Here is a 120,042-nt window from a genome sequence, read left to right on the forward strand (position 1 = left end):
CTCCCCTGCTGGCCTGATCACCCTTAACCCCCTCTGCCTCACCCCATACCCAGGACCCAGGATTCCCTCCTCTGGCTAGTCACAGGCACCTGAGACCCGGGCTTCCCTCCCTTTGGCCAGCTGCAGGCACCGAGGACCTGGGCCGGGTTGCCCAGCCGCAGCCACAGGCACCCAGGACTGCAGGGTGGGCAGCTTGTCCCTCTCCCGGGCCGCAGGTGCAGCCGCTGGCACCCGGGACCACAGGGCATGCGGTTTGTCCTTCTCCCGGGCCACAGCCTGGATGGTCCCATTTCTCTCTTTTCAGTGTTGAGTGTCTGAGCCGTGACGGTATGAGGGCGTGATGACCATTTGCATATCATCTCTTTATTATATAGAATTATTATATAGGATGAGTTGGACAGACAAAATGTTCTAGCCATTTGAGATGAGAGGCTCTAAAACTATCTGGCAACAAAATTAGAAAAAAATCAACAAAGTATTTTAAAGACTACTTCAGATATAGCAAAACATGAGTACCTTATGAATCATTTATCAATGCTAAATACACATCTCCTCCCTCCCTCCACCTCACTCCCCAATGTGGTAGGAACAGATCTCTAACTCTACGTACAGAGGCCAAGATTGCGTGATTGAAATACCTTAGGTAAGGAGAACAGTTGGTCAATGGAAATGTCAGTCCTATTTCCTGCTGTCTCTCATGAAATGTCCTTTGATCCATGTGCCACATCACTTTGATTACATCTCATTAATTCCGGCTCAGCCTGGTGTGCAATTCCTGTGGCTATGCCCACCTTGAGTGCTCACCCACTATCTCGTCTCTGGAAGGCATTTATCATCTTCTTTGCAAATACTTGCTCATCCATTTTTTATAGCATAACTTTTCTTTTTCTTGAAACATTTCCTTCTCTTGCTTATGAGACATCACTCCATCTTGGTTCTTTTCCTACTTCAGGGACTGCTCTTACTCAGTCTCCTTTCCTGATTTTTCCTTATCTTCCAAAACTTTAAATGCTGGAGTACTAAGACCTCTTCTGTTCTCTATCTCTGATTCTGCCAGGTGATCTCAAGTATATGATTAACAGGGAGCTAATGAGTGTTAGCTTGGGCAGTGTGGCTAAATGGTTGAACACCGACCTATGAACCAGGAGGTCACGGTTCGATTCCAGGTCAGGGAACATTCCCAGTTGCGGGCTGGATCCCCAGTGTGGGGTGTGCAGGAAGCAGCCAATCAATGATTCTCTCTCATCGTTGTTGTTTCTATCTCTCTCTCCCTCTCCCTTCTTCTCTGAAATGAATACAAATATTTTAAATATTAAATAAAGACATATTAGCCCGAAATGAATTTTCTGCTTGATGTATTAGAACGTCTTCTAGAAGGCTGTAAGTACATCACACCCTCACCGTGAGTCGACATTACTTAATGATGTGTATGTATCATCTGCATCATCTTGTTTATGCTCTGTGGTATGTGCTCCATCCTTTACGGCTGGGATGGTCAAACACCTAAACAAAATCGGCCCTACTGCCCTGGAGATAGAAACATCAATGAGAGAGAATCATTGATTGGCTGCCTCCTGCACGCCCCCTATTGGGGGGGTGGGATCGAGCCTGCAACCCAGGCATGTGCCCTTGGCAGGAATTGAACCTGGGACCCTTCAGTCAGCAGGCCAACGCTCTATCCACGGAGCCAAACCAGCTAGGGCTGCCCTGGTGTCTTCATCTCCTCAGTAGATGTAACCAGCAGACTAGCTGGACGCTTCCATGGACCAGACAGGATCCACTTTAGGCCTGGACAGGGCCAGGATGGATATCATCAACGGTTGTTTCTAATTTTATTTCTATGCTTCCAAGCCCTTTTCTAATAGTCAAATCTTTTTTCTTTCACTATGGAAATCCTTTCATGAAGAAACAGTCAAATCTTTTCAACCAGAAAACAATTAGGTTGCTTCAAAGTAACTTTGTAAATCTCTAATCTGACACAGTATGTATTTATTACACATTTTACCTCTCAGAATACAATGTTATTTCTTTCTTTTTCATATCTTTAGAAGGTCATTCACTGTTACATGTGTTCCGGCTATAAATTCATAATGCTATGGAAATCTGGTTGAGCAGGAGTGGGTAGGTGTATGAGCAGTGGCCGGGGTCTAGAGCCGTGGGAGAGGTGGTGTTAGAATTCAGATGCATTGGCTTTCTCCATACGGACCGATGAGCAAAGCTCATCTAGGCAGAAGGAAGAGCATGTGCAATGGTGTAGAATCATGAAAAAATACAATATATTCAGGGACGGAAACTACTTAAATACAGTCCGGGAAGTGATGATTTCAACTTAAACAGTAGGTTATCAGAGGACACAGCTTCTGCATAAATAACAGAACCCAAAACTCACACAGTAATAAATAGTATGGCGTAGAGGTCAAAGACATCAGAATTTGGGGTCAGATTTGTGCTATTACCTCAGCTTCAAAAATTATTCTTTGTATGACCCAGGGCAAATGACTTAACATCATATGCCTTCACTTCCCAACTTGTCAAATGGGAAATAGTACATAATTCTACCTATTTCATAGAGTTATTACGAGGGTTAAATTAGACAGTATCCTTGACCAGTGGTTCTTGACTGTGGGTCATTTGGCCCTCTGGGGACATTTAGTAATGTCTGGAGACATCGTTGATTGTCATGACTCAAGTCGGGGAAAGAGGTTGCTACTGGCATGTAGCAGATAAAGGTCAGGGGTACTGCCTAATACTCTACAATGCACAGCACAACCCCCACAACAAAGTTACTTATCAAAGGTGCTGAGCTTGGGAAACTCTAACTTAGCCTAATGCAATGGTTGGCAAACTGCGGCTTGCGAGCCACATGCAGCTCTTTGGTCCCTTGAGTGTGGCTCTTCCACAAAATACCACGGCCTGGGCGAGTCTATTTTGAAGAAGTGGCATTAGAAGAAGTTTAAGTTTAAAAAATTTGGCTCTCAAAAGAAATTTCAATCGTTGTACTGTTGATATTTGGCTCTGTTGACTAATGAGTTTGCCGACCACTGGCCTAATGCTTAGCTTATAGTGTTCAGTCAAAAAATGCTATCCAGAGAGAGGAGGAGGAAGAGGCAGAGGATGGAGGATGGATGCTGCCGTACAAAGGAGATGAGTTCACTGCAGCTGCTTCATGTTATGGGGAATGTCAAGCCATCAAGACCTGCTGTCATCGGTGCACCCTCTAATCCCAGAGCCAGCTGTCTTTCTACATGGACAATTGGTCCTAGGGCGCCGGGATGAGAATTACAGACTAATGGACCTAAAAGAGCAGTCAAGCACCTGCATGAAGTTCTTTAACACAAGGAGTCACCAAACCTCCTGGTACCTCTAACACACAGCTACCATCTCCTGTCCCGTGAACAAGTCTCTCAGGCCTAAGAACAACCAATAACAAGGCCTGGTAACTACGGTTGGCAGTTCACTCGATCCACTAGCCTTGATATAGTGAATCATCACAGCTTAGGTCTCATGGGCCAATCTGTATTTTAAAAAGAACCACAGCACACTGTCCAAACAGGTGTTACGTATAAAACCTGAGAGGCTCAAATGCTTCTGATGATCCCCCAATCCAAGGAGTAGGAATGGCTGCGATGAGAACGGAGGGTGCCTGATGAGTGCAGGGTTAGCTCCAGCTAACCACACTTTGGCAAAACAAAATACAGAAGCGAGTCTGTGCCCACAGAGGCTTGAGCCACAAACCCAGAAGCAATCTGCATGTATACATGATGTGGAAAAAACTGCTTGTCAGATGTTGGTTTTTCTCAGCCACAGCCTCGCCTGCAGTGGTATCATCTTCAAATTATGAAGGACAGTTTGAGTCTTTAACTACCCAGGCATGAGAGAAACTAATGAAGGAGAATGCCCGATGTTGACAAGTTAATGTCTCAGCAGGGAGGACCAATTAGGAAATGTGTCATTTCGGGTACTGCCTATACTACCAGAACCCACTCAAACAGCTTCTCTGTTTGAACTGACATCTCAGGGTAATGGATAAATGCTGAGGCTCTGGAGCCAGATAGAACAGGGTTTGAAGACCAGCTCCGTGGCTCACAGGCCGTGTAATATTTTCTTGCTGCTAGAAAGAGGATGATAGTAATGGCTATTTCATTGTGAAGATTAAATGTGATAGTTGGGTGGAATTCCAACCACCGCACCCAGCGCAGAGGTACTCTTTGTTAAATTGTGCTATTGGTGTCCATCAAAGAAATCACTTACCTTATTTGCACGTATCGTCTTCTACATTTGCAAGCAGAGGACAGAAGTCCTGTCAATCACATCCCATGTAGATAACTGTGAATTGGGGCACAGGGGCACATGTAGAGAGAACTGTAAACTAGAACTGTGACGCAGGAATTTGATTCTTCCTAGATGTGGACATAGTTCTTCTTACGTTTTGATATATCTACTCAAACATTTGTCCTCCTATGTTCTTTTTCACATCCATATTGCCACCATTTTGAGAAGAAAAAAATGTTTATTTTGAATCATTTCTTCCTCATACACTTTTCTTTCTTTGCCATGATATTGGGCAACCATTGTGGCACGTGCAGATATGTGTTGGCAACTGAAGTTCCACTGGGAGAAGTTTGTATCCATCAGTGCAGTGGTTCAATCTCAGGGACTATCATGAGAAAACAAAACCATCTTTTTCTAGAATTCGGAAAAAGCTAAGCTACTATCCCAAACACCACACCTCAGAACATAAATGCCTCGACTGGACTTTAAGGGACAGTTTGCTCCTTAAGGAAATGCTTGGGCCCTAGCTGGTTTGGCTCAGAGGCTACAGAGTCAGCCTGCAGACTGAAGGGTCCCAGGTTCAATTCCAGTCAAGGGCACATGCGGGGGTTTCGGCTCAATCCCCAGTAGGGGGCGTGCAGGAGGGAACCAATCAATGATTCTCTCTCATCATTGATGTTTCTCTCTCTCTCTCTCCTTCTCCCTTCCTCTCTGAAATCAATAAATAGATTTTTTTTAAAGAAATGCTTGGTAAAATATTAGTCAGTTTCATAGATGAAGCACAAGAGGAATAGGTTAGAATATTGCAGTGAGAGAAAGGCAAGCATGAATTTAATTAAATAGGCATTTCTTGAGACTGGTCTGTGACTACGAATGTATCAGAGTTCATTAGTAAGTGAAACCTAATGAGAAATGACATGAAAGTTAACATGTTTTTGAGGTCTCACTATGAGCCCGGCACTGTTTTAATCTGTTACATGTATTGTCACAATAATCTTACGAGATGGAAACTATGGCACCCACATTTGGCAAGCTAAGAAAAAGGGTTAGAGAGATGTATCAAGATAACACGGCCAGTAAGTGGCAGACTGGGGTTTCAACTCAAACGGTATGAGCCCGAAGCATTCCCTTTGAATTTCCACACTTTAATGCCACTGAATAAATGTAAAAAAACATTGCCTATCGGACACCATTCAAAATCTATACAGCAATCCATTTCAGCAAATCACATTATGAAATGAAATGATGCTATCCTCATAAAACAATTTAAATGGCTTTGCTTCCTGCCAAAGACTAATGCTGTATTTTAAGGAGAAGAAAGAGAAATTTTTAATTCACTGGGCTTAGACAGTGACTCTACAAAACATTCAGGATTTGGTAACTGTAATGATCTTAATGAGGTGTTTTTTTATTCCAAGTGTTTAACATTTTTACTGGAAAGAAAGATGAAATTTTCTCCAAGTAGTCTAACAACTATAAAGGGCTGTCTTAAAGTTTTCTGATTTTTCATTGCCTTATTCTATTTAATTCACAATTTATGCTCTTTCCCCTGAAGTGAATAAAGCATAAATTCAATCTTTTTTCTAATTGGTTCACAAGCACCATCTAGTGAAGAAACAGAATAATTACAGAACAATTCCTACTGGTGATCACGATTTAATCTGTACCAAATACAAGCCTAGACATGCCCCATTCTACCATTGTTCTAAAACAGAATGAGATTTGTTGAATGCAAGCAATGTGGATACAGTTAAAAATAGTATGTACTTGAAGTTCTGTTATTGTTTTGAATTTTTAGAAATTGAGTATTAGCTTGCTTTCTTTTTCCCACTCCCATTGGCCTTTCTACTACCAATGACTGTGGGTGCACATAAAGCATTTCATTTATTTTTTTTAATATGTTTTTATTGATTTTTAGAGAGAGGAAGGGAGAGGGAGAAAATCATCGATCAGCTGTCTCCTGCATGTCCCCTACTGGGGAACAAGCCCACAACCTGGGCATGGGCTCTGACCAGAAATCGAACCGGTGACCATTTGGTGCAAAGAGGACACTGAACCAACTGAGCCATACTGGACAGGGCCACAGACAGCATTTTAAATGGCACATTTCACTGTACCAATATCTAGAGTGTGTGTTTTTTTAATTTGGTTTTCTGTATCAGCCCAAACTCTGCTTTCTTTCTCCTCCTTTTCATTTATCACACTAAATTTTTTAAATATATTCACCTAATCATTGATCAAAGACAATCTCTTCCCTCAGGAAGCACACAATCCGGTAGACGTAGACTTTAGGGAAATAAAGTATTACAGGTGTTACAGCAGAGCACAGTATAGAGTAGAATTAGTCCATTCTAAGGGTCAGGGAAAATGGCTAACACTTTGTAATCTCTTTGGAGGGCAAGAGGCACATCTTTTTCTACAGCAGGAGCTCTCCTAGTCAACTTCCATTTAACCAACCCACCACATTAACCAGAGCTCTCCATCCCATCCCCATGCCCATGGCACACTGACTACTGAGGCCTAGCAGGCTACTCTAAAACACTCGTGAACTTCTGTTCCTACCAGCTGAGTAGAATGCTTAACAAGAGGCAACTGGATTTTGTTCCCAAATACATACATACATGCCAGTTTAAGTTGCAGTTACACAATATTAATTACATAATTAAAGTAAATACTGTAACAGTTGATCAAATATAAGTTCAAAGATCAGTCTCAAATTAAATACAGGAGATTGGAGAGAAATCATAAAAATCTGGAAGGAGTCTGCATTCAGTTTGATTTGAAGATGTTTTGATTCTTGTTCTAATTTTTTATTTTTCTAAACTAGAAATCTTAGCTGATACTTATACGTATGTTTTACGCAAGCAAGACAACGCACAGCATTGCTAGGATCTCAAACTTTAAAAGGAAGTAGGGGGGAAAAGATGACAAAAGGATTCATTACCAAGAACAATCTTAAAAAGGCATAGAGGTAGAAGAAATGTGCCAAAGAAAGCAAAAGTACAAAATGAGCTCAAGATTGTGGAAAAATAGAACAATAAACTGGGCTCTTTAAATTGTATTTAGGAAAAATGAGCTCATGAGAGGTACAAGTCTTTGGCCTCTGGAAAGGATTGCCATAATAACAAGAAGCAGAGAGAAGACTGATTTCCTCAAATCCTATTTTCTTTTTTTCTTCGCAGAGTGAACTTGATCTGGAAAAGATAGAAGAGAGGACTTTATAAAGAACCTCCTAACGCCTCCAAATGTGATTTGTACATGCAGTTTCCGAGTACAACTCCAAGATGTGCCTTGAGGTGACCAAAGCTGTCAGGCCTTTTTGAGGAATTGAGACAAGCAGGAGAAATGCTAAAAGAATGATAGTGACCTTCCAAAAGGGGCAAGAAGTATACACTGAGTGACCAGATTATTATGATCTCTGAACGCATAATAATCTGGCCACTTAGTGTATATGAACATGAATCAGCCACAAACTGAGATTCTCAATTCACATCTATATGTCTACTATTTGTGGGAAAGTCTCCCAGATATACACTGAGTGGCCAGATTATGATGATCTCTGAATGCATAACAATCTGGCCACTCAGTGTATATCCTATATAATAAAAGGCTAATATGCAAATTGTCCCCTCAACCAGGAGTTCGACCAGCAGGCAGGCCGGCCAACCACCCATGTCCCCTCCCCCTGGCCAGGCTGGCCAGATCCACCCATGCACAAATTCATGCACCGGGCCTCTAATATAAATGTGTATATATGTGTGTGTGTGTGTGTGTGTGTGTGTGTGTGTGTGTGTGTGTATATATATGTATATATATATATATATATACACATACACTGAGTGGCCAGATTATTATGCGTTCAGAGATCATAATAATCTGGTCACTCAGTGTATATTGCACATGATGGACTAGAAAATATGCTTACCATTCTCAACCACATTCTGAACAAACTATTAAAATCACAGGCTACAAACATTTAAAAAGGGAACAGTGTTGGGTGTGAATCATGATTAGTTCATAGGAAATAAGTCTTACCAAAACGAACTCTTTTGTTTTTGTATGTTTATTAGGTTAGTCCAGTGGTCAGCAAACTCATTAGTCAACAGAGCCAAATATCAACAGTACAACGATTGACATTTCTTTTCAGAGCCAAATTTTTTTAACTTAAACTTCTCCTAACGCCACTTCTTCAAAATAGACTCACCCAGGCCGTGGTATTTTGTGGAAGAGCCACACTCAAGGGCCAAAGAGCTGCATGTGGCTCGCGAGCCGCAGTTTGCCGACCACAGGGTTAGTCACTTTCCTATTTTTGTGTATGTTTAGAAGACATTTGACAAAGCTTTTTAAGTTACCCTTCTGGACAAAAAGTGAAGAAATTGCTGTTTGTATCTAAATTGGCCTGAATAACAACAGATCAGAGTCAGCCTTGGAGAACAGTCTGTAGTGTGGGTTGTCCAGTTTTGTCCTGAGCCCAAAATAATAAGGACATTTTTTTTCCTCAATGAATTCAATAAGGAAATTGATGCCATACTTGCAGGTGACACAAAGTTAGGGCTAGTCAACCCGTTAGATGGCAGACTCAGGATCTGATCCCAAAGGATAGAACATGGGCCCAAATGAGTCAAGATTAAAAAAATAAAGAAAGAAAACTCTAGTGTATAAATGGGACAGACATTATCAGCAGTATGTGAGGGGAAAGAGTTGAAGATCTTAATTAAGTCTTTTTTTTTTTTAATTTTAGGAATAGCGTCTAAGACAGCCGTGGGCAAACTACGGCCCGTGGGCTGGATCCGGCTGTTCTATCCGGTTCTCTTGCTCTCCCCTCCACTCCTTTACTTTGAATTTATATTAGTTCACACAAACACTCCATCCATGCTTTTGTTCCAGCCCTCTGGTCCAGTTTAAGAACCCATTGTGGCCCTCGAGTCAAAAAGTTTGCCCACTCCTGGTCTAAGAGATAATATGCTCATAGACTGTATTAATTACAGTAGCAGTACCCTAGAGCAGACACATTTTCCATAGTGGGTTGTCAGTGGTGTCAAATGTTATGGAGATGCCCAAGAAAGTGAGTTCTGAGATTTGCATCTGGTGATAAGGAGGTCATTGTTGACTTTCAAGAGAGTGATTGCAGCTAAGTAAGTAGGTCAGCATCCAACAACAAAGGCTTTTGAGGAATGTAGAGAGTGTGAGCAAAAATAAACTACCCATTTGAGACTTTTGGTTGGTAAAGGGAAAAAAATAGCTTTTAAGTAGAGAAGATAAAGTAATATTGAATTAATGTCAAGTTCTCCTGTTTTAGAAAACTTGGATAATTTCATGTAATTAAGAGCAAAAACTATAATTAAAACTCAAGAGCCCTCTGTGTAGGGTCCTTAGACTATTGTCCAGCTTCAGCTATGCTCTGCCTCTAATAACATTTTTTTGTACTTTATATTACTTCTACATTTATTATACAAATAAGCATACCAGAACGACTAGCTCTGGAGTAAGATAGAAGACCTAGAATATAGAGCCGAATTATTGGGCTAGTAAAAGGACTTTGAGGGGCCTAAATTATGAACAATTATAGACAGAAAGACAATTTTCTGCAAAAACTCAATCAACTCTACAATAGAGAAGTGACCTCTACAAGGAACATGGACCAATATTAAACAAAGGAGAAGGTCAGACAATGATGAAGAACCCAGATAATAACAAAGAGCAGGATCAGAAATAGAGGCGGAAAAAAAAAAAAAAATAGAGGCGTGATGGAGATGCTGCCCCCACGAGACTAGACTACAGACTCTGAAACTGGCTAGTAGAAAGGAGTGGCAGTCAACTCCAGAACCATGATGTTTACTGGTGCTGGGTTCAGAAACACAAGATTTAGTATTAAAATTAGACTGATTTTTTTAAAAATATTTTTAATATATTTTTATTGATTTCGGAGAGGAAGGAAGAGGGAGAGAGAGATAGAAACATCAATGATGAGAGAGAATCATCGATTGGCTGCCTACTGCACACCCTCTACTGGGGATCGAGCTGGCAACCCGGGCATGTGCCCTTGACTGGGGATGGAACCAGTGACCTCCTGGTTCATAGGTTGACACTCAACCACTGAGCCACACTGGCTGGGCCATGATGTGGTTTTGTAGTGGAATTATTTGTAGCTTGTTACATGGATCTGTATGCTTAAGTACAATAAGGTCTACAGCTACGCCATTAAAAAAAGAAAAAAGAGAAGAAAAGGGAAACTCAAGAGCAGCCCGCACTTGAAAATGAGTAGTTCATCCTAGAGTGAAGCACATGACTCTTCTCATGGCACCTCCCCAATATGACAAATTCTGTATTTCTAAAAGGTGAAGAAATCTCTTGGAAAAATTGACTCTGCCAAACACATGCATGAAGTTAAGCAAATGTCAAATTGGTACATTAAGCTGTACTTCTTTGCTTCTTTGTTTAGCAACCAAAGAGTTCACAAATTACAAGTAGTTCCCAACTTACCAAGAAGTTGTTTTCCAAAAGTTCGTTGGCAAATCAGTTCTGTGACAGCATCGTGTTGTGGTTCAGAGTGGAGCCAGGCCGCCCAGGTTCAAATCTGGACCCCACCACCTACTTAATCAATTGGACTCCAGCTTCCACCGCCATAGAATGGGACACCTACTCAAAGCATTGTTTGGGTGGGATTAAGGACATGGAAAGTTCTTAGACTCGGGCCTGGTGTATAGTGAGTATTGTGGCTCGTTGGCTATTGTTATCATTAGCACACGTACAGGAACGGGAACACAGTAACTAGTTCCTACAGCAGGGGGTTCAGAGGGACTGCAGTTACAGAGAAGGATGAAAGAGAAATGTGTCCCCAGGGGTTTGGTAAAATGTCTTGTACCTCTCCATATGCATAAGGGGAGACCCCTCTCTAGGTTACTTTTCCCAAAGTGTTTAGCAAAACACATATACATTCCAAAGAGCACGTTAATCAAAAATAAATAAATAAATTTAAATGCTTAATTAAATGTAAAAGTTCAGTAATCAGATGGCAATGGGGAATGTTGTCTATTATATCCTTTCCTCTTGGAGAGTTACAGTGCATGGTATCAGTCCTGGGATTAAAAAGAGAAAAATACAGCCCTAGCCAGTTGGGTTCAGTAGATAGAGCATCAGCCTGCAGACCTAAGGGTCCCAGGTTCGATTCCAGTCAAGGGCACATACCTCGGTTGCAGGCTCCTCCCTGACCCGGGCCCTGGTTGGGGTGTGTGCAGGAGGCAACCAATTGATGTGTTTTCTCACATTGATATTTCTCTCTGTCTTCCCCTCTCTCTTCCACTCTCTCTAAAAATCAATGGAAAAATATCCTCGGGTGAGGATTACAAAAAGAGAGAGAGAAAAATACTGTTGAATATTAACTCAGCATTTTCTAAACTTTTGTGACCATCAAATCCAACTTCCTCTTACCTGCAATTAGTGCCACATTGTGGGAGGCGCTTCTGTGGGTCAGTTGCTTCCCAGATATTCTCAATTAAAGAACGAACAGCAGTTATGCCTAAGGAAATAAAAGTGGAGGCTTTGACTCACAAGCCTCAGAGAATTGTGAAAATGCTACCCATAATTTGAATATTGGTTAAATCATGATTGTTATTCTTGCTCAACCCATCCAAAGTCAGAACAGCAATGTTAAAACAAAACATAAAACTCCAACATTTCCTTTTCTCTGCTCATTGTAGTAAATCCACTATATATAATTTTTCTGTTTCATTTTATGGACTTTAATGAAGATAAATCTGAGAACTCTAAAGTGCACTGGTGCATTATAATTCTTCCTTAATAAATCCAAAATTGTTTTGTTTTAAAAGAAAGGGAAGCTTTTAACTATGACTGCATGGAAAAACAGGTAATATTTATGGCAGCTCAGTCAAGTTTTTACAATGCATTCTAGTACTTATGCTAGCTCTTACTAGTTTTCTTGCTTCTGGTAATTTTTTTTTTATCTATGGGTTAGAATTTAAACGAATCAGACCCAGCAAGGGGGCACACATTGCTCCAATAAGTCTTAGTTTCACCACAACTCTCTTGGCTTTAATTTCCCTTTTTGAAACATCTCATAGATGTTTTAGAATGCCATGTGCCTGTTTTCCTGCCCACCATGGTAATAAAACAATCAATCTAGGCACAAACATTTCTAACATAAGAAGAGAGAATTTAACTGTTCAGAATCTCAATTGATTCATTTAACAAATACCTGTTGCATGCATTCCATGTGCTAGAATATATGCTAAGTATGTGAAATACTACGGTAAACAAAAATAGATAAGATCTCTATCCACTTGGAGCATCTAATCCCAGAGGATATCCTATATAATAAAAGGCTAATATGCAAATAGACCGAAAGGCGGAACAACCGAACAACTGGTCGCTATGACGTGCTGACCATCAGGGAGCGTGCACAGAACACGGCGACCATCAGCCATGGTGTGATGGGTGAGCAGGTGAGCGGGGGCGCCAGACCAAGATGGGGCACCGGTCGCTGTCATCGGGGCGAGCCTCTGGTGATTACTGAAAATTCTTTGCTCCTGCGCACCACAGTCCTGCCTGGCACTTGCACCCATGCCAGTGCAGGCCCCACTTGCACCCACAGTTGGCTGCCGGCCCCAATCGCCCCTGAGGGTTTCTCCACCTCCCCCTGCTCCTGAGGGGCAATCGGGGCAGCAGCTGCCACTCACACTCGATGAAGGTGCCGGCCCCAATTGCTCCACACTGTCAGCATGTGTGAGCGGCGGTGGCAGGAGCAGGGCTGCTGGCAGACAGGAGACCTGGGCCACAGCGGGAGAAGCCAGGCGGTGGCATGGAGGATGGTCTGAGACCCGCCCCTGTGCCTACAGCAGACTCGCAGCCCACAGTTCCTTTCAAGGTGCACGAATTTGTGCACTGGGCCCCTAGTATATAAATAATTACAAATAAAAAAGATTTAAATGAAATTGCTCTGAAGAAGAGATATTTGGTTCTATGAGCACCTATAATAGAAAAAAATTGACTTAATCAGGGGGACCCAGGACACCGCCCTAAGAAAACATTAATGGAATCAGGAACTGAAGGAAGAACAGTCATTAAATAGATGAATAGATGACAAAAGAGGGGGAAAGCCTAGCAGGCAGAAGCCCACAGGTGGGCAAGACCCTGGCAAGCAAGGGCCTGGTGCCCATCCCTCTCAGTTAGCCATTTCCTGGGAAAGGAAACTGACAAGCTGACCCTGACTCAAAGGTGAGTGAAAAAAATAATGCCATATGTCCAGGGATAGTTGCATTTTCATTCTTGAAGATGGAGAATCTTAGCTTGGGAGTGGGGGGCGGGAGGGGGAATTATAATTTAAATAATGTTGAAGCTTCAAATATTAGGACAGGCTGATAAGGAAGCTATTCTGGAGTAAGCAGGGCTCCCAGGGGCTCCCACCTAATGCTGCCTGGAAGAATGACCTTCCTGGATCCCATGGGAAAGGGGGAAGTGGAGACAATGGAAAGAAGGAAGAAGGAATCTAAGAGGTGGAAGTAAGTTAATGCATAGCCTAAAAAAAAAAAAAAGATGAAACTAAGTTTGTTATTAATGCTCTGTCATAGCTTGTTTCAGACTTCCTCTTCTGTGTAACAAACCGCCCCTAAGCAATTTACTTCTCAGAATTCTGGTTGTTAGGATTCCAGCAAGGCTCAGTGGGGGGTGCAGCTGCCTTCAGCTGGGAAGTCCAAGACAAACTTGAATCCTACAAGACCCTCCAGGTTGCCTCTCGTGATTGGGTCCAAGCTTCGTTATACAATGGCAACGGGCTCACAAGAGGAAACTTTCCGAAAGGCCCTGCCCCAATGCTCAGCACTAATCAAGCCTCAGGCTGCATGCCACTTGCTAATGCCCCATTGGCCAGAACAAATCACAAGCCCAAACTTAAAGAAGGACTGATTCACAGATGCAAAAACAAGAATTTGCCCTGACCGGTTTGGCTCAGTGGATAGAGCGTCGGCCTGCGGACTCAAGGGTCCCAGGTTCAATTCCAGTCAAGGGCATGTACCTGGGTTGCAGGCACATCCCCAGTGGGGGGTGTGCAGGAGGCAGCTGATCAATGATTCTCTCTCATTGATGTTTCTAACTCTCTATCCCTCTCCCTTCCTCTCTGTAAAAATCAATAAAATATGTTAAAAAAAAAAAAAAACAAGAATTCTAAAATGGTGTCTTTTTCCGCATGTGTACATATATTATTGCCAAAGCATCAATAAAAAGCTTTAGCCTTCTCCTTCTATCATATCTGCAAATGTTCTCCACACACACACCCACTCCCGGCCGCAAAGAAGACAAATTTTACAGGGTATTTAAGTCCCTCGTGGCATTAAACTGTGCTCTTTAGAAAAAAAAACAATCATTTATATGGGAGAATCACCAAGTCAATTTATCACTGGATTCATTTGTAAAAGGGGGTGAAATGGGAGTCACCCAATTTTGCCATTTGTGAGGAGAAATGGTTGAAATTATTGAATAAGATGTTTAATCACCTGTGATTTCAATGATTCATGCCATCCCAGTTCCTTATCGCAAATGGGCTGTGCTGGAATTCATGACATGTGATCAGGGAACTGTGCCAGCTAAGGTTCGATCCAGGAGGCAGAACTGCTGTGAGTGAAAGGAAAAAAGTGATTTGCTAGGGATCAGCTTCACAGGATTGCGAGTGCTGGGGAAGAAGGCTATGGGCTCTGCTGTGTGCAGGGTCTAGGCCAGCAGGACTGACACCCCAACATGAAGTGGGGGAGAGCGAAGGCAAGCTGGAACCTTGTCTGTTGCACACTCAGCCACACAGGAGACCTGCAGCAACCGCTGTCCTTCCCCACGGAGCTGTACACATGCCCAGCCCAGAGTGTGAGAAGCCGAAGACCGAGATCCAGGGGGAGCTGAAGAGCTGGGGTCGCAGTGTGTGGGCAAAGCCAACAGTGGGCCCAAGGTCAGCCAGGGGAGCACAGCCTCAGACAACTTCACCCCACCTTCCACAGCTCACCCAGAGTCTCCAGGGCTACCCTGAAATCAGACAGGAAGGAAGTTCTGAGAGGTGTACCTCCAGCTGAGCTGAGTGGACACAAAACGCCAATCACGTGCTCACCACCCCTGAGAAACTCACCCATCGGGGAATGTTCACGTGCTTTCTCCTGCATTTATGTGCTTCTCACCTGGTGGACTGACCTGAGATCCACTCAGGAGCTTGAAGAAAATCTCAGACTTTAGGAAAAGTACCTCTGAGTGGCTGCTGCCCAGTGTCAGTTGACTCTGTTTCCTTGGTAACCTGAGCCTCTGAAATGCAAAGAATAGAGTTCCTCCTTCACTCATGCTCTAAGAAAACTGGGGGAAGGACCAAATTGTGAACGTGACTAGAAATGTTATTTTTTATTTTACTTTTGCTTGAGAGCAGCATGAGAAAAGGAAGACTGGTCAGTACTAAAATTGACAAATGACTATTGAAAGGCATTTTTTTAAATGTGACTTATTCCAAGAGTTATGACCTCAAACCTGTTCCTCACACTAACATTAAAAATGGTAGTCCCAAAGCAAGAGAATTTTATTTAAAACATTAAAAACTATCCATTAAACATCAATACTGTGCTACATATTTGAAGAGAAGTACTACCTTTGAAATTTCTTGATTCGGTGAATTTTCACATGCTTTCTCCTGCATTTAAATGCCTGCTTCTGCCTTGTCTGACTAACCATCTCTTGCTCATCTTCCAGAACCCTCCTCTACAAAATCTCCCCAGAATTCCCTACTCTTACCCCAGGCAATAATAATCAGTCTCCTCTACAAGCTACCGCCATAACTCACAAATTATTTCATTTTTGCACTTATACCAAAACAGAACTGTATTACCCTTATATGATCCCACTAGAGGCCCAGTACCCGAAATTCGTGCACTCAGGGGTTTCCCTCAGCCTGGCCTGTGCCCTCTTGCAGTCCGGGAGCCCTTGGGAGATGTCCAACTGACGGCTTAGGGGAGTGGGCATCCTTAGCACTGCCACAGAGGTGGGAGAGGCTCCCACCACCGCCGCTGTGCTTGCCAGCTGTGAGCCTGGCTCAGGGCTTCTGGCTGAGCGGCGCTCCCCCTGTGGGAGTGCACTGACCATCAGGGGGAAGCTCCTGCGTTGAGTGTCTGCCCCTTGGTGGTCAGTGTGTGTCATAGCAACCGGTCATTCTGCCATTCGGTCGATTTGCACATTAGCCTTTTATCATATAGGATTCTTTAGTTCAAGGGACCATGTCACAGGTATCCGTTACCTGGCACAGCACATGGCACCCAATTAATAATGAACAGTTGGCTTCTCATGGCCACTCCATCATGTACTTTATAGCTGGGAGACCAAACCAAGACAATGGTGGGGGGAACAGAATTCAAAACATTTCAAGTATAAGTGATTTCTCACATCACCTTATGATCTAAAAAATGTCACTTATCGCTACCATTGGCTTTTCTGTGGCTTCTTCTCATTTGAATTGCAACGCCTCACTCCACATTCCTTCCAAAAATCGCATGCCAATGATCTCTGGTTCCTCGCCCCTTGGGCATCCCCTATGTCCATTTGGAATCTAAAAAAATTAAGGTGGTTTGGGTTTCGCCCACCTCATGAATGCTCTCTCCTTTCCCAGGGCCTTGCCCACACCCCATCCCATGGGAAGCGAAGGTCCCCATGCTCAGCGCTCTTCCCCACCTTGACGAGGCCCCTCATCACACAGGCTCGTGCTTTGGGAGCACCTATTATGCTAAGCTCTACCTTATTGCCCACGTTCTCCCTTGCAATCAATTCAATTTCATGCTCAGGTAATGGCATGAAAATATAAAATCATGGCAGTTAGAAACATGTTTATCTTCTTTGTTCCATTTTAACTCAACTTCCTTGATTTCTGTGGGAGAAAAAAAAATAATACTCCAGAGGAGCAAAAAAGCTTACGCATAAAATGGGAACCATGACATTTTTTGAAATGACCAAGCACTTGTAATTTAAGAAAGAAATATAATTAATTGGCAGAAACCATGGTTCTTGTTGTTCCATCTGCCACAGGGTAATTATGGGAAGATTGTGATATTTGTTTGTGCTCCAAATTCTCCAGTGAAAAGTACAATTAATAACATACACAGAAATTGGTATTTTTTAATGTATATTGCATTAGTACAAAAAAATTAGATGGGCTAGAAACACTAACTTGTGTGCTTAAAAAGACAATAATTATCAAAAGATCTGTGCTTAGACTTTTTTTTGTCTTTGTTTCAGATGTGCTCCAATTATGAATGAATGGTTCTTTTCAACTTCTGGCTATAGATTTAATACCAAAGCACTGCTGATAAACTAGTAGAAATTGGACATTAAAGCATTTTATTATTCCTCACAGGGCAAGGGGCCAGGGGGAAAAAAACCCTTCCCAAAACAACTAAATGTCTCGCTAAATTTTTAAAAATACAGATATCTGAAGCAATTCAGTTAGTCTCAGGAGAATAAATGGCTCTTTCAAATGCTTTGACTAAAAGCATTTGGCTCAATTCCATTTCAAGTTATTTAAATAATAGAGCACCTACTACTTTCTTTATGGAAATAACATTAATATTCTATTCTCACATAAAAACCTTTAAAAAGTTTCATCCTAGAACAAAAAGATAGATACAGAAGCAGTAAAGCATCTAACAGACTGTCAAATTACCACGAGAAAGCTGGGGAGTGTTGGGGAGCAGGGGAAAGAGATCAACTGAAGGACTTGTATGCATGCATATAAGCACAACCAATGGACACAAGACACTGGGGGGTGGGATGAGGGCATGTGACAGAGGTTAGGGGAGGCTGGGGGAAGGTCAATGGGGGGGGAAAGGAGATATATGTACTACTATATGTAATACTTTAAACAATAAAATAAAATTTTAAAAAAATAATAAAATAAAAAAATAAATTAAAAAAAAATAAGAAGTTTTACCCTAAATATAGATAGTGATAATGGGATGTTTTATATAGTGAGACTGCCATATCCTCTACCTTATTGCTCTAAACATCCTGTAACTTCTTTCTTTCATTAAGGCCAAAGAAGAATATGAGGATGTCAATGTGCAAAGATAGTAACCAAGACTAGATAGGACAATATACATCTCAGAGGATGCCAGCCTGGACAGGTGAAGACCAAGCACCTGACCACTCCACTCACCCTTTGATGTTGTGTAATTCACCATGCTCTCCACTCCACGTTGCCTCTGAATAAAGATGTGTCCCCAGGAGCAGGATGAGGAGAATAAAACACCCTGAATGAAGGTCAAGTTTCCATCACCCAAGAAATGGGCAGAAGACCTAAATAGACACTTCTCCAAAGTGGACATACTAGTACAAATGGCCAAGAGACATAAGGAGAAATGCTCAATGTCACTAATCATCAGAGAGATGCAAATTAAAGTGACAATGAGGTATCACCTCACACCTGTCAGAATTGCTACCATTAATAAATCAACAAACAAGTGCTGGGGAGGATGTGGAGATAAGGGAACCCTAGTACACTGCTGGTGGGAATGCAGACTGGTGCAGCCACTGTAGAAAACAGTATGGAGTCTCCTCAAAAAATTAAAAATGGAACTGCCATTTGACCCAATGATCCCACTTCTGGAATATATCTCAAGAAACTGGAAACAACAATCAGAAAGGATATATGCACCCCTATGTTCATAGCACTGCAATTACCTAAGATCTGGAAATAGCCCAAGTGCCCATCAGTAGATGAGTGGATAAAATAAGTTGTGGTACATTTACACAATGGGACACTATGCAGCAGTAAAAAAGAAGGATCTCTTACCCTTTGAGACAGCATGGAGGGACCTGAAGAGTATCATGCTAAGTGAAATAAGTCAGTCAGAGAAAGACAAGTATCACATGAACTCACTTATATTTGGAATCTAATGAATAAAACAAACTGATTAATAAATAGATCCAAAGACACAGAAGCATAGAACAGACTGCAGAATCTCAGAGGGAGGGAGTTGGGGGTGGGGAGAGATTAACCAAAGAGCTTATATGCATATAGGCATAACCCATGGGCACAGACAATAGTGAAGGCCTCGAGAGGGGATGAGACTGGGGAGAGAGGGTCAACAGGAAAAAAGGGGGATGTCTATAATATTTTAAACAATAGAGATAAATTTTAAAAAGAGAAATATATTATATATATATATATATATATATATATATATATATATATATAAATAGTTTGGTATAATATGGCTCTTCCCTTCCACGAATGGCATCCTTTCCTTCCCTATTTTTAACAGACATCAACAAAGTGGAAAGTGGATCTTGCTAGCAGCCAGATCAGAGTTTGTCTCACTCTATTTTCCACTGATGTGTGGATAGGATGTTGTTTAGCACAAGATTCGTACTCATTAACTAGTAGCTACTGTTACTATTCCCTCCCTATTGAGCTACTAACATGAATGGGGGCAGTCTTTCTATCTTGAATTTTTTGAAAGCTAAGGTAAACTTTCAATTAGTGATGAGAACTGCCTACATAAGGTCAATGTGGAACACACATAATAATGCATTCCCCTTCCCCCAGCCTGTATTTTATCAGAAGGGTGATATACACTGTAGAAATGTGTAACCAACAGTGATCCATGATGTGGAAGCCAGCAGCACCTTCATGGTGTTGCCATCATCCAGGTCCTCATCATGGGCTCATCTCTAAAATCCACGCTCTGGGGCTGCCTATACAGTGTTCTGGGTGAGATGCATTACAGCAAAGACCAAAACCCGTGCAGGTACTCTGAACTTCTTACACGTACAGCATCCTCATAGGATTTTCTGTTATAGCCTCTGAACGTTCTATTGGTCTCATTTCCAATGATGACTCTAATCGCTATAAGACCATGTTTCCAAGTTACTACATTTATACCCAACACTAATGAAGCAGTTATCCCCAATCAGGGTGGACCTGAAGTGTGTCTAAATGTCCATGCCCATTTATATCCCAATGGGACAAAACCACAGAGCTATCTAGCTAGCTACCATTTGCAAGAACAAAATTTTCCATGAATCAGTAAAGCCCTGAAAGCTTTCAAAGACCTTTTCCAGGAGTAATTTCCGACACATAGTATTCCAGTAAACTCAGAGAGTGTAGTAGTCCCCGCTAATCCAGGAGGGATATGTTCCAAGACCCATAGTGGATGCCTGAAACCACGTATATTACTGAACCTTATACATACTGTTTTATTCTATACATGCATACCTTTTCACTCAAAAGAAGGACTTTACACCTTCTCTTTGAAATATTCAAATTGCCAGCATCACCACTCTTGGGCTCTGGGGCCATTATTAAGTAAAATAGGAGTTACTTGAACACAATGTCAAACTGATGACCACAACAGCCACAGTGTGTACAGGGTGGACACGCTGGACAAAGAGATGATTCACATCCAGAGGGGGACAGAGCGGGACCCACGAGAATTCATCAGGCTACTCAGAACAGCACACAATTTTAAACTGATAAACTGTTTATTTCTGGAATTTTCCATTTAATATTTTCAGACCACAATTGATTGCAAATAACTAAATCCATGGAAAATGAAACTGCAGATAAGGGGGGATGACTGTAGTGATAAAACATTCTAAAGATAAAACCGTGACATGGTTTCATGCCGTGGGGAGAAAATCAGCTCCCTCCTGACATAATAAAAGGGGTTATTTAGTCACGCTTTCTCCCAGTTCTCTGGAGTTTTAGATGTGGCTGCTCACTCTCCCCAGTGAGGCTGCTGCCTGGGTGTGTGGCAGGGGACCAGACTCGCAGGGTCTGAAGGGAATTAACGGGGCACAAGACCTGCTGCGTTCGTGTGAGCGCCTGCTCTTGTGGGAGGTGCACCCCTTCCCTGGGAGAAAGAAGGGGAAACAAGACTGGCTCACAGCCACTCACTGGCTTTGGAAAAGCAGTTCCTGGAAAGGGCTGGTTTAGACAGACGTTCCCTGGCTAAATCTAGTTGTCCCCTTATGGCAGAAGCTTCCCAGTTCTGCTTTTCCAACAGTAAACCAAGAAAAAGGAGGATCAAGAACAATGGCCTACTTCAATGGCTAAATGGTCCCTTCCCAGGGGTCGTTGCCATTCCCTACACCACATTCCAGTGCTGCTGTGTGGTCTTCATCTCCCCAATCACAACAGGAAAGGGGAAGAAAAGGGTAGCTCTTCATATGCCACCTTTACAAAAGGGGGACTAGGAGCACCTCGGACCCCCTTCTCTGATCTCTCATTTCCCTTTCACTTACCTCCACTGTGGGGGTCAGGAACTAGCCACCATCATCCCATAGCACCCGCATACTCCAAATCCACATCCCCTCCTCAGTTCTCAAAGCCCAAGGCAACCACTTCTGCTCTGCGCCATCCTATTGCCACATGCGTACTTGCCCCTGAACTCAGGCGCCTTGCGTGGCTGCGTCACTTTACCCTCTCCATGCCTGTCCCTCTGTGTCTTTGCTATTCACGATGACCCGAGCAACGCCGCCCACGTACCCAGCTCCCTGGAGGTCTGGCTTGGTCTGTGGGTGAATGTGAACTATCCAGCAGCAAGCCAGACTCCGCATCCTCACGGAACCTTGCCATTAGTTTTATTCTTCACAAATAGTCTTCGGAAAGAACTGGAAAGCAAAGTTCGAGGGTGCGATCTTTGGTAAGAATATGAAGTGCAAGTATTTTATACAGAACAATGCTTTGACATCAACATGACAGAGATGTAGTATCTCCCCATTAGTTAGGGCCCCAAGCTTTTCAAGTTCTCCATAATCATAAACTGGCCTTCCTCTACCTATCCAATATGATTTTCTGCTCTTCCCCCAAAGAAATTATCTACTATGGCCTAACTTTTTTTCCTACCACTCTCTTTATCATTATATGTAAGAGCTTCACATATCTAATTACTGTCTCATCACCTACATCATTCTTTTACCAGCATCCAAAAGATTTCCGTCCAGAATTACAGTATACACCATGTTAAATATCTATAACCACTTAAGTAGTAAAAAAACAAACAAACAAACAAAAACCAGTTCAATTCCTTAGCCCAATATGTAACTTCTAAGAAATAAGAGTTGAAGAACAGCTATCTTGAGTGCTTTGAAATTCAAATGTTACCATTTCTGCTGCTTTACTAAACAAACTTTAAAGGTTTCACTTCCAAAAGTATTCTTTTCTCTTTGTTAATTAACTTAATTCTTCTTTCTCTTGAGAATCTAAAGAGCAGCTGGATTATGCAAGTCGCTGCCACTGGAGTGAAGAGTTTGGGGTTGTTGTTTTTACCATTCTGACCCAATAACATTTGTTGGCAAAGACTCTCCAAAACTGGCAAGAGCTATAAATTAGATATTTGAACTATTTTCCCTCGTTGCACGACAGAGCTATCCAACTTTCCAGTACTAAAATGCTTTCATTCGCAAGACTCATGTCTTTGGGGACTAGAAAATGTGCCTCTAAGTCAGATGAACACATGGGTTATGAGTTATTAATTATACAGAAAAGTCTATGGGATCACATAAATTGAACTAAACCCTAAAGCTGACTGGTGCATAATACTTCCCATATTTGCTTTGGATGAGACAACAGCAAAATCTAAAAATCAGGGTGGTCATGACTCAGATAGAATCCACAAGGCCAAGGCCCACTTTCCACATCCATTACCACAAATTTAACTGCTATCCCCTGACTCGGTGAAGGCCTGAGCACCCCCTGCAGGAAGAGATTATTCCTCTCTCTTAGTCCTTTCTATTCCAATCCCTAGGGAAAAAAAAGAGTTACAGCATAAGATTTATATACCAGAAACTGTCCAAAGTGACATAAATAGGTAGACAGATAGAAACATATGTATAATGCATAAATACTTACACATTTACTTACATATGCTCTTTCCTTAAATGAGTAACTCAAACACAAATTCTCAATTTAAGACAAATAAGAAAAAATAAAGGACAATTAGTAAAGCCTAAAAGACAAATCAACAATAGCACTTCACTGCCTAAGTGAAACTCCTATTTTTTGATACCAGACTATAGGGTACAATGGAATAAAAAAATTTTTTAAATTTGAATATCAAAAAGATATAGTGAACAATACAAGAATAAAATTAAAGTCATTTATTCTCAGTTGTATGACTGATCAGAAAAGGAGGGATGATAAATTGGATGGGTGAAAATTATCTTTGTTGATTTAAGACTTCACTGTAATTAATAATCTAAGACCACCAACCTTTAGGAGTATTGATCTAAGAAATTATGTTTCAAAAAAACTTCAATATCCTAACCAAAAAGTAAAATAAAACCAACTACATCATAAATTTTCAATTCAATTAACACAAATGAATGACAAAGGATTACTATCAAAGAAGGAGATCACCCTAAATTTTAAAAGTATTTACTATAAATGATGAAAATAACTTTAAAAATCTAAGTATAATTATTTTTTATTTAAACTGAATGCAGGAATTTTCTCCAAAAAAAAAAATTCCAAGTTGCTGCTTTCCAGGTGTATCTACAACTAGAAAAGGAAAAGGGCATACAGGTACCATCTACTTGCTTCTAATAGGACTTTAATGATATAATTCACTCTTGGGATTCCTTATAACCTGAGTCCCATTAACAAATTGCATTTATCCCTCAAAAATTAAAAAGGAATCTTTTCTGCTTTAAAACACACACACACACACACACACACACACACACACACACACACGATCTTAATTGCAAGCGCAGCAAAACAGAAATTGATTACCAAACCAACAAATATTGTGAGTTGTAAACTCAGTAAACATGAGCACCACAGTAAAAAATTTCACACCAGTTACTTCTTTTTCTGGTTTAGAAATCGTTTTTAAGTGTTAATAATTGTTTCAAGAAACTCATCACACATTCATCCTCTATAGAGCTTTTGGCAATGTAGCAACCTCACACAGGAAATATACACTTTTACTGCAAAAAGACATGATCTTTACTAGAGCTTAGGCAAAGCACTAGTAACTAAAGAGGAAGAAAACGTGCCACCATTTCTCCCAAATGTGATCAGTTACGTAAGACCTCAAAGCACACTCTGATTTGTGGGTGGAAAAAAAAAGTATTTCTTGCGAACCTTAAGACAGATTAATTTCATCTACTTTATAGTAGCAAGTCTTCCCCGGATATTACTAACAAGCAGAGCTATTCAATGTTAGCATTTTGTCGCCAGAGACAATTGCTACATCAATGTGCAAACATAATGAACTCATTTTATTAGGCAAATAGTTGAATTCCATTCAAGTGCACTTAGTACAGTACTACACATTATAAATTGATTGAAATTAAAGAGATCTCCAATTAGAAATGGGGTTTTAAAAAATACAACTAATACTGATTTCACATTATGTTTCATTGGTGTTCTAACAAAACATACAAAGCAAATGGCTTAACTGTTTCCAGCATCTCTGGAAGGTTACCTAGTCCTTTAACGTATTAAAATAGAAGTGAGAAAATACACCCCTGAAATCTACAATTGAAAGTACAGTTTGAAAAACCAAACCCAATTTGATATGGTTGGTTCAGATGATAGTTAAAGGTCAGAGGTCAGCTCCGGAGTTGATGAAAGTTTCAAATTAGTCACATTTGTTGGAAAAACCATCGACCCAGGTGCCTGTAATGTTTACACTGCGTCAGTTTTTCAGATCTGTGTTTGGTTAAGTCTCAAATTCTAGACTTAATTTCTTAAAACATTACTGGCTACTGAGCAGGAATTTTAAAAAATCTAAACAGATTACATTGAAAATGAGGCTGTTCTTTCTCCTTTTATAAAATACTTTTGATTTATAACACCAAAAAAAATATGCACAGAAGGACATGCCGAATTTTTTCAATCCTTTTTTTAAAATGCTCTTGAAAAATCTCCCTGTATTTGCTTCGCTTTCTTCAGGGTCTTCCATTCCGTGCAAGAGCTTTGCTACAGATGTGCATCAGCTGTCTACAGTGATACTTCTGTTGCCTGTTCCCACAAGTTCCCCTGCTGCTAGACAACAGCTTGACCTTTGAAGTTTACTTCTGGTAGGATTCTCGAACTTTCGCCTGTAGTGCATCACAGGTCTTCTTGGCATCGCCTAGCAGCATGGCCGTGTTGGGTTTGTAGAAGATTGGATTGTCCACTGCAGCATAGCCAACGCCCAAGGACCTCTTCATAACAATGACCTAGGAACCGAAGATGAAGGGAGAGAGTGCATGTAACAGCCTGGGCTGGGTGCTAGGCACACAAACATCGCCCTGCCCTCACTCTGAACAGGCATGTGCCTCTCTACCAGTTCTTTAGTTCAGAGACTCTTAAAATATACATGGAGTATTTTTTAAATATATATTTTTTTTTCTTCAGAGAGGAAGAGAGAGGGAGAGAGAGATGGAAACATCCATGATGAGAGAATCATTGTTCAGCTGCCTCTTGCACGCCCCTACTGGGGATCGAGCCCACAATCTGGGCATGTGCCCTGACCAGGAAACAAACCAGTGACCTCCTGGTTCACAGGTCAACGCTCAACCACTGAGTCACACCAGCCAGGCACAAGGAGTATTTTAATGCATATTCACATTGTATTAACTTTAATTTTTTAAAATGTGCCCATACATTTATACCAATGAAAGAAAAGGTCATATGAACAATAGTTTATCTCTGAGTGAGCAGATTGCGACTTTCTTCTTAGTGCTTTTGTCCACAAAGGCTATGTATGACATTTTCTAGTCAGAAAAATATGCATCTTTCTATGAATGGGCTAAAGTGAACAAGCACAGTGATTAAGCTTCTACTACAAATTTTTAAATATATGTAGTTGAGTGGGAAAATGGTATCAGTCCTGTTCCCTCACTTTAAGGAAAAAATATATCGGAAAGTTCTAACACAGAAGCCCCATGGGCACCCTAGCTGTCACAAGGAGAGGCTAATAGCTAATACTGCGGTCCTTCAAGCAGGACGGAAGGGAAGTCCGTCTCTGATGCTGATGTGCTACAGACATTTACAATTACACAGATTACAGCTGGTGCTGTCCTGCTGAGTATCAAGTCAGTTCTTAATGAAAAGAAAAGCCTCCCTATGGTCTAGGGCAGTGGTTGGCAAACCGCAGCTCGCGAGCCACATGCGGCTCTTTGGCCCCTTGAGTGTGGCTCTTGCACAAAATACCACGGCCTGGGCGAGTCTATTTTGAAGAAGTGGCGTTAGAAGAAGTTTAAGTTTAAAAAATTTGGCTCTCAAAAGAAATTTCAATCGTTGTACTGTTGATATTTGGCTCTGTTGACTAATGAGTTTGCCGACCACTGGTCTAGGACATGTCATCTATCCAAGAAGGAAAGCAGTACAAATGTGTTCACGCTTCAAATAGCATTAGTACGACAGTGTACTCTGCAAACTCTTTGTTTTGTTTTGTTAATCCTCACCCGAGGATATTTTTTCCATTGATTTTTAGGGAGAGTGGAAGGGATAGGAGTGAAGGAGAAGACAGAAAGAGAGAGAGAGAGAGAAACATCAATGTGAGAGAGACACATCAATTGGTTGACTCCCGCATGTGCCCGGACTGGGGCAGGAGCCAGAGATTGAACCTGCAACCCAGGTATGTGCCCTTGACCGTGAATTGAACCTAGGACCCCTCGGTGCACAGACCAGCACTCTAACTGCTGAGTCACACCGGCAAGGGCTCTGCAAACTCTCAAACATTAATGACCAATGCAATAATTTCTCATATCCCATGAACCAGTGCATGGCTTATCTGCTCACGTACCACAAACACTAAGTTTTAACCTCATGTATACAGTAAAGAGAAACAAAATGAAAGGGGAAATGTACATTCTGAAACCATGGTTCTGAAAATGCAGATCTGACTTAGGGGTGGTAGAGAAATGTGCCCACGGCTGGGCAGAGAACAACTGGCAAGCGCCTCGCTCCCCACGACCTAGCAATCGGCCCTTCAGGAGTGTGTGCACGTGCAGAGCCTGCTTCCTCATGCCACACTGCTGTCCGATTTCCAAATCACCTTCCTTCCAGACACCCCATAACGACATACAAACTCCCTTTCGATAACGTTAAATGAAAAAATGTGCTCGTCTTCATATATGAAGGCGAGGAACTGACTCACTGTCCCAGAGAGAAGCCATCTGCTCCACGGGACTCGACCTGGAACTCGGCCAGACTCATTCCTTGTTCAGCTGCGGTTACAGATTCCGTTAATCCAGCTGCACAATCCCTTATAGTTCTGCTGTGACTGAGGCATTCATTCAGATTCCCCGGTGGCCACAGAGCACAGAAGCTGCATCAGGAGAACCGGGCCCTAATCCTACTCCAACTCCTGGGCCTCCTCAAACCTTCGTCACTTCTCATCAAGTGACCAAGGAAAGCTCCGTGTGTGCATTTTAAGAGTTTTGATAACTAGGATAAAGCATGAGCCTGAAACTTACCTGCTTTGACTTCCAGACCTCGAGAACGGGCATGCCTGCAATAATAGAGTTGGGGTCTTCTTGAGCGGCTGAATTGACAGTGTCATTAGCTCCAATTACAAGGACCAAATCAGTGTCTACATCATGAAAGAAAAAAAGAGGAAATATAAAACTCAGGGGAGTCACTTTCACTTCTTTCCAGGAAAATGAGACTGATCTGGCTTTATAACAACGATAATAACAAAAGCTAATATTTGTAAGACCCACGCTTGTGCCAGGCACCGTACCAAGGGCTTTATCAGAGAGGTTCAGTAACTTAGCCAATGTCACACAGCTAAAAAGCAATAGGCCTGCATCTAACCTGAGCATCCTGGCTGGAGCTTGCATTATTATGCTTTCCTTCCCTGAATGTAACTTTATATAGTTCTTTCATTATCCAAAAGTGATCTTGCCAATTACAATATTTTATAGTATCTGTGTTCCATTTTCAACTTCTAAGATGACCACATAAATGCAACTTGATGTCTAAAAGAAAATGGTCTATGAGTCTGTACTATATTAAAGCTGTGTCCATAATTCCTGGAACTGGCAGGTTTCACACATAATTTAGCAACAGTGAAATCTGAAAGGAGGCATAAAATTAAAATGGCCTAAATTCCCTCTTTAAGCTTTATAATGTGAACTACCTTAGAACTTTGCCAAAATGCCATGTGAATGTAGACATACACACGATTTCACTTTTTTTCTCTAACAAACAGTTTGTTTGTTTTTTATGTTAACAGTGGACACTTGCCAGAGGGAACTGGTTTAATTTTAACAAACATGATCTTGGGCCAAATGTCATTAGCATTCAACCAATACCCATGACAGCCACACAGGACAGCACCTTGTCCAGTGAAGTCTAGTACTTTAAAGGGGACAGAAAACTACTATTCTGATCCTGAGTTGGTACAACTGGAAACCAGTAAACACTGCAGAAATCAGACAGTGAATTATCAACAGCAATTTTATAAATGAATCTGAGCCTGAGTAACTAGTTCAAGGTCATGAGAGAGAGTCAGGGCCTGGATTCCAAAGCCAGGTGTGTTCCGAGTCCCTGGGCAACCCACTTCCCTACATCGCCTCCCAGGGCCTGCTCCATCCCTCAGCTCTCCTCATGGGAGCACAGTTACCTTTGCTGCTTATAACCCGGGTAAACTAGCCAGCACTGTTTTGTTTATGTCATTGACAGTGTCATTAGCTCCAATGACTGCATCCCTACCATGAGCAGGTTGCCCCCCATCTGATGAGCAGGTCTTCCGTGATCCCACAGTTTCTATCCTGGACTGGCATTGCTTTAGTCACCCTAAGAACAAGTCAAGCCCTGACCGGTTTGGCTCAGTGGATAGAGCGTCGGCCTGCAGACTGAAGGGTCCCAGGTTCGATTCCGGTCAAGGGCATGTACCTTGGTTGCGGGCACATCCCCAGTAGGAGGTGTGCAGGAGGCAGCTGATCGATGTTTCTAACTCTCTATCCCTCTCCCTTCCTCTCTGTAAAAAAAGAACAAGTCAATGTCACCATCGGCCCCATCACTTACCTGGGAAATCCTGGTTGATCTCGTCCATTTCCAACACAATATCATATGGCACCCCAGCCTCAGCCAGCAGCACATTGAGCTGGCCAGGCATCCGGCCTGCAACTGGGTGAATTCCAAACCTAGATGTGAAACAAACGAACAGCTGGCCTTACTTGATGGGCCAAAATGTACAGAGACCCCAAGATCACCTCCCAATCGGCACAGTTTGTTCTTGGCCCCTCTGCTCCTCCTGGTACTGCCTCATCTCTGCAGGCAGCAGTAGAATCAGCACTGATATGTGGTCAATTTACAAATATTGACGTTGGAGATTCAGTATCTCAGTATTACACACACTAGGACTCCCCTCAGAAAAATAAGCATAACTTTAGAGCCTGAATCCTCCATATCTGTTTGAACTACAATGAACTTCCAACAACATTCCTATGTAATATCACCTTACATTCAATAAGCATTCTGCTTTCATTATACTTTTTGACATACCTTGAGTCTTTAAAAAAACATACGTAAGTCAGCATGGAATTAAACATTTGCCATGAAATATCAACTCTATAGTCAGCCTTAACCTCTACGTTCAAAAGTGGAAAATAAAATATTGTCCTGTGCATGAGTGAATGGCCTACAGTCTTTCAGGGAGTGATGAAGCATTACTCCACATCACAGAAGAAATATGACAGTAACACGCTACAGTGTCCACAAGGCGGAGGTATATAGAGATCAGAGCTCCACGCTTTATCAAGGCAAAGGAAACTGAAGCAACAAGCAATTTCTCCCAACCCCGGCCATAGGGGATCTTTAAAGTCATGTAACCCAGCCTCTTGCCTATCGTACTGACCTCTGTCTCCTCAGCATCGGGCACAGTCCCTGTCATATAAGAAGAGCTCAATAAAAAGCAAATCCAGGGAAGAAATGCATTTTATAGAATCTTGTGGCAGGGATCCACCCAGTCTCAGCTTAAATACCTTCAGTGACCAGAAACTTACTCCTTCCTAAGGTCTGTTGCATTACTAGACAATCCTGATAATTACATATAACACATGCACCCGTGCACAAGCACACACTCATTACAGTAAGCCGGGGAGAACCCCCATCTCGTTGCTCTCCAAGGTCTGTAGTTTTGCCATCTGCAGCCACGAGTCTACTCCCTCTTCCCTATGCAGGTCCCTTTCAGCCATCCTAGGATGCCTACTAAGCAAAACATCCTCGAGTCTTTCAACTATTCAATGACCCACAGGATGTCCTAGCTGCCTGTTCTTACCTCCACTGTCAATGCCCAGCTCAAACCCCAGCCCCTCAAAGAGAACACAATATTGCTGGATGTGATCTAGATGCACAAGGCCCAGCAAGCAAATCACATCCTCAGATCCCCCACTGATGAAGCCTGAGTTGCATGAGCATTGACAGCCAGCACAGCCCATCCCTGTCTCTGACAAAACGCGTGGTCACTGGAGATGCTGTTACTTTCACGGGAACTGCTGCCAAGCCAGGCCTCCCTCCCCACTCCCAACACGGTCCTGTTAGGAACAGAGTCAAGCATAGGAATTGACCCGTCACCAAACAGACCTGCAAAGAGCTATAAAATGGCCATTTTTATCACCCAGATAACTGATAAACGCTTTTCTACTCCTTTAAAACTGATCCTGACGAGTCTGGATTATTGGAAGGCTTATCACTGGGGAAAAAGAAAGACATCAAGTGATGGGTATTCTCTTTACCAGATTTCCCTTTGCATAATCTTTCTTCTGGGACCACTGAAGGTTCCTCAATGACCAACTTATGTTTAAAAAAACAGAAACTCGGACCGAAAGGGGGGAAAAAACAGTTATCCCTAGGTAGTTGTACAACAGATCGTGGCTTTTTTTCTCGTGTTTTTAATATTTTTCTATGAGAATGTACAGTTTAAATTAACTCCATATAAAATAAACACTCCATGCTTTTATGTTGTGATATAATTTATAAGTGATTTCTCATGTATTATCTTTTTCTGGCCCAAACAGTCTCCATCAAGATTTAGAATTTAGGGCAGCTGATTCAAATTTAGTACTTAGTTAAATAAACTGGGTTTTAGAACTGCACTCCTTTATCTAAAAAGAGTGAGCAAGAACGTATACAAGAGGGACTGGCATGTACGCTGACATAATGGCTAATATTCACGCTTCAGGATGTACTATGCGGTGTGCACAACTTTCTTAGTAAATGGTCACACTGGGATTCAAGAGTCTGAACTTTTAACTACTATACAATATAGTCAGTCGAGTCAAGCAATTTAAGAGATGATTTTGTTTAGTTAACAGCTCAGGTTAACCAGCTGTGTGATGTTGGACAAGTCACTCAATGACTCTCTCTCCGTCTCAGTTTCCCCATAGAGTAGTAACCAGCTGTTATTATGAGGCCACAGGCCTAAGGCTATAAAAACTCTCAGTAGAAGAGGTCTAAGAAATACCTATTTATCTCTGCTTGAATGGGTGTAATAAGGAGATCCAAGAATCCAATTTCTAGTGTGCTTTGAGAAAAGCTGAGAGCCAAGAATTGTTCAAAATGCTACAAGCTATAAACAATAAATTAAGTATTTGCATGGACAAACAGACATAGGAGAAAAAAATGTCTCTTAGTATGCAAAGTGCTACAACAATGCAAAACATTGACCAGCATCCCTTAAGTGCTGGGAAAGTAGATTTTGAAAAAATTACTATAAGTGGGAGGTAGAAATGAACTGGATAAAATAAACTATTAATAATTTATGATTCATTTAAAAGGAATTACTCCCCTCTTCCCTCAGTGGGTTGTCTGCAGTCCGATTTTAATGAGAATAAAATTAAAGACAGTCAACAGTTTATTTCAAACAGTGCTCCCCAACCTCACTGTCTCATCAGCTTTCAAGTTCTCTCTTTTTTTTATTTTATTCATTTTTAGAGAGAGGGGAAAGGAGAAGGATAGAGAGATAGAAACATCTATGAGAGAGAAACATCATCTATCGGCTGCCTCCTGCACACCCCCTTCTGGGGATCAAGCCCACAATCCAGGCATATGCCTTGACCAGCAATCAATCCTTTGACCTTTCGGTTTCTGGGTCAATGTTCAACCGCTGAGCTACACCAACTGGGCAGCTTTTAAGTTCTTCAACCATAGTTTCTCTCCTGTCATTTTGGGGAATGTAACAGTTCAACCCTTTAGTAAAAAATTTACAATGTTCTCTAAAAAGAAATATTGCATTTTTTTTTTACTAAACATTTAAATGCTAATGTCATTCTCTTTTCCATACCAGAGCTTTCAATCACTCCTGAAAATGAAGGAAATTAGGCAAAATACTGAGAACTGATGTTCACGCTCTCCCTGTAGAAGTGCAAGCTACATTCAGCACGACCGCAGCCGTTTTCAAACTGTCGCAGAGAAAACATTTCCAAAGTGTTATGCAGACTCTTTGGTTGAGATATCTATTTAAAACTGATATTTTTACAGTAGCAATAAAACATTTGAAAAAAATTTCTCCAGGTACCAAAGTATATGCTCATTAAATGAGTTATTATTACTAAACTCCAAATCTGAACATAAATATATTTTAATAACACAATATTTTAAGCATTAATGTAAAAAATAGACTGGGAAAGAAGATGCACATATTAAAATCACCAAAATGGCCCTCACTGGTTTGGCTCGGTGGATAGAGCATCGGCCTGGGGATGGAAGGGTCTCAGGTTTGATTCCAGTCAAGGGCACATGCCCAGGTTGTGGGCTCAATCCCTAGTGGGGGGCAGAGGGGATGACAGAGGCAGCTGATCAATGATTCTCTCTCATCATTGATGTCTCTCTCTCTCTCTCTTTCTCTCTCTCCTTTCCTCTCTGAAATCAATAAATATATTTAAAAAGAAATGGTGACCATGTCCACTCACCTATTAGAAATGAAAAAAAAATTTTTAGTTTGAAAAGCTCGTTTCACTTTACAGAGATTTAAACATATTATTAATCAGCTGGTTTTCATTCAAGGTTAATGCCCATTTGCATTTCAACTGTGTCCATTTCAGGTCAACATTCCAAATTAGCACAGGGTTGCTTTCCCAGATTCACGCACAGACCCAATGACACAACTAAATAACTAGATTCAGTTCAGGAAGCTGCTGCTCAAAAGCATCAGAGGTTCAGAAGAAACACAGAATATCCAACGACTTAGAAAATAACAGGCTCTAAGTGAAAAAAGATCAGCTGGCTAGAAAAATGGCAAAACTATTTTCAAGCAGACCAAACAAAACAGAAGTTGACCAAATAGTCCTCATTTTCTTTACACAGAATAAAATAAAATGATCTTCAAATGCAAAAGGAAGAATTGGACTTAAAAATTCAGAAAAAAAAAAAAAAACTACTTTCTGTTAATTTAAAACAAATGCCCCAGTTAGGGGATGTTTCAGGCTTCTTCTCTGTGGATCAGGGAGAGAGAAGCTCATGAATCTGAGCTGATGCACTTGGAGTCCAGAGTATTTCACATACAAATGCGAAGGATAGTTGGTTGGCATTGGACATGATCAAGACAGCTGCATCAGCTGGGACAGCCTTCCAGGTATGGGAGGAGGCAGGGGATCATCAACGGTCTGAACTACCCGTAAGAGAGGACCAGCTTAGGTGGACTCGGGACTTCCAGAATAATGTAAGATATTGCTCTATCTCACTCCTATAGTACTAACTGCCACCAAGGACTCATCTGAGCTCCTCTGAGATATTAATAGTAGTCTTGAACACCAAAAAGTTTCTCTTAATCTCCCAGCCCTCTGATCACCAAGAAGTATTTCTTGCTTCCCCCAGGTCCTTTCCTCTTCCCAAACATGACTGGTGAGACTTAAAGAAAGACTGAGAGTCATACTACATGACACTTGAAGTCTGAATTAGTTTCCTATTGCTGCTGTAACAAATTACCACAAATTTAGTAGCTCACAGCAACACAAATTGATGATGCTATTACAGTTCTGGAAGTCAGGGTCCAAAGTCCATTTCTCTGCACTGAAATCATGGTGCTGGTAGGACTAGGAATCCATTGCTTGCCTTTTCCAGCCTCAGGAGGCTGCCCCCATTCCTTGGCTTGTGGCTGCATCACTGTGACCTCTCTTTCCATTGTCACTTCTCCGAGTCTGACCCTAGTGACTACATGGGCCTACCTGAATAATCCAGGATATCTCCCTATCTCAAAATCCTCACCTCAAATCTACAAAAGTTCCTTTTGCCATCTGCCATGTAAGGCAACACATTCAGATTTTAAGGACTAGGAGGTGAATATACTTGGGGTCATTATTCAGTCTGCCACAAACTCCCTTTCCAGGCCTAAAATCCCCTGAACTAGAGTTTCTATTTTAGCTGAGTAAACCAACATACACCTCGTGATTTACTTTTGAATTTCGACTTTGTATTCCTCTTTGACTCCAGTATTTTTGTTTAATTTTAATTTATTTACCTGTTTTTAATACTACCTTTGCTTATCTTCAAATTAATCCACTGGCTATCATCTTTATGCTTTCGCTGAGGTGTCATGGACCAAATTAGAAATCAAAAACCTTTAAATGTATGAGTTACTATTGTAATATGTGATTAGCTGCAGACTTCATAAAGATGATGTTTCTTTTGAGCTAGTTGCAAAGGGTAAATAATCGCAAAGCTAACCAACATGTTATGCTGAACATCCCAAAGGGCAGATCACTTTATATCTGTTTGTATAATAATTTATTATACTAAACTTTTAAGACGCTAAGATTGGAGACAAACACACGCAAGACTATTATAAGAGAATGCCAATGTTTTGAGAGAAACAACAGAACACGCTACATTTGTAGAAATATGTATGTGCATGTTGATGAGGCAATGGGAGTTTATAACAATTCTGGCCCGTGGAACTGGCTGATCTCCAAAGTATGTATTGAAGTTAATTGTATCAGACATCGGTTGGCCAAGACCGGCAATTTCCAGGAACCTACGGCCAAAGCTCATCAATGTCCCATCATCACATGAAGAATATCCAGAATTCTGAACTGCAAAGCCTACTAGCCTTTTGGTTCTTCCCTTTGAACTAGAAAAAAAATTATTTTTATTGTGTACATGCTTAACAAAACAGAGCCGGCTGTCCCTGACCACAACAAGATTCTACAGAAGGGAAAGAACTACTAAATGAGATCACAGAAAGATCTTGCAGCCGCCACACTCTTTCCTTATGCAGCTCCTCCTTCCGATGGCTGCGCTCTCCAGGCCAAGAGCTCCTTAGTATAGGAACCACGCTTATTTATCAGAACCTGGGACTTGATTCCCAGTGCTCAATGAAAGGTGTGCCCAGGAAGGCAGGCTCACTCATAAACTTCCCACAGCTCCTTTTAGAGAAAGAATTTGGGAAAGCAGCATAGAGAAGCAGTGAAACGCTCTAGAGACCCACTGCCTGGGTTCAAGACATTTGGACAATTAACTTCCGTGTGCCGCCCTCTCCCCATGTGAATAATGGGAGTGATGATAAAACCTCTTCAGAGAAGTACTGTGAGATTTAAGTGAGACAGTTAGACCAACCGCCTGGCACACATACGGTAAGCCTTCAATAAAAGTAACCTGTAAATTGTATTCAAATGCATTTGGGTAATTTAAATGTTCATCTGTATCTTTCAAATACATCTACATTTTAATGATCACTTATATAAAAAGAAACACACATTTTTACATTAAGACAAATGTTGGTTTGATGCCAACATTTTCTAAGTTGGTTTTCTAATTTTTAACTTGAAATCCTAGTAAATACCAATGTAATCCAACAAAAGCCAGAAATTGTTTGTACTCACAACTACATCAAATGACTAGAGAAATGATACTCAACAGAGACTGAGGCTAACAATTGTGAACACTAAACTCATTGGGAATTTGGTCATAACTAATATTAGAATACAGATTAATATAGTCAAATTTCAAAAGGCCATCTTCAACCCTTCCACAGATACTATCAGGCAAAAACTATTGTTTCCTGCCCAGCCAGTGTGATTCAGTGGTTGAGTGTCAACCTAGGAACCAGGAGGTCATGGGTTCAATTCCCAGTCAGGGCTCATGCCCGAGTTGTGGGCTCTACCCCCAATGTGGGATGTACAGGAGGCAGTGGATCAATGATTCTCTCTCATCATTGATGTTTCTCTCTCTCTCCCACTCCCTTCCTCTCTGAAATCAATAAAAATATATTTTAAAAAAAGATTCTCTAATCCAACCACTTCCTAAGGAAGGACTCCTTTATTCAGAATTACAGCAAGTAAACATGTACAAATTGTTGAGTCACAAAACAGGCTGTAGGGGGAGAAACCAAGATGGCGGCATAGGTAAACACCTAAACTGCTGCCTCGCACAACAATATCAAAACTACAACTAAAAGACAAAACGGACACCATCCAGAACCACAGGAAGGCTGGCTGAGTGGAAATTCTACAACTAGAAGGAAAGAGGAAAGCACATTGAGAATCAGAGGAGTTGCAAAAGGCTGAGGTACGGAGACGCGCGAGCGCGCGGAGAGGACAGGCGGCTGAGTGCACGGGTGGCTGAGTGCGTGGCTGGCTTTCTAAAGCGGGAGGGAGACGGAAGCTCCCGACTGCACTAAACTCCAGTTCCGGGCGAGTTTCTGGGAACCCAGACTCATTCGGGGAGAAACTGGACTGTCTGGCAGCGGGTGAAACTTGAGGGCGGCTTTCTCTCAGAGGTGCTTACAGCGATTACCCAGGGACACTGAGACCCAGGGGCCTCACAGGGCAGGGCTGACGGGAAGCCAAGGCTGTCTGCTCCGCCCTGAGACTCCGCCCCATCCAAGCTGAGCACAGAGGCTTTTGCAATTTTGCAAGTCTTGTCTCATAAGGGTGTTTCCAGCTCAGAAGTTCTCCCAGCGTAGACACAGCTGATCCTCACAGCCAATGGGCCTGGAGGTCAATTCCTCCCAGTGATACCAACAACAATCAAGATTTAACTACAACAAGGCTGTGCACACAGTCACAAAGGGGTGTACCAAGAGTGTCCACCTCAGGTAACTGGGGAGGCTGAGCCACTGGGCCCTATAGGACACCTACCACACAAAGCTACTCTACCAACTCAGGGAAGCAGCGAAATTGTAGAGACAAAGAAACAGGTCACAAATGAAAGAAATGAAGGAAAGCAAATGACTGGATATAGAGTTCAAAACCACGGTTATAAGGTTTTTCAAGAATTTCCTAGAAAAGGCCAATAAATTTAACAAGACCCTCAAGGATATGAAAAAGGACCAACTAGAAATTAAACATACACTGTCTGAAATAAAAAATATCATACAGAGACCTAACAGCAGACTAGAGGGCCACAAGAATCAAGTCAAATATTTGAAATACAAAGAAGCAGAAAACACTCAATCGGAAAAGAAAAAAGAAAAAAGAATCCAAAAATTTGAAGATAGTGTAAGGAGCCTCTGGGACAACTTCAAGCGTACCAACATCCGAATTATGGGGGTGCCAAAAGAAGAGAAAGAGCAAGATACTGAAAACCTATTTGAAGAAATAATGACTGAAAACTTCCCCCACCTAGTGAAAGAAATAGACTTACAAGTCCAGGAAGCGCAGAGAACCCCAAACAAAAGGAATCCAAAGAGGACCACACCAAGACACAACATAATTAAAATGCCAAGAGCAAAAGACAAAGAGAGAATATTAAAAGCAGCAAGAGAAAAACAGTTAATTACCTACAAGGGAGCACCCATACGACTGTCAGCTGATTTCTCAACAGAAACTATGCAGGCCAGAAATATTCAAAGTGATGAATAGCAAGAACCTACAACCAAGATTACTCTACACAGCAAAGCTATCATTCAGAATTGAAGGTCAGATAAAGAGCTTCACAGATAAGAAAAAGCTAAAGGAGTTCATCACCACCAAACCAGTATTATATGAAATGCTGAAAGGTATTCTTGAAGAAGGAGGAGGAGGAGGAGGAGGAGGAGGAGGAGGAGGAGGAGGAGGAGGAGGAGGAGGAGGAGGAGGAGGAGGAGGAGGAGGAGGAGGAGGAGGAGGAGGAGGAGGAGGAGAAGAAGAAGAAGAAGAAGAAGAAGAAGAAGAAGAAGAAGAAGAAGAAGAAGAAGGTGGTAAAGGTAAAAATTATGAAAAACAAATACATATCTATCAACAAGTGAATCTAAAAATCAAGTGAATAAAAAAATCTGATGAACAGAATAAACTGGTGAATATAATAGAATCAGAGGCATAGAAAGGGAGTGGACTGACAATTCTCGGGGGGGGAAGGGGAGTGGGGGGTGCGGGAAGAGACTGGACAAAAATCGTACACCTATGGATGAGGACAGTGGCGGGGAGGTAAGGGCAGAGGGTGGGGTGGGAACCAGGTGGAGGGGAGATATGGGGGGAAAAAAAAGGAACAATTGTAATCTGAACAATAAAAATTTATTAAATTTTTTATAAAAATCGGGCTGTAGTTCCCCTTTGAGGTCATAATGAGTCCCTGGGGTGTGCTACACACGAAGGACCTTTGATTGTATGTTTGCATGTGCAATACACCATCCTGGGAAGGGTCCATTGAAGTAATAAAAAGATCTGTTACTACTTTCAATATTTTTTACTAATTGTGCATTTTACCTGTGAAAAATAAGATGAGATCTGAAAAAGGCAGGTTTCTTTGATTTATTACATTCTGATCAGAATTTCTGATTGACAGTTACAGGTCACTTAGTCAAAGCGCAAGAACAGCTATTTTGTAGTAAATGTAGTTTAGAAGAAAACTTTATAAAATGTCAAGCAGGGGAAATAGGACATAAATTAATCCTTACTGATAAAAAGGCGGAGACCAGCTGGGTGGGGTTAGCCCATCCATTTGAGGAGGAATCTGGTAACGAGTGGAAAACCTTCCTGACAAGGCAGACCGTGTCCACACAAACTGATTAATGAGAGAAGCTACAGAATCAACTTTCTGGCCAAGCTTCTTAGGCAAAGGATAGACACCCAGCTTTCTAAAATTGTGAAAGTCCTTCCGACCAGCCGTGGTCCAGACGAACTCACTCATACAATTCCAAATGAAAAGAAAATGTTCGTTTAATTTCCTAGCGCTTTCCAACAGCTAGAACGAGAGAACATTATGTACCTTTCTTTTCATTTTTTGAAGGCAAATAAGGACTGAGCTGCTACTCTGATCTGAAATCTGGTGTTCATCCATGGCCTGCCTTTTTTCAGGAAGAAAATGACGAATTTGTTAAAGAGCTTACAATTAGGTCCCAGGGGCTCCATTTTTCCAGGACAGAATAATACAACCTGTTCTATGACAGATGAGGATGTTTGACAAAGGGCGGCGGTCACATTTCCCATGGGCACAAGTGGCCTGTGCCACAGAGGCCACCCAAAGAATGAGAAGTCTTCCAAACAGGGTACAATCGGGTGATCTCGTGCAAACATCTTGTGACCATGTCACAACACGACCTTGTCCACGTGAAGGAGATTACTACAGATTGGGCCCACATATGGCTCTTCCATCACTGAACCAAATCCAGCTACCAGACCCAGAAGAGAAACAGAAGGACTATGAAACAGTTTTATTTCAAAACAGCCAATTAGGCTATAAAGAATGACATCAGAGACAATATTAAACATCTGCTTTGCCACTGATGTTCTAGAATACTATATTCTGACATAGTGCAGAGATTTAGTAGGAACTGTACCTAATTTCATCTTTCTGTCAGAAGCACTAATGATGCTGCTGAGTGGCTCTTGAAGTGCAATGCTAGTGAGCAGCCCAAGACACACACTATATGCAAGATACGGAAGAATTTGGACCTGAAATGAGAAGAGGACTTTTGTTTATTTATGTTTACTTGAACCTTATTGAAGAGAAACAGCTCAGAGAGTTTCTTCTCACTAATACTAGGACTAAGAACCCAAAGTCACCCCCGATGGTCAGAGGCCCTGGCTTCATCAGCTGTGAGTTTTTCCCTCAGACCATAAGAGTTTCCAAGGGATGAGTCTAGAATGCACGGCTTTGCAAAACACCGAAGTCACAGGCTTTTAACACAGCCATCTGTGCTTTCCTCCACACCAACATGCAGGGGACAGTATGAAGCCAAAGGAAGTCTGGTCAACAGTCAGAACCTGCGAGAACAGGCCACGTCCTAGGAGCACAACAGACCCCTTTGATCTGAGAGGTTCTTGGCAACTCTGCACGTAGGCTGAACTCAGATGTGAATGAAGGCACAGACTTGCTTTGGTTTGATTCCCAGTCAGGGCACGTGCCCAGGTTTCGGGCTCGATCCCCAGTAGGCGGCATGCAGAAGGCAGTCAATCCATGATTTTCTCTCATCATAGATGTTTCTCTCTCTCTCTCCCTCTCCCTTCCTCTCTGAAATCAATAAAAACATATTTTTTAAAGAAAATTAAGCAGTGGTTAATTATTTTTTAAAAATTACAACTCTTCCTACGAATTATTCATTGGCAACACTATCTCTGCTTTATAATGAAAAGCCTACCGTAGCAATGCAAAGGCTGGGAAATAGCAAGAAGACATGTCTGTGCTCTTGTAAGATTTTTCATAAAAAGCTTGCAGAAATCAAGCATGAGTTAGGCGAGCTCAAAGGTGTTCCGGGCAACTGGGAAGTGACAACCCTGTGGCCAGTAAAGAAAGGTTAAGTCAGTGGGCTTTCCCAATGTTCCGCACAAGCCCTGTCCTGAGACGCCTCAGGCCTCCTCGCTGCACCTCAGCTCCCGGTGAGCGTGTTCTGACTACAGCCCAGGAGGGAGACGGCAGTATCTCTGTATCCATCACGGGCCATGAAGTCATACAGACGGGCTGGGTGACAGATGAAATTTTTCTTGGCACCACTTGGGCATCACTCACTGATGACTGTCATATGTCCACACTGGCCCGTTTCCATGAGGGCTGTGTGCAAGTATGTCACCACATCTGGATGCTGGGCGTGAGGGGGTCCTGCAGCTCAGAGCTCCTAAGCCAGCAGCCCGCAGCTGTGCTCCAGGAGCCCTTGGGAGCGCCCGGTGATGAAAGGACTGAGGTACCGCGACTGCAAATACAGGTTTCTCCCTTTATTTTTTTTTAATATATATTTTATTGATTTTTTACAGAGAGGAAGGAAGAGGGATAGAGAGTTAGAAACATTGATGAGAGAGAAACATCGATCAGTTGCCTCCTGCACACTCCCTCCTGGGTATGTGCCCGCAACCAAGGTACATGCCCCTGACCGAATCGAACCTGGGACCCTTGAGTCCGCAGGCCAACGCTCTATCCACTGAGCCAAACCGGTTAGAGCAGGTTTCTCCCTTTAAAGGGTGAGGTACCCACGGCAGCAGCCTCCTGTTCAGACAGACGTCCGCCTCCGTAAAAGGAAGCCAGCATCTACGGATTTGCAGTCCTAACCTTGTAAAGAAAACGTGCCCACGCCTTGCCACGCTAGCAGTCAGAAGCTGTGCGATGCAGCAGCTTGCCTAGGACCAAACCAGAGAGGGTCGGACCTGCATTGCCACCATGTGCCCACCATCCAGATATCATTGCTGACATGTACACTTAAGGAACTGTTTGACATTGAAACGGGGACTCAGAACTGTTGGACATGGAAATTGGGACTCGAACATTTTTTGTTATTATATGTTTATTTCTAGTCTGCAGAGGCAAGATTTTTTAAAGGAAAGAAAAGGGGAAAAAATAGATACAGAAGCAAAGAAGCATTGAACAGACTGTCAAACTACAGCGGGAAGGCAGGGGAAGTTTTGGGGGTGGGGGGGCTGTAAGAGATCAACCGAAGGACTTGTACACATGCATATAAGCATAACCAATGGATACAAGACACTGGGGGAGGGGGGACAGGTAAAGGCATGTACTGGGGGGAAGGGGAGGCTAGGGGGAGGTCAATGGGGGAAAAAAAAGAGACATATATACTACTATTTGTAATACTTCAAACAATTAAAAAAATAAATAAATTAAATTAAATTAAAAAAAAAAAAAAGAAAACGTGCCTGTCTCCTGTGAAAAGACGATGACACCCGAGACAGAGTCAACAAAGTTCCTATGATTCCCTTCAAACAAATAAGAAATCTTCACACGGAAGCAAGAAAGGAAAAGGATGATAATCCACTGTCACTGTGTTAGCAACACTCGTTCTCTTCCGTTTAAAGCAAACGCAAGATTTGCATAACTTGTTACAAAGCCAGTGTTGAAAATTCAACCTACTACAGTAAAAGTAAAAAAAAAAAAAAAAAAAAAAACTGTAACACACTAACATATAATTATATATCTCAAGTCAAATAATCACTTTTCCCAAGAAGTGTGACAGATGTCATCCATAAAACAGTTTCTATTATGTCCGCGTGGACAAAAATGCAAATTTGAATGAGGTCAGAAACTAACATCCCATTTGTCTTCTCCCTTTTTCTCTTTTTTTTTCAATATTTTTTATTGATTTCAGAGAGGAAGGGAGAGGGAGAGAGAGATAGAAACATCAATGATGAGAGAAAATCATTGATGGCTGCCTCCTGCACGCCCCCCACTGGGGACCAAGCCCGCAACCCAGGCATGTGCCCCTGACTGGAATCGAACCCAGGACCCTTCAGTCCGCAGGCTGACCCTCTATCCACCAAGCCAAACCCGCCAGGGCTCCCTTTTCCTTACCGAGCATTTTTTTCCTTTCTCTTATTCATTTCCTTTCACATCCTGCCTTCCGTCCAGCTGCCCTGCAGTCGTTGATGCTCACCAGCTCTGCGCCCACCCCTCTAACACTGGGCTGAGTTCCCAGGACGGCTGGCCACCATAGGCTGGTCAGTGGGCAAGCAGAGAACAACATGAAATGAACCATGCCCTCCCCTAAAGATAACGGAGGCATGGAAGCCACCTTCCTGTTTCCCTGTTAATAATTATCCAGCAGAGAACAACATGAAATGAACCATGCCCTCCCCTAAGGATAACGGAGGCATGGAAGCCACCTTCCTGTTTTATTAGATTTGCCACTCGTCTCCTAAACATCTACACGGTGACAGCAGGCGTTATACTACATTCAACTTTCACATGCGGACTGAATACAGAGAAACACTTCCTTTTAGGAAAATGATTAAAGATTCTGTAACACATCCTTTCCACTGGTAGGTCTGCAAACGCTTTCCGGGGCGACTGTGACCACAAAGCAGCAGAGTTTTGTACCCTGTGTGAATGTAGGAGTGAGTTACCGAAATGAGACTTCTTATAACAACAGTTCGACCAGTCGCTAGTACGTGCACTGACCACCAGGGGGCAGATGCTCAACACAGGAGCTGCCCCCTGGGGGTCAGTGCGCTCCCACAGGGGGAGCACCGCTCAGCCAGAAGCTGTGCTCACGGCTGGTGAGTGCAGCTGTGGTGGCGGGAGCATCTCCTGACGCCACGGCAGCGCTACCAAGCAGCAGCGGCAGGCGCAGCAGGCTGAGATGAGTGTGAGCGGCGTGGCGCCAGGCCCCGGCTCGGGCTCCTCCCTGGCCGCCTGCTGCTTGGCGCATTGTTACATCCCCCAAGGGGTCCCGGATTGTGAGAGGGCACAGGTCAGGCCGAGGGCCCCCCCCACCCCCCGCCCTGTGTACGAATCCGTGCACCGGGCCTCTAGTGTGAAAATAAAGAAACAACGTCAATGACTTTTCTCATCGTCAATCTGCAATTCACCTAAGACGATCCTACATGTGGGAACCACTACATCCCAGGAATGCTGGTCCTAACACAAAGTAGTATTTTAACTCTTCACATTTTAAAAAAACACAGACTTTAGATTGCCGGAAAGTAGAGATAGGAGGAAGGAGTGAGAGAAGAAAGGATGGGGAGAAAGAGAGAAAGACTATGCAGCCGACGCTCAAACATCCTATATAATAAAGAACTAATATGCAAATGTTTGTTACGCTGTGACGCGTAATGACCAATCAGCAGGAGGGCGGAGCAGCGAGCTACAAGCGGCAACGAGCTACTCGTGCAGATTCATGCGCAGGGCCACTAGTTTTAGATAACCCTCTGGTTTAACCACCTGAGGCTCTTTTACCACTGTTAACAGCTGCGACATTCAGGCGAAAACCCGGACTCCGCACACAGTCCGGCAGGAGCCTTGCCCAGCTCTAGGCACGCTCTTGGGCCTGTTTTCTTATCATCTGCCCCAGACAAAAGTGAAAGACTGGCATCTGCAAGGGACTTTCATTAACAGACATTAATGGTTTTGTCAACAGACATCCACATCCTAGTGAACAAGCTAATTTTCCTTAATCATAGCGTTATCTCCTCTCTCAGGTCAATGCAACTGCTAGAGAGCGGCTTCCCGGGGACACGGCATTTCTCTTCCTCCCCAAGACATACAGGGCCCTGCACAACCTCCTCACAGCCCAGTTCCAGACTACGAAGCCAGGGTGTGCAGGGCAGACACGAAGGGCTGCGAGGGTCATCCCTTACCTCCCCACTGTTCCATCCCTCACACCCTCCATCCAGGGCCATGGGAAAGATTTAGAAATGCAGTGCTCCGCTCGCCACCCCTTGCTGGCCTCCCAGGAGCAGAGGCCTCTGCCCAAACGGCAAGTGGCCGCAGCAGTGGTTGCTCTAATGCGTATTTTAGAGCGTGGGTGGATTGTAACAAGGAAATCCCAGCAGTCTTTTCCACCCTGAGGGGGTGAGCTACCTGAGTCCACCGTTAACCAGCCCGCGGGTTCCCACCGGGTGGGCCTCTTCCCTGGCCTCTCCTTTCAGACGTGTTTGGTCAAGCAAGGTCACCTGGATGTGACTTTGCCTGACCTCCTTCCCCAAATCCAACCAGAGAGATGGGACTTCTGGTTTTCCCTGTTAATAATTATCCTGGAATCCCATATAATAAAATTTCCCTTTGTCACCTGAACCTATATTTAGGTTCGATGCTATTAGACCAGGGGTGGGCAAACTTTTTGACTCGAGGGCCACAATGGGTTCTTAAACTGGACCGGAGGGCCGGAACAAAAGCATGGATGGAGTGTTTGTGTGAACTAATATAAATTCAAAGTAAAGGAGAGGAGGGGAGAGCAAGAGAACCGGATAGAACAGCCGGATCCGGCCCGCGGGCCGTAGCTTGCCCACGGCTGTATTAGACAGAAACAGCAAAAACTAGGTAGTCAGACTAAGGTGAGAACAGGGGGGTTTGCAACTTAATTTCTTTCCCTGAGATTACATGGGCAAAACTCCACTTTAAGAAACAGTCGTGTCTAACCGCTGTGCTCTACACATTGAAAAAAATTTTTTTTTTACTTTTTAAAAAATGTTTACATCAATTTCTCAGGCGAAGCCCATCAAGCGGCCACCGTTCTGGAAGGGTGCAGATCCAGAACATTCCATTTCCACAGAAAGGTCTACTGCACAGTGTTGGCCTAGACCAGGGAGGGGGAATCTTCTTCTGCCAGGGGCTATCTGGATATTTATAACATCATCCTCGGGCCACACAGAATTATCAACTTAAATATTAGCCTGCTGCCCTAGCTGGTTTGCCTCAGCAGATAGAGCATTGGCCTGCGGACTGAAAGGCCCCGGTTCGATTCCAGTCAAGGGCATGTGCCCAGGTTGCAGGCTCCTTCTGGGCCTGGACCCTGGTCCGGGGGAGTGCGGGAGGCAACCAATCGATGTGTTTCTCTCGCATCGATATTTCTCTCTATCTCTCCCTCTCTCCCTCTCTCTTCCACTCTATGAAAATCAATGGGAAAATATCCTCAGATAAGGATTACAAATAATAATAATAATAAAATATATTTTTTTTTAAATTTAGCCTACTACGTTTGGTCAAATATTTAATGAACTCACCCCTAATGCCTTCACAGGGCCAGGCCAAATGCTTTCACGGGCCTTATACACGCACATGCTGGCCGTTCCCCACCCCTGGTGTAGACTTTGACCTGCTCAACTCGGGCCTCAGGAATGGTGTCTGAGCCCATCGCTGGACCAATGCTTCTGTTCCTACCATTCAAACCCATGGGTAGAGAGTCTGGACCCTCTGGGGGTCACCCTTGTAGTTCATTATGGAGGAGTTTCTCTGAGCATGTGGAGCAGCAGAAACGGGGGGTGGCTGTTCAAGCATCAACTTACAGCTACGGCAAGTGTCCCCGCCACATAAAGTGAATGGTGAAATCGGCCAAACCACAAAGAGGGTTGTCTCCAGGTGGTGGGACTATGATCACTTTTTGCTTCTTCCTACTTACTAGTACTAGTATATGTTTTTTCCTGATTTTATTCAATAAGCACACATTCCTTTCTTATTGAATAGAAACTGCATGCCAGATTACAACAGAAAGGAAACAGTCATCTACAAAGAAGCCATCAGCGTTGCTTGCGCACACACCGCGAGCCGAGCGCAGGACGCACCTGACTTTCTTGCCCTGCTCCGTGAGCATCTTCACCAGGTCGGCGATGGGGTACTGCGCTTTGGCCGCACACAGTCCGTAGCCTGCGGGGAACGCCAAGAACACGGGAGAATGCGGTTTTATTTTGAAATTCTGAAATTCCTCTCTGGATGGAAACATTTTTATGCCAAAAAAAAAAAGCAATCCATGAATAGGACTAAAAATGAAACCAAACTTCTGATATGGAATTTTTTAAATACTGGCCTAAATTTCAAATTCAAATTCTAATGGTCCCTCCTCAGTCTTATGCAGGTCTGATACTGCTGGGCACGCCCTCGCAGCACACCATTCACATGTCGTGTTCCCTCTGTCTCTCTCTCTTTGTCTCTGTGTGTCTGTCAGTTCCTCACATCTTTCCACCTTCCCACTCCAGCATCGCTTCCCAACAGGTGACACCAAGCCCACTGTGAGGGAGATGATTCTTTCTGCGGGCATGTCCCAGGCATTCTAGCAAATGCAATGCACCTGCTCCCACACAGAGCAGACAGCAGCCGCCCATGTCTCCCATGTCTGCAGAAAGTGATAGTGGCCCAGGTGAGAAGGCTTGTACCTGAACATCCAATTATGCTAATGTTTACTTATATCTTGGTATAGAACCAACAAACTACCCACATGTCAAATCAACAGATTTTCTTTACAGAAAATGCCTATGATATAACACGACAGAGTTAAAATCTTAATCTGAAAACAGTATGTTGCCTGTAATACCACAGCATTATCTTCATAGTGAAGAAGAACTAAACTCAACTTCAGAAAAGAAAGAAACTGCCCAGCCAGTGTGGCTCAATACCTGAGCATCGACTCATGAACCAGGAGGTCACGGTTCAATTCCTGGTCAGGGCACATGCCCGGGTTGCAGACTCGATCCCCAGTAGGAGCATGCAGGAGGCAGCTGACCAATGATTCTCTCTCATCACTGATGTTTCTATCTCTCTCTCCCTCTCCCTTCCTCTCTGAAATCAATAAAAACATATTTTTTAAAAAAGAAACTGAGGCCTGAAGAGAACAAATGGCTTGGTCAATGTCATGTCGACTGTCAAAAGCAAGATTAAACCAAAATGAAATGCAATGACTCCCAGACCAAGCTCTTTCTACTAGGCAACGTAACCTCACCTTGGTGGAAACCACAGGAATCACAATGATTTTTTAAATATTTGCTTTTAAAAAGAAAGAGATTAACATTTACTGAGCAAGTTTAAGAGTGAGCTACTTTCATATATTATATCTAACTTAATCCTGACAACAGGCCCAAAAATTATCAATAAGAAATAAACAACTAAGACTTGAAAATGATTCAACATTTGTACAGAATCACTGGAAGGCATGGCTAGAACCATGTCATCAATTTATAGAATCTCTATGTGATCTCCAAAATATTAACACAAGCTGAAAATTCTCAATATCTTTCACTATATAGCAAAAGGGTTGCTTCTAAGTTCCCATTATGTTTTCAAAAACAAACAAGTGCCGATTGGATGTTTTCCTATTATAAGAAACTAGAGGCCCGTTGCACAAAGAGATTCGTGCAATAAGCCTTCCTTCCCTTGGCTTCCAGCACTGGTTTTCCTCCAGCACCCAGGACCCAGGCCTTCGCTCAGCCGGAGTCTGCCATCTTCGTCTTCGCAGCAGCCAGAGTGCCGCTCCTGTAGATCCCTTCGCCCCCCCGCCCTCCCTCTCATAGCAGGTGTCCTGCCCCGCCCGGCCACTCTGCACCTGGAGCAGCTGGGCGGCCACCATCTTTGTCCTTCTAATTTGCATATGCCCTCCTGATTGGCTGGTGGGTGTAGCAGAGTGATGGTCAATTTGCATGTTTCTCTTTTATTAGTGTAGATTGTTAATGTAATCAATGACAATGCCTTTTTTTTATACCTGGAGTAATAATAATGGTATTAGCTTCTCGAATCATGTCGATGGCATTCTCCAGATTGATTTCTGTATGTGTGCCAGAAATTTCCATGGGTTTTCCACCAGCTGTTGAAGTGGTACCATAGCCTCCAAGAATCACATTCGCCAGGGAGCGATTCATTGCCTAGAAAGCAAAATTATCCGCTGTGAGAGTTTAATCCACATGACTTTTGGAAAATGATCTGAATATATGATATTCAGAAATATTCAATAAAGAGGTATACTTGATCAACTAAAACATTTTAACCACATAATTTGATGTAGCTTCTGAAAATTATTTCAAAAGTGTAAATGAAGATATCTGGGAAACCACATCCTTTTTTCTATAAAATCAAGGACACACGAATATATTTTCAGTAAGAGAGTCAAGTTTGTTAAGGCATTTCAAGGAAAGTCACCGGTAACATTAAGAAATTAATGAAAAATTCAGACCTGGTTACTATCACCTCACATGGATCAAGCAAAATGTACCTCCACATTCACATGTATTTCACATGAGTACAAGGAAGGCACAGGAATATGAAATTTTACAAGGTGACCCGAGCTCTCAGGTGAGTTCCACTGCCAGCTGCGAGCTGTCCAGAAGCAAGCCGGAGGGAAGGGGCAGGGATGCCTCTCATTTAGAACTCTGCTGCCCTCTGCCGTCCAGAAAGATAAATGTAGACGTTGATAGGGTCTGACTTTCCAAATCAGCTCTGTGAAGCTATAGTAGAAGTGACTGGACTCATCACTAGACTCCTAAAATATTTCATTTCCGAAAAGATAGATGAGTGAGCTTATACACTTTTTTAGTAAAACAGACACCCACCCGTTTAACCAGAAAAAAATTATCTTGGAGGGAAAAAAACAGTAGGAAGGCACTTCTAGTTGCTCCTTTACAATCACCCATTCAAACACCACCACGGAAACGTGCCGATAACTGATCGGGTTCTGAAAACAGTTCAGGTATGGCCTTCTCAAGGTGAGGCGGTGGAAGAAGCATGAAAAGACAAGAAGCCAGATGTTCTGAGGGATCAACTACATCTTAAGACTTCAAATCCCTGTACGTGATCAAAGCAGTCATTCCACATAATCACAACAGAATTTCTCACTTCAAAAAAAACTCCCCCAAAATTACTAAACCCTATTTTAAGGGTTGTAATAAACATATCATTGAGCCACTTATAAGCTATATGAGTATTAATCTATTACTTTTTTTCAAAAAGACACATGATTATTTAAAAGCAAAAAGCACCTAGAGATTTGACAAATAACACATCAGAGAGAAGCACATGACCTCCCATCCAAGGACAGCCCTCTGGCTGCCACCTTCGGGGGACAGGCCAGTGAACTGCTGAGGGGACAGAGAAGAAGGGGCAGAGGAGGTGGGCAGAGAGCCACACTTGACAAAGGGCAACATGCCAACAACCTAACTTGCAAGATGATAGATCAAAATGTCATCATTTTTCAAACTGTTCTTTTGACCTAAGTTCACTGATGAGTACAACATTCACATTTTACAGAGCCCAAAGTCTAGTAAACTTGTCTAAGATTATCCTATATAATAAAAGCCTAATATGCTATGTGTCCCGTCATCCATTCAACCAATCAAAGCGTAATATGCTAATGATATGCTAAGGCCGCTCAACTGCATCACTATGACGTGCACTGACCACCAGGGGGCAGACACTCTGACCAGTAGGTTAGCTTGCTGTTGGGGTTCAGCCAATCGGGACTGAGTGACACGGGTCTGACATGATCTGGAGCCCTCCTGCGGCCCCTCCCCAGCTGGCCAACCTCCTGCATCCCTCCCTGGCCCCCATCTTTCCCTGTGAGGTCCCTAAGCCTGGACTGCACCCTCTCGCAATTCAGGACCCCTTGGGGAATGTCAGAGAGCTGGTTTCAGCCCAACCCGGCAGGCCAGGCCAAGGGGCCCCACTGGTGCATGAATTCATGCACTGGGCTTCTAGTAACGTATAAAATAAAGCCCAGAATGTTTTTATGTATATTATTAATAGATAAGAAGGGCAGAGAAATATTAAAGTAATGCTTTTATGTTCATAGTCCCCATCTGACATGAAGTTTTAAATGCAGAACACCACCTCCTCTACTTAAATCCAAGGTTTAATGAAAATCTACATAGTCATACCCAAGACTTCCCAAACATTCAATATTTATTGATTTTGATCAATTCTATCTAGTTTTAAATTACAGGATTCTGAAAATTAATGACCAAAAATAGTTTCCACCAAATTTTTGCCCTTAAAAACTGACTCAAAGACCTATTTCAGATATTGAGATATGTCTATCATAGATAACTTTTTGTTGTTGTTCTTAATCCTCACCCAAGGAAAATTTTCCATTGATTTTTAGAGAGAGTGGAGGGGAGAGGGAGAGACAGAAACAGCTATGTGAGAGAGATACATTGATAGGTTGCCTCCTGCACACACCCTGACCAGGGCCAGGGAACCTGCAACCAAGGTGCGTGCCCTTGACCAGAATCAAACCAGGGACCCTTCAGTCCAAGGGCCGACACTCTATCCACTGAGCCAAACCAGCTAGGGCCATAGATAACTTAAAAAAAAAAGTCAAACATACAAAAAGACTCCATCCCCTGCATCACACAGTCCTGTGAAGGGACTGAGGACAGAGGGACATGACGTGGAGAAAGATGTAGATGATAGAACCCTTTCATCTTAGAGTAGATCTTAGATGTAGATGATAGAACCCTTTCATCGAACCCAACATTGCATTTGGACTTAGAAGGAACCATTTTTCATTTCCTATAAAACTGAGTGGAGGAGAAGAAAAGAATATCTGAGGACACTTAATTAATGTGTACCCACTTCGGATGGCATCTTAGGGAGGAAAACAGGGAACCACACAGTAGTTTAACAATCAAAGTCTACTTGTTAAACACGTATCCACAATTATATCACCATTAAGCTAATTCCATGTGGTCTCTTAAAAATGAAATTATTTTTCATCTCTGAACGTACCATTGCAACATCATATTTTCAACAAATGTTTAGGGTTTAGGGCTTTGTTTTGTTTTGTTTTTTCTCTTTTTGGCTTGCTTAAGTGATTAATGAGACTATCCTGTGACCACTGACCCCAGATTGAAGAGCTCCCAGCTCCGAGACAAAGCATTTGCAACCCTGTCCAAGACTGTGCCTTTTAAGTTATTAAGCCCTATAATGAAAATTGTATGCTACATTAAAGGGATCCTTAATTCATGTAATTCTAAGCAAAATGTAAGAAGAAAACTCTGAAAACAAAGGTCATGAAATGGACCAAACCAAAGCAATAATAACATATATACCATTGACTAGCATCTCTCATTTCGATGCTTTGTAGGTGCTGATTAATTGGTTGCAAAGCAAAAAAGAAACTTTTTTTAGTTTGGCTTTGATCCACTTAATTCTGTTATATTTTCATTTGGGGGAAAAAGCAGCAAAATGCAAAAATCAAAAAATTTGGCCTGAAAATGCTGTTCCATTTTCCAAGTAAACGGACTATAAAATCATAAAGAGGTTAATGTCTAACGACATCTGGATATAAAGCACAGCGTTCATTTGCACTGGTGTTTGGGACACTGTGGACATTTTTCAGTTTTTATAATACTGGGTGTTGTGTAACCACGACATTAGGCTCAGAAGACACCCAAAAGGATTCTTTGTCAGAACGAAATCCAATTTCAGGGGTTGTTAATTAGCCACTCCGGGTGCATTCCATTCCCTCTCGCATAACAAAAGCATGCTGGTCTGGTTTGGACTCGCCCATCTCCTTCAATAAATAATAAAACAGCGAAGATAAACATGCGGTAATAATACTAGATATCAATATTTGATAGTATATCTGCTACTACAGCCTATCCGGAGAGGATTTTAAAATATGAAAAGAGCTAACAAATAAAATATTCATCTAATAGTTATTTAACAATGATTGTATTTATGTGAATGTGCCAGGTGCATGTGAAAAGACTATAAACACCAAAGCGAATAATACATGATCTCTTAAAATACCTTCCTTGTAAAAGGAGAACAGAATTTCCTACCTCCAGAGTTCGCGTGGGGAGTAAGTGAGCTAATATTTGTACAGCACCCAGCGCCGCGCCAGCAACATCGCACTCTGCCTAACGACCAGCAGATACATCCTTTTTATTAGTATTATGAACCGCTCTGAGATGTCAGTAAGCACCAACCACGAAGAAACAATTGCTTATCATGAACAAGCACAGGCTAAGAATTCTTGAAGATGGAGGTGAAAAGTCAGGAACCAGGAAAATGTAGAAGTGAAGACCATTTCTGTCTTCAAAACTGAAAACTACAGCAGCCTTGCTTTTGTCGTCTGTGTTGTAATAAGACAGAGGAGCAGAGGGTTTAGTAAAACACCCGCTCTACCCGTCAACCCGCCGGGAGAACTTGCAACGTGTCCTCTGTGGAGACCCCTTTATCGATATCAACAGCCACCTTGACCAAGTGATTGCACGTAAAGACAATAACCAACGATGGGCGAGGAGAATGCACTGCAGGAAGAAAAGGTAAAAGCAACTAATAATATGGACTTGGGTATGATATAATACCATCTTAGCAGACACCAAAAACTGCTAGAAAACCGTGTCATAGAATGCATTTAAACATATGCATGTGAAAAGACTATAATTAGAATATTAAATGTGGACAGTTAGGTGGTAATGGGATGATAGATTATTTTATTTTCTTATTCATCCTTTCCTATTTTCTGCCAAATTTCCCACAATAAATGCCTTTTATTTTTATATCTGAATAATTTTTAAGATGAAAACTTCAGCCGTCCTTGAGCCCAAATGACTACAGTTTGCTATTACAGAGCATCAATCTGACGCAGTGTGATACTTGTGGTCACAGACAGCTATAAGAATAGCTTGTTAACCTTATACACAGCACAGGAATAACAAATATCTGCAGTACACTGGCAGTGAACGGCATGCCTGAGGCAGAGGAAATAGAAAGAACGTAAAAAAAAGAAAACAGAATAAATAGAGAAAACAGATCAAGAAAAAGGAAATAGAAAAAATTAAGAAAAAGATGCTATAATACATAAGTAGACATAGAAAAGAGGACTTTCAACTCCTGCCTCTTCTTACCTTATTCTAGTTACTGTTATAGGACTGCTACTATCAAAGCTACTGCAGTTACTCTAACCAAAAATAATAAGAAAATAAATGAAGAAAGAAAGGAAATGGAGAGGGAATAAAAGAGGCACAGACAGACAAAACTGGGCAAATAGTGCTGATACTTTTAAGAACCTGAAGAAAACCCTGTAAGAAGAAAAGGAGAAAGGCAAGAAGGTACCCATGAAGGTATCCAAGATCTAGGTACAAGTCCTCTGTCCTCTGCCCCTACCAGAATGCCACGAGCTGTGTTAAAATGCAAGCCTCTCATTTAATTTTAAAATCAGTGCTTTGACCAACCACAGGTATTAGTGAAAATCTGCTGCCCCCTGCTGGTCATTTAAATTCACCAAATGAAGCAAAGCCAAACTAAGGGTTAAAGGTTCATTTTTAGAGAAAATTATTTCTAATATAACTGAATGTTTTCTTCTTCATAAACATTTGGGTTTTTAAAAACAAAACAAAACTCCAAAGCCTGGTATTTTTCAAATAGGAAACACAGAACCTCCCAATTTCCAAAATTTCCTCAACAACTAGACTCTAGTTCCTAGAGGGATTTAATTTTATTTTTTTTAAATATATTTTATTGATTTTTTACAGAGAGGAAGGGAGAGGGATAGAGAGTCAGAAACGTCGACCAGCTGCCTCTTGCACACTCCCTACTGGGGATGTGCCTGCAACCAAGGTACATGCCCTTGACCGGAATCAAACCTGGGACCTTTCAGTCCACAGGCCAATGCTCTATCCACTGAGCCAAACCAGTTAGGGCTAGAGGGATTTAATTTTAAAAGCTCTAACTTGGTTTTAAACTTGGGCTATCAAATCCTTTGTTTTATAATATGACCAAAGAAAACTAATTTTTTATTATAAAAAAGACAACTCCAGCATTCAATTAACAATGAGTTTTTTCAATTAAAATATAAGAGAAAGTCTCAATTGCCAAATAAGGGCTTTTAAATAATGTACTAAAAGAATAAAGGTGGGTTAATTATTCTTTTTCTGAATTATTAATCAGTGTGAAGTTCACATGCTGATTTCACTCAGTTTCATGCTTGTCCTTTCAGTCATTCAAACGATTATTTAGAGAATAGCATCTATAATTAGAAAAAGGTTTCTAGTCAAGCCTTTAATTATTTGCAGGATATCTTCTTGCCATCAAGAAGAGAATTAAAAACAAAAAGGAAACTAGGAAGTATTTTTCTTGTTAATTTTTTTTCTTTTCTTCTAAAACAAATAAACCATGCTGACCACAAAACTTCAGGAGGGCACTTCTCACAGATGACCAGTGGGAGTGTCAACTGCGGCAAGCTTTCCCGAAACAGCACGGGAATGAGCAGAAGGAGCCCCTAAAAATGAGCACACCCTCTCCCTTCTAAGAATCAATCCTAAGACAAAAAATCAGAAGTGCCAAAGACATATTTATGTACAAAGAGAAATAAAAATCACACAACCTAACAGGTACAGCATTAGGGAAAAATTAAATATATTTTTATATATCCATGTAATAGATTAGTTCTGAAGTCCCTCAAAATAATATTGAGAAAGCATTTTGAATAAGAAAATGACAAGAACATGGTTTGTAAGATTTAAAAAATTAAATGTGAAAGTGTACCTGGTGATTAGACAAGGGAATACACAGATAGGTAGTTCACAAAGAAAGAACAGAAGGAAATAACCCAAAACCTGAAGTAGTTATTTCAGGCGGAGGCAGAAGATTTTAATTTTCCTAATTATCTACACTGAGTACTTGAAAAGCAGCCTTGCAGATTTATTCAAATGCTACACCACTGGGATTTCTGCGAAAGAGAATGAAAGCTGAGGTAGTCATTTGTACCGCAAGTAACAGAAACGACAGGCGCACCCTCACGTGCAGAACACCATCCCCTGGTCTGTCAGGCACGTGTCTCTTACCACACACATGATGTAGGACAGGATGGCCCCGGAGGAGCCGATGAGTGCGCCCACGATGGTCAGCAGGTTGTTGTTGAGCAGGAAGCCCTCGGCGCACAGGGCCCAGCCCGAGTAGCTGTTCAGCACAGTGATGACCACGGGCATGTCTGCACCCCCGATGGCAGCCGTCAAGGTCACACCCTAGGACGATACGCAAAGCGCAACTCAAAATTAATGCAATACGAACATAGCCTCTGCCCTTGAACATCTCGGTTCTTGATCATCCCGGTTTTCCAACGACTATCGTTACACGCGCGTGTCAGTCTGCCAGCGACGAGGCACCTCCTGTCTGACCAAGTTTCCCACAGATACAGCACAAGTGAGCACTGAACCACCTCCCCCACAAGAGTCCCCCAGCCCTAAAAGGCAGTGATGAAAAGCAGGCAGAAACAGGAGAGGAGTCCACACTTGGAAACCAGGGGCGGCGCTGAGTGCATTTCCCAGTTTTTATGGCTTTAGCCTAAGGGCAGGCTCTGTTGTGCCAAGTGAAACAGCTCAAACAAAATACAACCCCACAGTCTCACTGGTCTGAAGATCGGGGGGTAGGGTTTAGGGCGACTAAGGCAGTTTGGAAAGTGAGAAAGTAAGTTCAGCACAGGAGTAGGCTAGAGAAAGAAAGCCCCAAATTCTGTGCATGGACTCTGCCCACATCTCTGGCTGACTCCTGAACTAGGGGCATGTGCGGGCAGACTCCAAACAATCCTAGTGAAGATGAAATAACAGTAGATTGGTGAGATGTAAACTATGCATAGGAAAGATAGTCTATAATATTGCGGTAACTATGAATGGTGCCAGGTGGGTACTTGAAAAATCGGGGGGAGCACTGTGTAAATTGTCTAACCGTTATGCTGTACACCAGAAACTAAGACAAAGTAATACTGAATGTAAACTCTGGTTGGAATTTTTTTTTTTTAAGATTGCAGCTGACCCCTGCCACAGGGGAGCCAGAATGTGAAATCTGGATCCAGCCTGATGAGCTGCCTACAAAAACTAATAAAGAAATCATTATAACCAATACTCTTTGGAGGAACACAACAGACTCCAAAGTTTCTATCATTCAATATATCCATGATGCAACCCCAAATCACTAAACTAGAGAGGAAAAGGGCTTGTGGAAAGATTTTTGCTTTTTATTCCACATATTCCTATATACTCTGAGTTTGTTACAATGTGAATGTATTCATGATTGCTAAATTAAGTGAAAACCAATTATATTAGGCCATGAAATATTTTACTCATTCTTATAGAGTCATTAAGTATTTTTAATCAAATTCACCTCTCCTCAAAAGTAACAATTTTTGAAGTTTTACATTTCAATGCACAGGTTTGATTTTGGCACTTTTTTTTTACTGCTTCTGCCCTGTTAGATAAAAAAAATATCAAAACTATTTTTCTTTTGTTCAAAATAAAACAAAAATCCATGCTATATAAGTCAAAATAAAAACAGATCATCAGTGGTTGTATATAGATAGAATTTTAAGTTACTTAGTGTTCTACAGGTTCTGTATTGAAATCACAGCCAAACTCTTAGGATTACGTAAAAATCCGTCTCATTTTGCCCAGCTGGTATGGCTCAGTGGTTGAACGTCCACCCATGAAATAAGAGGTCATGGCCCTGACCGGTTTGGCTCAGTGGATAGAGCGTCGGCCTGCGGACTCAAGGGTCCCAGGTTCGATTCCGGTCAAGGGCATGTACCTGGGTTGCGGCCACATCCCCGGTAGAGGGTGTGCAGGAGGCAGCTGACTGATGTTTCTCTCTCATCAATGTTTCTAACTCTCTCTCCCTCTCCCTTCCTCTCTGTAAAAAATCAATAAATATATTTAAAAAAAGAAAAAGAAATAAGAGGTCATGGTTCAATTCCCAGTCAGAGTATATGCAAGGGTTGCGGGTTCCATCCCCAGTAGGGATCGTGAAGGAGGCAGCCAATTGAAGATTCCCTCTCGTCATTAATGTTTCTATCTCTCTCCCTCTCCATTCCTCTCTCTGAAATCGATAAAAATATTTCTTAAATAAAATAAAAGAAAACATATCTATTCCTTTGGGGGTCTTAAAGAGATAGAACTATAACTAGACTATATACTCTGATAAAATACAACGAGTTCCTCTCCAACTCTTACCATGATAGCAGAGAGCGCTGACACGGAGCCCAGGCAGAGGATGCCCGTGCCGAAGCTGGGGTCCAGCATGTAGGGGATGATCCCACCCATGCTGGCCGCCAGCAGGCCCGCATTGAGCATGTGCCTCCCGGGCAGCAGGAGGGGCGCGGAGTTCAGGATGCCTGGAACCAAGCACAGGGCAGTCAGAACCCAAGAGCCCTTCCCTCCCAGTGTCTGTCCTCTAACCCTAAGCTACCAAAATGCAACATTAGAATTAAGACATGGCATTCGAAACATCACTTCCTATCCCCAGATACTGAACCATCGAAGCCAGTTCGAGTTCTTCCTCACAGCAGAAAACTAGCGGAAGCTGGGAACGAATGTCTCCACGTAACTGTCCCCCGCCGGCTCCCACCACACGTCTTCCCTCTGGTCACGGAATCCTGCAAAGTCACTTTCCCGTGGGACCAACACAGGGCTTAAACATTGTTTTCTGCATTTAAAACTTCAGAACAACGTCCTAGCACCAGCCTCCTGATTCCATCCTCTGAGCCGGGAGAGGAGGGGCTGGTTTGCTAGCCATTTCTGAGGACAAAGGGTAAGACAGAATGTCTTCCAGGGGTGGGCAAACTTTTTGACTCGAGGGCCACAATGGGTTCTTAAACTGGACCGGAGGGCCGGAACAAAAGCATGGATGGAGTGTTTGTGTGAACTAATATAAATTCAAAGTAAAGGAGCGGAGGGGAGAGCAAGAGAACCCTCCGCTCTTTCGGCTCCGCGGGCCGGATAGAACAGCCAAACAGGCCGGATCCGGCCCGTGGGCCGTAGTTTGCCCACGGCTGTCTTAGGCATTTAAGTTCCATGGAAGTTTCCACTTAATTTTAATGAGTTGATTACTGAGAGGCAAGACCAGATTTTTTAAATCACAAACTAGTTTCTCTCAAGACTCATTTTTTCATGAAAACGCCGGAAGCAGCCTAGGTGGGGGGGTTTCTTTGCTTCTGTTTTCATGTGTGGTTTTAGCAGTAGCAAAAGTTGCCAAACTAGAGCCCAGAAATGCGTATTTGTTTTCAAGATAAGTGCCGTAGACTAATCACCCAAATGCGTTCAATGAGCTTCCCTCTGTTCTGGAAGCCAAGGATTACGACCATGTCACTTTGTTCATACGTATCAGCCAATGTCAGTCACTCCCTCTGCGCATATGCCTGTGTCCTGGTTTCCTGCGCTAACTACACACAGGAGCAACAGATCCCCAGTCTCACAAGACTTCGTAAGACTTGTAAGGATCAATGGAGGGAAGCACCTTGGTGGAGAGAAAAAAGGTTTCTATATTCTGAGGGCTACACAGACACTTCACCTAACAGGTTCTACTGTTTAGCTACTTTCTGAAATTTTAACGGCTCTCCTAGCCCCGCCAAACAACAGATACTCACCTCCCTGCGGTGCCGACTCACTTACCCTGCAGTTTTCCGTAGGCAATGAGGGAGCCGCTGAAGGTGACCCCGCCGATGTAAGTCCCGAGGTAGGCCACGATCTTGGTGAGGTTTGCCGCTACGTCTGTAGCGAAATGCGGGTACTCCACAATGTACTCAGCTACGCAGGTCAGCACCGCCGCCAAGCCCACCAGGCTGTGGAAAGCGGCCACTAACTGAGGTAAGTCCGAAATCTGGATGCGTTTGGCAATTGTCAATCCTGTCGGGAAATGCAGGTCAAAGAGAAATTAAAACGGGACAGACCCTGAAGAAGGAACCGCTACAAAGACCTCCCTTAAGGGGCTCCCTCCGTGTCACCAGTAAAGAAGCATCTGCTTTCTCGCATGGGCTAATGGTAAGGATGCAGCTACATACACTCCTTCAAAGCAGCAGGTTTTCTCAACACACCTAGCCAAGGCCCAGCTCCAGAGGGCCTCCTCCCTGCACAACCTTCGAAGATGGCCCTGGCCTAGCACATCCTCAGATTCCTCAAAGCTCCAGTTAAATCCCCTGAAACTCTCCCCAGGCATGGATACCCCAGGCCCGGCACACAAGAACCAGCTGGACATGAAGAAGGCCAGGTTTTCAGGTGGGTGGACAGGGGCTAAGTCCAAAAGTAATGAAATGCAAATATCTGGTAATAAATGTCCAAATCAGGCAATTCTGAAGGGGTTGCACAGTTCTGGTCAGGTGATGCAAACGTGCTGAGTTCAACCTATCCTATACAATGAAAGGCTAATATGTAAATCAACGGAATGTGGAACAACCAGTTGCTATGATGGGCACTGGCCATCAGGGGGCAGACACTCAACGCAGAAGCTGGGCTCACGGCTGGTGAGTGCAGCAGCAGTGGTGGGAGTCTCTCCCGCCTCCGCGGCAGCATTTAAGGACCCCAAGGGGGCTGTCCAACTGCCAGCTTAGGCTCGCTCCCTGCGCCAGCAGTCAGACATTCCCCAAGGGGTCTCAGACTGCAAGAGGGTGCAGGCTGGGCTGAGGGACATCCCCCCACCCCATCCCCAGTGCACGAATGTTTAGACACTGGGCCTCTAGTGTCTAAAGGTTTTCCTGCCTGAACCCCCAGCACAGACACCTTCCTTCAGGGTCTTTCTAGGGACAGTCAGGACAAATTGGGCCCAAAGCTAATGTACTGAAAACTATTAGCCACCAGCTCCTCGGGATAAAAACATTTGTGTGTATAAATACACACACACACGACTTTTTACCCATATCAATGGAATGGAGCACACAGTTTTCGAATAATAATGAAGTATACAATACTCTTGAATGTAAATTCCATATGGCCAATTGATTTTCACAGAATGCTTTTGTTGATTTTTGCCAAACTGTGGTGCCTGCAGCCAACCTAGTGTTTGCTGATGAAGAAGTGCAGTTCCCACATGAATGCTGGTTGGTAATTTTGTTAACAGTAGCAAACAAGATGTAAGTGAAGCAAGATGCATGTGAGAACTTGGCTCACTGTCAACCATGTGAGCGATGACTTCACTGGATCTGGTAAAGGCTTGCACACACTGGAAGGATACTGGCCAGTTTTTGTGCTATTCACAATATAATGACTAAGGACACAACACACTTTTCAGTTGAAGCTGCGTTATCAACACTTTCTCTAGCGCTTTCTCAGGTCTGGACAATCAACACAACAGTTAAGTGAAACCATGGCCAATGTCAAGCCACCAGTGTGGCCATTAAACATGGAGTTGGGAAGAGATGAACAGCAGCCCATCATTAGACAGTATTTCCACCAGAGACAATAAACACAGACAATCTCAAAAGCCTAGATAACAAAATCTAATAAATTAATCAGAAAAATATAGATAGCATTATTACCTTTGTTTCTACTATAATTTACCTATTTTGTTTTGGCGACTAGTCATCACAGTTGGTATAATTCTCATTCAAACCCAAACACTAAAACATTTACAGAGTAAGTACATCAACTGAGTCAAAAGTGGGCTGAGAAGTGAGCATGGGTGCGCATGAAGGCAGAAGCCCACAAGTGCTTACCAATGGCGCCGCCCAAAGCCATGGCTCCCGACATCTGAGCCAACAATTCCGGTTTCGGGTTCAGGCCTCCAAGGGTGGCTGCCAGGCCTCCAGCCACGCCGATCATGCCCAATGCATTGCCAAGACGAGCAGTTCCCTGGGTGGAAAGGCCGGCCAGGGCACCAACACAGCACAGACCTGAGCCCAGGTACATGATCTTCCCAAAGGAAGAGGGAGGGAGAGAGAGAGAGAGAGAGAGAGAGAGAGAGAGAGAGAGAGAATATCAAAACTTTTGGTCTATTAACACAGGAAAGACCTCTCTTGAGGAAACGTGATTCTCTAAAGACAACTTTAAGTGCAGACAATAGAGAGACCACTATGAGCTCTTCTTTTAATATTTCGATATATTTTCCTACCCATTAGGGATACTAAATACCCTCCATTGTACTTGCAATTACACCATTTATGTAAACTGGTTTCTTCGTGATTTGATGGCATGCACAAATGTATATGAAAGTACCTAAATCTAAATTATGTCATTATGGGATCTAACCAAATGCTAGAAAGGCGGCGACCGCTGACGCTGCATGTGCCAGGGGACCGGGCCACACACTGCACAAATGTTGTAACTCAGTCCCATGAGATCCACGGGCGGAAAGAATCTTCAGCCTCATTTCCAGAAGAGAAAACCAAAGCTTAAAGAGGTTCCATAATTTTTCCAAGGTCAGCTGATCAGTAAGTAGCAAATCTGGGTCAGACATGTGTCTCTCTGACCCACAGCTCCAACTCTTCTCAAAAAAGATTGTGCTCATTCAACAAATGCTACATGTTGGCAATGGGAGAAACCAAGGGAGACCTGATTTGCCTGCTATCTGGGAGGTTTCAATCCAGTGACAGTCATTGCGAAGAAACGGAAAATACCAAGCCCAAAGTTGAGTATTATAATTACACTAGAGGCCTGATGCACAAAATTCGTGCAAGGGGCTCAGCCCTGGCAGCCGCAGTGGCTTGCCTCGGCCCTCGCAGCCCCAGCTTCGTCCGGAAGGTCATCTGGAAGGACTTCGGGAAGGATGCCCGGAAGGTCGTTCAGCTGTCTGGTCTCATTAGCATATTACGTTTTTATTATTATAGATGTAGACCTTTCAAAGTTCAACTAGATTATTTATTTTGTTATAGAGTATCCATTCTTAAACTATCTTTTTAAAATTAATTGGCATAATACCTCCTGATAAGAGATGATGACTGGATTTTAGGGGGGGAAAGTAAGAAAAGGACTAATAGTAATTAATAATATACTTTTTCAAATTTATTACTGATTATTTCATTGCATCCCTACACCAATCCAACCAGGTGCAAAAAGAGGGTGCTAATAACCTTCTCGACTATTTGTACATGTGGGAAAACTTGGGGACAAACAGGAGAACCCACATTTGCACATTCAGTGAGTGGGTCTACTTGGCTCTAGAATTCAGGGTCCCGATGCTTTATTTGACCAAGATGTTTCTAGAGTTATTGTTGTATCTGCATGATAGAGTGTGGATACTGGTAATGAGAATGTTACTCCAACTGAGAGAAAAATAGTGGCAAAAACAGAAACTTTCCAAAGAGTCTCTTACTTGTTCAATGTTATAACCGCTGGAGAGGGCAGCTAAATATCCTCCAACAAAGGTACCAGCGGGGAGCAGATACAGGTAATTGTATTCCGGGGGGTCAGTGGGACGCTTAAACATGTCCAGCATCCTCTGAGTCACCAGAAAGCCACCTTATCAAATAAATATAAAACAGAGAGGTTATGTCATTGAGCAACACGATTGTTTTAAAGTGCTACAATTTTTCTATTTTAAGCACCTTTATCATCTATGGATAAATATCATGTTAAGTAACAGGCGTTCAAAATTAGAAGCTATTTTATTATTTAAGCCAGTTCCATTGAAGGAGGGGGGGAAACCCTAAATTTGCTATCAGGGCAGAACCAACTATTGCCACATGACTACAAGTAACCAGCCATTCAGATGGCGCTGGGAATGCAACCCATCAAAGGCAGGGTTTATTTTCTAATAGGTTATCCTGTTTGTTAAAGCCTATTAAATACCACATCAACAGGCACCAGATTTTTTGGACGCTTAAAGAATTTTTAGCTACAAAATAGCATCAAATGAGGTTCATGCACAAATTAAGTGCTAAGCTTTCAGTTTTTAGAAATAAACACAGGCTAAGCTAAGGCAAAAGACTAAAATTTTTATCTCAAATTAGACTCCAATCTAGAGAGGTTATGGTGATATTTCTTCATCAACTTAATGCCCAACTATGCATTTAATAACTTTCCAGCTAACTTGTATTTGTTTTATTTGTGTTGAGACCTTGACAGTTTTATCAAAAGAGTTTCTAAAACTTACAGACGAGCAAAGTAACTAATTTCCCTTCACAGAGAGCATTTATGAACTGAGAGAAACATTTTTAATGGAATGTCTATTTTATACTCATTCATATTTGCTTCTCATGTCCCCATTCCAAATAGCACTGTGGCTTCTGTCACCGCCATCGTACCTGCAATGTTGACGGAGGATATGAAGGTGGCAAGAGCAGCAAGGCCCTGAGACGTGGTGGAAGGGTACAAATGCCCGCCCATCAGCGCCAGCCCACCAACTGCAGTCAACCCTGCGAAGAAAGCATCAAGATGGTAAACAGTGCCCTTAGCCAGTTTGGCTCCGTGGATAGAGCTTCAACCTGCGGACTAAAGGGTCCCAGGTTCGATTCCAGCCAAGGGCACATACCCGGGTTGTAGGCTCTATTCCCCCCCAAGTAGGGGACGTGCAGGAGGCAGCCAATCAATGATTCTCTCTCATACTTGATGTTTCTATCTCTCTATCTCTCTCCCTTCCTCTCTGAAATCAATAAAAATATATATATTTTTTTTTTTAAAAAAAGATGGTAAACAGCCACAGTAACACCACCAATCAAGGTCACAGCGGAGGGACGCCACAGGCACAGGTTCATAAAGGAGAAAGTTCTCACACAGCCTTCCCACTGAAGTACCATCTGGGCAAAGAGTTAACAACACCCCTCCCCCTTTTGCATATGGTCCTGAGCTTCCTCTGTCTTTCTATCTCTGTTCCCCTGCTAACGACATAAATCAAAAAGGTCGTTAGATAATGTAAAGGTCGTTAGATAATGTTGTGATGGTGAAAAGGGACCCCCGGGGACAGGCTGCAACTGAACTGGAAGGAACGGTCCCTGGACTAGAATACGTGAGGGTGAGGCCATCGTTTGGGGCTCTCCTGAGATGGTACTTCTTGGAATTGGACATCATCCCTGCGGAGATCCCGAAACTATGCCTATGGCCATGTTATAAGAGATGCCCACAGCGGTCAGCAAGCATCCAAGAAGGGCACCTCCCACGTGTGTCCAAGGTGGGTCTCGTTCCTCAGATCCAAGCTCTCACTGGGTGCCCCAGGGAACAGCCCCTGGGCAGGGTGTGGACTGTGGCAGTGCCCTCTGTGAAGACTCGCACCCAGGGAGCCGCCGACGCTGCCCTACTGGCCGCTGTGTCCTGCCCCATAAGCTTCAGGTGAACCTGACACCAGGGGCAGTGGCTGCAGCCTTGCTGGGCTGCACGCTCAGCCAGATCTAAGAGCTCCAAGAGGAGTCTGCCCCACGAGTCTATGGAACACTGCTTCCCAAATGTTACCGGGGGCCGGGGGGGGGGGGGGGTCCCTTCTTCCATGGTGGTCACAGCCGAAGGGAATGACAGTGGCTGCACTGCTGGAGCTGGAAGCAGCCCAGCCCAACCCCATGCCTGTGGGAGCCCAAGCCGCCACAACCACAACCCCTGCCGCCAAGCCAGACCATTTGCAAACACAGACTTCATAAACCTCCTGGAGAGCGCTCCATAAACCCATGCAAACCCAAGACGGGGGACAAGGGGAACAAACCTGAGATGGCATTAGTCACGGACATCAGTGGCGAGTGGAGGGCAGGGGTCACTCCCCAGACGGTGTGGTAGCCCACAATGCCGGCCAAGCCGAACGTGGTCACCATCTGGGAAAAGGCTAAGTTGGGAGCGGAGAGGCCCAAGCCCAGAATCCCGGTGAGACCTGCAGAAGGAGAGGAAAGAGGATGAGCTGACAGCCACTTATCTCAGGAAGATTGAAAGCACATGTACACCCACATACCAGCAAACACGTGGAATAGCCAGTGCTCTTAAATTCCACACCCTTGCCAGTAATGAGCAGATTTTTGAGAAATTTCATGGTTGGGAAGGGAGAGAGAGGAGGGATAGAGGTATTGTGAACAAAGCTCACCTTCCTGGCCACCTGCCCCCAAAATAAAATAAATTGTAAAATCTATTCAAATTGGTGAGTCGCCTTACAGCAATGTGCACATTTTCCTTTGTGGGGCTTGTTCCCTGCCCTGTTTTAAGTTTCACTGACAATGTCACGTGTGTTCAGACAAGTGTTTTTCTTCCCCAATGACAGGCCTATGGATCTCCCCAAGCATTTCCCACTCGGGCAAGACACAACCTTTCTATGACAGGACTCCTGTGAGGCCAGTTCTATGTCATCTCGGATGTGGCTGAGAGAGGGTTTGAAATGAGTAGGAAGGGTTTCACTGCCTCCGGCACCTCCCAGACATGTGGCTTCCACCCACCCGGGCCGGAGTTTTGCAATTGCTCCCGAATCTGCGCTGGACCGCTGGCCGGGCAGGCAGCGCCAGCCTCAGCACCAAGTCAGCAAACAGGATTGTACAAAGACAAGGGAACCCGGCCAATTAAATTAAGAATGTCACAATACAAACAGTCAGCTCTGGACATACATCTTCAATTATCGCCTCTCCTAACAGCAAACATGTGGACGGCTGCTGGGAACAGAAGGAAGGGTGACCCAGTGGTCAGGAAACACGGGATGAGAGCAGGCGACCAGGGAGCTGAAGAGGGTCCTTTTTGCCCTGGATACGAACTACTTCTTGATAAGTGGTACAGACAGAGCATGTAGGAATTGACATTAATTTTACCTTAACTCATTCAATAAGACTGTAGTTTTCATTTTTATTTCCACACACACACATAGAAGAGTTCCAGTGCAGAGGGAGAGTTAGATAGGATATTGTCTGGTGCTCCCGTTAATCTTTAGAGAAGCCGCATGGGGCTGTGGTTAGGAATACCTTTCCTCAAGCCAGAGTGCCTGCATCAAATCCTGACTCGGCTGCTTGCTAGCTGTGTGATCTCAGACACGTTACTTAACTTCTCTGTGCTACAGCATCCTCATCTGTAAAATTATTAGACCTTTGTCCTCATGTGGGAAAATACAGAAATCACATCTGCAGGTTTTCTTTTCAACTATTTAATAAACTAATGTGTTTTCTACAATACACGTAATAATGTCAGATGTCCAATTTCTAAAGTCTCTGTAACAGAGGAAAAAGAAGAGAAAGGCAGAGGACAAAGAAAGGGGGGGAAATAAAATCAAATTCCTTGAAGTATCCTATTCAAATAGATTCCTAACACGTACACAATAAAAACTACTTGTTTTCATTATAAAGGAGGAAGTTCAAGGTAGAGAAAAACAAATACAGGGCCATCCTTTTATTCACTGGAACATGTCATTGTCATACCTATTAAAATGCAATAAACGTTAACTTAACGTACATAAGAAAAACCTAGAAAAATGAATCATCATATTTCCTCATGAATCTCAAACAGAAATGGCAACTTACAATCCTACTGATGTACGTGCCCTCCGTGTACATCACAATAACCCGGCTTCGTTTTTTTAACAAACAAGTGCAAGTAGGGACACTGCCCCTTTCCTCCCAACGTTCACAACTAGAGGTTCTTTCAGTCATTTTGCTGAGATTTGCTCTTTATGCAGGAGAGTTACACACTGAGCTTTCAAACATCTGGACTCACATGGGAATCAGGGGAATGCTGAGGCTACAAGAATTCTCTGTGCCTGGTGCTGGTCCTTAATTCTTCAGCGTTTGCTTTTGTTTTGGGTTTGTTTTGGCTCTAAGCAGATCTAAACATTTTTAATTTATTCTATGAGAGAGAAACCAATGAAATATCAAATATCCATATGTCAGACTCAACAGTTCATAGCCAGAATGAATATTTATCCTTATGTTATAATAACTCTTTAGTGCTTTCACACAAAAATGCATTTAAAAGCAAAGGCTGGGTGTTAAATTGTAAAGAAAAGAGGTAAGCATTTAAAAATTGAATTTTTTCGTACGAGGTGGATAATTTAGAACGTTGGCCAAACGTTCCAAGGCTATGCCTGTGTTGCCCACTCTTCCGCGGAAACATCTGGTTCCCCAGTGTTCCCCGGTCTGACCCAGCTGTGCAGACCATCAGAACCGATGTCTAATAAACCGCCAAATAAACAAATAAACAACCACATTTATACGCACTTCACGTCAACACGATCGGACGTACATCGCTACTCAATGTATTTGACGTAGATAAAAGTATGAACAATCATACTGGTATTTAAAAGTACTCATTCCAGCATTTAGCATGGTGCCTGTTAGCTCCTGGGGTAGCAAACTATACAATCTGCAACGCCACCAGGTGGGACAGATAGCTTGTTTATGGAAACCTGCTTCTACGGGCCCAATTCCTAATGGAATCCAAAGACGGGCAAAATTATTTCATGTACTACTCCTGACATGACCATCCAAATTCAGATCATCAAGACCACATCCTGGTCAGTGGGACCTCACCTGCAGTGTACGCCGAAGCCGTGGTCATGGTTTTCCTGAAGGGTGTGACTGTAGCTGCTTTTTCAGCTTCCAGCTCAGCCACTGTTTTCGGCTTCACTGGGGCGCCCTGAGGAATGTTTTTCGGTGTGGGAGCAGGGAAAATCACTTCGCCATCCTAACAGAAATTAGCAAAAACACATTTCTTAAGTCCATCCAGTGTTTTAAAAATATGTTGGAGGGGGAAAAAACTGTTCTTTTAAAAATAATTTTAAATAAATCTGTACAGCCCTGACTGGTGTGCTCAATGCTTCGAGCGTCAGCCTGCACACCGAATGGTTGCGGGTTTGATTTCCGGTCAAGGGCACAAATCTGGGTTGCAGGTTCAATCAGGCCCTGTCTGGGTGTATGCAGGAGGTAACCAATCGATGTGTGTGTGTCTCTCTCTCTCTCTCTCTCTTCCCCCTCCCTCACTCCCTTCCACTCTCTCTATAAAAATCAATTTAAAAATATCCTCGGGTGAGGATTAACAAAAAATAAATAAGTAAAAATAAGTAAATTCATATAATTTATAAATTGTCATCTATAAGATATATAAAAACCCTACGTGACCATTATGACTGATCGACCTCAACCAGTCGCTATGACATGCACTGACCACCAGGGGCAGGTGCTCAATGCAGGAGCTACCCCATGGTGGTCAGTGCACTCCATAGCCAACCTCCCGCAGCCCGGGCAGACCAACCTCCCATGGTCCCTCCCCACCTCCCCACCCTCCACCCTCCCCCCGCCCGCCTCCCCGAGCTGGCCGGCCCTATCAGCCCCGATCAGGACTGGGCAAGATGGCCCCAACGTCCCCAATCGCTGGCCAGGCCGAGGGACTTCACCCATGCACGAATTTGTGCAACAGGCCTGTAGTTTTATATAAATATATAATGCATGTTTATGTAAATATATGTTTGTGTTACACATACATGCATAGATATATAACTTGTATGTGCATAGAACACATATAAAGAATACAGATCAAATCCTTAAAAGCAGATAGGTTTGAGAAACATTTCATTTTCACTTTATTCAATTCTGATTTTTTTGTTTTGCTTGTTTCTGTTTTTCAAAAGCTCTGCATATTTTAGGTGTGTCATATGTGTACAGGCAGTCCTCGGGTTACATCGGACTCGACATATGTTGTTTCATGGTTACGTCACCATCTCCCATTTATAAAAAAAAAAAAAGTTCCATCATTTCGACGTATGTACATATGTGCTTTATGTTTTTTGTTATTTATTTACCCCAAGTAAAGGTCAGGAATTGTTATCTTTCTTTTAAATTTTTTTTACTGTGTCACTTCATTACTGCTGTGTCTGTGCTCCATGTGAGTGACGTAGGTGCTTATGTAGGTGGGTTCTGACTTACAGTGAAAATCGAGTTACGTCGCACCGTAGGAACGGATCTCTGACGTAACCCGAGGACCTACCGTATGTAAGTCTTTGCAATATCTAAGTCATTCTGCATTTTTAAACATTTTATTGGCAAAAAAGCAACACATCACTACTTTATTAGAATAGACCTCAATTCCAAACTAGGATTCTTCCATGAACAGACACCCTCAACCAAGTTTGCAATGAAAACTCAGGAAAGAACAGATCTCTGTACCCACCTTCATGACGACAGTTCCTCTAATGACGTGGCCCATTGTACCAAAGTCAAAGTCATCTTTCACTTCAAAGTGAAAGTTATCTTTGTCAGGGCTGATGGCCTTCAGGAGCTTGGTGATGTTGTTGGAGTACAGGGTGCTGGCCTGCGTGGCCATTCGGCTGGGGAGGTCTGTATAGCCTATGTGAGTAACGCCCTGAATGAACAAAAATGCAGTCAGAAAGGCCTATTCGTATGCTCCCATTCTTTCCAGGACAAGTCACAGTCATAGGCAAGGCTACGTTTTGAAATTCTGTAACTTTATAAATACATACACATACTCACAAACAAATATACATTTCAAAAGGAGCTTTAAACGTGCCTATTTTTTATTTTTAAAAGGTTCAGGCTTCAGTTTTTCTAAATATATAATGGAATAAACACTCACACAGGTCAGTGGAGATGTGGGAATTGGTTCATAGAAGAGGAAGCTTTGAGCGATACCTTATGAACATACAGTTCTCCTGGCTTCGTGGTTTCAAAGTTTCCACCAGCCTCTGCAGCTAAATCCACAACAACTGAACCTTCCTTCATTGACTCGATCATTTCTCTACTAAATAAAACCGGCGCTTTTTTACCTGATAAAACCAAGGAAAACAGTACAAATTACTTCATAATTTTTAAAAACTATATTCTGAGTATTACAGTCGTCTCTGGGCACTCAGGAACTCAGCATCTGAAATTTGAACTCTTTCAAGAGACCCCTCAAGTCCATACCACAGGTGAGAGCGGTCATTCTCTAAGGAAGCATGGGACATGAGCTGCAAAGCCAGGGTGGGAGATGGAGCTAATGCAGGGGTGGGCAAACTTTTTGACTTGAGGGCCACAATGGGTTCTTTTTTTTTTTTAAATATATTTTATTGATTTTTTACAGAGAGGAAGAGAGAGGGATAGAAAGTTAGAAACATCGATGAGAGAGAGACATCGATCAGCTGCTTCCTGCACGACCCCTACTGGGGATGTGCCCACAACCCAGGTACATGCCCTTGACCGGAATCGAACCTGGGACCCTGCAGTCCGCAGGCCGACGCTCTATCCACTGAACCAAACCGGTTTCGGCCACAATGGGTTCTTAAACTGGACCGGAGGGCCGGAACAAAAGCATGGATGGAGTGTTTGTGTGAACTAATATAAATTCAAAGTAAAGAAGCAGAGGGGAGAGCAAGAGAACCGGATAGAACAGCTGGATCTGGCCCGCGGGCCATAGTTTGCCCAAGGCTGAGCTAATGGCTCAGCATGGAAATCCCAGCACTTCTCTTCCCAAAGGGTATACCTCCAGTACCACTCATGAGAGAGAAACATTTGGCTTGGTTTGGTTTAAAAAAAATTTTTAAAAATTTAAAAAGCATAATAATAAGCTATTAAGGAAACTATGTGCACCCAAATTGGACAATCATGAAAATCACAAATGTCAAGGGAATATTGAATAGCAATTTTTGAATTACAAAACAGAAGCTTCCTAAACATGTTAACAAACATCACCAAATATTCCTGCATGTTATATTAATCTATCCTAATTTAACACAGGATAACTCTGAGGAGAGTCAAAAAAGTGCCATGGATGCATGGTCTAATGAAGCTGATTTAGGCAGCCCTGGGGTGCACCGACGCAGCCCCTCCATCTCAGTAGAAAACGACTACGGAGGCTGAGAGGGCTGTGTCCGGAAACACAGAGATCCGGACCCAAGCTAAAGTCAAGCAGAGTACTTTTTTTTTTCAATGGGAAAACAAAAAACAAAACAAAAAAAAAATCAAATGACCTTTATCATACAAATACATTTATACTTAAATGTTGCCTAAGAACAGGTGGTTAAACCCCAAAAGACCCACAAATTTATCTGGTGGGCAAATGGTGACTCAAGCAAAGTACTTTCTTTGTGAGCTCCACCCCTGGAACCACAGGAAAATGTTCTCTGCATAATTAATTACTTGTCAAGGAACCAAAAAAAAGGCCAGGCCAGCAAAAACTTGGGTTTCACAAATCAAAGGCCTGGAGATATTCCTCAATGTGCTAACGCCAACGAAACATATTGGTCAACAGCGTATTTTAGCAGATTGGAGAAATTCCTAATGAGATATTTAAAGAAGAAACCTAAAAACAAGCTTTTACCTAATAATTTAAAAATATACAAATTTTAAAAAAATGTTAAGGATTATGTTAATAATTTACCTCTCATAGCTGCAAATTTCCATGTAGCTAAAAGTCAAAATTTTACCACAACTCTATAAGCTATGGAAATTCTCACAAAACAATCTACCGCCCTTAAATGGTAGCATAAATGAGAAAATGTATAATATTCTTATATAAATTATAACATTGTGTGCCTTCCACTACATGTTACATTAGCTACCAAAATCCCTAAAAAATTAATGAGTATTTATTACACATTCTGATTTTACCAGTTAATACAAAATGATTTAAAGGTTATCTTTAAAAACAGAAATAATACTGTTTATTTCTTAGCCATTCAACTTAGCTCGGAACAAGATTAATTCATAAAAGAGCCCCCGTGGTCCAGCCGGTGTGGCTCAGTGGTTGAGTGCCAACCCATGAACCAGGGGATCATGATTTAATTCCCAGTCAGGGCAATCGAACCCATGCCTGGGTTGTGGGCAGGATCCCCAGTAGGGGGCATGAAGGAGGCAGCCAACCGATGATTCTCTCTCATCATTAATGTTTCTGTCTCTCTCTACCATCCCTTCCTCTCTGAAATCAATAAATATATTTTTTTAAAAAAAGAGCCCCAATGAAAGGGTTATCTTCATAAAACACAGGTCAGCCGTGTTTCTCCGCAGGGAGACCCATGGCAGATTGCCTTCAATGGGCGCTGGTTCTGTACCCTCACGAGTACGTGAAGAGCCTGACAACCTCAGAGACCACCTTCGACATTCCACATAGTCCTTGAGAACATCTGACTTCCTACTGCCAGCGTCGCTGAGCATTTCAGTCCCGAGTAATGTTTGCAAGACCAGGTGTGACCAATGGAAGAGAAGGAAATTACGCTAATATTCTACAGGCCAGACCCTACAGTGGGTGTTTCCTACATCTATTCCTCAAATAACTCTGCAAGGTAGAAATGTTTACGCACCTTCAGAGATGAGGAATCTGAGAGACACATCTGCTGTTAAGCAGTGGTACCGGGAATCTCAATCTACTCATCTGTCTCTGAGTCAGGATCTGACCCCCACCAAACACATGAAATGCAACCAGATAAAATGACAAAGTGGGGAGGAGGAAAGAGGCTGTTAGCTGCTCAACAAATTCACATTTCTTATGGGCTGAACTGTGCCCCCAGAAAATTCATGGTTTTGTTTTTAAATATTTTTTTTTAATTTAAGTAGAGTTGGATTTTGTTATAGTAGCCCTGGAAGGCTAGTAAAGTGTTCTCGTCTTCCCGAGCACACAGCTAGGCGACAATCCCCAGCTTCCCTCACAGTTAGATTTGGCCCCATGACCAAAACTTAGCAAAAGAAAGTGAGCAGGACTGGTGTGTGCCACGGCTAGGCATCCCACACACCCTCCTCCGCGTCCCTTTCCTTGGCTGGCTGGAACAGAGACAGCGCCCAGAGTGACCTCCATAGCTTCATGATGGGGATGGCCACATTGTCACGCCTGAATTCCCCAGGGGACCACATGAAGGAGAGCTGCCCACCAATGTGTCAACCATCCATCACTGTTAACTCAGCAAGAAGTATATTTCTAGAATGTCTGAGCCATTACACACTTTGGGGTTACGTTGTTATGCAGCTAGACCACGCTCATACTAGGCACAAGAAAGGATGGGGAAAGTGGGATGCAGGAGATACAGAAATGCACAGGGTGAGAAGTTCTCGTCGTTAGCTCTAGCGAGTGCTGCTTCACCTAAGACAGCCTCCGCCTCCCCATCCCTTCCAACCTTTTCCACTCGGGGAATACCAGCAGGGAGCACAGTGCTTCCCAACGTTGCAACATACTTTTGGACAATGAACAGACCAAACCAGAATTCTGTAGCGCACATTTTCCTAACAGAACATTTGTTAAATTTAGCCCAGTCGCTCACTAAATGTGCTCAAACAACACTCTAAGAAGACAAGACTGATAAATGGAAACAGAAAACTCCCCATTTTGGCACCCTCCTCTCGATGACAAGTCGCCCTGTGGGTGTTGAAATCTACCAAGAGGTGCGGAGACAGCCGGTGATTACCAGCCCTTGGTAACGATGTCGCAACATTTAAGTATTTCTCTCTGCCCTTCGAAATTCTCAAAAACCAATGAAACTTTGTAAAAGTAATATTATAAAATTCTATACAATAATATATTTAAGGAAGAGGAGGATGGTAAATGAATCTGATTACTCAGTAAAAAAAAAAAAAAAAAAAAGTTAGGCCCAGGCGGTGTAGCTCAGTTGGTTAGAGTATCATCAGGATACACCAAGGTTGCATGTTCAATTCCCAGTCAGGTCACATTAAATACGTGGAACAACAAATCAATGTCTCTCTCTCTATCCTCTCTCTCTCTCTCTCTCTCTCTCCCCCCCCCCTTCCTCTCTCTCCCCCCCTTCCTCTCTCTCTCTCTCTCAAATCATTTTTTTTAAGTTAAATAATTCAACTAAGTTGGAAATCACTGCTCTATATAGTTTTGTCCTGGAAGATCATAATGCTTACAGAAGAAAGAACAGAGTCATCTGAAAATAAACCTTTACTTAGGGCCGGGGTGGGGAACGTCCAGCCCGAGGGCCATATACGGCCCTGGGAATCATTTGGTCTGGCCCTGCCAAGGCATTAAGGGTGAATTAATTAAATGTTTGACCAAATGGAGCAAGCTAATTGTTAAGTTGATCATTCTGTATGGCCCACAAATGATGCTATAAATCTCCAAATGGCTGTTGGCAGAAAAAAGGTTTTCCCTGCTTTAGGGGAAAACTTTGCTCAGTCATCAAAACAAAATCATCTTCGTGGAATTTCAAAAACGGAGAGTGCATCACTGTATTCATTGTCTTGTCTGAAAGAACAAGTTTGAAAATCAGTGTGGAAAGTTATGCTTTTGTGCCATATTTCTACTCCATGTAACAGACATGGCCGCATCCCTAGAGAGCCCCTGCTGGTTTTCAGGAGAGCTCTCTCAGGCTGGATCACATGTGTAAGGCCCTGGCATATCAGAGAAAAACACCCCTTCCCATCTTTCAGCCATGTAAAATCACCACAGGGTCCTTTAAGGGCTCTATTCTATGACCCTAACTGGTATAGAGAAAAAACATAAGTACTATTACCCCTTTGGGTGATATAGATTGTGCCTAAAAAGAGGTCCAAGTATAGATGGCCTAAGCCTTGGACCTCTTTTAAGGCACAATCTATATCACCCAAAGGGGTAATAGTCCTTTTGTTTTTTCTCTATACCAGTTAGGGTCATAGAATAGACCCCTTAAAGCCGTGGTCGGCAAACTGCGGCTCGCAAGCTACATGCGGCTCTTTGGCCCCTTGAGTGTGGCTCTTCCACAAAATACCACAGCCTGGGCGAGTCTATTTTGAAGAAGTGGCGTTAGAAGAAGTTTAAGTTTAAAAAATTTGGCTCTCAAAAGAAATTTCAATCGTTGTCCTGTTGATATTTGGCTCTGTTGACTAATGAGTTTGCCGACCACTGGCCTAAGGTATTAAAACTTATAATCAAGCAGTGAATATCTTCCTTCTTAGCTGATCGGACACTTTCCACCTTCTAAACAACCTGCCACTACTTCCTAATCCTACCTCCTGACAGGTCTAACTGGCCACCTCATACTGCAAACTGGGCACGTTTTGATACTTAGGAAAGTTAGGTTCGCAGTCTTTTTTATTAAAGCACAGTTGGCGTACAACATTATATTAGTTTCAGGTGTACAACACAGTGACTCAGCATTCACATATCTTATGATGTGATCACCACACTAAGTCTAGTAACCATCTGTCACCATGCAAAGCTACCACACTATTACAGACTATATTCCCCTTCACCTTTCTCATCCATCCCCTGCCCCCACCCCATGGTTTGCTCTTTGTTTCTATGAGTCTGCTTTTGTTTTGTTTTATTTGTTCATATTTTTTTTAATTCCACCTATATGTGAAATCATGTGGTATTTGTCTCTCTGACTTATTTCACTTAGCTTAATATCCTCTGGATCCACCCAGGTTGTTGCAAACTTCTTTCTTTTTTATTGCTGAGTAATATTCCTGAGTGTGTATGTGTGTCTTCTTAATCCATTCATCTAGCTATGAACACCTAGGTTGCTTCCCTATCTTGGCTATGATAAATAATGCTACAATGAACACAGAGATGTATGAGATATCACTTCACCTGCAGAATGGCTGTCATCAATAAATCAACAAACCAGTGTTGGCAAGCATGTGGAGAAACAGGAACCTTTGTGCACTGTTGGTGGGACTGCAAATTGGCACAGGCACTGTGGAAAACATTATGAAGATTCCTAAAAAGACTAAAAATAGAACTACCTATTTACAGCTCAGCAAATCCACTTCTGGGTATGTATCGGAGAAAAATGAAAACGCTAGCTTCCCAGTCTGTAGTTACCCTCTGCAGTGTTCCTACCCAAAATGGAGCCAACAGAGCATTCTCCATCTTTCCTTGGATAGCCCTGGAAAAATAAAGGGATTGTACCAACCAAGACCTACGGAAGGCACCCGGGATCGTCAGGGTGGCAACATCTGCTGAGCCACTATTGTGTGCCAGGCTCTGTGCTAAGCACTCGCCACCACACCACATGGGCTAAAGCCAACACTCTCGCTGAGAGCACAGGACGCAGCGCAACTGAGAGCCACTGGGACCTGCGGCACAGGCAATGGGCTGTGAATGAAGAAGAAGGAGGGCTTACCACCCAGTGGGAGGCGGCAGAAACCAAATCTCAGAGGGAGGAAGGAAGTGTTAACTAATGAGTAGGCTTTCGAGGGGCAGGGCAGAGCCCAGATATATTCCAAAGAGAGGGAACGATATGCAAAGGCCGGAAAGTCCTTGGCCTATTTGAGGAGATTACTGCTGCCAGCGTGACTGAAATCCGACCCAGAGAGCACTACGTTATTTTAACATGAGGCCCCAAAGCTAAATCAGGCCCGAACGCCACATAAATACCCTACCCAAAGTACAGATGTGGTAGCAAAGGTTGGGGGTGTGGGGGGGACGTGACCCAATCCTGATCGTTTCAGATGCCTTTACCGAATGATGCAGGGAACCCGGTGCTCCAAGGCAAGTCATCATTATTAAACAGAGCCCCAGGCCTTCCAATAGCTCCGGTTCCATCACACATTGAGGGCCAGACCTGAGATGGGGAAGGGACAGCGGGAAAGCTTATGGTTTTCAATGAGGTGGCCTTCAGGAAAGCCTTTGCATGGAGAAGACTGTTTCTGGCAGGTAGACTGGCATGTGCTCCACAGTACTCCTTTCTCACTGGGATTTAGGTGAAATCTGCCTGCACACGGTCAGTGCTAAAGCACCACGCTTGTGCCTCACCCCTCCCCACTCTCGCCACCTTAACTCACTGATCAGATCTTCAGCCTGATTCCGCCTCTTCCTGGTCAAATATTCCAAGTCTATTTAAGTCTCGCTAACAGGTTTGCAGTACACTAGGTATGCTAATAATAATAATAATAATAATAATAATAATAATAATAGTAATAGTAATAATAAAGTTCTCGTGTCTCAAAAGGTACATCAGGAAGATTATGAGCACAGCCTGAGCACGCCCAGAGCGGGGCTGCCTTACTTTCTTAGTAGTCTCGAAGGTCCAAGAGCTGGACAGGAAGGCTGGAAGCTGTCCTATGTGCACAGCGCCACAACATGGGACAGCCAGCGAGGCCCTATCCTGATGTTACCTACATCAAGTGAAATTCCAGCCTTTAACCGATTGCCCATCCCACTCCTGGGGTCCAGATGATGGAACTTGTATGTTCCCAGGCCGCACAATCATTAGCTGGCTCCAGAAATGTTTCATCCCACATACACCCCACACACATACAAGATCACTGTCTTTCCAAGCCCCCTGACTGATGTGCACCTGGGAGAAAGGAAAGGTTCCCAAGTCCATTAGGTTGTAACCCGAAACAAGCTGGCTGGCTGTGGCCCTCTCAGCATTCTCATCCACCCCAGCCTCCAGCACGGCCACGAGGACTTGGTCTAAGGAATCTCAACTCGGAGAACTTCTGACATTTAACTTAATCTCCTCTGGACCCAACTCAAGAAAAACCTTAGAATAACTTCTGCCCTAAGATCTTTCAGGAGTGGGACATGCCACCAGGTGACCCGTGCAAAGGCTCAGGACATAAACCTGCAGAGGTACATGCAAGGACACTGCTGTTCAAAGAGCATTTGTGCCTTTACATGATCTTTTCCATCTTTTTTCCTAGTGTTCAGTCCCCGAGGGAGATAAAAGATGGTTAAAAAGATCACCTTCCTCCTTATAATAGTCTAATTAACTTTTCTCTTTTTTTGGGGGGGGGGGTTTTCAAAAGAAAAAAAGTAAAAGTAACAGAAAGGTCCTTTTCAGACCAGCTTTCTGAGTATGAGCTCTGGACCACTGCACTGGTCTCTCTGTACATTTAATGTGCTGAGGCGATCGTAGCTTCAGAAGAGGAGCAGAATAATGAAACTTCTTCAACTGTCTTCTTCCAGACTTGTTATACTGGGGTGGCTCCGTTAGTTAGAGTGTCATCCTGATACTTCAAGGATGCGGGTTCAATCCCCGGTCAGAGCACATATAAGAAGCAATCAATGAACACATAAATAAGTGGAACAATAAATCGATGTTTCTCTCTCTCTCTCTCTCTCTCTCTCTCTCTCTCTCTCTCTCTCTCTCCCCCTCCCGCTGCTCCCTCTCTCTAAAAATCAATAAAAACATATCCTCAGGTAAGGATTAAAAAAAAAAAAAAAGACTTGTTATACAATTTGACTTTCTACTAAAGTACACTTACTATAAACTAATTATTAAAAAAAATAAGATGTTATGGGGGGTAGGCCCTAAAAGTCAGTATGTGTTTTATATGAGAAGTCTTATTGCCCTAGCCAGTTTGGCTCAGTGGATAAAGTATCAGTCTGCAGACTGAAGGGTCCCAGGTTTAATTTCGGTCAAGGGCACATGCCTGGGTTGCGGACTCAATCCTCATTGGGGAGGAGGAGGGGAGAGGGAGGAGGGAGGAGGGTGGGGGGAGGGAGAGGGGCGGGGAGGAAGACGGGTATGCAGGAGGCAGCTGATCAATGATTCTCTCTCATTGATGTTTCTATCTCTCCCTCTCCCTTCCTCTCTGAAATCAATAAAAATACATTTTTTAAAAAAGAAGTCTTGAGTTCTATCTCTCACTTCAAGCTTTATGATCAATAATAATTCTATACACTGTGTCCAAACTATGCTGTTCTTTAGGAAGGTCTGGCTTGACTAGATCTAGCTTCAGGGCCTCGTTTACTCCCTGAACAAATGTTTTAGCACCCTCTACTGGCCACTTGTCGCATCTAGTCAGCAGCTGCCTTTCAAAGGTCAGATGGCACAGCAAGGCCATCCACCCCTCCCCCAAGCCACCTGTGCAACAGCTGAGCCAGGCGCCACTGCCACAGAAGGACAAATCCTGAGCCTCCCGCACTGCTTGTTCACGAGTCCTGTCCCGCTGGCCGATTTCACAACTGCCACCTGGGCCCCTAGCTGGCCTGCTCTGCACCCACCTCCAGGCCTCATTTCTACACACACACAGACTCTTCAGTGGTCTGAGCCCATAGGGGCCTCCTGCCCGGCTGCTTATCCTACCATCTCAGGTGGGATGGGGGTGTCTGGCGAGACCACCCCACCTATCAGGTCTCACCTGGACACACAGAGGACAGAAAGAAGAGCTGGGAGGCACGTATTGCCCCACAAGCTCATGGATATGATCAAATTCTTGCCCTTGGGATTATCATAGCCAGATTTGGGGGGGGAAGGGGGTTAGAAGAGAACTTCTCCTTTCCCATGACTTCAGGACAAAGCAACTTCTAATTTCCCAGTCCCCTAGAGAAAGTGAGGTTCCGTTAATAGGATCTAACACAAGGAACCATACACCCTATGAGAGTTCAGACAAGAAAAAAGTTAGAGTCATCACGGTATTCGTTGTTCGATGACACATGGAAAGAACCTAAGACGAGAAGAGCTGTCCAGCTGGCGTGGCTCCGTGGTTGAGCATCAACCTATGAACCAGGAGGTCACAGTTCGATTCCCGGTCAAGGGCACGTGCCCAGGTTGTGGGCTCGATCCCCAGTGAGGGCCTGCAGGAGGCAGCTGATGAATTATTCTCTCATCACTGATGTTTCTATATATATAAAAGAAGACAAGAGCTAAGAAAATAAAAGGTGGAGCGTTTCTTCACTCCCATATCTTGCTAGATCAAGTTAGTGTTTATTGAGTAATACGTGCTTATTAGTTTGACACCATCATCTATTGAGTGAAAAATATTCTTTAGAAGAGGATGTGATACTGGACTAGAAAGTAATTCCTGATATCCAAAGAGCACACAATTTGGTTACAAAGACCAAACGTGTCAAAGGATATAACTAAAAGTGACAAAGTGCCATATCCTTTAGTAAAAATATATAAACTGGAAGTTACATAAATATATACACAGCGGAAGCTCCCCTGTCTTTCTCTCTCACATATGAAAAAATGATCATCAAAACATTAGTAACGGGCTCATCTCTAGCGGAACTTCCGATCTGTACTTTTTTCCCTCCCTATTTTTCAGTTCCATTTGAATTTCCTACAATAAAAAGGTAGCATCTTAACAAAAAGAACAGAAAAAAATTAAAAACCAATTTACCAAGGGTATAAACAGAGAAAATTATGTACAAATATAATCTTTGCATAGACTGTGATCTCTGAACACAGATAAAAATACGCAGAAAAAAAGACTGGAAGCAAATAAACCAAATTACTAATGACCGTTGCTCTCTAGGGCTGTGGTGATTTTGTCTTTTCTGCCTCCCATGTGCTTTCTCATTTTCTGCACAGCAAGTCAATCTTTACTTGAAGAAATTCACTCGTTCAGCAATGATTGACCCTGGTCTGAAGAAGTCATAGTAAAGTGCTGCGGGACCGGGGACTGCACACACCTGGGATGAGGGCGGTGCTGATGAGAATATCCACCTCCTTGCACTGCTGAGCGAACAGCTTCATTTCAGCCTCGATGAACTCCTTGGACATCTCCTTCGCGTACCCGCCTTGGCCCTCGCCAGACTCCTTCAAGTCCACCTCCAAGGGCTCGGCACCCAGAGACTTGAACTGCTCCAAGGCCGCGGCTCTGGCGATCGTTGAGGGAAAGCAGTGGTTATTTTAGGCCCTTAATACAGAATCAAGATCATCATTCACGCAGACGTTTTTTAAAAGGAAAACTGTATATATTCAAAAGTGGAGACTTCCTTGTGATGTCTCTGATTGGACTGTTTCAATGTTTTTCTAAAGGGACTCAATGCTTTTATGATAAGTACTTTTTCGAGGGGGGAAAAAAAACTATAGAGAATCCCAACTTCTTAGTCAAATTACAAAAGGAATGTCACTATTACCATCTCTAGTAATCGACTGTCTCTGTGGCTCCATTATCAATGATGATGGGAGTTCTGACCTACATTAAGATTTGCCTTCATACAAATCACTCAAGTGGAGGTTTTCATCTGTAAATGTTCTGACTTAGGGGGACTTTTCCCATATAAATGACTCTTTTACTTAGGCATGTTTTACCGGAGTGATCTTTGCCCATAGTCCTCATTAAACTGTGTTTGGGGGGAAAAAAGCAACTTGTAAATGGTATAAAGGGCCAATGTAAAAAGCCAACACATTCGAATTATGTAAAAACATATTCCGTTATTTAAAAAAAAAATGCTGGCCAAGCATTGCGCACTGGTTGGAAAACCAGAGCCAACAGAGATCTGAGCTCTGTGACAGACAGTGCTTGACTCAACAACACCCATCCCTCGGTGAGTCCCAAACTTCCCTGGTGACAACAATCACTGCAGCTGCCTGCTAACAGTTCAAATTCCCAGTAAGTTACAACCTCAGCCCAGGCCGGGCAGCCAGTTGGTTAGAGCCTCATCTCAATACACCAAGGTTGCAGGTTCAATCCTTGGTCAGGGCACATACAAGAATCAACCAATGGATGCATAAATAAGTGGAACAACAAATCGATGATTCTCTCTCTCTCTCTCTCTCTCTCTCTCTCTCTCTCAGATCAATAAGTAAAAAAATTTTTTACAAACCTGAGTATGGTGTTAGTTTTCAAGTCTTTTGTTTTATTTTGTTTTTTAAATTATTTCTGCTGTGCTGAGTCTCGGTCCTTACATTTTCTTCCACTAAGTAATACTTTTTCACTTTGAGTTCACTTTGAAAAAACTGGAAATATTTAAAGAGCTTATAGAGCTGTTTTCAACATGCTACTTAAATTTATAAACTCTAAGGACAGCACAACATCCACCTGAAACAGGGGTTGTGACCTTGACAGCAATCACCAGTAAAGCACTCACCTCGTGTCGAATCCTCGAACAATGGCCCCCATGGACTTGGCTGCTCCTGCAGAGGCCAGCCCAGCAACTCCACCACCCACTATCAGAATCTAGGAAAGAGGGAAGAACCGGTGTCTTTTCAATAAAGTTCATTGTCAACGGATTCTGAAAAATCACCCGCTAGTAACTTCAGTGTCTGGTACACAGTTAGCGCTCAATAATAAACCAGGCGGTGCTGGTGGCAACCATCAGCCCTCACTCAACATTCTGAACGATAGACAACTCTTTAACTGAAGGCCACCGCTTTTTATTTATTTTTTCCTTTTTACTGAATTTATTGGGGTGACGTAGATTAACATTATACAAGTCTCAGGTGCACAATTAATCCTATAAGACATCATCTGTACACTGTATTGTGCGTTCACTGCCCCAAGTCAAGTCTCCTTCCATCACCATCAACGTCCCCTCTATCCTCCTCCTCCTCCCCCTCAAGCCACTGTCGTAAAATTTATCAAAGGAACACTGCTGGCAAAGGCCAACGACCTTCACTGAAAATAGCCTGACAATCAGCAAGATCCACAGTATGTATGCAAAAGGTTAACAGGTTCTTCACACTGTGCCAGCGCTTCTTCCACTGACATTCCCCGTGTGGCCAGCATTCTAGCTACCCCTTCCCTCTCCAATGCTCAGGTTTGACTATGTCCGTAAAGTATCAAAATAAGTTGCAAAGATGGGTACAACTTCGGGGAGCCAGCTGACTCCAACCCCGATTTGAGCTCAAATGCTTCTGAAAGGAAGAGCAGGTGATCAAGCACCTAACTTTGAACCAATTTGCATGGATTGTAGCTGAAACATAAAGCAATGTAATGAATCTCCTTAACCCTGGGAGGATCTGAGCCAAGGACACCAAAGAATTCCTCAGAAACAAGAGTCTCCCCTGCCTCCTAAGAAACAAAATAAGGAAAATGTTGTCTGCGGTGTGAAAAGTCCTATTATGCTTCCCAGTCAATCGAATGTAACTCCTTGTTGCTATGGAAGGAAGGAAGGAAAGAAGGAGGGAGGGAGGGAGGGAGGGAGGGAGAAAGGGAGGGAGGAAGGAAGGAAGGAAGAAAGGAAGGAAGGAAGGAAGGAAGGAAGGAAGGAAGGAAGGAAGGAAGGAAAGAAGGAGGGAGGGAGGGAGGGAGGAAGGAAGGAAGGAAGGAAGGAAGGAAGGAAGGAAGGAAGGAAGGAAGGAAGGAAGGAAGGAAGGAAAGAAGGAGGGAGGGAGGGAGGGAGAAAGGGAGGAAGGAAGGAAGGAAGGAAGGAAGGAAAGAAGGAGGGAGGGAGGGAGGGAGAAAGGGAGGGAGGAAGGAAGGAAGGAAGGAAGGAAGGAAGGAAGGAAGGAAGGAAGGAAGGAAGGAAGAAGGAGGGAGAAAGAGAGAGAGAGAGAGAGAGAGAGAGAGAGAGAGAGAGAGAGAGAAGCCACCCACAGAAACTGAAGTTTATAAGTTCCGACCCACCCATCATGCCCACTCTTCCTTCCCCCTCTTTAAGACTATACTAGTCAACTGTGCTCCAGTGCCCCCTCCACCCCCAGGCAGTGTCTCAAAAGTCCTATGAAAATTGCTCTTAATGGTAATGGTTTGTTTGTAAAGGGGGGGGGAGGGGGGACTCTACAGGAAAGGTGACAAAGAGGGACCAGAGGGAACAAACAGGCTCTGGGCTCCAAGGCCCGCCCCCTCCACACTGCTACAACAATGACATGAAATAAAATAAGTAAAATCACAGGACGAGGCCAAGTTAGCCTCCATCGAAAATAACAAAAGACTCCGCAATTTAAAAGAGGGAATGGCACTAGAACAAAGCGATGTAATCTTAGAGAAGGAATGTATTCTTTCTCTCCACCTAAACACTTGCCATTCTCTCCTCCCACCTGTTTAAAGCAATTAACTAGATTTCTCAGAGCTGATGTTATGGGTTTTCATTGTTTTTTTGTTTTGTGGTGTGGTTTTGTGTGTGTGTGTGCGTGTGTGTGTGTGTGTGTGTGTGTGTGTGTGTGTGTGTTTTCATTTTTCTAGGTGAATTACTTTGTGTGAGAACTTTGGGTTTCAATGACAAAGTATTTTAAAAGCAGGAAGCACCCTATAGACAGGTACACTCTGCAGGTGGCTTACAACAGGTCAAGTCCTGTTTCCTGTACCTTGCCGACCTGCTTATACTGTCAGCTAGCGTACGCAGTGTTGAGGAGTCACACGGGACCCACTCTTTCACCTAGCCATGCCCACCTCTCATCCCCTCTCCTCTGCTCTCGATCGCGATGAAAGAAAGTGTACCCTTGCCCCTGCCAAATATCCCGGTTACACCACCTCCCATTTCCTGTCCTCATAACCCAACATTCGACAAAAAGTGAGGAAACCAAGGCAATCTTTTCAATGAACCAAAATGTCGCAATCATTGGGAAATCAAGAATTTGCTGGTGGGGGGGGCGGAGAAAGAATTTGCTGAATGGTATCTTGACACTGTTTTTAAAAATAGTAATAAATAGGCTCCACAGAACAAGTCATCCAAAATCCCTTTAAGAATGCAAGTTAGTGCGTCCAAAGCAGAGAGAGGACTGACTAGAACATCTGGAAACATCAACATGCGTTTTCTCGAGCAATCTTAAGGGCTTGGAGGCTCCGCCATCTATCTGCACATGCCACAAGTCACCCGTGAGAAGTTAACACGCAACAAACATGGGGAAATCGCTGTCTTTCTAAACTACACATACCCTTGCCTTTAATTAATTCATATTATGAAGAAGCATCAAAAGTTTTCTCTACCTTAGCGGGAGGGACCTTTCCGGCAGCCGTGATCTGACCAGTAAAAAACCGTCCAAAGTGATTTGCTGCTAGTACAACGGCCTTGTAACTTAAAAAAAGAAAAGAAACAAATGCATGAATAATTCCATAAAGTGAGCAATTTCATCAAATGAAAGGTATGAGGCTCAAAGAGCATCGTAAGTCACCAATTATGTGCTAATCATCAAAGGATGATCGCTAACATTTTATATGGCACCTGCTATGTGTCAAAAACAGTTCCAAGTATATATACATACATACTTACTCCTTTAACCTTCATGTCGTCGTATGGATAGGTACAATTATTCTCTTCACCTCACAGGTGAGGAGACTGACACACAGAGATGAAGAGACTCAGCCGGTTTGGCTCAGTGATAGAGCGTCGGCCTGCTGACTGAAGGGTCCCAGGTTTAATTCTGGTCAAGGGCACATGCCCAGGTTGCAGGCACAATCCCCCGTGGGGGGCGTGCAGGAGGCAGCCGATCAATGATTCTCTCATCACTGACGTCTCTATCTCTCTCCCTCTCCTTTCCTCTCTGAAATAAATTAAAATACTTTTTAAAAAGAGAGAGAGACTTGCCCAAGGTCCCTCAGCTAGTAACCGGCAGAGCCAGAAGTGGAACCCCAGCATCCTGCCCAGGAGGCGTATGTTAATCCATGCCGCTCCCAGGCCTCTTTCTAACAGACACTGCAGAAAGTCTGTTGTGATAAATTAGAAATGAAGCAAAGACAAGAAACCGCTCACAATGGTTTTCTTTGGGTGCTGAGACAACAGGCATTTCAAATGTTTTGTTTTACTTTAGTACCGTGTCTTAAGTTTCTTTGGTGACTACATAGTAGGTATAAGAACAGAGGGAAAACTTTAAAATTAAAAAATTGGATTAGCAATATGCTTGTACATAATAAAATTCCAATTCCAGCCTCAGGACAACAAAAAAAAACACACTTCCCCTGATCTCTACGGGTTGAAAGCATGGGATTTTGCAACAGTGACCTCAGCTCAGGTCCAGTTCTACCACCGACGTGCTCTGTGACGTTGGGCAACTTTCTTGAATTCACTAATCCTTGGTTTCCCCATGCATAAAGCGGGGACAAAAAAAAAAAAAAAAAAAAAAAACAGCATCTCTTAGTGTTGTCATGAAGACTAAATGAGATAATGCATGCCTAGCACTTACCTACAGCCTGTCACAGTAAATGCTTGCTAACTACAAGTGTTTTTAGCTAAAGAAATACTCTATGCAACAAGAACTAGTAATTACACCATCTTTTATTTAATAGGATATTTTTATCACATAACATTAATTTCATTTTCGTAACATTTTACACTTTTGCACATTCTCACTCGGTAATAAACACTCTATCTTACTGCTATACAACTATGTAATGATAAACTTCACCCACTAGCTGACAGTGAAACCTTTCCTTAATAATATCTTTATAAAATACTTGACATAACAATTGGTGCAAAAGCGTGCACTATTTTAAGTTAAATTACAGTAAAAGCAGGAAATAATATTTTAGAGATTACATGATTTCTGAATCCAATGATAGAAATTTTCAAAGAGAAAACGTGATAGGGATTCAAAGACCATTGCAAGAATTTAATTTTGGAATTAATATTTTAAAAGATTCAGTTGCTATACTGAAAAAAATAACAGAAATGAAGCTGATTACACAGGAAATGTACAAGAAAATGTTGATGTTAGAAAAAATGGTAAAAGTGGGCCTGTTTTTGATGAGAATAGTAAAACTCAGAATGAACATCAGTGAACTGAAAGAAATGTGTCTTCAATGTAATGTAGCCGTGTGTGTGTGTGTGTGTGTGTGTGTGTGTATGTATATGTACCATATGTGATTTAGACAGAAAATGACTTATCACATGTTGTATAAGTATACTAGATGATTCATCTCAAACTATATCCTTCGCATAGATCAACTCAGGACATAAATAGTGATTCTTTAAATTGTGTTCCATGGATCCCCATAGGTTTAAATTGCAGCCAGCTCTGGGGCCACAGTGGGTGGGATGGAGAACAGACATGTTCTGGACCCCCATCATCCCTCAGTTCATCTCAGGCCACTCTGCTCTTAGTGGAATTGCTTCTGTTGCCTCATAATATTTCATTTGCTCAAAAGATTCTGCAGCTAAAATCCACTGATCTAAAGCTACTGGTTTTGATAAAGACCTTTCTCAAATGTACATTTCACATGACAAAGTCAACAGCACCCTTAAAAGTTTGCATTGTAGCCAAAACCGGTTTGGCTCAGTGGATAGAGCGTCAGCCTGCGGACTGAAAGGTCCCAGGTTCGATTCCGGTCAAGGGCATGTACCTTGGTTGCGGGCACGTCCCCAGTAGGGGGTGTGCAGGAGGCAGCTGATCGATGTTTCTCTCTCATCAATGTTTCTGACTATCTATCCCTCTCCCTTCCTCTCTGTAAAAAATCAATAAAATATATATTAAAAAAAAAAAAAAAGTTTGCATTGTAGCCTGGTTGGTGTGGCTCAGTGGTTGAGGTCAATCCAGGAACCAAGAGGTCATCAGTTCGATTCCCAGTCAGGGCACATGCCCAGGTTGTGGGCGTGATCCCCAGTAGGGGGCGTGCAGGAGGCAGCCGATTGATGATGTCCCTGTCTCATCGATGTTTCTATCTCTCTATCCCTCTCCCTTCCTCTCTCTCTTTTTTTTTCCCCTTCCTCTCTCTCTAAAAAAAATCAATAAAAACATATTTTTTAAAAGTTTACATTGTACATTTTCTAAAAAAGTTTAAGTCCCTCATTGCATAACATAACTCTTCTACAAACTAAATAAATATAACAAAAATGTATTGTGTTCCTTGGTATATCATTTATATCACACACAAAAAATGTCTTTAAACCAACCATTCGCCATATTACATGAAGGACAACAAAATGTGTTTTTACCTTGTCACTTTTGTTTATTGTGTCTTATTTACATCCACAGTGAATGGTTGGAACCCAAAGTAGAATTTGTGGCATATTTGATATGCTACACCTAAGATATAAAACCTAAGAAGACTTTCAGCTCATCTGTCAGAATTTATTCAGGTTATTCTTTTTTTTTTTTTTTTAGGCACTGTTTTTTTAAAACATTTTCATTTGTTGGTGCCTCATTCATATTAGCAAATTGTCACTACTAATAGTTTTCATGCTTAAAATCTAATTCAACTCGTTTCTTAGCTGAGCTGATTTCATAAGCAGCATCTGATTTCCAGACTTTTCACCCTCTCCAGCCAAGTGAGCAACACGCCGCCCTCAGGGAGCTATTCCTGTCCCTCCCCTGGGGCAGGCGTGACTGCGCAACCAGCCAGTCCTCTGGGCAGGACGGGCCCTGGGATCCTTCACACAGCACTGCGGGCAACAGGCGCGCACGCATCAGTGCTCCCGGCAGGTGAAGTTCATTGCCCTCTTGGCCTCACAGGTTAGAGGACACAGCTCGCCTTCAGTTAGCAACACAGGTTTTGACACCAGATAAAATTTCTGCAAGTGCAGACATTTTTCCTATTCATTAAATATTTTATGAATTTATGGAAGTAAAACCTAATTAAAATGGTGAATCTGCTAATGTGTATATATTAGATTGAAACATGAAACTGTCAATATCCTACCATTTTTACTATAAAAACAGCAGTTTATGTTCACTAAGCTGATTGTGGTAATCATTTCACAGTATATATGTATCGAGTCATTATGTTTATACCTTAAACTTACGCAATGTTATTGTGTCAATTACAGCTCAGTAAAGCTGGAAAAAAAACAATAATTTCAACCTAACATATGCATGTATACACACATATATGAAATACAGTAAATTCTTCATACAAATAAACTGACAGTCATTTCCTTTGCTGCAAGAAAATACTACTGCCTCCTACCCAGGAAGATTACAAAGGAGAGTACAACAGAGTACAGTATGAAGAACCATTTCCTATCTGATGACGGGGAAACAATACAAAGAGTCTTGCCCAGCCAGCATGGCTCAGCGGTTGAACATCAACCTATGAACCAGGAGGTCACGGTTTGATTCCCGGTCAGGGCATATGCCCAGATTGCAGGCTTGATCCCCAGTGTGGGGCGTGCAGGAGGCAGCCAATCAATAGTTCTCTCTCATCATTGATGTTTCTATCTCTCTCTCCCTCTCCCTTTCTCTCTGAAATCAATTAAAGATATATATTTATTTTAAAAGTCTTAAAAATAACTGCAGCACACTCTCAAAGGCTGCACTCTCCAACAATCCTCACAAGTAAAATCACCCCAAGAGTGAAGAGCTACAGTGAGCGCGTTCTGAAACATCGCCGTTCTGTGGTTCAACCGGAACAGAAGGGAACCTACCCGGCAATGTTGGCCATGGAGCTCAGCGCGTCATATCCCTGAGCAATCGTGACTCTTGGGACCTGGTCCATCGCCAAAACCGTAGTTTTCCTTTTGGAAAGTTTATCTAGCAAGTCTGGATTTTGGGCTGGATAAATGAAGCTAATCAGTGTTCCCGAAGTCTTTAAAAGGTCAGCTTCATGAATATCTAATGTTGGATTGAGCATGGGGGCCCGCACCTGAGAAAAAAGCCAAATCACCGATTAAAAATGCAAATACCTTTATCATACTTTGAAGTAAAGAAGACAATTTACGTAACGTGCCGTGAATACTCCAGGAGTGATCTTTCAGCAATAAATGTCTGACTACATCCCTGCGCAAGGTAAGGCACACGAAGATCTGTGACATCTACCCTGGACTGAGGGAAGAGCACGTACGACTAAAAACAGTGCCTCGACAGGTTTGACAATGAGCTATGGAGCAGTGGCAAAACATGCAGGTTCTACAACCATCCTGTCCCCCCAAAACCGGTCACTCTGACACAACTAAGAGACATTGGAATAAACAGCAAGTTTGGGCTGTGTATTCAAAGACGCAATTCTTGCAGATTTTGACAAACACAAACATTTGGGGTGTTGAGAAGTTAAGAACATTATAAACTAAAATCTCCTGACTGTATGGATAGATTTATGTCGCCTTAAAATTGCAGGTGAGTATCTATAGATGAAGGCAAAGCGTTAGCCTTGCTGAACTGGGTTGAAACAAAAAGCTACAATAAAGTCTGTTCTGTTAAGAAGTATCAAATCCGTCAATGAATGCACACTCCACATGCCTGCAGGTTCCAAATGTCCACGTTTTAAAGCCAAATTTTTTCAAATTCCATTTTACAAGTGTTTTGAAATGTGTTTTATATCCAAGTTTAAAATCAATCTTCAATGAATGTTTAGCTCCCAGTCCACAGTAGTGCTTTTAGGCAAGTAAGCATAGAGAAAACAGCACTGGGAGTAAGTGTTAAAAGGAAATACACCAATACTGGGTCAACATTTTCATTTCACAGCATTTTGTCTCAATTGACCTATGAGACCCCTTTGTCTATTATTCCCATTTCGGTTGTTGAACTTGATGCATATGATTTCAGGTTCTGGACTTTAATTAAGACTCTCTGACAAGGTCTGTCTCTCTTCAGTGAGAATCTATACTAATAAAAGGGTAATATGCTAATTAGACCGGATCGACCGGACATCTTCCGGATGTCCAACTTCCTTCCAGACAAAGCCACGGTGCTGGGGGCCAAGGCAGAGGCGGTTAGGGGTGATCAGGCTGGCAGGGGAGCAAGCAGTTAGGGGCGAGATCAGGCCGGCATGCGGGAGCAAGCAGTTAGGGGTGTGATCAGGCCAGCGAGGAGGAACAAGCAGTTAGGGGCAAGATCAGGCTAGAAGGGGAGGGCAGTTGGGGGCAATCAGGCCAGCAGGGGAGCAGTTAAGGGGCGATCAGGCCAGTAGGCAGAGGCGGTTAGGGGCAATCAGGCAGGCAGGCAGATGAGTGGTTAGGAGCCAGTGGTCCCAGATTGTGAAAGGGATGTCCGACTTCCAGTTTAGGCCCGATCCCACAGAGATCCCAGATTGGAAAGGGTACAGGTTGGGCTGAGAGACCCCCACCCCCCCCCCCAGTGCATGAATTTCATGCACCAGGCCTCTGGTCTATAATACAGATTTAATAAAAATTAGGGGACAATTTTGCATTGATTCTACCGGCCCCTATCGAGTGCTGGGCTGAGACTGTTGGCATCGGAGTGAAGCCAATGGAATGTTTCCTTGAATGTGCTTTCAGACCACTAGTTCCTCGGGATACTAGCAAGCTTGATGGAAAGAGAAGCCCCCGGGGTCAAGCAGTTTATTACTGCAAGGACAGTGTTTCCATATCACAGGACCCCCAGTGCCTTCTACATGCTCACATAGTGCAAATCCCTAAAAGGAACACAGGGCATTTCCAAAACGTATGTGCGCCACACGGAGCCTTTTGTGTGAGACATCTCAGAACGTTACCATCCCTAAAACACACACTGGAATGCGTTACCGTGATTCTTCTATTTTCCCTAAGCTTCTTTACTCTACCAAGTTATGGCACCAAGTATCTGCACACCTACAAAAGCTTTAGCTAAATTACAATTTATCTCCATGTCATACGTTTTACTTCTCATTTTCTATAGAAAACAAACAGTTTTGTGTCTTCTGCAAGAACCACTACTTAAGACTCTACCAAGAGAGTGGAGTTTATGTAAAAAAAAAAAAAGTTGTGTTTTTTTTGTGTGTGTGTGTGTGTGCGTGTGTATGTGATTGATTCCTGAGAAATTAACAGAAAATAAAAAGCTGATCTTGAAAGTGAGGAGCTTATTTTAACCTGATAATCACGCTCATATAATCCATACTTCCCTGCCTGCCTTGGTTGCAGGCTTAGGAATTGAAGTTAATATTCAACTCTAGTAATTATCCCTGCTACACTCATAACACAGCCTCTCTGCTTTTCCCTATATGAGATTGATTGCTCAAGTTCAACCGATTTCTATTCCATCTGAGAGCTTTTTTATTAGAGTAGATGGGCTACTCGCCACTCGGCCCGATGCTGCTTTTTCCAGGACAACCCTGCCCTTCCTAAAAATAGCACTGACGTCAGATAAAACCCTGTTCCTTCCCAAGATCTCTGCACATTCAGTCCCAGGAGGAGCTCCACGACTTCCTTCTATTTCAGTAGCAGTTAGATGCTCACCTGGGCACATTTGGGACATGTATGAACCCTGGCGTGCAAATGTCCCTAGGGGACTTCCACACAGCCATGTACAACGGAGGATCGTTTTTTCTCTTTTCATGGTGAAATACAGATCACAAGGCCTGAACATGAATATTCACAACATAAATCATTTCTTGAGAAAAAGGCATTGTTTGAAATGTGAAAAGCTCTAACAATGGACAGAGACAGTTAATTTTTCCATGCAAAGAGTTTGAAAAGTCCCCATGCCATAACGGGGGGGTGGGGGAGATAATTACTTTGACCACCAAGTCCGAGGCCAGCACTTCCTTCGTTCCCTGGATCTGGGCACCTGCTGCTCTGTAGTGATCATCTGAGAACTTGGACGCTTCGCCAGCGCCCGATTCCACGACAACGTTGAAACCCTGCTTGACCAAGGCCTGAACGCCTGCAGGAGACAATGCCACTCGCTTCTCGTTTTGGAAAATTTCCTTGGGGATTCCAACAGTCAGCTGCTTATATGGAATTCCTACAAACAAAGCCAAAATAATAAAAAAAGGAACATCTGGTAAACAATGTTTCAGTAACAGAGTTCAGAAAATGGATGTGGGCAAACTGTTCAAAGGAGACTGTACATACACGTCACTGTTCAAAATAATGTTCCTGATTCAGAATCTTAACTCTTTGACCTTTTTTTTTTTTTTTGATAGGTAAGTTTTTATGCTCACTCTCCTGAAAACTCTAGATATTTTATTTAACCAAATGGCTCTCTTCAAGACACATGACTAGCTTAGACCACTCAACACGCTAATTCCACTCTTTAAATTAACCCTCTTGGGTTTACCATCTCCTTGTCCTTACTTTTACGGAAGGCTGAGGAGTAATTAGCTGTTTTGAAGAACCATCCTCTACTAGACACCCAAAGTCACCTTCCTGGCGATGTGGCCACAGGTAACACCTCACAGATTTCCAGGTTCTGTATCTTGAGACCTGACATTCTCAGCCACAACTCATTAGACCGGGGATCAGCAGCCGGGCCAAAGAGGAGAGACAGAAGAAAACCCAGAAGCCTCTGAGATGACTTACACAGGAGCTTTGGCAGGGCACACTCTATGTTGGCCAGTGACTACCAACCCAAACAGGCTCTCTCTCGGGAAGTTGCAGGGGAGACCCTCCGGAAGGACCCAGAGGGTAGAAGAGGGCAGCAGCAACCAGTGAGCACAGGGGCAATCTAAGGGAGGCGGGCAAGCAACGGACTAGAAACAGCAGTAGAGATGCAAGGACAGAAGAGTCACAGCCATGAAATCCAGAATACCATCCCACTTCTCCAAGAAGGAGATGAAGGGTTGGTTGCCTGGGCTCCCACACTTCCCAGTCCTTACAGTAAGCCCTCACCACAAAATTCAACCTGGTGCGATTCTGTTCCTTGCAACCCAAAAGCCTGTGTAATACAGCCTTAAAGTATGTATATACAGTTCAGATCAGCTTTAGCTAAAGGACGTTAGTTTCTTCTGCTGTTTTACTCGCAAGTGGGCATAGACCGTTTTTTTTAATAAGGAGGATTTGCCTCTATGTAAGTTTTACTAAAGTTTAGGAAATCTAGCAACATAAATTCTGATGATATATAATTAAAAAATAAATCCAATGATCTCTACAGAGTAACTTAGTGAGACTTTAGAGAGCTTATGGCAACCTAAACATATCTGCGTTTGAACGGTCTGAGATCCCACACTGCATAAGCAGTACTAATTGGTAGTAAACTCAAGGCAAATATATGTTGGCGCTTACACTCTACTTGAAGGAGAGAAAAATAATAATAACCTGGCAAATGTTTTGGATTGATGTGCAAAGTGAAATCACATATACTCATCTACCACTCACGTATCTAACAATCTTGGATTATGTAGGCCCTGTATACCGTAAGTCAAGGAAGGTACCAAAGACAATTGAAATCACATCAAAAGGACTTAGGAAACAACCTGAGAAGGCCAAAGAGGGCACAATCTGAGCATCAGAAAAAGTAATAAATAATTGTAACAGTAGAATACACCGAAGGGTGTTAAGATCTAGGAGGTTATGATGACACTCAATAAAATAAATAAATATTTTGTAAAAGCTTCACTGGTCTACTCTGGAGGAAGGAATGTGTGGTAGGCAGAATTATGGGCTCAAAGATAGCCACGTCCTGGTCCTCAGAACTGTGACTATGTCACAATACCTGGCAGAGGAGAATTAAGGTTGCAGAAGGAATTCAGGTTGCTAATCAGATGACCTGGAAGTAGGGAGATTATCCCGGGTTATCTGGGTGGGCCCACTGTAATCACAAGGGTCCTTAGGTGTGAAAAAGGGGGCACAAGAGTCAGAGTAATTTGACAATGCTATGCTGCTGGCTTTGAAGATGGAGGAAGTGGCCGTAAGCTAAGAAATGCAGGCGCTCTCCAGAAACTGGAAGGGGTAAAGACAGATTCTTCCCTAGAGCCTCCGGAAGGAACAGAGTCCTGCCAACACCTTGATTTAAGCCTAGTGAGGGCCATTTCAGACTCTGGCTTCAAAAGTGTAAGACAATAAGTTTGAGTTGTAGGAAGCCAGTAAGATTGTACTCATTTGTTATATCTGGAATAGATACATAAGAGAACCAACTTTTTATTAACAAAACCAGTAAATAATGGGAAAGAATCAAACTTATCCCACCTTTCCAGTACAATCTCAGAGTAACTAAATAATAGAGGGAACGTATTTCTTTATAGAAAAATTCTAACTAATAAACAAAAATAAAATGATAGGCCCTGGCCAGATAGTGCAGTTGGTTAGAGCATCATCCCCATGTGCCAACATTGAGGGTTTGGTCCCTTCCGGACACATACAAGACTCAGCTAAAGAAAGCATGAATGGGTGGAACAACAAACCGATGTTCTCTCTCTGTCTCCCTTCCTCCCTCTCTAAAATCAATAAATAAAATTTTCAAAAAAAGAGAAATAGCCTGACCGGCGTGGCTCAGTGGTTGAGCGTTAACCCCATGAACCAAGAGATCACCAGTTCAATTCCTGGCCAGGACACATGCCAGAGCTTTGAGCTCAATCCCCAGTAAGGGGCATGCAAAGGTAGCCAATCAACGTTTCTATCTCTCTATCCCTGTCCCTTCCTCTCTCTCTAAAAATCAATAAAAACGTATTTTTAAAAAACAGAGAAATATATGTAAAGGTTCTAGTACAAAGCACAGCAGCCTTCAAAAAATAAAAAGATAGAATGATAGAATACCACCAATTTAAAATCCCTGAAATCATGGATTTAGTTAATCATCAGTCAAATGGCTGCTATAGCATGTGAGTGAAAAACAGGCAGGAAGTTCATATAGATGGATCACACTGACACCTAAACTTATGGATCATCTAAACTCATGGATTCACCTTCTTGATACAATGTAATAGATGACACACAGCATCACCTGGGAAGTGTTCTTGCCCAATAAATTAAACCCGACTCTAGTCCGGCCTCTGCATCCAACTAAATGTTACTGAAAATACAAGGTGCAGAGAAACTGGTTAAATAACACCAAGGGAATAGAGTCAGGCAAACCTAGAACGTGAGAAATTTCACAAGCAACAGCTAAATTCTTCAACAAATAAAAAGAAAAAGAGAAGTGGGGGAGGGAGACCAATGGGGGGGTCAGGACACATGTGTAATACCTTAATCAATAAAGAAAAAAAAAATCCAGAAAAAGGAAAAGAGAGGAAGGGAACTATAGATCAAAAAAGACCTAACAACACAGCAAGTGAAATACAACATATGGACCTTGTCTGGCTCATTATTTGAACAAAGCATCTGTAAAAAAAGAAAAGAAATTAAGAAAAAAAAAGTGAAGAAATTGAGAAAATATGAACGGTGACTGGAATTACTTTCCATGCTTTTCAATGTGATAATAAAATTGTGGCTTTATTAAGGAAAAAATAAAATCCTTATCTTTTAAAGATAAAAAGTAATTGCCCAGGAAATAGTCCAGAATCAGAAATAAAACAAAAAAAAAAATAAACCAAGTCTTATACATCATGAATATAGAGCTGTGGATGCCTGTGCATTTACTCACAAGGACAACTGTCATGTCCGCGGTGCAGTTATTTCCTTTTACTTTACACATGATTGTATCACACCGGATAACCTGGCTTTCTAGGAAACAGTTTTAAAATCTGAAGCCAAAGTTGAGGGCTCCCAGGGGCAGGTACCCTGCCAATAGTGACTCGCCGTGTGAGAACAAGGAAAGGCTGTGAAATCTATTCCAGGCGGATGTGAGAATCCCAAAAGCCGCAGAGGTTAGGGGTCAATGCACAACGTCAGTCCTACAAACTTAACTTTAAGAGGGTGTTATTCCATGTGGCAAAGACTTCTGGTTGCCCCCCGGGTACTCATTCTGGTCCTCCACCTTAGGGACAGAATGCCATTTTTAGTTGAGAACGTTGCCATCTGGGATGCAAGACGAGATGCCCAAGTCTCCCTTGCAGTCCATATGGCCACTGGTCTGTGTTCTGGCCAGTGAGGAATAGCCAGAGCTGGGAAGGCCTTTGGGCACGGTGCTTACAGGGACCTACCTGACTCAGTGTGGAAGGGCCCCCTTTTAACCTTTCCTCCTTCTGGCCTGCACCCCTGAACAGAAGGGGGGCTTTGTAGAGCACAAAAAGGCTTCCGCTCTTACCCTGTATGAGCTAGAAAGCTAGTGGCAAATTTTGAGTAGAAGAGGGATACGTTTTCATTTTAAAAAGAGTATTGTCACTGTCATATACAGAACAGACTGTAGGGGGACAGAGGCAGAAAGCATAGAGGTCATTTAGAAGACTAGTGACAGCTGATGGTGGCTTGGACCGGAATGGTAACAGCGGTGGCAGTGAGGAGAGGACAGATTCTCCATACAAGGCAGAGCTGACCTGCACCTAGGAAGACTCCAAGGTTTCTAACCCGAGCAACTGAGATGAAGCTGCCGTTTACTAAGCGGAGAAGCGCTGCTACAGATGAAGTAATACACTTAGTCCCTAATTCTTGGGTGCAGATGCGCCTCACATGGTACAATCCTCCAATACTGACCAGGACGGAGAAAGAGCTGTTAGGAGAAGTGGTTACTGTGAACAGTACTTCCCAGGGTTCAATTCCGCTGGTTTGCCCTTTTTCTTTTTCTATTACCTTTTCTTCTCCATTAGTACTGACAATCTGGAAATTCTCCTAAGAAAAGTGCTTATTAGCTCTTTTTATGCAAATTGATTGTCCACAAGCTCCAGGCTGGAAACTGCATGCTCTGCCTTTTTCCATCCTCGGAGAGCTATTTGCTCCTAGGACTTGAAGGCTTGCTTCACACACGTTGAAGTGAGACTTTACCTGGTTTTGCAGGGGATTTACACCACAGTGCCTGATGCGTATGTAATGTTCGTAAAAACTCCTTCTTCCCAGGCACAACCTTACAGGACCCCAAATTGCTACGTAAAGGGCACGAACAGCTGGTCACCACTGTTTTCAGGAGGTTGGCCATGTTCAGAGCAGTCCCCAACTTTCTGAATCCCCAATTTTCTTGAAGGTAAATCACTAAGAGAAAAGAGAATAAAATATTTATGTGCTAAGAAAAACATACTTTGTTTTTGGAACATAAAAAAAAAAAAAAAAAAACCACCATTAAAAACAGACTAATCCAAAGAGCTTGGAATAGAACAGCTCTATGTGGGCATCTACAATGAATTTCTTTGTCAAGTCTGTTACTGACAGAAGGTGCTTCAAAGGTTTGTTTCCAATTCAGGTATTTAAGGGTTGAAATCCATTTTCCCACTTAAATTGTTATAAACTCACTCTTCGATTCAGAGCCTAGATCACATACGTGTAATTGATCCTTAATGTAGCTGGAAAGTTAAAAAGAAAAAAAGAAAAACAAAGAGTCCAGTACCCTCTTACCTGAAAGTTATTTCTAAGTCTGCATGTACAGAAAAAATTGTGTATATTCAAAGTTACCCTTGAATTTCCCTTATAATATCTAAAATACTGTGAGGTGCAGTAGTAGCTTGTTTATTTTATTTTTTTAATATATTTTTATTTATTTCAGAGAGGAAGGGAGAGATAAAAACATCAATGATGAGCCCTAACCGGTTTGGCTCAATGGATAGAGCATCGGCCTGCAGACTTAAAGGTCTCAGGTTCAATTCCGGTCAAGGGCATGTACTTTGGTTGCGGGCACATCCCTAGTAGGAGGTGTGCAGGAGACAGCTGATCGATGTTTCTCTCTCATCGATATTTCTAACTCTCTATTCCTCTCCCTCTCTGTAAAAAAATCAATAAAAATATTTTTTTTTAAATTAAAAAAAAATACATCAATGATGAGAGAAAATCATTGATCGGCTGCCTCCTGCATGCCCCACATTGGGGACCAAGCCCACAACCCCAGCATGTGCCCTGACCTGGAATCGAACCATGACCTCCTGGCTCACAGGTCAGTGCTCAACCACTGAGCCACGCTGGCTGGGCAGTAGTCACTTGTTTAGATGCCACAGTGCACAGAAAACACGGCATCCTATTCAGTGAGGCAGGATGCTCATCTGTGCAAGCCCTCGGACTGAGACTGGATGAATGCAAGACTCATACCTGCCAGGTGCACATCTCAAGAAAATTAAACATGTGTGGGGTATGACTCCAATAAAAGAGAGAAAAATTCCAGTGTGTGCTTGGAGATTAGGGTGTAATAGGAGCTCTTCTGTCGGTGATCCTCACAAGTGGCCACTTTTTGCCAGCTCTAACCAGGCCGAGGGGAGTGTCATTGATCTTGGCTGTTATTGAACGAGGCTTCGAGGGCTATCTCCGTAGCAGATCCCCAGGGGTTCATGGAAAGCCCCCATCACCTCCTGGATTTCCAATGTCCCCCCCATCCTTCTTTTCTTTTCCTTTAAAATTGGGAAGAAGCAGAGGACCTGGAACTCTATCAGTCAAGCTCAGCTGATTCCACCAACTGTCCATTTACACTCTGAACCATCACATGGGCCCCCAGGTGCCCAGCACCCAATCCCAGCAAATTCCATAAACATTCTTCCCACCTCCAGAGGAAGGAGGGAGGGGGGTCTAGCTCATTTTTCATTTCAGAACTGCTGCCACAACTCCCAGAAGCAACTCCTTGCAACATTGAGAATGGAAATCCTCAATCCAAGTGGTGCTGATTCTTAAAATGACCTTTCATTCAACAACCATACACTGAAGGCTGAGTCGCAGAGGCACAGCCATTAGGAGCATCTGAAGAATCAAAGTGGAATAGGCCATATGCTTGGAGATAAGAAAAATCAACAAGTAAAAACACTCCAAAGCAGAGTAACGCAAGTCCGAAGTTCTTGGAAGGATCAAAGGAAATCATGTCTTCTAACAGGGTTCAAAAAGGAGAAGGGAAAAACCCTGGCCAGGTCGGTCAGTTGGTTAGAGTGTCATCCCAAAACACTAAGGTTGCAGGTTCGATTCCCAGTTGGGACATATTCAAGAGTCAACCAATGAATGCATTAATGAGTAGAACAACAAGATCAATAAATGAAACAAAATCTCTCTCTCTAGTGGGAAGAGATCAAAGAACTTGTATGCATATATGCATAACCTATGGCAGTGGTTGGCAAACTCATCAGTCAACAGAGCGGCAAACTGCGGCTCACAAGCCGCATGTGGCTCACGAGCCGCAGTTTGCTGACCGCTGACCTATGGACACAAATAGGGTGGTGAAGGCCTGGGGTGGGTGGGCGGGTGGTGTGGGTGGGCTAGAAAGGGTCAATGGGGGGGAAAGGGGACATATGTAATACTTTCAACAATAAAGATTTAATTTAAAAAGAAAATATCTCTCTCTAAAATCAATACATTTTTTTAAAGGAAGGGAAAGGTGTTAGAGATGGAGAGAGTAATGTGAACAAAAAGTTAAGGCAGAGGGAGCATGCAAGATGTGTTCAGACATGCAATCAAAAATGCACAAGAAAAAGCCTTTGCATTTTAATAGGTTTTATATTTTCAAAGTGTTTCCACATTATGTCATTTCATTCCAGTCCTAAAGCATTCCTGAGTCCCCTAAATACTCTCCTCATTCACTCATAGGTCACTTCTGGTGTCACTCACAGCTGAGAATGCAGAGCAAATGATTCAAAACACTCACTCATTCAAAACATTCACTGAATCCATGCCAAGAACCAAGGGAGAAACAAAGGTATATAAAAGATACTTCTTGTCCTGAGGGAGACTTTCTAGTCCTCTCCTAACCTTCCCTTATTGCAGCGGTTCTCAACCTGTGGGTCGCGACCCCTTTGGGGGTTAAACGACCCTTTCACAGGGGTCGCCTAAGGCCATCGGAAAACACAGATATTTACATTACGATTCATAACAGTAGCAAAATTACAGTAATGAAGTAGCAACGAAAATAATTTTATGGTTGGGGGTCACCACAACATGAGGAACTGTATTAAAGGGTCACGGCATTAGAAAGGTTGAGAACCACTGCCTTATTGGGTCACCCTAATGCCCAACAGACTCTGTCCTTTGGGGGCTGACAAGGCTTGCCGGGACCTCATCAGCGAAAACACAAAGCTAGCAATCATAGAACCTAAGTCTGCCACTCACTCACTGTTGGACCTGAATCTGTGCCTCTGTCTGCTCCTCTATAAAAGGAGCATAACCCTAGCGGGTTTGGCTCCGTGGATAGAGCTCGGCCTGTGGACTGAAGGGTCCTCAGTTCGATTCCGGTCAAGGGCACATGCTGGGGGGAGGGGGGGGGGTTCTGGCTCAATCCCCAGTAGGGGGCATGCAGGAGGCAGCTGATCAATGATTCTCATCATTGATGTTTCTATCTCTCTCTCCCTCTCCCTGCCTCTCTGAAATCAATAAAAATATTTTTAAACATAAATAAATAAATAAATAAATAAATAAAGCATAGGAAAGCTCCTTTGTTAGGCTCTAGACATTTTATTTATGATTAGATGAGATTTTGCAATATTTTAAAGCTGAAGTCCTACTTCGTGGCCTGGAGCCTAAAAGATTTGCCCTGCCTACTTGGAAAATGGTAATTTAATGTTAAGCAGATCCCTAGCATCAGATGTCAATAGGGCCAAAGCCTTCAGAAGTCAATTTCTCCCCAAAACTCCAGTTGATTCGAGTTATGAACATACAGCACAGTGAACAAGAGTAGTTCATTGGCAAGAGCAGTCCCTATCACTACGCCTAAATCAAATACAAATGACCCTGAAAGATATTCAGAGAATAAATTTCTGAACCACGTTATCACAAGCTGTTACTTGTTACCAAAGGTAGTATTCCATCGTAATTGTCACACTTTCCCCTCTCTCCGCTTTAAAGCTCTCTGCTGTTTTATTATTCATGTGCTTCTACAGCTTTCAAGCAACGGGGAAAACTTACAACTCAACATTGAAAAAAAGGGGGGTTAGTGTGGCAGTCATATGGTCCCCTTTAATGTAAGCTGTTTGGGTAATTATCTCCCCTAAAATCCTTGAGGTTAAGCACCTGAGAGAGGGGACGACAGAGAGGCTAAGAGGGTGAACTGGGGGTCAGAAGCCCCCAGTCCGCAATATATTGGCTGTGTGGCCTTGGCAAATCAGTCACTTAACTTCTCTCTACCTCATCTTTAAAATGGAAATAATAATAGCACCTACCTTATAGGGCTGCTGTGAGAAATGAAAGGATACAATATCTCTATTGCTAGTTTTATTCCCTTTGGTATTGCCTCTGGCCCAGTGATTTGCACAATATAGAGGAAATCAACAAGCAGTTTTTGATTGGATGAGTGAATAGCCCAGGCTAGGCAACCTGAAGGCTGGGTACCTATGGAACATGGTCTCCAAGGAGTTTCAGGAAATTTCCTTTGAAAATGATGTGCTGTGTAGGCTTGCAGAAAACTAATTCTATCAGCAAAGGTAAGCGGCCTAGGTACCCTTGCTGATAAGTAATCCTAAACTGCCCATTCAATAAAAAATTTTTTTAAAAAGCATCCAAAAAGATTTGCAAGTTACAGGGGCGCGATGGAGAAAAGGGGTGCATTTTTTTCCATTTTTTAATTTTTTAATGTATATTTTTATTGTTGATAGTATTATAGATGTCTCCCATTTCCCCCCTTGACCCCCCTTGGGGCGCATTTTAAATAAAAGTAGCCACGCAAGCCCCACCTGTCCCAATAGAGCCTGTCCTTAGGAGACTGACTCCCTAAAACAGATCTCGGGAGGACTGCCCAGCACCACAGGGCGAATAAAGGACGCCTGCACTCGTAAACAAGTCGTGCCTTTAAAGCGAGGCATACCAACCAAGGACGCAGCACCCTGCAGAGCTCAGAGTGGCAGGCTGCCTGACCTCGCCCAAACCCACCGCTACCGCCCCTGCTCGGCACCTAAACTGCCACCCGCTGGCGTGTGCCCGGGACCGCTATTTTTAAGCTTCGCCCGAAGCCCATTGGCGCGGGCTGCACAATGTCATTCCGCCCCGGAGTTCAAATCCCCCGCCTGCCCCCCGCGCCTCTCCCAGCTCCCCAGCCCGACCCCAGTCTCCGCGTGCCAGAGGTTTGGCCCCCAGGTGCCCAGCACCCAGCAGCCTCCCGACACACACTCACTTTCCCTCGCCACCTCCGATGTCTCCAGCTAGTCGCCCACCCCGAATCCCATCAAGGGTCGAACGCAATTTCGGGCGTCCAGCTGCCTCCTCTCTCTTGGTGCACCCCTATGGAGAGTCCTCTGCGACCTCCCTCCTTCCTCCCATCTGGCGGGCCGAAATGTCCCCTACAACCTCCGCCGCGCCCCCAAAGCCCCAAGTCTTGTGATCTGCACAGCTGTCGCCTCGCCCCTGCTCCCGGCGGGGACCCAGTTCCCGAATCCACCGGCCCCAGCAAGAGATGAGGAAGCAGGCCCTGCAGGCTCGGTTCTTCCCCCCGACCCCAGCCTCCGGGCAGCGGGCGCCCAGGTCCCAGCCCACCCCGCCCCCTTCTCCTTGACAGGTCTCCTTCCCGGGGGACCCCGATCGTCGCCGCGAGCCCTGCGCGCCTGCCCCGCTGCGCCCCTTCCCCAGCTGCACCCTGGGCGCACCCGCGCCGCCCGCGCCACGCTCACCTCGGCGTGGAGGCCGGGCTTCGGCGGGCGGTGCTCGGGGGACTGCGAGGGGACGCCGCGCTGGCCGACCCGGGCTGGGGCCCCGCGCTGCTGAGCTCCAACCCGGAAGCACAGCCCCAACCCTGCGGAGGCGGCCACGTGACGGCGACACGGCTACCCCCACTACCCGGCCCCGCGACCCCTCCCCGCCTACCCGCTTCCCGCCCGGCCCCCTCCAATGGCCCGCCCACCCGCCCGCCGGTCGGCCTCGGCTGCTAAGCGACCTCACCAAACACGGGAGCGCCACGGCCAGGTACCTCCCAGGGCCCTGCACTGTCCTCGGTGGCAGCCGACACTTCTTTGTCTCGGCGCCCCGCCGCCCCCCGCCCCGCCTCCGCGCTTTCCCAAGGCCCCTGCTTGTCAATCAAACCTGGAGCCAAACCCGGGCGCTGGCGTTTTCTGGGCTGCACTTGATCTCTCTCCCTGGAGAGCCACTTACAAAGTGCGATTTCCGCCCTAGCGTCCCACCAGAACACAGGAGAGGATCATGTAACTCCACTCCTGGTGCCTGCCGTTCCTCCACCTCTCTAGGAAAAAATCAGAATTTCTGCAACCAGAGAGGACCAAAAAGGAAGTGGGAAGGAAGCCAGGGGGTGGGGAAGGGCGGGATGGGGGCGTTTTGTATTTCCTTTATGGCCAGAGAAGTAGAGTTAAGTTCCTCGGAAAAGATGTGAGGGCCTGAAAATGAACACACATCTGCGCCTTCCGAAGGATGGGCCAGAGAAAGCCGCGTGCTAACGTCAGTATCCAGTGCCCTTGGAGGCTGTGTGTCCCGACCAGGCCTAGGCTGGGCTGAGCAAACCTACTCAAGGTCTCCAAAGCATGAGGACTTAGTTGCTCTCTGCACATAGTTCTGTTACTTAGTCTGCAGGTGTGTTCTGATTAAAAGTAGGAGGAATGAAATATAGAGCATAAAATGGCTCGTTGCCCCTAAAGCTGAACCATCCGGAGGCGTCAGTAAGAGAGGTCATTGCTTTTCACTTTAAATGGCATATCTAAGATGAGGAAAAAAGTTATGAATCTCGCCCAGCCAGTGTGGCTCAGAGGTTGAGCATGGACCTATGAACCAAGAGGTCGCCAGTTTGATTCCAGGTCAGGGCACATGCCGGGGTAGCAGGCTTGATCCCCCGCAGGGAGCCTGCAGAAAGCAGCCAGTCAATGATTCTCTCTCATCATTGATGTTTCTATCTCTCTCTCCCTCTCCCTTCCTCTCTGAAATCAATAAAAATACATTTTAAAAAATTATGAATCTAAAACATATATTCCATATTCTTAAAGAGAAATACATCGCAGAGAAACCCTTATTTTGAGAACATCTCTTGTGTTTAACTAGCCCAGAGGCCATTCAACTAATGGACTCTCACGGTCATGTCTCTGTAAAACATGGCCCTGTCCTAGGAGAGGTCACACACAGGAAGAGACACAGCCAGGTGTTTTAAAATCATAATGAACCATGATTAGTGCAGAAAACCTACCAGAGGGACAGGTTCCAGATGCTGCAGGTACAGTGAGTCAGGAATAATGATAAGGATTAAAACTAAGATCCTTTCACAATATATGTAAGACAAATCGTTATGCTACATAATTTAAACATGTACAGTGCTGCATGTTAATTACCTATATATATAAAAGGCTAAGTTGACTCACGCATGTGCGATACCTATAAAGCTCTCACTGGCGCCAATCGCACATGTGTGTTTCTATCTATCATTGTTGATCATGAAGTTGGTTGACACTTCCAATATAGAGAAAGGGTGAATAACGATATTAAAATATTTCTTCTAATTAATTTCCTTCCAGTGTGCATGAATCTTTGCACCAGGACACTAGTATCTCAATAAAACTAGGAAAAAAAACTAAGCTCTTGTTTTAAAATGCGTGTGTGTGTGTGTGTGTGTGTGTGTGTGTGTGTCTTAGGGGTTTGCTTTTTTTCTCTTCAAAGCTTAAACGTCAGTGGTTCTCAACAGAGCAGTTTGTCCCAGGGTGTCTGGAGACATTTTGGTGGTTACAACTGTAAAGGAGAGGTATCTAGTGGGTAGAGGCCAAAGATGCTGCCAAAACTGTACATTACACAGGACAGCCCTTGACAACATAGAAGTATGACCCCAAACGTCAATAGTTCTAAGATATTAGAAACACTGGCTTAAAGAAATGTTCAATGGGTTATTTAAATTACTTTTCATTATACCATATGAGAACAAATCCAAAGAGGACGTACAACTTTTCACTTATTCTGTTAAATAGTAAGCATATGGTAATTTTTTTAATTCATTCGGCTCATTTGCCCAACATAATTTGGGTGCCATTGCTCCAAATGAAAATATTTGCCATTTGGAAGGTTTCTGTTTTAGACCTTAAACTCCTACATAGTAAGTACAATGTATTCCCAAAGAAAATTGGATTAAATTCCAAAGTTTGTAAGGTAGTTGCTTCTGACTCTTAGCCACTGTCTTGTATAAAATTTTTGCAAAGATTTCATATCCCCACTAGGTTGTGAGGGCTTTGTCCATTTTGATATCTGCTCCTGCCTCCTTGGCTTTCCCAGACACCAAACAGTAATGCTCATCTAAATGCAAGTTCTCATTACACATTGTTCTAAGATTGGATACCTAAATTTTAAATATACTTCAAAATTAGGGTACACTTATGGAGTTTCCTCAAAAAACTAAAAATGGAACTCCCATTTGACCCAGTGATCCCACTTCTAGGACTATATCCCAAGAAACTAGAAACACCAATTAGAAAGGACATTGCACCCCTATGTTCATAGCAGCACAGTTCACCATAGCTAAGATTTGGAAACAGCCTAAGTGCCCATCAGCAGATGAGTAGATTAGAAAACTGTGGTACATCTACACAATGGAATACTACGCTGCGGTAAAAAAAGGAGGAGTTCTTACCATTTGAAACAGCATCGATAGAACTGGAGAGCATTATGCTAAGTGAAATAAGCCAGTCAGAGAAAGATAAATATCACATTATCTCACTCATTTATGGAATATAATGAACAACATAAACTGATGAACAAAAACAGATCCAGAGACAGAGAAGCATCGATCAGACCATCAAACCTCAGAGGGAAGGTAGGAGAGGATGGGGGTAAGGGGGAGAGATCAACCAAAGGACTTGTATGCATGCATATAAGCCTAACCAATGGACACAGACAACAGGGGGGTGAGGGCATGAGTGGCGGGAGGGGTAGAAGGGAGGGGGGTAATGGGGGACTAACACATATGTAACACCTTAATCAATAATTTTAAAAAAAAATTGGGGTACACTTTAAAATTTAAACCCTCTGAAATTTAGGAGACTCTGTACCCACAAATGCTTAAAGAGAGTATAACCCATATTTAATATTTAGAGCCCTAATCTATCAAAAGCAACAAAGATGAGGTCTTTAAAAGAATGTAGCACACCATTAGAGTCTATGGCAGCCATGGGCAAACTACGGCCCGCGGGCCGGATCCGGCCCGTTCGGCTGTTCTATCCGGCCAGCGGAGCCGAAAGAGCGGAGGGTTCTCTTGCTCTCCCCTCCACCACTTTGAATTTATATTAGTTCACACAAACACTCCATCCATGCTTTTGTTCCAGCCCTCCGGTCCAGTTTAAGAACCCATTGTGGCCCTCGAGTCAAAAAGTTTGCCCACCCCTGGTATGGAGATGAAGGCACCAAGGGAAGCAAGGAAAACAGAGCTCCTTCAGAGAGAAAGATGCCTCTGTGAGCATCGAGTCCCCCTGTGTACACCTCCCATTCATTTGCCTGGATTAACCTATCACTCCTGTGTTTCATTGGAGATGGGACCTTCTCACAGAAGCCTTTCCTGACTACCCAAGATTGAGTGAGGTCCCCTCCCATTCAGGCCCAATTGTAGCATAATTATAACATTTAAAGTTCTGTATTACTATCGCCTGTCTGCTTGCCACCCGAAAGCTTCTTGAGGATAGACATTTCATCTTATTTACTGATATGCCATCAGCACCTACAAGACTGGCTTTGTCAGGGAGTCAACAAACATCTGCTAGAAGGAAGAAAAACATTGTGAGTGTCCTGGAGGTGCTGCAACCGAAAGAAGCTGCTGGCTTTGACCTCACGCCAACAAACGGCATGAATGTACTGTGCCGGAGAGGTAGGGAGACAGAACATGCCGATAGCAAAAGACCATTACTGGACATTTATACATGAAACATGGATGTTCCTGATTGTCTTCAAATGCCCAGTTCGGACTCTGAAAATAGCATTCCCAGCTATTACATTACCTTGCTGATGGCCAGCTAGCACTTCAATCAGTGGAATTGTGCAATTACTAGAATATTGCCTATTGTAATTATCCACCCAGAACTTCCTCTCAAATATTCAGCTCTTATATCTCACATTCTGAGCACCACTTTCTTATTTCTAATTCTCTTCTCTCTTTGAACGATGCTCCCACTAATCTATATTAACATGCAAGCTGCTATGATGATTTGGGCAGAGACGACTGAACAGAATGACCTAGGGCAGTGGTCGGCAAACTCATTAGCCAACAGAGCCAAATATCAACAGGACAACGATGGAAATTTCTTTGGAGAGCCAAATTTTTTAAACTTAAACTTCTTCTAACGCCACTTCTTCAAAATAGACTCGCCCAGGCCGTGGTATTTTGTGGAAGAGCCACACTCAAGGGGCCAAAGAGCTGCATGTGGCTCACGAGCCGAAGTTTGCCGACCACTGAGTCCTAGGGAAAAAGTCAGGAGTGATGGAATAAGGTGTATTTATATGTGTTTGGTTTTTAAAACTTTTTATTTTGGCCCTAACCGGTTTGGCTCAGTGGATGGAGCGTCGGCCTGCGGACTCAGGGGTCCCAGGTTCGATTCCGGTCAAGGGCATGTACCTTGGTTGTGGGCACATCCCCAGTGGGGAATGTGCAGGAGGCAGCTGATCGATGTTTCTCTCTCATCGATGTTTCTGACTCTCTATCCCTCTCCCTTCCTTTCTGTAAAAAATCAATAAAAAAATATTTTTTAAAAAAACTTTTTATTTTGCTAGAGGCTAATCCCAGCAGGTCATAATTATGCAAGAAGTTCATCAGAAGGCTGATGGACTTTGGGGCTTCAGCCGTGCTGAAAATCTGCATATATTATTACCTGCTGCTGGAACAGCTGAAGGAATTTCCCCTAAGCTGATCATCTTTTCCTGTTTATCAAACTTTACCTGTTTGGACCAATGTGTTTCCCAGCAAATAAAAAGCCGTGGGTCGGGACATTCGGGGAACCCACTTCACTAGAAAGTGGAGCCTCCCCTGAATCCCCCAAAATGCCTTCCAGATTTATATTTCCTGTCTAGTTTATTTAATGTACGTCACAGCCCCTTCTCCAGATTCCTGAACCCTTGCAGCTATGGAAAGACCCCAGCATTATTTAGAGATAATTGTAGGTACACATGCAGCTGTAAGAAATAATATGGCGGGATCTCATTTACCCTTCACCCAGTTCTCCCAACATCTTTTTTTTTTTTAATATATTTTATTGATTTTTCACAGAGAGGAAGGGAGAGGGATAGAGAGCTAGAAACATCGATGAGAGAGAAACATCGATCAGCTGCCTCCTGCACACCTCCCACTGAGGATGTGCCCGCAACCAAGGTACATGCCCTTGACCGGAATCGAACCCGGGACCCTTCAGTCCGCAGGCCGACGCTCTATCCACTGAGCCAAACCGGTTTTGGCTCTCCCAACATCTTACATAACTATAACACACATCCAGAAATATGATAATATACTACTCAGGTGGGTTGTGTGGGGGTTCTTTCCTGACTTTGTGCAGGAAGGATTTCACAGTATGGGTCCAGGTGATTCTTAGAGAACCTGTGTTAAAGCTGGGGACAAGGAAACAATAAGGGGCCTAGAACAGAAGCAGCAGCAGGAGGAGAAATAAGCCTAGGCTGGGCCGCTTTGGCTCACTAAGAAGTTGGCGTTCAGGGGCTTAGCTCAGGATGAGCTGCTGCTCCCTGGTGCAAGGCTCGGATCCCTTAGAGTTTAGCAGATATGTGCTGGGGGACGGGCGGGCGGGGGGAGGAACCAGCATGCTTCTGGGAGGGAGAGCATTTGCTGGCACCTTCGTTTTGAGGTTCCACCCAAGGATATTTTTCCACTGATTTTTAGATAGAGTGGAAGGGAGGAGAGACAGAGAGAAGCATCGATGTGAGAGAAACACATCAATTGGTTGCCTTCTGCAAACACCCCGACCAGGGCCAGGGAACCTGCAATATCCACTGAGCCAAACCAGCTAGGGCTGTTTTTAGGGTTTTTAAAGGCTGGGAGTTTAGGAGTCGTCTTAGTGGAGAATTACTAGATTACTCATCAGCTTTATGCTGATGTGCCAAAATGAGATTTATTCTCTTAACTTCACCTGTCCTTGGGTCTGGTTGACACAAATGGCACTAGCTGGATTGCTATCCTCTTCCTGTGTAGGGTGATTTAAGCTATTTACCTTCTGATTGGGGAGAGGTGTAAATTATTTACTCTCAAGTGTCCTTGGTTTAAGGAAGATAGGATTTACTAGGTGGCTGCCAACTGCATGGCCATTTAACTATCTGTCTCGGTTTCCCTTTCCCATTTGTTCTGGCTTACTAACGTGTCTCAGCTATACTGGGGATCCAAAGAAAAGCAGGACGATTGTAGGTGAGTCCTGTTACTTTTTTTAAATATGTTTTTATTGATTTCAGAGAAGGAGAGAGAGAAACATCAGTGATGAGAGAGAATCATTGATGGGCTGCCTACTGCATGCCCCCCACTGGGGACAGAGCCCAGAAGCCAGGCATGTGCCCTAACTGGGAATCACACTGTGACCTCCTGGTTCATAGGTCAGTGCTCAGACACTGAACCACGCCAGCTGGGCTTAAAAGCCTATGAAGTGCCAAGTAGTACTGGGTTAGAATCTCAAAGTGTAGAGATTAGAAGGTGTCCTCGGCCATCCTGGCCGGGTAGCTCATTAGAGTGTCATCCCAGTATGCCAGGGCACATACAAGAACAGACCAATGAATGTATAAAAAAGTGGAACAACAAATCAATGTGTGTGTAGTGTCTCTCTCATCAATAAATAAAATAAAATTAAAATAAAAGGTGTCCTCTGCCCTCAGGCTATTTTAGTGGAAGAGACAGTTAAATAAACCAAATATTAACCATCCAGCTTACAAGTGCCAAGACCGAGTTTTCCCCGAGTGCCACTGTCATGTAGGGAGAATCTGAGCTTAGCCAGCTGGGGGAGGGCTCCCTGGAGACAGATCTTTCCCATAGTTCACGGCAGGCCTCTCCCCAGGTTACAACATATTTTGCAACCTCTCAGAATTGAGTCCTCCTTCTCTCCTGTCATCATAAATCCATAAGAAAGGCTTAACTGTGGAGGAGGAGCATTTTTTAAATATATTTTATTGATTTTTTTACAGAAAGGAAGGGAGAGAGAGAGAGTTAGAAACATCAATGAGAGAGAAACATCGATCAGCTGCCTCCTGCACACCTCCTACTGGGGATGTGCCCACAACCAAAGTACATGCCCTTGACCGGAATCGAACCCAGGACCCCTCAGTCCACAGTCCTACGCTCCATCCACTGAGCCAAACTGGGTAGGGTGGAGGAGCATTTTTAATTATTCTTTTCAGAGTCCCAAATGGTGTGTGTGTTTGTATGCGGCCTCTTGGCATTTTGCAACACCTAGCACCTGGCAGTTAACCCTAAAACTATCCCCAGATGAATTTGAGCTTTCATAATATCTTGGCGCCTTTTTGTTGTAAAATGAGGATGATTGGAATGTCTACTTCAGAGGATATGGGGCTTAAATAAAATGATGAAAGTAAAGCTCTCGGAACTGTAGCTGGAACATAATAAACACTCAATAAATATTAGCTATTGTTGTTATTGTGACGCCAACCCCATTCATGTAATCCCCAAGCCGACCTTTCATACATTATAAGATTGGACCTCTAGTTACATCAGAATAAAAAGGATAACATCTTAATCACCTAACTTATCAAACAAAATGAGCCTATAAAGATGCAGATAAAAGTCTCAGGTGGACAAAGGTGCTATCACAAAAGTTCTAAGGGAACAAAGGGGTGACGAGTGCAAACAAAAGCCTGGACAGAATTGGGGCATTACTTCAGTGGAGCGTGCTGCATCACTCACTCTCGCTGTTTTCAAGTGAAGAGCAGAAGACGCCACGGGCAGATTGATTATTTTCAGTTAAAGTTACTTAAGAAACAGCCAGTACAAGGACATTCTGACCCTCCTTTGCCCCCTGAAAGCAGGAAATAAATTTCCACCTGAAGGTCCCCTCCCTGGACCCAAAGGTTCGAAGCATCCTTATCACCAGAAAAAGGGAGTTAAGGTTGAGAAGGCTTAAATTATTACTTCCTCACTAATCTGCTACCGCAAGCCCAAACCTCTTTATTTTGCCAATTTTTCACAAATTTATTGTCTCCTTGTCTAAAAGGTATAAAAGCTGACTCCTTTTTTTTTTTTAAATATATTTTATTGATTTTTTACAAAGAGGAAGGAAGAGTGATAGTCAGAAACATCGATGAGAGAGAAACATCGACCAGCTGCCTCCTGCACACCTCCCACTGGGGATGTGCCCGCAACCAAGCTACATGCCCTTGACCGGAATCGAACCCGGGACCCTTCAGTCCGCAGGCTGACGCTCTATCCACTGAGCCAAACCGGTTTTGGCAAAGCTGACTCCTTTGGTCACTTTAAGGAGTTTCCTATTTTTATAGGCTCCTGTCCATACAAAATTAAATTGGTTTTTCTCTTGCTGATCTGTATTAGTCAACTTAGTTATCAGACTAGCCAAACAACCTAGAAGGGGAGAAGGCACAAGTTTTCTGTCCTTACATGAGCATACAGTTTGTGGGTCTTTCCTATATAATAAAAAAGTCCAGCCCAGCAGGGGTGGCTCAGTAGTTGAGCACCTATGAACGAGGAGGCTATACCTCGATGGATTCCCCCTCTGGCCACATGTCCGGGTTTTGGCCTCAATCCCTAGTAGGGGGCATATAGGAGTGGGTTGATCAATGATTCTCATCATTGATTTTTCTTTTTCTCCCTCTGAAATCAATTATATATATACATATATATATGTGTGTGTGTGTATACTATATATATATATATATATATATATATATATATATATATATATATAGCCCTAGCCGGTTTGGCTCAGTGGATAGAGCGTCAGCCTGTGGACTGAAGGGTCCCAGGTTTGATTCCGGTGAGCACATGCCTGGGTTGCAGGCTCAATCCCCAGTGGGGGGCGTGCAGGAGGCAGCCAATCAATGATTCTCTCTCATCATTGATGTTTCTATCTCTCTCTCCTTCTTCCTTCCTCTCTGAAATCAATAAAGAAATATATTAAAACATATCCTATCTAATAAAAGAGTAATATGCAAATTGACCGTACATCCGCTACAGCAACAAGCCTATGCCCACCAGCCAATCAGGAGTGAGTATGCAAATTAACCCAACCAAGATGGCTGCGGCCACAGAGAGAGCAGGAGGCTTGGGTTGCCCCGGCAATGGAGGAAGCCAAGCTTTCCACCTGCCCTGGTGGGCCCAGGCCTCCACTCAAGGCTACAAAGTTTCAATTATACAAGATAAATAAATCCCAACAAAAATGGCTGTGGCCACGAAGCGAGCAGGAGGCTTGGCTCCACTCAAGGCTACAAAGTTTCAATTGTAGAAGATAAATAAATCCCAGATAACACGGCCTCCGCTTGGGTCACCGGCGGGCATGGCCGGCCTGCAAACCACTCCAGGCTCCTCGCCCAGGCCGCCCCACACCCCAAGGGAACCCCACCCTGATCCGGGACACCCTTCAGGGCAAACCAGTTGGCCCCCACCTGTGCACCAGGCCTCTATCCTATCTAACCCTCCTATCTAATAAAAGGATAATATGCAAATTGACCATCATTCCAACACACAAGATGGCTGCCCCCATGTGGACACAAGATGGCGCCACAAGATGGCCAGCAGGGGAGGGCAGTTGGGAGGGACCAGGTCTGCAAGGGAGGGCAGTTGTGGGCAATCAGGCCAGCAGGGGAAGGCAGTTGGGAGGGACCAGGACTGCAAGGGAGGGCAGTTGTGGGCAATCAAGCCTGCAGGGGAGGGCAGTTAGGGGTGACCAGGCCGGCAGAGGAGGGAAGTTGGGGGCAACTGGGCCTGCAGGGAAGGGAAGTTGGGGGGGACCCAGGCCTGCAGGGGAGAGCAGTTAGAGGCAAACAGGCTGGCAGGGGAGCAGTTAGGCATCAATAAGACTGGCAGGGGAGTGGTTAGGGGGTGATCAGGCTGGCAGGCAGAAGCGGTTAGGGGCAATCAGGAAGGCAGGCAGGCGAGCAGTTGGGAGCCAGCAGTCCTGGATTGTGAGAGGGATGTCCGACTGCCCGTTTAGGCCCGATCCTACCTGGATTGGGCCTAAACGGGCAGTCAGACATCCCTTGAGGGGTCCCAGATTGGAGAGGGTGCAGGCTGGGCTGAGAGACACACACCCCCGTGCACTAATTTTGTGCACCAGGCCTCTAGTGAATTATAATCTCCAGAGCAACCACTAAGAAAAGAACTAAAAATATGTAATAAAAAGAATTAAAATGATATGCTAGAAATACTTATTTAACATAAAAGAAGATAGTAGAAAAAAAGGGAGGGAGGGGGGAGGGAAAAAAATAAAAAATAAAAGAAGATAGTAATGGAATAATATAGGAACAAAAAGATGTAAGACATATCCTATCTAATAAAAGAGTAATATGCAAATTAACCCTCACTCCGCTACACCCACCAGCCACGCCCACCAGCCAATCAGAGCGAATATGCAAATAAACCCAACCAAGATGCCTATGGCCACAGAGAGCAGGAGGGAGGCTTGGGTTTCCCTGGCGATGGAGGAAGCCAAGCTTTCCGCCTGCCCTTGCTGGCCTAGGCCTCCACTCAAGGCTACAAAGTTTCAATGATAGAAGATAAATATAGCCCAACAGAAATGGCAGCAGCCACGAAGCTGGAAAGAGCAGGAGCCTAGGGTTGCCCCCCGTGATGGAGGAAGCCAAGCTTCTGCACACCCTGGCTGGCCCAGGCCTCCTCTTAAGGCTACAAAGTTTCAATTATAGAAGATTCATAAATCCCCCAAAAAAAGGCTGCCTCCACGGAGCAAGCAGAAGGCTTGGCTCCGCTCCAGGCTACAAAGTTTCAATTGTAGAAGATAAATAAACCCCAGATACCAGGGCCTCCGCTTGGGTCACCAGGGGGCGTGGTCAGCCTGCAAACCACCACAGGCCCCTCGCCCAGGCTGCCCCATGCCCCAAGGGAACCCCCACCCTGATCCGGGACACCCTTCAGAGCAAACCAGCTGGGCCCCACCTGTGCACCAGGCCTCTATCCTATCTAATAAAAGAGTAATATGCAGATTGACCATCGCTCCAACACACAAGATGGCTGCCCCCATGTGGTCAAAGATCCTGCCCCCATGTGGACACCAGATGGCCACCACAAGATGGCCAGCAAGGGAGGGCAGTTGGGAGGGACCAGGCCTTAAATGGAGGGCAGTTGTGGGCGATCAGGCCAGCAGGGGAGGGCAGTTGGGAGGAACCAGGCCTGCAAGGGAGGGCAGTTGGGGGCGATCAAGCCTGCAGGGGAGGGCAGTTAGGGGTGACCAAGATGGCAGGGGAGAGCAGTTGGGGGTGACCAGGCCTGCAGGGAAAGGCAGTTAGGAGGGATCCAGGCCTGCAGGGGAGAGCAGTTAGGGGTGACCAGGCCTGCAGGGGAGGGCAGTTAGGAGTGACCAGGCTGGCAGGGGAGGACAGTTAGGGGTGACGAGGCTGGCAGGGGAGCAGTTAGGCATCAATCAGGCTGGCAGGGGAGTGGTTAGGGGGTGATCAGGCTGGCAGGCAGAAGCGGTTAGGGGCAATCAGGAAGGCAGGCAGGCAAGCAGTTGGGAGCCAGCAGTTCTGGATTGTGAGGCCCAGTGGGATCTGGCCTAAACGGGTAGTCGGACATCCCTCAAGGGGTCCCTGATTGGTGAGGGTGCAGGCTGGGCTGAGGGACACACACACCCCCGTGCACGAATTTCGTGCACCGGGCCTCTAGTAGAAAATAAATAGCAGAATGGCATAAATCCTATTTCATAAGTAATTATATTAAATGCAAATGGACTAAACACTCCAAGAAAAAGACAGAGATTGACAGAATGGGGGCGGGGGGGAAGCCAACCCTATTCTACCTAATAAAAACACACTTCAGATTTAAAGATACACATAAATGGAAAGTAAAGGGATAGAAAGATATACCATGTAAGCAGGAACTAAAAGAGAGTTGAAGTGGCCGTACTAATATCAGACAAAATGGACTTTAAGAGAAAAAATAGTTCCTGGAGACAAACAAGGTCATTTTGTAATTAAAAAAGGGTCACTCTCTCAGGAAAACATATAAATTATAAATATATAAGCAGCTCACAACAGACCCCTAAAATACATGAAACAAAATATAAGGGAAATGAAGGGAGAAATGCACAATTCAACAATAATAGTTGGAGACATCAAGGTTCCACTTTCAATATTGGATAGAACGGGTAGGCAGAGAATCAAGGAAATGGAAGATTTGAACACACTATAAGCCAAGTAGACCTAACAGACACAGAACACTCGATGCAACAACATCAGAATACTCATTCTTCTCAAGTACACATGAAATGTTCTCTAGGAGAGACCATATGTTAGGTCCTAAAATGAGCCTCAGTAAATGTAAAAGGAATAAAATAATGCAAAGTATGTTCTTTGCCTACAGTGGGATGAAGTTAGAAATCAATAACAAATGGAAATTTGGAAAATTCACAGATATGTGGAAAGTAAACACACTCCTAAATAAGCAATGAGTCAAAGAAGAAATTAGAAATATATTTTAAGATATATGAAAATGAAAACACAACATACTGAAATGTGTTTTTTTTTAATTGATTTTAGGGAGAGAGATAGGGGAAAACATTGATTTGTTGTTCCACTTATTTATGCATTCACTGGTTAATTCTTAAATGTGCCCCTACCAGAGATCAAACCCACAACCTTGGCATGTAATGACGCTCTAACCAACTGAGATACTTGGCCAGGGCTCAATGTACTGAAATGTATGGGATGCAGCTAATGCAGTGCTTAGGAGAACATTTATATCCTATATAATAAAAGGCTAATATGCAAATTGACGAAACAGTGGAATGACCGGTCACTATGACGCACACAGACCACCAGGGCGCAGACACTCAATGCAGGAGCTGCCCCCTGGTGATCAGTGCGCTCGCACAGCGGGGGCGCCACTTAGCCAGAGCCCTGAACTGGCTCACAGCTGGTGAGTGCAGCATCGGTGGTGCGAGCCTCTCCTGCCTCCGAGGCAGTCAGACATCCCCTGAGGGCTCCCGGACTGCGAGAGGGTGCAGGCCAGGCAGGGCCCCCCCCACCCCCTCGAGTGCACGAATTTTGTGCACCGGGCCTCTAATATAAATACATACATATACATATACATATACATATACATATACATATACATATACATATACATATATATATATATATATATATATATATATATATATATATATATATTAAGTCCAGCAAGAAGTGACTGACAGAGGAAACCACTGGGAAGATGGCAGAGTTGGTAAATGCCTGTACTTGCCACCTCCCACAACTATATCAAAACTACAGCTAAAAGACAGAACAACCATCATCCAGAACCGCTGGAAAGCTGGCTGAATGGAAATCCTACAACTAGAGAAGTAAAGATGAAAGCACACTGAGACTGGTAGGAGGTGCAGAGGCGTGGAACGGGCTGGTCCAGCACCCACATGGGCTGCTTTTTTAATCAGGAGGGAGATTGTCTCTGCAGAGAAGCAAGGGGTCCCAGCACATCAGACCCCCAGCCCAGGGTCCCAGAGCTGGGAAAAGAAGTCCCTACAGGCAGTAAGAACTATGGGCTGTAAAAACAAGTGCAGATTGGGGCTCAGTGACACAGAGGCTGCTGGAGAGCAAGCTGTTCCTCTTAAAAGGCTGGCACCATGAACTGAACTTACAAGGTCCTTTTTTCTCTGAGCTCCAGCACCAGGGCGAGGCTTTGGGGGACACAGACACATATGAGGAGGAACTGGATTGTCTGGCATCAAGGCAAGAACTTGGGGGCAGCTTTCTCCTAGACAGAGGTGTTACAGGGATCATTGTTTCTATGCTGGGACCTCCCAGTCGCAGAGCTGACTGACAGCCATTTGATTGCTCCACCCTGGTGATTCCCTAAGACCCCCCCTCATCCAATTTACAATCCCACCTAAGCTGTGTGCAGTGGCTTTTGCATATGAATGGCCTTTCCTTGCTCAGGCTAAAATCTCTCAAATAAGCTGCAGCTGGGTAAGGGAGCCCCAAATCTATCAATAAAAGGCCCAAGACCCGGCACCAGCACCAGCCTGCCTTGCTTCATAGCTGGGCCTCATCTGGGCACTTCCAAACCTGATACAAAGAAGAGGAATCTGAAAATCTTTCTGGAGCTCCTTCTGGGTGGCTCCAGGCAGTGGCTGACTTTGCACCTCCCTGGAAACCCAAGAACCAGTAACCCAGTGGTCAGTGTCAGACCATACCAGATTACAACTCTACACATCCATCAGTGACACACTCAGGGGCAGACTCAGTGAGCACCAAAGCCCCCCTGAAGCAAGTCCTGTTCCATAGGGGTGTCTCCTGCACAGCAGCTCTCCCACTGTAGTTGCAGCTGGTCCCCACAACCAATTGGCCTGGAGGTCACTTCCTCCCAGTAACACCAACAACAATAAAGTCTCAACTACAACAAGACTATGTTCACAGTCCATAAAGGGGTGCACCTAGAGCTCCTAGCTCAGGTGACTGGGGAGCCTGAGCCACTGGGCCCTATAGAACACCTACTACACAAGGCCACTCTACCAACTCAAGGAAACATAGCAGCTCTACCCAATACATAGAAACAGACACAGGGAAGCAGCCAAAATGCAAAGAAATATGTCACAAATGAAAGAAATGGAAGAAAGCAAACTACTGGAAATAGAGTTCAAAACCATGGTTATAAGGTTACTCGAGAATCTTCTAGAAACCTCCAAAAAAATGGAAAAGGACCAGTCAGAAATTAAGCATACATTGATTAAAATAAAGAATAATATACAGGGATTCAACAGTAGAGGATTCTAAGAATCAAATAAATGATTTGAAATATGAGGAAGCAAAAAACACCCAACCAGAAGAGCAAAAAGAAATAAGAATCCAAAAATATGAAGACAGTGTAAGGAGCCTCTGGGACAACTGCAAGTGTACCGATATTTGCGTGATGGGGGTGCCAGAAGAAGAGAGAGAGCAAGGTATTGAAAACCTATTTGAAGAAATAATGACAGAAAACTTCCCCTACCTGGTGAAAGAAATAGACTTACAAGTCCAGGAAGCACAGAGAGTCCCAAATAAGAGAAAACCAAAGAGGACCACGTCAAGACACATCATAATTAAAATACCAAGGGCTAAAGACAAAAAAAGAGTCTTAAAAGCAGCAGGAGAAAAGCAGTTAGTTACCTATAAGGGAATGCCCATACGACTGTCAGCTGATTTCTCAATGGAAACTATGCAGGCCAGAAGGGAGTGGCAAGAAATATTCAAAGTGATGAATAGGAAGAACCTACAACCAAGATTACTCTACCCAGCAAAGCTATTATTTAGAACTGAAGGTCAAATAAAGAGCTTCACAGATAAGAAAAAGCTAAAGGAGTTCATCACCACCAAACCAGTAGTATATGAAATGTTGAAGGGTATTCTTTAAGAAGAGGAAGAAGAAGAAAAAGATAAAAAATATGAACAACAAAATGGCAACGAACACATACCTATCAACAATTGAACCTAAAAATCAAAATAAACAAATAAGAAATCTAATAGAATAAACTGGTGAATAAAATAGAATCAGAGACATGGAAATGGAACAGACTGATGATTCTCAGAGGGGAGAGATTAAACAAAGACCTTATATGCATATATGCATATATGCATTACCTATGGACATAGGCAATAGGGTGGCAAAGGCCTGGGGCAGGGCAGGAACCAGGTGGAGGGGGGGCAATGAGGGGAAAAAGAGGGACATCTGTAATAATCTCAACAATAAAGATTTTAAAAAAAAGAAGTGACTGACAGCTATGTTAAAGGATGGATTTTAATGTTATGAGCATTAACTCATCTAACTTTTATACTGTAATCTTGTCTTGCCTTTCATATATGCTTGATGCTACAGCACACTTATTTTATAGCTGAGGAAACTGAGGCTCAGAGACGTTGAATCCATAATTTACCCAAGATCACACAAGCATTAATACTCGGGCTTACGTTGAATCCTACATTCTTTCTCACACCAAGGAACCACACTTTCTGCTAGCATTCTTCACTGACTTCATTCATTTTGCTAACCATCAACAGCATAAATCATTTACTCATGATTGCCCTCATTAGAGCCATTTTTCTCATTCATTTAAGTCAGTGGTTCTCAACCTTTCTAATGCCGCGACCCTTTAATACAGTTCCTCATGTTGTGGTGACCCCCAACCATAAAATTATTTTCGTTGCTACTTCATAACTGTAATTTTGCTGCTGTTATGAACCGTCATGTAAATATCTGTGTTTTCCGATGGTCTTAGGCGACCCTGCTAGCGGTTCTCAACACAGATATTTACATTACGATTCATAACAGCAGCAAAATTACAGTTATGAAGTAGCAACGAAAATAATTTTATGGTTGGGGGTCACCACAACATGAGGAACTGTATTAAAGGGTCACGGCATTAGAAAGGTTGAGAACCACTCATTTAGGTGAAGATGTGAATGTTTTCTGGATTAGCAACAAGAGAAAAAGGTTAATATGAGTTTTTGTTCCTAATTAAAATGATTCTCAAGATGACAAGATTAAAATGATTCTCAAGATCT

The 120,042-nt window shown here is 43.5% G+C and overlaps 1 protein-coding gene across 7 annotated transcripts; it reads right to left on the minus strand.

Annotated features, from left to right (window-relative positions):
* Window positions 1-24,112: 24,112 nt before the first annotated feature.
* Window positions 24,113-103,596, minus strand: NNT (nicotinamide nucleotide transhydrogenase). Of its 7 annotated transcripts, none has more exons than XM_080680743.1 (22): window positions 103,438-103,596; window positions 97,303-97,506; window positions 92,241-92,470; window positions 89,218-89,435; window positions 84,849-84,936; window positions 82,069-82,157; window positions 80,665-80,852; window positions 70,023-70,156; window positions 69,544-69,735; window positions 67,908-68,061; window positions 65,123-65,284; window positions 63,738-63,848; window positions 62,807-62,952; window positions 61,212-61,407; window positions 59,176-59,409; window positions 57,739-57,899; window positions 55,582-55,761; window positions 48,501-48,660; window positions 46,594-46,675; window positions 29,267-29,385; window positions 27,712-27,827; window positions 24,113-25,467 (listed from the first exon to the last, which is right to left on the minus strand). In XM_080680743.1, exons 2-22 carry the CDS (start codon window positions 97,451-97,453, stop codon window positions 25,318-25,320), a joined length of 3,261 nt encoding a protein of 1,086 aa, XP_080536869.1. In that variant the 5' UTR covers window positions 97,454-97,506; window positions 103,438-103,596; the 3' UTR covers window positions 24,113-25,317. The 7 variants fall into 7 exon arrangements, with proteins under 7 accessions (XP_080536869.1, XP_080536868.1, XP_080536870.1 ...); XM_080680742.1 differs by lacking the exon at window positions 103,438-103,596 and adding an exon at window positions 103,297-103,407; XM_080680744.1 differs by lacking the exon at window positions 103,438-103,596 and adding an exon at window positions 103,325-103,376.
* Between the last annotated feature and the right edge of the window lie 16,446 nt (window positions 103,597-120,042).

Source organism: Plecotus auritus (assembly GCF_963455305.1).
Source record: "Plecotus auritus genome assembly, chromosome: 7".
In the NCBI taxonomy this organism is placed as follows: domain Eukaryota; kingdom Metazoa; phylum Chordata; class Mammalia; order Chiroptera; family Vespertilionidae; genus Plecotus; species Plecotus auritus.

What these genes read in the sequence shown, in the direction of transcription:
- NNT (XM_080680747.1), bottom strand. An exon ending in CAGCACCGCCCTCATCCCAG is followed by an intron (nt 70,157 to 80,664) that starts GTGTGTGCAGTC and finishes TGGTTTTATCAG; the next exon opens with GTAAAAAAGCGCCGGTTTTA. An exon ending in GGCTTTGGGCGGCGCCATTG is followed by an intron (nt 59,410 to 61,211) that starts GTAAGCACTTGT and finishes ATTTCCCGACAG; the next exon opens with GATTGACAATTGCCAAACGC.